The sequence below is a fragment of the Schistocerca serialis genome, unplaced genomic scaffold (assembly GCF_023864345.2).
Source record: "Schistocerca serialis cubense isolate TAMUIC-IGC-003099 unplaced genomic scaffold, iqSchSeri2.2 HiC_scaffold_849, whole genome shotgun sequence".
NCBI lineage: Eukaryota > Metazoa > Arthropoda > Insecta > Orthoptera > Acrididae > Schistocerca > Schistocerca serialis.
The window spans coordinates 6664629-6808807 of NW_026048462.1; positions in this window are offsets into that span (position 1 = coordinate 6664629).

Consider the following 144179-nt stretch of genomic DNA (forward strand, 5'->3'; position numbering starts at 1 on the left):
TACGTTTCTATGAAAATGACACGAATTACTTTTTTGATACGAGGATCTGCTTTCCGATGCACTATTCCTTCTTTACTGCATCCCTCGCTCCCTCACATTGACGAATTAACACAGAAATGTCGGCGCTATGATATACTATGTGATCTATGTCTTCTCCTTTTAAATCGAGTATCGTTTCTATGGAAGCGTCAGGAATATCTTTCGGGATACGAGTAACTCCTTCCGATGCTCTATTCCTTCTTTACTGCATCCCTCGCTCCCTCACATTGACGAATTAACACAGAAATTGCGTCGCTATGAAATACTATTTGTTCTATGACATCTCCTTCAAAATCGAGTAACGTTTCTATGGAAACGAGAGGATTTTCTTTTGGGATACGATTATCTCCTTTCCGATGCACTATTCCTTCTTTACTGCATCCCTCGCTCCTTCACATTGACGAATTCACACAGAAATTGCGTCGCTATAACATACTTTGTGTTCTATAACTTCTCCTTCTGTATCGGGTAACGCTTCTTTGGAAACGACAGGGTTTCTTTTGGGATACGACTATCTCCTTTTTGATGCATTATTCCTTCTGTATTGCATCCGTCGCTCCCTCACATTGACGAATTAGATATTGCGTCGCCTTGAAATACTATGCGTACAATGACTTCTTCAAAATCGAATAACGTTTCTATGGAAACGACAGGATTTTCTTTTGGGATACGAGTATCTCTTTTCCGATGCACTATTCCATCTATACTGCATCCCTCGCTCCCTCACAATAACGAATAAGCACAGAAATGGCGTCGCTATGAAATACTACGGGTTCTAGGTCTTCTCCATCTAAATCAAGTAACGTTTCTAGGGGAACGACAGGATTTTCTTTTGGGATACGAGTATCTCCTTTGCAATGCACTATTGCTTCGTTACTGCTTCCCTCGCTCCCCCAGATTGACGAATTAACACAGAAATGGCGTCGCTATGAAATACTATGTGTTCTATGTCTTCTCCTTTTAAATCGTGTTACGTTTCTATGGAAACGTCAGGAATTGCTTTTGGGATACGAGTATCTCCTTTCCGATGCACTATTGCTTCTTTACTGTGTTCCTCGCTCCCTCAGATTGACGAATTAACACAGAAATTGCGTCGCTATGAAATACTATTTGTTCTATGACATCTCCTCCAAAATCGAGTAAGGTCTCTAAGGAAACGACCGGATTTTCTTTTGGGATACGAGTATCACCTTTCCGATGCACTATTCCTTCTTTACTGCATTCCTCGCTCCCTTACATTGACGAATTAAGAAAGAAATTTTGTGGTTATAAAATACCATGTGTTCTATGACTTCTCCTTGTAAATCGTGTAACGTTTCTATGGAAACGAGAGGATTTTCTTTTGGTATACGAGTATGTCCTTTCCGATGCACTATTCCTCCTTTACTGCTTCCCTCGCTCCCTCACATTGACGAATTACAAATTGCGTCGCTATGAAACACTATGGTTCTATGACTTATCCTTCTAATCGAGTAATGTTTCTATGGAAACGACAGGATCTTCTTTTGGGATACGAGTATCTACTTTCCGATGCACTGTTCCATCTTTACTGCATCCCTCGCTCCCTCACAATGACGAATAAGCACAGAACTTGCGTCGCTATGAAATACTATGGGTTCTATGGCTTCTCCATTTAAATCGAGTAACGTTTCTATGGAAACGACAGGATTTTCTTTTGGGATAAGGGTATCTCCTTTCCGATGCACTATTGCTTCTTTACTGCATCCCTCGCTCCCTCACATTTAGGAATTAACACAGAAATGCCGTCGATATGAAATACTATGTGTTCCATGTCTTCTCCATTTTAATCGAGTGAAGTTTCTATGGAAACGTGAGGAATTTCTTTTGGGATACGAGTTTCTCCTTTCCGATGCGATATTCCTTCTTTACTGCATCCCTCGCTCAATCACATTGACGAATTAACAATGATATTGCGTCGTTATGAAATACTATGGATTCAATGACTTCTCCTTCTAATCGAGTAACGTTTCTATGGAAACGACAGGATTTTCTTTCGGGATACGAGTTTCTCTTTTCTGATGCCCTATTCCTTCTTTACTGCATCCCTCGCTCAATCACATTGACCAATTAACAATGATATTGCGTAGCTATAAAATACTATGGATTATATGACTTCTCATTCTAATCGAGTAACGTTTCTATGGAAACGACAGGATTTTCTTTTGGGATACGAGTTTCACCTATCCGATGCACTATTCCTCCTTTACTGCATCCGTCGTTCCCTCACATTGACGAATAAGCACAGACATTGCGTCGCTATGAAATACTATGCGTTCTATGACTTCTCCTTCTAAATTGAGTAACGTTTCTATGGAAACGACAGGATTTTCATTTCGGATACGAGTATCTCCTTTCCGATGCACTATTCCTTTTGTGTTACATCCCTTGCTGCCTCACATTGATGAATTAACACAGAAATTGCGTCGCCTTGTAATACTATGCGTTCTATGACATCTCCTTCTAAATCGAGAAACGTTTCTATGGAAACGAGAGGATTTTCTTTCGGGATAAGACCATCTAGTTTCCGATGCACTATTTGTTCTTTACTACATCCATCGCTCCCTCACTTTGTCGAATAAGCAGAGAATTTGGGTCGCCTATCAAATACTATGGGTTCTATGTCTTCTCCGTCTAAATCGAGTAACGTGTCTATGGAAACGACAGGATTTTCTGTTGGGGTACGAGTATCTGCTTTCCGATGCACTATTCCTTCTGTACTGCATCCCTCGCTCCCTCACACTGACGAATTCACACAGAAATTGCGTTGCTATAACATACTATGGGTTCTATAACATCTCCTTCTATATCGGTTAACGCTTCTATGGAATCGACAGGGTTTCAATGGGGATACGACTATCTCCTTTTTGGTGCATGATTCCTTCTGTATTGTATCCGTCCCTCCCTCACATTGACGAATTAACACAGATATTGCGTCGCCTTGAAATACTATGCGTACTAAGACTTCTTCAAAATCGAGTAACGTTTCTATGGAAACGACACGATTTTCTTTAGGGATACAAGTATCTCCTTTCGGATGCTCTATTACCTCATTACTGCATCCCTCGCTCCCTCACATTGACGAATTAACACAGAAATTGCGTCGCCATGAAATACTACCGATTCTATTACTTCTCCTTCTAAATCTAGTTACGTTTCGATGGAAACGACAGGATTTTCTTTTGGGATACGAGTATATCTTTTCCGATGCACTATTCCTTCTTTACTGCATCCCTCGCTCCCTCACAATGACGAATAAGCACAGAAATGGCGTCGCTATGAAATACTATGGGTTCTATGGCTTCTCCATCTAAATCGAGTAACGTATCTATGGAAACGAAGGGATTTTCTTTTGGAGTACGAGTATCTCCTTTCCGATGCACTATTCCTTCTTTACTGCATCCCTCGCTCCCTCACATTGTCGTATTAACACAGAAATTGCGTCGCAACGAAATACTATGGGTTCTATGACTTCTCCCTCGAGATCGAGAAACGTTGCTATGGAAACGACAGGTTTTTCTTTTGGGATACGAGTATCTCCTTTCCGATGCACTATTCCTTCCAAACTGCATCTCTCGCTCCCTCCTAATGACGAATAAACACAGAAATGGCGTCGCTATGATATACTATGGGTTCTATGACTTCTCCTACTAAATCGAACAACGTTTCTATGGAAACGACAGGATTTTCTATTGGGATACGGGTATATCCTTTCAGATGCACTATTCTTTCTTTACTGCATCCCTCGCTCCCTCACATTGTCGTATTAACACAGAAATTGCGTCGCTACGAAATACTAAGGGCTCTATGGCTTCTCCATCTATATCGAGTAACGTTTCTATTGAAACGACAGGATTTTCTTTTGGAGTACGAGTATCTCCTTTCCGATGCACTATTCCTTCTTAACTGCATCTCTCGCTCCTTCATAATGGCGAACAAACACAGAAATGGCGTTGCTATGAAATACTATGGGTTCTATGACTTCTCCTTCTAAATCGAGTAACGTTTCTATGGAAACGACAGGATTTTCTTTTAAGATACGGGTATATCCTTTCAGATGCACTATTCCTTCTTTACTGCATCCCTCGCTCCCTCACATTGTCGTATTAACACAGAAATTGCGTCGCTACAAAATACTGTGGGCTCTATGGCTTCTCCATCTAAATCGAGTAACGTTTCTGTTGAAACGACAGGATTTTCTTTTGGAGACGAGTATCTCGTTTCCGATGCACTATTCTTTCTTAACTGCATCTCTCGCTCCCTCATAATGACGAATAAACACAGAAATGGCGTCGCTATGAAATACTAAGGGTTCTATGGTTTCTCCTTCTAAATCGAGTAACGTTTCTATGGAAACGACAGGATTTTCTTTTGGGATACGGGTATATCCTTTCAGATACACTATTCCTTCTTTACTGCATCCCTGGCTCCCTCACATTGTCGTATTAACACAGAAATTGCGTCGCTTCGAAATACTATGGGCTCTACGGCTCCTCCATCTAAATCGAGTAACGTTTCTATTGAAACGACAGGATTTTCTTTTGGAATACGAGAATCTCCTTTCCGATGCACCATTCCGTCTTAACTGCATCTCTCGCTCCCTCATAATGGCGAATAAGCACAGAAATGGCGTCGCTACGAAATACTATGTGTTCTATGACTTCTCCATCTAAATCGAGTAACGTTTCTATGGAAACGGCAGGATTTTCTTTTGGGATACGAGTATATCTTTTCCGATGCACTATTCCTTCTTTACTGCATCCCTCGCTGCCTCACATTGTCGTATTAACACAGAAATTGCGTCGTTACGAAATACTATGGGCTCTATGGCTTCTCCATCAAAATCGAGTAACGTTTCTATTGAAACGACAGGATTTTCTTTTGGAGTACCAGTATCTCCATTCCGATGCACTATTCCTTCTTAACTGGATCTCTCGCTCCCTCATAATAACGAATAAACACAGAAATGGCGTCGCTATGAAACACAATGGGTTCTATGACTTCTCCTTCTAAATCGAGTAACGTTTCTATGGACACGACAGGATTTTCTTTTGGGATACGGGTATAACCTTTCAGATGCACTTTTCCTTCTTTACTGCATCCCTCGCTCCCTCACATTGTCGTATTAACACAGAAATTGCGTCGCTACGAAATACTATGGGCTCTATGGCTTCTCCATCTAAATCGAGTAACGTTTCTATTGAAACGACAGGATTTTCATTTGGAGTACGAGTATCTCCTTTCCGATGCACTATTCCTTCATAACAGCATCTCTCGCTCCCTCATAATGACGAATAAAAACAGAAATGGCATCGCTATGAAATACTATGAGTTCTATTACTTCTCCTTCTAAATCGAGTAACGTTTCTATGGAAACGACAGGATTTTCTTTTGGGATACGGGTATATCCTTTCAGATGCACTATTCCTTCTTTACTGCATCCCTCGCTCCCTCACATATTCGTATTAACACAGAAATTGCGTCGCCACGAAATACAATGTGCTCTATGGGTTCTCCATCTAAATCGAGTAACGTTTCTATTGAAACGACAGGATTTTCTTTTGGAGTACGAGTATCTCCTTTCCGATGCACTATTCCTTCTTAACTGCATCTCTCGCTCCCTCATAATGACGAATAAACACAGAAATGGCGTCGCTATGAAATACTATGGGTTCTATGACTTCTCCTTCTAAGTCGAGTAACGTTTCTATGGAAAAGACAGGATTTTCTTTTGGGATACGGGTATATCCATTCAGATGCACTATTCCTTCTTTACTGCATCCCTCGCTCCCTCACATTGTCGTATTAACACAGAAATTGCGTCGCTACGAAATACTATGGGCTCTATGGCTCCTCCATCTAAATCGAGTAACGTTTCTATTGAAACGACAGGATTTTCTTTTGGAGTACGAGTATCTCCTTTCCGATGCTCTATTCCTTCTTAACTGCATCTCTCGCTCCCTCATAATGACAAATAAACACAGAAATGGCGTCGCTATGAAATACTATGGGTTCTATGACTTCTCCTTCTAAATCGAGTAACGTTTCTATGGAAACGACAGGATTTTCTTTTGGGATACGGGTATATCCTTTCAGATGCACTATTCGTTCTTTACTGTATCCCTCGCTCTCTCACATTTTCGTATTAACACAGAAATTGCGTCGCTACGAAATACTATGGGCTCTGTGGTTTCTCCATCTAAATCGAGTAACGTTTCTATTGAAACGACAGGATTTTTTTTGGATTACGAGTATCTCCTTTCCGATGCACTATTCCTTCTTAACTGCATCTCTCTCTCCCTCATAATGGCGAATTAACACAGATATTGCGTCGCTATGAAATACTTAGGGTTCTATGACTTCTCCTTCTAAATCGAGTAACGTTTCTATTGAAAGGACTGGATTTTCTTTGGGATACGACTATCTCCTTTCCGATGCACTATTCCCTCTTTACTGCATCCCTTGCTCCGTCACATTGACGTATTAACACAGAAATTGCGTCGCTATGAAATACTATGTGTTCCATGACTTCTCCATCTAAATCGAGTAGCGTTTCTATGGAAAGGACATGATTTCCTTTTGGGATACGAGTATCTCCTTTCCGATGTACTATTCCTTCTTTGCTGCATACTTCGCTCCCTCATATTGACGAATTAACACAGAAATTGAGTCGATATGAAATACTATGGATTCTATGACTTTTCCTTCTAAATCGAGTAACGTTTCTATGGAGTCGACAGGAATTTCTATTGGGATAGGAGTATCTCCTTTCCCGATGCTCTATTCCTTCTTTACTGCATCCCTCGATCTGTCATTGTGACGAATTAACACAGAAATTGCGCCGCTATGAGATACTATGGGTTCTATGACTATTCGTACTGAATGGAGTAACGTTTCTATGGAAACGGCAGGATTTTATTTTGGGATACGAATATCTAATTTCTGATGCACTACTCCTTCTTTACTGCATCCCACGCTACCTAACATTGACGAATTAACACAGAATTAGCTTCCCTTTGAAATACTATGGATTCTATGACATCTCCTTCTATATCGAGGAACGTTTCTATGGAAACGACAAAATTTTCTTTTTGGATACGATTATCTCCTTTCCGATGAACTATTCCTTCTTTACTGCATCCCTCGCTCCCTCACATTGACGATTGAACACAGAAATTGCGTCGTTATAAAATACTATGTGTTTTATGACTTCTCCTTCTAAATCGAGTAACGTTTCTATGGAGACGACAGGAATTTCTTTTGGGATACGAGTATCTCCTTTCCGATGCACAATTCCTTCTGTACTGCATCCCTCGCTCCCTCATTTTGACGAATTAACACAGAAATTGCGTCGCTATGAAATACTATGGGTTCTATGACTATTCTTTCTAAATGGAGTAACGTTTCTAAGGAAACGGCAGGATTTTCTTTTGGGATACGAATATCAAATTTCCGATGCACTACTCCTTCTTTACTGCATCCCACGCTACCTAACATTGACGAATTAACACAGAAATAGGGTCGCTATAAAATACTGTGGGTTCTATGACTTCTATTTCTAAATCGAGAAACGTTTCTATGGAAACGACAGGATTTTCTTTTGGGATACGAGTATCTCCTTTCCGATCCACTATTCCATCTTTACTGCATGCCTCGCTCCTTCACATTGACCAATGAACACAGAAATGGCATCGCTATGAAATAATATGGGTTCTATGACTTCTTCTTCTAAATCGAGTTTGGTTTCTATGGAAACGACTGGATTTTCTTTTCGGATACGAGTTTCTCCTTTCCCGATGCACTATTCCATCTTTATTGCATCCCTCGCTGCCACTTATAGACGAATTAACACAGAAATTGCGTCGCTATGAAATACTATGGCTTCTATGACTTCTCCAAAATCGAATAACGTGTCTATGGAAAGGACTCGATTTTCTTTGGGATACAACTATCATATTTCCGATGCAGTATTTCATCTTCACTGCATCCCTCGCCCGTTCACATTGAAGAAGTAACATAGAAATTGCGTCGCTATGCAATGCTACAGTTCTATGAATTCTCCTTCTAAATTAAGTAACGATTCTATGGAAACGAAAGGTATTTCTTTTGGGATACTAGTATCTCCATTCCGATGCACTATTCCCTCTTTACTACATCCCTCGCTCATTCACATAGACGGATTATTCCAGAAATTACGTCGCTATGAAATACTATGGGTTCTATGACTTCTCCTTCTAAATCGAGGAACGTTTCTATGGAAACGACAGTATTTCGTTTTGGGATACGAGTACCTCCTTTTAGATGCACTATTCCGTCTTTACTGCATCCCTCGCTCCCTCACATTGACAAATAAACACAGAAATTGCGTCGCTGTGAAATACTATGTGTTAAATGACTTCTCCTTCTAAATCGAGTATTGTTTCTATGAAAACGACAGGATTTTCTTTTGGGATACGAGTATCTCCTTTCCGATACACTATTCCTTCTTTACTGCATACCTCGCTCCCACACATTGACGAATTAACACAGAAATTGCGTCGCTATGAAATTCTATGGGTTCTATGACTTCTCCTTCTAAATCGAGTAACGTTTCTATGGAAGCGACAGGATTTTCGATTTTGTTACGATTATCTCCTTTCCGATGCACTGCTCTATCTTAACTGCATCCCTCGCTCCCTCACATTTACGAATTAATACAGATATTGCGTCGCTATGAAATACTATGAGTTTAATGACTTCTCCATCTAAATCGAGTAACGTTTCTATGGAAAAGACTGGATACTCTTTTGGGATACGAGTATCTCCTTTCCGATGCACTGTTCCTTCTTTACTGCATCCCTCGCTCCCTCTCATTGACGAATTAACACAGAAATTGCGTGGCTATGAAATACTATGGGTTCTATGACTTCTTCTTCTAAATCGAGTAACGTTTCTATGGAAACGGCAGGTTTTTGTTTTGGGATACGAGAATCTCCTTTCCGATGCACTATTCCCTCTTTACTGCATCCCTCACTCCCTCACATTGACGAATTAAGACAGAAATTCCAACGCAATGAAATCCTATGTGTTCTATGACTCTTCCTTTCACTCCCTCACATTGACGAATTAAGACAGAAATTCCAACGCAATGAAATCCTATGTGTTCTATGACTCCTCCTTTTAAACCGAGTAACGTTTCTATGGAAAGGACATGATTTTCTTTTGGGATACGAGTATCTCCTTTCCGATGCACTATTCTTTCTTTACTGCATCCCGCGCTGCCTCCTATTGACAAATTAACACAGAAATTGCGTCGCTATGAACTACTACGGCCTCTATGACTTCTCCTAAATCGAGTAACGTGTCGATGGAAAGGACATGATTTTCTTTTGGGATACGAGTATCTACTTTTAGATGCACTATTCCTTCTGTACAGCATCCCTCGCTCCCTCACATTGACGAATTATCACAGAAATTGCGTCGCTATGAAATACTATGTTTTCTATGTTTTCTTCTAAATCGAGTAACGTTTCTATGCAAACTACAAGATTTTCTTTTGGGATATGAGTATCTCCTTTCCGATGCACTATTCCTTCTTTACTGCATACTTCGCTCAATCATATTGATGAATTAACTCATATATTGCGTCGCTATGAAATAATATGTGTTTCATGACTTCTCCTTCTAAATCGAGTGACGTTACTATGGTAGCGACAGGATTTTCTTTAGGGATACGAGTATCTCCTTTCCGATGCATTACTCCATCTTTACTGCATCCCACGCTCCCTCACATTGACACATTATAACAGAAATTTCACCGCTATGATATGCTATGAGTTCTATGTGTTCTCCTTCTAAATCGAGTAACGTTTCAATAGAAACGACAGGATTTTCTTTTCTGATACGAGTATCTCCTTTCTGATGCACTACTCCTTGTATATTGCATCTCTTGTTGCCTCCCATAGACGAATTAACACAGAAATTGCGTCGCTATGAAATACTATGGGTTCTATGACATCTCCTTCTAAATCGAGTACCGTTTCTATGGATGCCAGAGGATTTTCATTTGGGATAGGAGTATCTCCTTTCTGATGCAGTACTCCATCTTTACTGCATCTCTCGCTCCCTCACTTTGACGAATTAACACAGAAATTGCGTCGCTATGAAATACTATGGGTTCTGTGACTTCTCCATCTAAATCGAGTAACGTTTCTATGGAATCGACAGGAGTTTCTTTTGGGTTACGAATAACTCCTTTCCGATAAACTATTCCTTCTATACTGCATCCCTCGCTCCCTCACATTGACGAATTAAAACAGAATTTATGTCGCAATGAAATACTGTGGGTTCTATGACATCCACTTCTAAATCGAGTAACGTTTCTATGGAAACGAGAGGATTTTCTTTTGGGATACGAGTATCTTCATTTCGATGCACTATTCCTTCTTTTCTGCATCCCTCGCTCCATCACATTGACGAATTAACACAGGAATTGCGTCGTCATGAAATACTATGCGTTCTATGACTTCTCCTTCTAAATCGAGTAACGTTTCTATGGAAACGACAGGACTTTCTTTTGGGATACGAGTGCCTCCTATCCGATGCACTATACCTTCTTTGTAGAATCTCCCTCTCCCTCACATTGACGAATTAACACAGAAATTGCGTCGCTATGAAATACTATGTGTTCTACGACACCTCCGTCTAAACCGAGTAACGTTTCTATGGTTACGATAAAATCTTCTTTTGGGATGCAAATATCTCCTTCCCGATGCACTATTACCTCTATACTGCATCCCTAGCTACCTCGCATTGACGAATTAACACAGATATTGCGTCGCTATGAAATAATAAGGGCTCTATGACATCTCCTACTAATTCGAGTAACATTTGTATGGAAACGAAAGGATTTTCTTTTGGGATACGAGGATCTCCTTTCCGAAGCACTATTCCTTCTTTACTGCATCCCTCGCTCCTTCACATTGACGAATTGACACAGAAATTGTGTCGTTGTGAAACACTTCGGGTTCTATAACTTCTCCTTCTAAATCGAGTAATGTTGCTATGGACACGACCGGATTTTCTTTTGGGATACGAGTATGTCCTTTCCGTTGCACTATTACTTCTTAACGGCATCCCACACTCCCTCACATTGACGAATTAACACAGACATTGCGTCGCTATGAAATACTATGTGTTCTATGACTTCTCCTTCTAAATCGAGTAACGTTTCTATGGAAACGAAAGGATTTTCTTTTGGGATACGAGTATCTCCTTTCCGATGCACTATTCCTCCTTTACTGCAACCCTCGCACCCTCACATTGACGAGTTAACACAGAAATTGCATCGCTAAGAAATACTATGTGTTCTATGACTTCTTCTTCCAAATCGAGTAACGTTTCAGTGGAGACTACAGGATTTTCTTTTGGTATACGAATATCTCCTTTTCGATGCATTATTCCTTCTTTACTGCAGCCCTCGCTCCCTCACCTTGACGAATTAACATAGAAATTGCGTTGCTATGGAATACTACGAGTTCTATGACTTCTCCTTCTAAATCGAGTAACGTTTCTATGGGAACGAAAGAATTTTCTTTTCGGATACGAGTATCTCCTTTCCGATGCACTATCACTACTTTACTGCATCCCTGGCTCCCTCACACTGATAAATTAACACAGAAATTGCATCGCTATGAAATGCTATGGGTTCTATGAATTCTCCTTCTAAATAGAGTTACGTTTCTATGGAAATGACACGAATTTCTTTTTTGATACGAGGATCTGCTTTCCGATGCACTATTCCTTCTTTACTGCATCCCTCTCTCCCTCACATTGACGAATTAACACAGAAATTGCGTCGCTATGAAATACTATGGGTTCTATAACTTCTCCTTCTAAATCGAGTAACGTTTCTATGGAAACGATAAGATTTTCTTTTGGTATACGAGTATCTGTTTTCCGATTCACTATACCTTCTTTACTGCATTTCTCGCTCTATCACTATGACGAATAAGCAAAGAAATTTCGTCGCTATGAAATACTAATGGGCTCTATGACTTCTCCTTCTAAATCGAGTAACGTTTCATTGGAAACGACAGGATTTTCTTTTGGGATTCTACTATCAGCTTTCCGATGCTCTATTCCATCTTTACTGCATCCATCGCTCCCTCACATTGAAGAATTAACATTGAAATTGCGTCGCTATGAAATACAATGGGTTCTGTTACTTCTCCTTCTAAATCGAGTAACGTTTCTATGGAAACGAAAGGATTTTCTTTTAGGATACGTGTATCTCTTTTCCGATGCACTATTCCTTCATTACTGCATCCCTCCCTCCCTCACAATGACGAATTAACACATAAATGTCGGCGCTATGATATACTATGTGTTCTATGTCTTCTCCTTTCAAATCGAGTATCGTTTCTATGGAAACGTCAGGAATTTCTTTCGGGATACGAGTATCTCCTTCCGATGCACTATTCCTTCTTTACTGCATCCCTCGCTCCCTCACATTGACGAATTAACACAGAAATGCGTCGCCATGAAATACTATGGGTTCTATTACTTCTCCTTCTAAATCTAGTTACGTTTCTATGGAAACGACAGTATTTTCTTTTGGGATACGAGTATCTCTTTTCCGATGCACTATTGCTTCTTTACGGCTTCCCTCGCTCCCTCAGATTGACGAATTAACACAGAAATGGCGTCACTATGAAATACTATGTGTTCTATGTCTTCTCCTTTTAAATCGAGTTACGTTTCTATGGAAACGTCAGGAACTTCTTTTGGGATACGAGTATCTCCTTCCGATGAACTATTCCTTCTTTACTGCATCCCTCGCTCCCTCACATTGACGAATTAACACAGATATTGCGTCACTATGAAATACTATTTGTTCTATGACATCTCCTCCAAAATCGAGTAACGTCTCTAAGGAAACGACCGGATTTTCTTTTGGGATTCGAGTATCTCCTTTCCGATGCACTATTCCTTCTTTACTGCATTCCTCGCTCCCTTACATTGACGAATTAAGTTAGAAATTTCGTGGCTATAAAATACTATGTGTTCTATGACTTCTCCTTGTAAATCGTGTAACGTTTCTATGGAAACGACAGGATTTTCTTTTGTTATACGAGTATGTCCTTTCCGATGCACTATTCCTCTTGTACTGCTTCCATCGCTCCCTCACATTGACGAATTATCACAGAAATTGCGACGCTATGAAATACTATGGTTCTAAGACTTCTCCTTCTAAATCGAGTAACGTTTCTATGGAAACGACAGGATTCTCTTTTGGGATACGAGTTTCTCCTTTCCGGTGCGCTATTCCCTCTTTACTGCATCCCTCGCTCCCTCACATTTACGAATTAACAATGATATATCGTCGCTATGAAATACTATTGGTTCTATGACTTTTCATTCTAATCGAGTAACGTTTCTATGGAAACGACAGGATCATCTTTTGGGATACGAGTATCTCCTTTCCGATGCACTGTTCCTTCTGTAATGCATCCCTCGCTCCCTCACAATGACGAATAAGCACAGAACTTGCGTCGCTATGAAATACTATGGGTTCTATGGCTTCTCCAACTAAATCGAGTAACGTTTCAATGGAAACGACAGGATTTTATTTCGGGATACGAGTTTCTTCTTCCCGATGCCCTATTCCTTCTTTACTGCATCCCTCGCTCAATCACATTGACGAATTAACAATGATATTCCGTCGCTATAAAATACTATGGATTATATGACTTCTCATTCTAATCGAGTAACGTGTCTATGGAAACGACAGGATTTTATTTTGGGATACGAGTTTCGCCGCATGGATGCACTATTCCTCCTTTACTGCATCCCTCGTTCCCTCAGATTGACGAATTAACACAGAAATGGTGTCGCTATGAAATACTATGTGTTCTATGTCTTCTCCTTTTAAATCGAGTTACGTTTCTATGGAAACGTCAGGAATTTCTTTTGGGATACGAGTATCTCCTTTCGATGAACTATTGATTCTTTACTGCATCCCTCGCTCACTCACATTGACGAATTAACACAGAAATTGCGTCGCTATGAATTACTATTTGCTCTATGACATCTCCTCCAAAATCGAGTAACGTCTCTAAGGAAACGACAGGATTTTCTTTAGGGATACGACTATCTCCTTTCCGATGCACTATTCCTTCTTTACTGCATCCCTCGCTCACTCACATTGACGAATTACGACAGAAATTGCGTGGCTATGAAATACTATGGGTTCTATGATTTCTACTTCTAAATCAAGTAACGTTTCTATGGAAACGACAGGATTTTCTTTTGGGATACGTGTATGTCCTTTCCGATGCACAATTCCTTCTTTACTGCTTCCCTCGCTCCCTCACATTGACGAATTAACACAGAAATTGCGTCGCTATGAAATACTATGGGTTCTATGAGTTCTTCTAAATCGAGTAACGTTTCTATGGTAACGACAGGATTTTCTTTTGGGATACGAGTTTCTCCTTTCCGATGCGATATTCCTTCTTTACGGCATCCCTCGCTCCCTCACATTGACGAATTAACACAGAAATTGCGTTGCTATGAAATACTATTTGTTCTATGACATCTCCTTCAAAATCGAGTAACGTTTCTATGGAAACGCCAGGATTTTCTTTTGGGATACGAGTATCTCCTTTCCGATGCACTATCACTACTTTACTGCATCCCTGGCTCCCTCACACTGAAAAAATTAACACAGAAATTGCATCGCTATGGAATGCTATGGGTTCTATGAATTCTCCTTCTAATTTGAGTTACGTTTCTATGTAAATGACACGAACTTCTTTTTTGATACGAGGATCTGCTTTCCGATGCACTATTCCTTCTTTACTGCATCGCTCGCTCCCTCACATTGACGAATTAACACAGAAATGTCGGCGCTATGATATACTATGTGTTCTATGTCTTCTCCTTTTAAATCGAGTATCGTTTCTATGGAAACGTCAGGAATTTCTTTCGGGATACGAGTATCTCCTTCCGATGCACTATTCCTTCTTTACTGCATACCTCGCTCCCTCACATTGACGAATTAACACAGAAATTGCGTCGCTATGAAATACTATTTGTTCTATGACATCCCCTTCAAAATCGAGGCACGTTTCTATGGAAACGACAGGATTTTCTTTTGGGATACGAGTATCTCCTTTCCGATGCACTATTCCATCTTTACTGCATCCCTTGCTCCCTCACATTGACGAATTCACACAGAAATTGCGTCGCTATAACATACAATGTATTCTATAACTTCTCCTTCTGTATCGGGTAACGCTTCTTTGGAAACGCCAGGGTTTCTTTTGGGATACGACTATCTCCTTTTTGATGCATTATTCCTTCTGTATTGCATCCGTCGCTCCCTCACATTGACGAATTAACACAGATATTGCGTCGCCTTGAAATACTATGCGTACCATGACTTTTTCAAAATCGAATAACGTTTCTATGGAAACGACAGGATTTTCTTTTGGGATACGAGTATCTCCCTTCCGATGCACTATTACCTCTTTACTGCATCCCTCGCTCCCTCACAATGACGAATAAGCACAGAAATGGCGTCGCTATGAAATACTATGGGTTCTAGGGCTTCTCCATCTAAATCGAGTAACGTTTCTATGGAAACGACAGGATTTTCTTTTGGGATACGAGTATCTACTTTCCGATGCACTATTGCTCCTTTACTGCTTCCCTCGCTCCCTCAGATTGACGAATTAACACAGAAATGGCGTCGCTATGAAATACTATGTGTTCTATGTCTTCTCCTTTTAAATCGAGTTACGTTTCTATGGAAACGTCAGGAATTTCTTTTAGGATACGAGTATCTCCTTTCCGATGCACAATTGCTTCTTTTCTGCTTCCCTCGCTCCCTCAGATTGACGAATTAACACAGAAATTGCGTCGCTATGAAATACTATTTGTTCTATGACATCTCCTCCAAAATCGAGTAACGTCGCTAAGGAAACGACAGGATTTTCTTTAGGGATACGAGTATCTCCTTTCCGATGCACTATTCCTTCTTTACTGCTACCCTCGCTCCCTCACATTGACGAATTAACACAGAAATTGCGTCGCTATGAAATACTATGGGTTCTATGACTTCTTCTAAATCGAGTAACGTTTCTATGGAAACGACAGGTTTATCTTTTGGGATACGGGTATATCCTTTCAGATGCACTATTCCTTCTTAACTGCATCCTTCGCTCCCTCATAATGACGAATAAACACAGAGATATCGTCGCTATGAAATACTATGGGTTCTATGACTTCTCCTTCTAAATCGAGTAACGTTTCTATGGAAACGACAGGATTTTCTTTTGGGATACGGGTATATCATTTCAGGTGCACTATTCCTACTTTATTGCATTCCTCGCTCCCTCACATTGTCGTATTAACACTGAAATTGCGTCGCTACGAAATATTATGGGCTCTATGGCTTCTCTATCTAAATCGAGTAACGTTTCTATTGAAACGACACGATTTCCTTTTGGAGTAAGAGTATCTCCTTTCCGATGCACTATTCCTTCTTAACTGCATCTCTCGCTCCCTCATAATGACGAATAAACACAGAAATGGCGTCGCTATGAAATACTATGGGTTCTATGACTTCTCCTTCTAAATCGAGTAACGTTTCTATGGAAACGACAGGATTTTCTTTTGGGATACGGGTATGTCCTTTCAAATGCACTATTCGTTCTTTACCGTATCCCTCGCTCCCTCACATTGTCGTATTAACACAGAAATTGCGTCGCTACGAAATACTATGGGCTCTATGGCTTCTCCATCTAAATCGAGTAACGTTTCTGTTGAAACGACAGGAATTTCTCTTGGAGACGAGTATCTCCTTTCCGATGCACTATTCCTTCTTAACTGTATCTTTCGCTCCCTCATAATGACGAATAAACACAGAAATGGCGTCGCTACGAAATACTATGTGTTCTATGACTTCTCCATCTAAATCGAGTAACGTTTCTATGGAAACGACAGGATTTTCTTTTGGGATACGGGTATATCCTTTCTGATGCACCATTCTTTCTTTACTGCATCCCTCGCTCCCTCACATTGTCGTATTAACACAGAAATTGCGTCGCTACGAAATACTATGGGCTCTATGGCTTCTCCATCTAAATCGAGTAACGTTTCTATTGAAACGACAGGGTTTTCTTTTGAAGTGCGAGTATCTCCTTTCCGATGCACTATTCCTTCTTAACTGCATCTCTCGCTCCCTCATAATAACGAATAAACACAGAATTGGCGTCGCTATGAAATACTATGGGTTCTATGACTTCTCCTTCTAAATCAAGTAACGTTTCTATGGAAACGACAGTATTTTCTTTTGGGATACGGGTATATTCTTTCAGATCCAGTATTCCTTCTTTACTGCATCCCTCGCTCCCTCACATTGTCGTATTAATACAGAAATAGCGTCGCTACGAAATACTATGGGCTCTATGGCTTCTCCATCTAAATCGAGTAACGTTTCTATTGAAACGACAGGGTTTTCTTTTGGAGTACGAGTATCTCCTTTCCGATGCACTATTCCTTCTTAACTGCATCTCTCGCTCCCTCATAATGACGAATAAACACAGAAATGGCGTCGCTATGAAACACTATGGGTTCTATGACTTCTCCTTCTAAATCGAGTAACGTTTCTATGGAAACGAGAGGATTTTCTTTTGGGATACGGGTATAACCTTTCAGATGCACTATTCCTTCTTTACTGCATCCCTCGCTCCCTCACATTGTCGTATTAACACAGAAATTGAGTCGCTACAAAATACTATGGGCTCTATGGCTTCTCCTTCTAAATCGAGTAACGTTTCTATTGAAACGACAGGATTTTTTTTGGAGCACGAGTATCTCCTTTCCGATGCACTATTCCTACTTAACTGCATCTCTCGCTCCCTCATAATGGCGAATAAACACAGAAATGGCGTTGCTATGAAATACTATGGGTTCTACGACTTCTCCTTCCAAATCGAGTAACGTTTCTATGGAAACGACAGGATTTTCTTTTGGGATACGGGTATATCCTTTCAGATGCACTAACCCTTCTTTACTGCAACCCCTGCTCCCTGACATTGTCGTATTAACACAGAAATTGCGTCGCTACAAAATACTATGGGCTCTATGGCTTCTCCATCTAATTCGAGTAACGTTTCTGTTGAAACGACAGGATTTTCTTTTGGATTACGAGTAGCTCCTTTACGATGCACTATTCCTTCTTAACTGCATCTCTCACTCCCTCATAATGACGAATAAACACAGAAATGGCGTCGCTATGAAATACTATGCGTTCTATGACTTCTCCTTCTAAATCGAGTAACGTTTCTATGGAAACGACAGGATTTTCTTTTGGGATACGAGTATATCCTTTCAGATGCACTATTCCTTCTTTACTGCATCCCTCGCTCCCTCACATTGTCGTATTAACACAGAAATTACGTCGCTACGAAATACTATGGGCTCTATGGCTTCTCCATCTAAATCGAGTAACGTTTCTATTGAAACGACAGGATTTTCTTTTGGAGTACCAGTATCTCCATTCCGATGAACTAATCCTTCTTAACAGCATCTCTCGCTCGCTCATAATGACGAATAAACACAGAAATGGCGTTGCTATGAAATACTATGGGTTCTATGACTTCTCCTTCTAAATCGAGTAACGTTTCTATGGGAACGACAGGATTTTCTTTTGGGATACGGGTATAACCTTTCAGATGTACTATTCCTTCTTTCCTGCATCCCTCGCTCCCTCACATTGTCGTATTAACACAGAAATTGCGTCGCTACGAAATACTATGGGCTCTATGGCTTCCCCATCTAAATCGAGTAACGTTTCTATTGAAACGACAGGACTTTCTTTTGGAGTACGAGTATCTCCTTTCCGATGCACTATTCCTTCTTAACAGCATCTCTCGCTCGCTCATAATGACGAATAAACACAGAAATGGCGTCGCTATGAAATACTATGAGTTCTATTACTTCTCCTTCCAAATCGAGTAACGTTTCTATGGAAACGAAAGGATTTTCTTTTGGGATACGGGTATATCCTTTCAGATGCACTATTCCTTCTTTACTGCATCCCTCGCTCCCTCACATTGTCGTATTAACACAGAAATTGCGTCGCCGCGAAATACAATGTGCTCTATGGCTTCTCCATCTAAATCGAGTAACGTTTCTATTGAAACGACACGATTTTCTTTTGGAGTACGAGTATCTCCTTTCCGATGCACTATTCCTTCTTAACTGCATCTCTCGCTCCCTCATAATGACGAATAAACACAGAAATTGCGTCGCTATGAAATACTATGGGTTCTATGACTTCTCCTTCTAAATCGAGAAACGTTTCTATGGAAACGACAGGATTTTCTTTTCGGATACGGGTATATCCTTTCAGAGGCACTATTCCTTCTTTACTGCATCCCTCGCTCCATCACATTGTCGTATTAACACAGAAATTGCGTCGCTACGAAATACTATGGGCTCTATGGCTTCTCCATCTAAATCGAGTAACGTTTCTATTGAAACGACAGGGTTATCTTTTGGAGTACGAGTATCTCCTTTCCGATGCACTATTCCTTCTTAACTGCATCTCTCGCTCCCTCATAATGACGAATAAACACAGAAATGGCGTCGCTATGAAATACTATTGGTTCTATGTCTTCTCCTTCTAAATCGAGTAACGTTTCTATGGAAACGACAGGATTTTCTTTTGGGATACGGGTATAACCTTTCAGATGCACTAACCCTTCTTTACTGCAACCCCTGCTCCCTGACATTGTCGTATTAACACAGAAATTGCGTCGCTACAAAATACTATGGGCTCTATGGCTTCTCCATCTAATTCGAGTAACGTTTCTGTTGAAACGACAGGATTTTCTTTTGGATTACGAGTAGCTCCTTTACGATGCACTATTCCTTCTTAACTGCATCTCTCACTCCCTCATTATGACGAATAAACACAGAAATGGCGTCGCTATGAAATACTATGCGTTCTATGACTTCTCCTTCTAAATCGAGTAACGTTTCTATGGAAACACCAGGATTTTCTTTTGGGATACGAGTATATCCTTTCAGATGCACTATTCCTTCTTTACTGCATCCCTCGCTCCCTCACATTGTCGTATTAACACAGAAATTACGTCGCTACGTAATACTATGGGCTCTATGGCTTCTCCATCTAAATCGAGTAACGTTTCTATTGAAACGACAGGATTTTCTTTTGGAGTACCCGTATCTCCATTCCGATGAACTATTCCTTCTTAACAGCATCTCTCGCTCGCTCATAATGACGAATAAACACAGAAATGGCGTTGCTATGAAATACTATGGGTTCTATGACTTCTCCTTCTAAATCGAGTAACGTTTCTATTGAAACGACAGGATTTTCTTTTGGGATACGAGTTTATCCTTTCAGATGCACTAACCCTTCTTTACTGCAACCCCTGCTCCCTGACATTGTCGTATTAACACAGAAATTGCGTCGCTACAAAATACTATGGGCTCTATGGCTTCTCCATCTAAATCGAGTAACGTTTCTATTGAAACGACAGGGTTATCTTTTGGAGTACGAGTATCTCCTTTCCGATGCACTATTCCTTCTTAACTGCATCTCTCGCTCCCTCATAATGACGAATAAACACAGAAATTGCGTCGCTATGAAATACTATGGGTTCTATGACTTCTCCTTCTAAATCGAGTAACGTTTCTATGGAAACGACAGGATTTTCTTTTGGGATACGGGTATATCCTTTCAGAGGCACTATTCCTTCTTTACTGCATCCCTCGCTCCCTCACATTGTCGTATTAACACAGAAATAGCGTCGCTACGAAATACTATGGGCTCTATGGCTTCTCCATCTAAATCGAGTAACGTTTCTATTGAAACGACAGGGTTATCTTTTGGAGTACGAGTATCCCCTTTCCGATGCACTATTCCTTCTTAACTGCATCTCTCACTCCCTCATAATGACGAATAAACACAGAAATTGCGTCGCTATGAAATACTATGGTTCTATGACTTCTCCTTCTAAATCGAGAAACGTTTCTATGGAAACGACAGGATTTTCTTTTGGGATACGGGTATATCGTTTCAGAGGCACTATTCCTTCTTTACTGCATCCCTCGCTCCCTCACACTGTCGTATTAACACAGAAATTGCGTCGCTACGAAATACTATGGGCTCTATGGCTTCTCCATCTAAATCGAGTAACGTTTCTATTGAAACGACAGGGTTATCTTTTGGAGTACGAGTATCTCCTTTCCGATGCACTATTCCTTCTTAACTGCATCTCTCGCTCCCTCATAATGACGAATAAACACAGAAATGGCGTCGCTATGAAATACTATGGGTTCTACGACTTCTCCTTCCAAATCGAGTAACGTTTCTATGGAAACGACAGGATTTTCTTTTGGGATACGGGTATATCCTTTCAGATGCACTAACCCTTCTTTACTGCAACCCCTGCTCCCTGACATTGTCGTATTAACACAGAAATTGCGTCGCTACAAAATACTATGGGCTCTATGGCTTCTCCATCTAATTCGAGTAACGTTTCTGTTGAAACGACAGGATTTTCTTTTGGATTACGAGTAGCTCCTTTACGATGCACTATACCTTCTTAACTGCATCTCTCACTCCCTCATAATGACGAATAAACACAGAAACTGCGTCGCTATGAAATACTATGCGTTCTATGACTTCTCCTTCTAAATCGAGTAACGTTTCTATGGAAATGACAGGATTTTCTTTTGGGATACGAGTATATCCTTTCAGATGCACTATTCCTTCTTTACTGCATCCCTCGCTCCCTCACATTGTCGTATTAACACAGAAATTACGTCGCTACGAAATACTATGGGCTCTATGGCTTCTCCATCTAAATCGAGTAACGTTTCTATTGAAACGACAGGATTTTCTTTTGGAGTACCAGTATCTCCATTCCGATGAACTATTCCTTCTTAACAGCATCTCTCGCTCGCTCATAATGACGAATAAACACAGAAATGGCGTTGCTATGAAATACTATGGGTTCTATGACTTCTCCTTCTAAATCGAGTAACGTTTCTATGGAAACGACAGGATTTTCTTTTGGGATACGAGTATATCCTTTCAGATACACTATTCCTTCTTTACTGCATCCCTCGCTCCCTCACATTGTCGTATTAACACAGAAATTACGTCGCTACGAAATACTATGGGCTCTATGGCTTCTCCATCTAAATCGAGTAACGTTTCTATTGAAACGACAGGATTTTCTTTTGGAGTACCAGTATCTCCATTCCGATGAACTATTCCTTCCTAACTGCATCTCTGGCTCCCTCATACTGCCGAATAAACACAGAAATGGCGTCGCTATGAAACACTATGGGTTCTATGACTTCTCCTTCTAAATCGAGTAACGTTTCTATGGAAACGACAGGATTTTCTTTTGGGATACGGGAATAACCTTTCAGATGCACTATTCCTTCTTTACGGCATCCCTCGCTCCCTCACATTGTCGTATTAACACAGAAATTGCGTCGCTACGAAATACTATGGGCTCTATGGCTTCCCCATCTAAATCGAGTAACGTTTCTATTGAAACGACAGGACTTTCTTTTGGAGTACGAGTATCTCCTTTCCGATGCACTATTCCTTCTTAACAGCATCTCTCGCTCGCTCATAATGACGAATAAACACAGAAATGGCGTCGTTATGAAATACTATGAGTTCTATTACTTCTCCTTCCAAATCGAGTAACGTTTCTATGGAAACGACAGGATTTTCTTTTGGGATACGGGTATATCCTTTCAGATGCACTATTCCTTCTTTACTGCATACCTCGCTCCCTCACATTGTCGTATTAACACAGAAATTGCGTCGCCGCGAAATACAATGTGCTCTATGGCTTCTCCATCTAAATCGAGTAACGTTTCTATTGAAACGACACGATTTTCTTTTGGAGTACGAGTATCTCCTTTCCGATGCACTATTCCTTCTTAACTGCATCTCTCGCTCCCTCATAATGACGAATAAACACAGAAATTGCGTCGCTATGAAATACTATGGGTTCTATGACTTCTCCTTCTAAATCGAGAAACGTTTCTATGGAAACGACATGATTTTCTTTTGGGATACGGGTATATCCTTTCAGAGGCACTATTCCTTCTTTACTGCATCCCTCGCTCCCTCACATTGTCGTATTAACACAGAAATTGCGTCGCTACGAAGTACTATGGGCTCTATGGCTCCTCCATCTAAATCGAGTAACGTTTCTATTGAAACGACAGGGTTATCTTTTGGAGTACGAGTATCTCCTTTCCGATGCACTATTCCTTCTTAACTGCATCTCTCGCTCCCTCATAATGACGAATAAACACAGAAATGCCGTCGCTATGAAATACTATTGGTTCTATGACTTCTCCTTCTAAATCGAGTAACGTTTCTATGGAAACGACAGGATTTTCTTTTGGGATACGGGTATATCCTTTCCGATGCACTATTCCTACATCCCTCGCTCCCTCATAATGGCGAATAAACACAGAAATGGCGTTGCTATGAAATACTATGGGTTCTACGACTTCTCCTTCCAAATCGAGTAACGTTTCTATGGAAACGACAGGATTTTCTTTTGGGATACGGGTATATCCTTTCAGATGCACTAACCCTTCTTTACTGCAACCCCTGCTCCCTGACATTGTCGTATTAACACAGAAATTGCGTCGCTACAAAATACTATGGGCTCTATGGCTTCTCCATCTAATTCGAGTAACGTTTCTGTTGAAACGACAGGATTTTCTTTTGGATTTCAAGTAGCTCCTTTAGGATGCACTATTCCTTCTTAACTGCATCTCTCACTCCCTCATAATGACGAATAAACACAGAAATGGCGTCGCTATGAAATACTATGCGTTCTATGACTTCTCCTTCTAAATCGAGTAACGTTTCTATGGAAACGACAGGATTTTCTTTTGGGATACGAGTATATCCTTTCAGATGCACTATTCCTTCTTTACTGCATCCCTCGCTCCCTCACATTGTCGTATTAACACATAAATTACGTCGCTACGAAATACTATGGGCTCTATGGCTTCTCCATCTAAATCGAGTAACGTATCTATTGAAACGACTGGACTTTCTTTTGGAGTACGAGTATCTCCTTTCCGATGCACTATTCCTTCTTAACAGCATCTCTCGCTCGCTCATAATGACGAATAAACACAGAAATGGCGTCGCTATGAAATACTATGAGTTCTATTACTTCTCCTTCCAAATCGAGTAACGTTTCTATGGAAACGACAGGATTTTCTTTTGGGATACGGGTATATCCTTTCAGATGCACTATTCCTTCTTTACTGCATCCCTCGCTCCCTCACATTGTCGTATTAACACAGAAATTGCGTCGCCGCGAAATACAATGTGCTCTATGGCTTCTCCATCTAAATCGAGTAACGTTTCTATTGAAACGACTCGATTTTCTTTTGGAGTACGAGTATCTCCTTTCCGATGCTCTATTCCTTCTTAACTGCATCTCTCGCCCCCTCATAATGACGAATAAACACAGAAATTGCGTCGCTATGAAATACTATGGGTTCTATGACTTCTCCTTCTAAATCGAGAAACGTTTCTATGGAAACGACAGGAATTTCTTTTGGGATACGGGTATATCCTTTCAGAGGCACTATTCCTTCTTTACTGCATCCCTCGCTCCCTCACATTGTCGTATTAACACAGAAATTGCGTCGGTACGAAATACTATGGGCTCTATGGCTTCTCCATCTAAATCGAGTAACGTTTCTATTGAAACGACAGGATTATCTTTTGGAGTACGAGTATCTCCTTTCCGATGCACTATTCCTTCTTAACTGCATCTCTCGCTCCCTCATAATGACGAATAAACACAGAAATGGCGTCACTATGAAATACTATTGGTTCTATGACTTCTCCTTCTAAATCGAGTAACGTTTCTATGGAAACGACAGGATTTTCTTTTGGGATACGGGTATAACCTTTCAGATGCACTAACCCTTCTTTACTGCAACCCCGGCTCCCTGACATTGTCGTATTAACACAGAAATTGCGTCGCTACAAAATACTATGGGCTCTATGGCTTCTCCATCTAATTCGAGTAACGTTTCTGTTGAAACGACAGGATTTTCTTTTGGATTACGAGTAGCTCCTTTACGATGCACTATTCCTTCTTAACTGCATCTCTCACTCCCTCATAATGACGAATTAACACAGATACTGTGTCGTTATGAAATACTATGGGCTCTATGGCTTCTCCATCTAAATCGAGTAACGTTTCTATTGAAACGACAGGGTTATCTTTTGGAGTACGAGTATCTCCTTTCCGATGCACTATTCCTTCTTAACTGCATCTCTCGCTCCCTCATAATGACGAATAAACACAGAAATTGCGTCGCTATGAAATACTATGGGTTCTATGACTTCTCCTTCTAAATCGAGTAACGTTTCTATGGAAACGACAGGATTTTCTTTTGGGATACGGGTATATCCTTTCAGAGGCACTATTCCTTCTTTACTGCATCCCTCGCTCCCTCACATTGTCGTATTAACACAGAAATTGCGTCGCTACGAAATACTATGGGCTCTATGGCTTCTCCATCTAAATCGAGTAACGTTTCTATTGAAACGACAGGGTTATCTGTTGGAGTACGAGTATCTCCTTTCCGATGCACTATTCCTTCTTAACTGCATCTCTCGCTCCCTCATAATGACGAATAAACACAGAAATGGCGTCGCTATGAAATACTATGGGTTCTATGACTTCTCCTTCTAAATCGAGAAACGTTTCTATGGAAACGACAGGATTTTCTTTTGGGATACGAGTATATCCTTTCAGATGCACTAACCCTTCTTTACTGCAACCCCTGCTCCCTGACATTGTCGTATTAACACAGAAATTGCGTCGCTACAAAATACTATGGGCTCTATGGCTTCTCCATCTAATTCGAGTAACGTTTCTGTTGAAACGACAGGATTTTCTTTTGGATTACGAGTAGCTCCTTTACGATGCACTATTCCTTCTTAACTGCATCTCTCACTCCCTCATAATGACGAATAAACACAGAAATTGCGTCGCTATGAAATACTATGGGTTCTATGACTTCTCCTTCTAAATCGAGAAACGTTTCTATGGAAACGACAGGATTTTCTTTTGGGATACGGGTATATCCTTTCAGAGGCACTATTCCTTCTTTACTGCATCCCTCGCTCCCTCACATTGTCGTATTAACACAGAAATTGCGTCGCTTCGAAATACTATGGGCTCTATGGCTTCTCCATCTAAATCGAGTAACGTTTGTATTGAAACGACAGGGTTATCTATTGGAGTACGAGTATCTCCTTTCCGATGCACTATTCCTTCTTAACTGCATCTCTCGCTCCCTCATAATGACGAATAAACACAGAAATGGCGTCGCTATGAAATACTATGGGTTCTACGACTTCTCCTTCCAAATCGAGTAACGTTTCTATGGAAACGACAGGATTTTCTTTTGGGATACGGGTATATCCTTTCAGATGCACTAACCCTTCTTTACTGCAACCCCTGCTCCCTGACATTGTCGTATTAACACAGAAATTGCGTCGCTACGAAATACTATGGGCTCTATGGCTTCTCCATCTAATTCGAGTAACGTTTCTGTTGAAACGACAGGATTTTCTTTTGGATTACGAGTAGCTCCTTTACGATGCACTATTCCTTCTTAACTGCATCTCTCACTCCCTCATAATGACGAATAAACACAGAAACTGCGTCGCTATGAAATACTATGCGTTCTATGACTTCTCCTTCTAAATCGAGTAACGTTTCTAAGGAAACGACAGGATTTTCTTTTGGGATACGAGTATATCCTTTCAGATGCACTATTCCTTCTTTACTGCATCCCTCGCTCCCTCACATTGTCGTATTAACACAGAAATTACGTCGCTACGAAATACTATGGGCTCTATGGCTTCTCCATCTAAATCGAGTAACGTTTCTATTGAAACGACAGGATTTTCTTTTGGAGTACCAGTATCTCCATTCCGATGAACTATTCCTTCCTAACTGCATCTCTGGCTCCCTCATACTGACGAATAAACACAGAAATGGCGTCGCTATGAAACACTATGGGTTCTATGACTTCTCCTTCTAAATCGAGTAACGTTTCTATGGAAACGACAGGATTTTCTTTTGGGATACGGGTATAACCTTTCAGATGCACTATTCCTTCTTTACGGAATCCCTCGCTCCCTCACATTGTCGTATTAACACAGAAATTGCGTCGCTACGAAATACTATGGGCTCTATGGCTTCCCCATCTGAATCGAGTAACGTTTCTATTGAAACGACAGGACTTTCTTTTGGAGTACGAGTATCTCCTTTCCGATGCACTATTCCTTCTTAACAGCATCTCTCGCTCGCTCATAATGACGAATAAACACAGAAATGGCGTCGTTATGAAATACTATGGGTTCTATTACTTCTCCTTCCAAATCGAGTAACGTTTCTATGGAAACGACAGGATTTTCTTTTGGGATACGGGTATATCCTTTCAGATGCACTATTCCTTCTTTACTGCATACCTCGCTCCCTCACATTGTCGTATTAACACAGAAATTGCGTCGCCGCGAAATACAATGTGCTCTATGGCTTCTCCATCTAAATCGAGTAACGTTTCTATTGAAACGACAGGATTTTCTTTTGGAGTACGAGTATCTCCTTTCCGATGCACTATTCCTTCTTAACTGCATCTCTCGCTCCCTCATAATGACGAATAAACACAGAAATTGCGTCGCTATGAAATACTATGGGTTATATGACTTCTCCTTCTAAATCGAGAAACGTTTCTATGGAAACGACAGGATTTTCTTTTGGGATACGGGTATATCCTTTCAGAGGCACTATTCCTTCTTTACTGCATCCCTCGCTCCCTCACATTGTCGTATTAACACAGAAATTGCGTCGCTACGAAGTACTATGGGCTCTATGGCTCCTCCATCTAAATCGAGTAACGTTTCTATTGAAACGACAGGGTTATCTTTTGGAGTACGAGTATCTCCTTTCCGATGCACTATTCCTTCTTAACTGCATCTCTCGCTCCCTCATAATGACGAATAAACACAGAAATGCCGTCGCTATGAAATACTATTGGTTCTATGACTTCTCCTTCTAAATCGAGTAACGTTTCTATGGAAACGACAGGATTTTCTTTTGGGATACGGGTATATCCTTTCAGATGCACTATTCGTTCTTTACTGTATCCCTCGCGCCCTCACATTGTCGTATTAACACAGAAATTGCGTCGCTAGGAAATACTATGGGCTCTATGGCTTCTCCATCTAAATCGAGTAACGTTTCTATTGAAACGACAGGATTTTTTCGGGAGTACGAGTACCTCCTTTCCGATGCACTATTCCTTCTTAACTGCATCTCTCGCTCCCTCATAATGACGAATAAACACAGAAATGGCGTTGCTATGAAATACTATGGGTTCTATGACTTCTCCTTCTAAATCGAGTAACGTTTCTATGGAAACGACAGGATTTTCTTTTGGAATACGGGTACATCCTTTCAGATGCACTATTCCTTCTTTACTGCATCCCTCGCTCCCTCACATTGTCGTATTAACAAAGAAATTGCGTCGCTACAAAATACTATTGGCTCTATGGCTTCTCCATCTAAATCGAGTAACGTTTCTGTTGAAACGACCGGATTTTCTTTTGGAGTACGAGTATCTCCTTTCCGATGCACTATTCCATCTTAACTGCATCTCTCGCTCCCTCATAATGACGAATAAACACAGAAATTGCGTCGCTACGAAATACTATGGGCTCTATGGCTCCTCCATCAAAATCGAGTAACGTTTATATTGAAACGTCAGGATTTTCTTTTGGAGTACCAGTATTTCCATTCCGATGCACTATTCCTTCTTAACTGCATCTCTCGCTCCCTCATAATGACGAATAAACACAGAAATGGCGTTGCTATGTAATACTACGGGTTCTATGACTTCTCCTTCCAAATCGAGTAACGTTTCTATGGAAACGACAGGATTTTCTTTTGGGATACGGGTATAACCTTTCAGATGCACTATTCCTTCTTTACTGAATCCCTCGCTCCCTCACATTGTCGTATTAACACAGAAATTGCGTCGCTACGAAATACTATGGGCTTTATGGCTTCTCCATCTAAATCGAGTAACGTTTCTATTGAAACGACAGGATTTTTTTTGGAGTACGAGTATCTCCTTTCCGATGCACTATTCCTTCTTAACAGCATCACTCGCTGCCTCATAATGACGAATAAACACAGAAATGGCGTCGCTATGAAATACTATGAGTTCTATTAATTCTCCTTCTAAATCGAGTAACGTTTCTATGGAAACGACAGGATTTTCTTTTGGGATACGGGTATATTCTTTCAGATGCACTATTCCTTCATTACTGCATCCCTCGCTCCCTCACATTGTCGTATTAACACAGAAATTGCGTCGCCACGAAATACAATGTGCTCTATGGCTCCTCCAGCTAAATCGAGTAACGTTTCTATTGAAACGACAGGATTTTCTTTTGGAGTACGAGTATCTCCTTTCCGATGCACTATTCCTTCTTAACTGCATCTCTCGCTGCCTCATAATGACCAATAAACACAGAAATGGCGTCGCTATGAAATACTATGGGTTCTATGACTTCTCGTTCTAAATCGATAACGTTTCTATGGAAACGACAGGATTTTCTTTTGGGATACGGGTATATCCTTTCAGATGCACTATTCGTTCTTTACTATATCCCTCGCTCCCTCACATTGGCGTATTAACACAGAAATTTAGTCGCTACGAAATACTTTGGGCTCTATGGCTTCTCCATCTAAATCGAGTAACGTTTCTATTGAAACGACAGGATTATTTTTGGAGTACGAGTATCTCCTTTCCGATGCACTATTCCTTCTTAACTGCATCTCTCGCTCCCTCATAAAGACGAATAAACACAGAAATGGCGTTGCTATGTAATACTACGGGTTCTATGACTTCTCCTTCCAAATCGAGTAACGTTTCTATGGAAACGACATGATTTTCTTTTGGGATACGGGTATATCCTTTCAGATGCACTACTCCTTCTTTACTGCATCCCTTGCTCCCTCACATTGTCGTATTAACACGGAAATTGCGTCGCTACTAAATACTATGTGCTCTATGGCTTCTCCATCTAAATCGAGTAACGTTTCTATTGAAACGACAGGATTTTCATTTGGAGTACGAGTAGCTCCTTTCCGATGCACTATTCCTTCTTAACTGCATCTCTCGCTCCCTCATAATGACGAATAAACACAGAAATGGCGTCGCTATGAAATACTATTGGTTCTATGACTTCTCCTTCTAAATCGAGTAACGTTTCTATGGAAACGACAGGATTTTCTTTTGGGATACGAGTATATCCTTTCAGATGCACTATTCTTTCTTTACTGCATCCCTCGCTCCCTCACATTGTCGTATTAACACAGAAATTGCGTCGCTACGAAATACTATGGGCTCTATGGCTTCTCCATCTAAATCGAGTAACGTTTCTATTGAAACGACAGGATTTTTTTTGGAGTACAAGTATCTCCTTTCCGATGCACTATTCCTTCTTAACTGCATCTCTCGCTCCCTCATAATGGCGAATAAACACAGAAATGGCGTTGCTATGAAATACTATGGGTTCTATGACTTCTCCTTCTAAATCGAGTAACGTTTCTATGGAAACGACAGGATTTTCTTTTGGGATACGGGTATATCCTTTCAGATGCACTATTCGTTCTTTACTGTGTCCCTCGCTCCCTCACATTGTCGTATTAACACAGAAATTGCGTCGCTACGAAATCCTATGGGCTCTATGGCTTCTCCATCCAAATCGAGTAACGTTTCTATTGAAACGACAGGATTTTTTTTGGAATAAGAGTATCTAATTTCCGATGCACTATTCATTCTTAACTGCATCTCTCGCTCCCTCATAATGGCGAATAAACACAGAAATAGCGTTGCTATGAAACACTATGGGTTCTATGACTTCACCTTCTAAATCGAGTAACGTTTCTATGGAAACGACAGGATTTTCTTTTGGGATACGGGTATAACCTTTCAGATGCACTATTCCTTCTTTACTGTATCCCTCGCTCCCTCACATTGTCGTATTAACACAGAAATTGCGTCGCTACAAAATACTATGGGCTCTATGGCTTCTCCACCTAAATCGAGTAAAGTTTCCGTTGAAACGACAGGATTTTCTTTTGGAGACGAGTATCTCCTTTCCGATGCACTATTCCTTCTTAACTGCATCTCTCGCTCCCTCATAATGTCGAAGAAACACAGAAATGGCGTCGCTATGAAATACTATGGGTTCTATGACTTCTCCTTCTAAATCGAGTAACGTTTGTATGGAAACGACAGGATTTTGTTTTGGGATACGGGTATATCCTTTCAGATACACTATTCCTTCTTTACTGCATCCCTCGCTCCCTCACATTGTCGTATTAACACAGAAATTGCGTCGCTACGAAATACTATGGGCTCTATGGATTCTCCATCTAAATCGAGTAACGTTTCTATTGAAACGACAGGATTTTTTTTGGAGTACGAGTATCTCCTTTCCGATGCACTATTCCGTCTTAACTGCATCTCTCGCGCCATCATAATGGCGAATAAACACAGAAATGGCGTTGCTATGAAATACTATGGGTTCTATGACTTCTCCTTCTAAATCGAGTAACGTTTCTATGGAAACGACAGGATTTTCTTTTGGGATACGGGTATATCCTTTCAGATGCACTATTCGTTCTTTACTGTATCCCTCGCTCCCTCACATTGTCGTATTAACACAGGAATTGCGTCGCTACGAAATACTATGGGCTCTATGACTTCTCCATCTAAATCGAGTAACGTTTCTATTGAAACGACAGGACTTTTTTTTGGAGTACGAGTATCTCCTTTCCGATGCACTATTCCTTCTTAACTGCATCTCTCGCTCCCTCATAATGGCGAATAAACACAGAAATGGCGTTGCTATGAAATACTATGTGTCCTACGACTTCTCCCTCTAAATCGAGTAACGTTTCTATGGAAACGACAGGATTTTCTCTTGGAATACGGGTATATCCTTTCTGATGCACTATTCTTTCTTTACTGCATCCCTCGCTCCCTCACATTGTCGTATTAACAAAGAAATAGCGTCGCTACGAAATACTATGGGCTCTATGGCTCCTCCATCTAAATCGAGTAACGTTTCTATTGAAACGACAGGGTTTTCTTTTGGAGTACGAGTATCTCCTTTCCGATGACTATTCCTTCTTAACTGCATCTCTCGCTCCCTCATAATGACGAATAAACACAGAATTGGCGTCGCTATGAAATACTATGGGTTCTATGACTTCTCCTTCTAAATCGAGTAACGTTTCTATGGAAACGACAGGATTTTCTTTTGGGATACGGGTATAACCTTTCAGATGCACTATTCTTTCTTTAATGCATCCCTCGCTCCCTCACATTGTCGTATTAACCAAGAAATTGCGTCGCTACGAAATACTATGGGCTCTATAGCTTCTCCATCTAAATCGAGTAACGTTTCTATTGAAACGACAGGATTTTCTTTTGGAGTACGAGTATCTCCTTTCCGATGCACTATTCCTTCTTAACAGCATCTCTCGCTCCCTCATAATGACGAATAAACACAGAAATGGCGTCGCTATGAAATACTATGAGTTCTATTACTTCTCCTCCTAAATCGAGTAACGTTTCTATGGAAACGACACGATTTTCTTTTGGGATACGGGTATATCCTTTCAGATGCACTATTCCTTCTTTACTGCATCCCTCGCTCACTCACATTGTCGTATTAACACAGAAATTGCGTCGCCAACAAAAACAATGTGCTCTATGGCTTCTCCATCTAAATCGAGTAACGTTTCTATTCAAACGACAGGATTTTCTTTTGGAGTACGAGTATCTCCTTTCCGATGCACTATTCCTTCTTAACTGCATCTCTCGCTCCCTCATAATGACGAATAAACACAGAAATGGCGTCGCTATGAAATACTATGGGTTCTATGACTTCTCCTTCTAAATCGAGTAACGTTTCTATGGAAACGACAGGATTTTCTTTTGGGATACGGGTATATCCTTTCAGATGCACTATTCCTTCTTTACTGCATCCCTCGCTCCCTCACATTGTCGTATTAACACAGAAATTGCGTCGCTACGAAATACTATGGGCTCTATGGCTCCTCCATCTAAATCGAGTAACGTTTCTATTGAAACGACAGGATTTTCTTTTGGAGTACGAGTATCTCCTTTCCGATGCACTATTCCTTCTTAACTGCATCTCTCGCTCCCTCATAATGACGAATAAACACAGAAATGGCGTCGCTATGAAATGCTATGGGTTCAATGACTTCTCTTTCTAAATCGAGTAACGTTTCTATGGAAACGACAGGATTTTCTTTTGGGATACGGGTATATCCTTTCAGATGCACTATTCGTTCTTTACTGTATCCCTCGCTCCCTCACATTGTCGTATTAACACAGAAATTGCGTCGCTACGAAATACTATGGACTCTATGGCTTCTCCATCTAAATCGAGTAACGTTTCTATTGAAACGACAGGATTTTTTCTGGAGTACGAGTATCTCCTTTCCGATGCACTATTCCCTCTTAACTGCATCTCTCGCTCCCTCATAATGGCGAATAAACACAGAAATGGCGTTGCTATGAAATACTATGGGTTCTATGACTTCTCCTTCTAAATCGAGTAACGTTTCTATGGAAACGACAGGATTTTCTTTTGGGATACAGGTATATCCTTTCAGATGCACTATTCCTTCCTTACTGCAACCCCTGCTCCCACACATTGTCGTATTAACACAGAAATTGCGTCGCTACAAAATACTATGGGCTCTATAGCTTCTCCATCTTAATCGAGTAACGTTTCTGTTGAAACGACAGGATTTTCTTTTGGAGTACGAGTAGCTCCTTTGCGATGCACTATTCCTTCTTAACTGCATCTCTCGCTCCCTCATAATGACGAATAAACACAGAAATGGCGTCGCTATGAAATACTATGGGTTCTATGAGTTCTCCTTCTAAATCGAGTAACGTTTCTATGGAAACGACAGGATTTTCTTTTGGGATACGAGTATATCCTTTCAGATGCACTATTCCTTCTTTACTGCATCCCTCGCTCCCTCACATTGTCGTATTAACACAGAAATTACTTCGCTACGAAGTACTAAGGGCTCTAGGGCTTCTCCATCTAAATCGAGTAACGTTTCTATTGAAACGACAGGATTTTTTTTGGAGTAGTAGTATCTCCTTTCCGATGAACTATTCCTTCTTAACTGCATCCTTCGCTCCCTCATAATGGCGAATAAACACAGAAATGGCGTTGCTATGAAATACTATGGGTTCTATGACTTCTTCCTCTAAATCGAGTAACGTTTCTATGGAAACGACAGGATTTTCTTTTGGGATACGGGTATATCCTTTCAGATGCACTATTCCTTCTTTACTGCATCCCTTGCTGCCTCACATTGTCGTATTAACACAGAAATTGCGTCGCTACAAAATACTATGGGCTCTATGGCTTCTCCATCTAAATCGAGTAACGTTTCTGTTGAAACGACAGGATTTTCTTTTGGAGTACGAGTATCTCCTTTCCGATGCACTATTCCTTCTTAACTGCATCTCTCGCTCCCTCATATTGCCGAATAAACACAGAAATGGCGTCGCTATGAAATACTGTGTGTTCTATGACTTCTCCTTCTAAATCGAGTAACGTTTCTATGGAAACGACAGGATTTTCTTTTGGGATACGGGTATATCCTTTCAGATGCACTATTCCTTCTTTACTGCATCCCTCGCTCCCTCACATTGTCGTATTAACACAGAAATTGCGTCGCTACGCAATACTATGGGCTCTATGGCTTCTCCATCTAAATAGAGTAACGTTTCTATTGAAACGACAGGATTTTTTTTGGAGTACGAGTATCTAATTTCCGATGCACTATTCCTTCTTAACTGCATCTCTCGCTCCCTCATAATGGCGAATAAACACAGAAATGGCGTTGCTATGAAATACTATGGGTTCTATGACTTCTCCTTCTAAATCGAGTAACGTTTCTTTGGAAACGACCAGATTTTCTTTTGGGATACGGGTATATCCTTTCAGATGCACTATTCCTTCTTTACTGCATCCCTCGCTCCCTCACATTGTCGTATTAACACAGAAATTGCGTCGCTACAAATTACTATGGGCTCTATGGCTTCTCCATCTAAATCGAGTAACGTTTCTATTGAAACGACAGGATTTTTTTTGGAGTACGAGTATCTCCTTTCCGATGCACTATTCCTTCTTAACTGCATCTCTCGCTCCCTCATAATGGCGAATAAACACAGAAATGGCGTTGCTATGAAATACTATGTGTCCTATGACTTCTCCCTCTAAATCGAGTAACGTTTCTATGGAAACGACAGGATTTTCTCTTGGAATACGGGTATATCCTTTCTGATGCACTATTCTTTCTTTACTGCATCCCTCGCTCCCTCACATTGTCGTATTAACAAAGAAATTGCGTCGCTACGAAATACTATGGGCTCTATGGCTCCTCCATCTAAATCGAGTAACGTTTCTATTGAAACGACAGGGTTTTCTTTTGGAGTACGAGTATCTCCTTTCCGATGCACTATTCCTTCTTAACTGCATCTCTCGCTCCCTCATAATGACGAATAAACACAGAATTGGCGTCGCTATGAATTACTATGGGTTCTATGACTTCTCCTTCTAAATCGAGTAACGTTTCCATGGAAACGACAGGATTTTCTTTTGGGATACGGGTATAACCTTTCAGATGCACTATTCTTTCTTTAATGCATCCCTCGCTCCCTCACATTGTCGTATTAACACAGAAATTGCGTCGCTACGAAATACTATGGGCTCTATGGCTTCTCCATCTAAATCGAGTAACGTTTCTATTGAAACGACAGGATTTTCTTTTGGAGTACGAGTATCTCCTTTCCGATGCACTATTCCTTCTTAACAGCATCTCTCGCTCCCTCATAATGACGAATAAACACAGAAATGGCGTCGCTATGAAATACTATGAGTTCTATTACTTCTCCTCCTAAATCGAGTAACGTTTCTATGGAAACGACAGGATTTTCTTTTGGGATACGGGTATATCCTTTCAGATGCACTATTCCTTCTTTACTGCATCCCTCGCTCACTCACATTGTCGTATTAACACAGAAATTGCGTCGCCAACAAAAACAATGTGCTCTATGGCTTCTCCATCTAAATCGAGTAACGTTTCTATTCAAACGACAGGATTTTCTTTTGGAGTACGAGTATCTCCTTTCCGATGCACTATTCCTTCTTAACTGCATCTCTCGCTCCCTCATAATGATGAATAAACACAGAAATGGCGTCGCTATGAAATACTATGGGTTCTATGACTTCTCCATCTAAATCGAGTAACGTTTCTATGGAAACGACAGGATTTTCTTTTGGGATACGGGTATATCCTTTCAGATGCACTATTCCTTCTTTACTGCATCCCTCGCTCCCTCACATTGTCGTATTAACACAGAAATTGCGTCGCTACGAAATACTATGGGCTCTATGGCTCCTCCATCTAAATCGAGTAACGTTTCTATTGAAACGACAGGATTTTCTTTTGGAGTACGAGTATCTCCTTTCCGATGCACTATTCCTTCTTAACTGCATCTCTCGCTCCCTCATAATGACGAATAAACACAGAAATGGCGTCGCTATGAAATGCTATGGGTTCAATGACTTCTCTTTCTAAATCGAGTAACGTTTCTATGGAAACGACAGGATTTTCTTTTGGGATACGGGTATATCCTTTCAGATGCACTATTCGTTCTTTACTGTATCCCTCGCTCCCTCACATTGTCGTATTAACACAGAAATTGCGTCGCTACGAAATACTATGGACTCTATGGCTTCTCCATCTAAATCGACTAACGTTTCTATGGAAACGACAGGATTTTCTTTTGGGATACAGGTATATCCTTTCAGGTGCACTATTCCTTCCTCACTGCAACCCCTGCTCCCTCACATTGTCGTATTAACACAGAAATTGCGTCGCTACAAAATACTATGGGCTCTATAGCTTCTCCATCTTAATCGAGTAACGTTTCTGTTGAAACGACAGGATTTTCTTTTGGAGTACGAGTAGCTCCTTTGCGATGCACTATTCCTTCTTAACTGCATCTCTCGCTCCCTCATAATGACGAATAAACACAGAAATGGCGTCGCTATGAAATACTATGGGTTCTATGAGTTCTCCTTCTAAATCGAGTAACGTTTCTATGGAAACGACAGGATTTTCTTTTGGGATACGAGTATATCCTTTCAGATGCACTATTCCTTCTTTACTGCATCCCTCGCTCCCTCACATTGTCGTATTAACACAGAAATTACGTCGCTACGAAATACTATGGGCTCTATGGCTTCTCCATCTAAATCGAGTAACGTTTCTATTGAAACGACAGGATTTTTTTTGGAGTAGTAGTATCTCCTTTCCGATGCACTATTCCTTCTTAACTGCATCCTTCGCTCCCTCATAATGGCGAATAAACACAGAAATGGCGTTGCTATGAAATACTATGGGTTCTATGACTTCTTCCTCTAAATCGAGTAACGTTTCTATGGAAACGACAGGATTTTCTTTTGGGATACGGGTATATCCTTTCAGATGCACTATTCCTTCTTTACTGCATCCCTTGCTGCCTCACATTGTCGTTTTAACACAGAAATTGCGTCGCTACAAAATACTATGGGCTCTATGGCTTCTCCATCTAAATCGAGTAACGTTTCTGTTGAAACGACAGGATTTTCTTTTGGAGTACGAGTATCTCCTTTCCGATGCACTATTCCTTCTTAACTGCATCTCTCGCTCCCTCATATTGCCGAATAAACACAGAAATGGCGTCGCTATGAAATACTATGGGTTCTATGACTTCTCCTTCTAAATCGAGTAACGTTTCTATGGAAACGACAGGATTTTCTCTTGGAATACGGGTATATCCTTTCTGATGCACTATTCTTTCTTTACTGCATCCCTCGCTCCCTCACATTGTCGTATTAACACAGAAATTGCGTCGCCACGAAATACCATGGTCTCTTGCTCCTCCATCTAAATCGAGTAACGTTTCTATTGAAACGACAGGATTTTCTTTTGGGGTACGAGTAGTTCCTTTCCGATGCACCATTCCTTTTTAACTGCATCTCTCGCTCCCTCGTAATGGCGAATAAACACAGAAATAGCGTCGCTACGAAATACTGTGTGTTCTATGACTTCTCCATCTAAATCGAGTAACGTTTCTATGGAAACGACAGGATTTTCTCTTGGAATACGGGTATATCCTTTCTGATGCACTATTCTTTCTTTACTGCATCCCTCGCTTCCTCACATTGTCGTATTAACACAGAAATTGCGTCGCTACGAAATACTATGGGCTCTATGGCTTCTCCATCTAAATCGAGTAACGTTTCTATTGAAACGACAGGATTTTCTTTTGGAGTACGAGTATCTCCTTTCCGATGCACTATTCCTTCTTAACAGCATCTCTCGCTCCCTCATAATGACGAATAAACACAGAAATGGCATCGCTATGAAATACTATGAGTTCTATTACTTCTCCTCCTAAATCGAGTAACGTTTCTATGGAAACGACTGGATTTTCTTTTGGGATACGGGTATATCCTTTCAGATGCACTATTCCTTCTTTACTGCATCCCTCGCTCACTCTCATTGTCGTATTAACACTGAAATTGCGTCGCCAACAAAAACAATGTGCTCTATGGCTTCTCCATCTAAATCGAGTAACGTTTCTATTCAAACGACAGGATTTTCTTTTGGAGTACGAGTATCTCCTTTCCGATGCACTATTCCTTCTTAACTGCATCTCTCGCTCCCTCATAATGACGAATAAACACAGAAATGGCGTCGCTATGAAATACTATGGGTTCTATGACTTCTCCTTCTAAATCGAGTAACGTTTCTATGGAAACGACAGGATTTTCTTTTGGGATACGGGTATATCCTTTCAGATGCACTATTCCTTCTTTACTGCATCCCTCGCTCCCTCACATTGTCGTATTAACACAGAAATTGCGTCGCTACGAAATACTATGGGCTCTATGGCTCCTCCATCTAAATCGAGTAACGTTTCTATTGAAACGACAGGATTTTCTTTTGGAGTACGAGTATCTCCTTTCCGATGCACTATTCCTTCTTAACTGCATCTCTCGCTCCCTCATAATGACGAATAAACACAGAAATGGCGTCGCTATGAAATGCTATGGGTTCAATGACTTCTCTTTCTAAATCGAGTAACGTTTCTATGGAAACGACAGGATTTTCTTTTGGGATACGGGTATATCCTTTCAGATGCACTATTCGTTCTTTACTGTATCCCTCGCTCCCTCACATTGTCGTATTAACACAGAAATTGCGTCGCTACGAAATACTATGGACTCTATGGCTTCTCCATCTAAATCGAGTAACGTTTCTATTGAAACGACAGGATTTTTTCTGGAGTACGAGTATCTCCTTTCCGATGCACTATTCCCTCTTAACTGCATCTCTCGCTCCCTCATAATGGCGAATAAACACAGAAATGGCGTTGCTATGAAATACTATGGGTTCTATGACTTCTCCTTCTAAATCGAGTAACGTTTCAATGGAAACGACAGGATTTTCTTTTGGGATACGGGTATATCCTTTTAGATGCACTATTCCTTCTTTACTGCAACCCCTGCTCCCTCACATTGTCGTATTAACACAGAAATTGCGTCGCTACAAAATACTATGGGCTCTATAGCTTCTCCATCTTAATCGAGTAACGTTTCTGTTGAAACGACAGGATTTTCTTTTGGAGTACGAGTAGCTCCTTTACGATGCACTATTCCTTCTTAACTGCATCTCTCGCTCCCTCATAATGACGAATAAACACAGAAATGGCGTCGCTATGAAATACTATGGGTTCTATGAGTTCTCCTTCTAAATCGAGTAACGTTTCTATGGAAACGACAGGATTTTCTTTTGGGATACGAGTATATCCTTTCAGATGCACTATTCCTTCTTTACTGCATCCCTCGCTCCCTCACATTGTCGTATTAACACAGAAATTACGTCGCTACGAAATACTATGGGCTCAATGGCTTCTCCATCTAAATCGAGTAACGTTTCTATTGAAACGACAGGATTTTATTTGGAGTAGTAGTATCTCCTTTCCGATGCACTATTCCTTCTTAACTGCATCCTTCGCTCCCTCATAATGGCGAATAAACACAGAAATGGCGTTGCTATGAAATACTATGGGTTCTATGACTTCTTCCTCTAAATCGAGTAACGTTTCTATGGAAACGACAGGATTTTCTTTTGGGATACGGGTATATGCTTTCAGATGCACTATTCCTTCTTTACTGCATCCCTTGCTGCCTCACATTGTCGTATTAACACAGAAATTGCGTCGCTACAAATTACTATGGGCTCTATGGCTTCTCCATCTAAATCGAGTAACGTTTCCGTTGAAACGACAGGATTTTCTTTTGGAGTACGAGTATCTCCTTTCCGATGCACTATTCCTTCTTAACTGCATCTCTCGCTCCCTCATATTGCCGAATAAACACAGAAATGGCGTCGCTATGAAATACTATGGGTTCTATGACTTCTCCTTCTAAATCGAGTAACGTTTCTATGGAAACGACAGGATTTTCTTTTGGGATACGGGTATATCCTTTCAGATGCACTATTCCTTCTTTACTGCATCCCTCGCTCCCTCACATTGTCGTATTAACACAGAAATTGCGTCGCTACGCAATACTTTGGGCTCTATGGCTTCTCCATCTAAATCGAGTAACGTTTCTATTGAAACGACAGGATTTTTTTTGGAGTACGAGTATCTTATTTCCGATGCACTATTCCTTCTTAACTGCATCTCTCGCTCCCTCATAATGGCGAATAAACACAGAAATTGCGTTGCTATGAAATACTATGGGTTCTATGACTTCTCCTTCTAAATCGAGTAACGTTTCTTTGGAAACGAGCAGATTTTCTTTTGGGATACGGGTATATCCTTTCAGATGCACTATTCCTTTTTTACTGCATCCCTCGCTCCCTCACATTGTCGTATTAACACAGAAATTGCGTCGCTACAAAATACTATGGGCTCTATGGCTTCTCCATCTAAATCGAGTAACGTTTCAGTTGACACGACAGGATTTTCTTTTGGAGACGAGTATCTCCTTTCCGATGCACAATTCCTTCTTAACTGCATCTCTCGCTCCCTCATAATGACGAATAAACGCAGAAATGGCGTCGCTATGAAATACTATGGGTTCTATGACTTCTCCTTCTAAATCGAGTAACGTTTCTATGGAAACGACAGGATTTTCTTTTGGGATACGGGTATATCCTTTCAGATATACTATTCCTTCTTTACTGCATCCCTCACCCCCGCACATTGTCGTATTAACACAGAAATTGCGTCGCCACGAAATACCATGGTCTCTTGCTCCTCCATCTAAATCGAGTAACGTTTCTATTGAAACGACAGGATTTTCTTTTGGAGTACGAGTAGTTCCTTTCCGATGCACCATTCCTTTTTAACTGCATCTCTCGCTCCCTCGTAATGGCGAATAAACACAGAAATAGCGTCGCTACGAAATACTGTGTGTTCTATGACTTCTCCATCTAAATCGAGTAACGTTTCTATGGAAACGACAGGATTTTCTCTTGGAATACGGGTATATCCTTTCTGATGCACTATTCTTTCTTTACTGCATCCCTCGCTCCCTCACATTGTCGTATTAACACAGAAATTGCGTCGCTACGAAATACTATGGGCTCTATGGCTGCTCCATCTAAATCGAGTAACGTTTCTATTGAAACGACAGGGTTTTCTTTTGGAGTACGAGTATCTCCTTTCCGATGCACTATTCCTTCTTAACTGCATCTCTCGCTCCCTCATAATGACGAATAAACACAGAATTGGCGTCGCTATGAAATACTATGGGTTCTATGACTTCTCCTTCTAAATCGAGTAACGTTTCTATGGAAACGACAGGATTTTCTTTTGGGATACGGGTATATTCTTTCAGATCCACTATTCCTTCTTTACTGCATCCCTCGCTCCCTCACATTATCGTATTAACACAGAAATTGCGTCGTTACGAAATACTATGGGCTCTATGGCTTCTCCATCAAAATCGAGTAACGTTTCTATTGAAACGACAGGATTTTCTTTTGGAGTACCAGTATCTCCATTCCGATGCACTATTCCTTCTTAACTGCATCTCTCGCTCCCTCATAATGACGAATAAACACAGAAATGGCGTCGCTATGAAACACTATGGGTTCTATGACTTCTCCTTCTAAATCGAGTAACGTTTCTATGGAAACGACAGGATTTTCTTTTGGGATACGGGTATAACATTTCAGATGCACTATTCTTTCTTTACTGCATCCCTCGCTCCCTCACATTGTCGTATTAACACAGAAATTGCGTCGCTACGAAATACTATGGGCTCAATGGCTGCTCCACCTAAATCGAGTAACGTTTCTATTGAAACGACAGGATTTTCTTTTGGAGTACGAGTATCTCCTTTCCGATGCACTATTCCTTCTTAACAGCATCTCTCGCTCCCTCATAATGACGAATAAACACAGAAATGGCGTCGCTATGAAATACTATGAGTTCTATTACTTCTCCTCCTAAATCGAGTAACGTTTCTTTGGAAACGACAGGATTTTCTTTTGGGATACGGGTATATCCTTTCAGATGCACTATTCCTTCTTTACTGCATCCCTCGCTCCCTCACATTGTCGTATTAACACAGAAATTGCGTCGCCAAACAAAAACAATGTGCTCTATGGCCTCTCCATCTAAATCGAGTAACGTTTCTATTCAAACGACAGGATTTTCTTTTGGAGTACGAGTATCTCCTTTCCGATGCACTATTTCTTCTTAACTGCATCTCTCGCTCCCTCATAATGACGAATAAACACAGAAATGGCGTCGCTATGAAATACTATGGGTTCTATGACTTCTCTTTCTAAATCGAGTAACGTTTCTATGGAAACGACTGGATTTTCTTTTGGGATACGGGTATATCCTTTCAGATGCACTATTCCTTCTTTACTGCATCCCTCGCTCCCTCACATTGTCGTATTAACACAGAAATTGCGTCGCTACGAAATACTATGGGCTCTATGGCTCCTCCATCTAAATCGAGTAACGTTTCTATTGAAACGACAGGATTTTCTTTTGGAGTACGAGTAGCTCCTTTGCGATGCACTATTCCTTCTTAACTGCATCTCTCGCTCCCTCATAATGACGAATAAACACAGAAATGGCGTCGCTATGAAATACTATGGGTTCTATGAGTTCTCCTTCTAAATCGAGTAACGTTTCTATGGAAACGACAGGATTTTCTTTTGGGATACGAGTATATCCTTTCAGATGCACTATTCCTTCTTTACTGCATCCCTCGCTCCCTCACATTGTCGTATTAACACAGAAATTACGTCGCTACGAAATACTATGGGCTCTATGGCTTCTCCATCTAAATCGAGTAACGTTATATTGAAACGACAGGATTTTTTTTGGAGTAGGAGTATCTCCTTTCCGATGCACTATTCCTTCTTAGCTGCATCTCTCGCTCCCTCATAATGGCGAATAAACACAGAAATGGCGTTGCTATGAAATACTATGGGTTCTATGACTTCTCCTTCTAAATCGAGTAACGTTTCTATGGAAACGACAGGATTTTCTTTTGGGATACGGGTATATCCTTTCAGATGCACTATTCCTTCTTTACTGCATCCCTCGCTCCCTCACATTGTCGTATTAACAAAGAAATTGCGTCGCTACGAAATACTATGGACTCTATGGCTCCTCCATCTAAATCGAGTAACGTTTCTATTGAAACGACAGGATTTTCTTTTGGAGTACGAGTATCTCCTTTCCGATGCAGTATTCCTTCTTAACTGCATCCTTCGCTCCCTCATAATGACGATTAAACACAGAAATGGCGTCGCTATGAAATACAATGGGTTCTATGACTTCTCCTTCTAAATCGAGTAACGTTTCCATGGAAACGACAGGATTTTCTTTTGGGATACGGGTATAACCTTTCAGATGCACTATTCTTTCTTTAATGCATCCCTCGCTCCCTCACATTGTCGTATTAACACAGAAATTGCGTCGCTACGAAATACTATGCGCTCTATGGCTTCTCTATCTAAATCGAGTAACGTTTCTATTGAAACGACAGTATTTTTTTTTGGAGTACGAGTATCTCCTTTCCGATGCACTATTCCTTCTTAACTACATCCCTCGCTCTCTCATAATGGCGAATAAATACAGAAATGGCGTCGCTACGAAATATTATGGGTTCTATGACTTCTCCATCTAAATCGAGTAACGTTTCTATGGAAACGACAGGATTTTCTTTTGGGATACGGGTATATCCTTTCTGATGCACTATTCTTTCTTTACTGCATCCCTCGCTCCCTCATATGGTCGTATTAACACAGAAATTGCGTCGCTACGAAATACTATGCGCTCTATGGATTCTCCATCTAAATCGAGTAACGTTTCTATTGAAACGACAGGGCTTTCTTTTGGAGTACGAGTATCTCCTTTCCGATTCACTATTTTTTCTTAACTGCATCTGTCGCTCCCTCATAATGACGAATAAACACAGAATTGGCGTCGCTATGAAATACTATGGGTTCTATGACTTCTCCCTCTAAATCGAGTAACGTTGCTATGGAAACGACAGGTTTTTCTTTTGCGAAACGCGTATATACTTTCAGATGCACTATTCCTTCTTAACTGCATCTCTCGCTCCCTCATAATGACAAATAAACACAGAAATGGCGTCGCTATGAAATACTATGGGTTCTATGACTTCTCCTTCTAAATCGAGTATCGTTTCTATGGAAACGACAGGATTTTCTTTTGGGATACGGGTATATCCTTTCAGATGCACTATTCCTTATTTACTGCATCCCTCGCTCCGTCACATTGTCGTATTAACACAGAAATTGCGTCGCTACGAAATACAATGGGCTCTATGGCTTCTCTATCTAAATCGAGTAACGTTTCTATTGAAACGACAGAATTTTTTTTGGAGTACGAGTATCTCCTTTCCGATGCACTATTCCTTCTTAACTGCATCTCTCGCTCCCTCATAATGGCGAATAAATACAGAAATGGCGTCGCTACGAAATACTATGGGTTCTATGACTTCTCCATCTAAATCGAGTAACGTTTCTATGGAAACGACAGGATTTTCTTTTGGGATACGGGTATATCCTTTCAGATGCACTATTCCTCCTTTATTGCATTCCTCCCTCCCTCACATTGTCGTATTAACACAGAAATTGCGTCGCTACGAAATAGTATGGGCTCTATGGCTTCCCTATCTAAATCGAGTAACGTTTCTATTGAAACGACAGTATTTTTTTTGGAGTACGAGAATCTCCTTTCCGATGCACTATTCCTTCTTAACTGCATCTCTCGCTCCCTCATAATGGCGAATAAATACAGAAATGGCGTCGCTACGAAATACTATGGTTTTTATGTCTTCTCCATCTAAATCGAGTAACGTTTCTATGGAAACGACATGATTTTCTTTTGGGATACGGGTATATCCTTTCTGATGCACTATTCTTTCTTTACTGCATCCCTCGCTCCCTCATATGTTCGTATTAACACAGAAATTTCGTCGCTACGAAATACTATGGGCTCTTTGGCTCCTCCATCTAAATCGAGTAACGTTTCTATTGAAACGACAGGATTTTCTTTTGGAGTACGAGTATCTCCTTTCCGATGCACTATTCCTTCTTAACTGCATCTCTCGCTCCCTCATAATGGCGAATAAACACAGAAATGGCGTCGCTACGAAATACTATGGGTTCTATGACTTCTCCATCTAAATCGAGTAACGTTTCTATGGAAACAACAGGATTTTCTTTTGGGATACGGGTATATCCTTTCTGATGCACCATTCTTTCTTTACTGCATCCCTCGCTCCCTACATTGTCGTATTAACACAGAAATTGCGACGCTACGAAATACTATGGGCTCTATGGCTTCTCCATCTAAATCGGGTAACATTTCAATGGAAACGACAGGATTTTCTTTTGGGATACGAGTATCACTTTTCCGATGCACTATTCCTTCTTTACTGCATCCCTCGTTCCTCACATTGACGAATTAACACAGAAACTGTGTCGCTATGAAGTACTATGGGTTCTATGACTTCTCCCTCTAAATCGAGTAACGTTGCTATGGAAGCGACAGGCTTTTCTATTGGGATACGGGTATATACTTTCAGATGCACTATTCCTTCTTAACTGCATCTCTCGCTCCCTCATAATGACGAATAAACACAGAAATGGCTTCGCAATGAAATACTATGGGTTCTATGACTTCTCCTTCTAAATCGAGTAACGTTTCTATGGAAACGACAGGATTTTCTTTTGGGATACGGGTATATATTTCAGGTTCACTATTCCTTCTTTACTGCATCCCTCGCTCCCTCACATTGTCGTATTAACACAGAAATTGCGTGGCTACGAAATACTATGGGCTCTATGGTTTCTCCGTCTAAATCGAGTAACGTTTCTATGGAAACGACAGGATATTCTTTTGTGATACGGGTATATCCTTTCAGATGCACTATTCCTTCTTTACTGCATCCGTCGCTCCCTCACATTGTCGTATTAACACAGAAATTGCGTCGCCATGAAATACTATGGGCTCTATGGCTTCTCCATCTAAATCGAGTAACGTTTCTATGGAAACGACAGGATTTTCTTTTCGGATACGGGTATATCCTTTCAGATGCACTATTCCTTCTTTACTGCATCCCTCGCTCCCTCACATTGTCGTATTAACACAGAAATTGCGTCGCTACGAAATACTATGGGCTCTATGGCTTCTCCATCTGAATCGAGTAACATTTCTATGGACACCACAGGATTTTCTTTTGGGATACGAGTATCTGTTTTCGAATGCACTATTCCTTCTTTACTGTGTCCCTCAATCCTCACATTGACGAATTAACACAGAAACTGTGTCGCTATGAAATACTATGGATTCTATGACTTCTCCCTCTAAATCGAGTAACGTTGCTATGGAAACGACAGGTTTTTCTTTTGGGATACGGTTATATCCTTTCAGATGCACTATTCCTTCTTAACTTCATCTCTCGCTCCCTCATAATGACGAATAAACACAGAAATGGCGTCGCTATCAAATACTATGGGTTCTACGACTTCTCCTTCTAAATCGAGTAACGTTTCTATGGAAACGACAGGATTTTCTTTTGGGATACGGGTATATCCTTTCAGATGCACTATTCCTTCTTTACTGCATCCCTCGCTCCCTCACATTGTCGTATTAACTCAGAAATAGCGTGGCTACGAAATACTATGGGCTCTATGGCTTCCCTATCTAAATCGAGTAAGGTTTCTATTGACACGACAGGGCTTTATTTTGGAGTACGAGTATCTCCTTTCCGATTCACTATTCCTTCTTAACTGCATCTCTCGCTCCCTCATAATGACGAATAAACACAGAATTGGCGTCGCTATGAAATACTATGGGTTCTATGACTTCTCCTTCCAAATCGAGTAACGTTTCTATGGAAACGACAGGATTTTCTTTTGGGTTACGGGTATATCCTTTCAGATACACTATTCCTTCCTAACTGCATCCCTCGCTCCCTCACATTGTCGTATTAACACAGAAATTGCGTCGCTACGAAATACTATGGGCTCTTTGATCCTCCCTCTAAATAGAGTAACGTTTCTATTAAAACGACCGGATTTTCTTTTGGAGTACGAGTATCTCCTTTCCGATGCACTATTCCTTCTTAACTGCATCTCTCGCTAACTCATAATGGCGAATAAACACAGAAATGGCGTCGCTACGAAATACTATGGGTTCTATGACTTCTCCATCTAAATCGAGTAACGTTTCTATGGAGACGACAGGATTTTTTTTGGGATACGGGTATATCCTTTCTGATGCACTATTCTTTCTTTACTGCATCCCTCGCTCCCTACATTGTCGTATTAACACAGAAATTGCGTCGCTACGAAATACTATGGGCTCTATGGCTTCTCTATCTAAATCGAGTAACATTTCAATGGAAACGACAGGATTTTCTTTTGGGATACGAGTATCACTTTTCCGATGCACTATTCCTTCTTTACTGCATCCCTCGTTCCTCACATTGACGAATTAACACAGAAACTGTGTCGCTATGAAGTACTATGGGTTCTATGACTTCTCCCTCTATATCGAGTAACGTTGCTATGGAAACGACAGGTTTTTCTTTTGGGATACGGGTATATCCTTTCAGATGCACTATTCCTTCTTAACTGCATCCCTCGCTCCCTCATAATGACGAATAAACACAGAAATGGCGTCGCAATGAAATACTATGGGTTCTATGACTTCTCCTTCTAAATCGAGTAACGTTTCTATGGAAACGACAGGATTTTCTTTTGGGATACGGGTATATCCTTTCAGACTCACTATTCCTTCTTTACTGCATCCCTCGCTCCCTCACATTGTCGTATTAACACAGAAATTGCGTCGCTACGAAATACTATGGGCTCTATGGCTTCTCCGTCTAAATCGAGTAACGTTGCTATGGAAACGACAGGTTTTTCATTTGGGATACGGTTATATCCTTTCAGATGCACTATTCCTTCTTAACTTCATCTCTCGCTCCCTCATAATGACGAATAAACACAGAAATGGCGTCGCTATGAAATACTATGGGTTCTATGACTTCTCCTTCTAAATCGAGTAACGTTTCTATGGAAACGACAGGATTTTCTTTTGGGATACGGGTATATCCTTTCAGATGCACTATTCCATCTTTACTGCATCCCTCGCTCCCTCACATTGTCGTATTAACACAGAAATAGCGTCGCTACGAAATACTATGGGCTCTATGGCCTCTCCATCTAAATCGAGTAACGTTTCTGTTGAAACGACAGGATTTTCTTTTGGGATACGGGTATATACTATCAGATGCACTATTCCTTCGTTACTGCATCCCTCGCTCCCTCACATTGTCGTATTAACACAGAAATTGCGTCGCTATTAAATACTATGGGCTCTATGGCTTCTCCATCTAAATCGAGTAACGTTTCTATGGAAACGACAGGATTTTCTTTTGGGATACGGGTATATCCTTTCAGATGCACTATTTCTTCTTTACTGCATCCCTCACTCCCTTACATTGTCGTATTAACACAGAAATTGCGTCGCTACGAAATACTATGTGCTCTATGGCTTCTCCATCTAAATCGTGTAACATTTCTATGGAAACGACAGGATTTTCTTTTGGGATACGAGTATCTCGTTTCCGATGCACTATTCCTTCTTTACTGCATCCTTCGTTCCGCACATTGACGTATTAACACAGAAACTGTGTCGCTATGAAATACTGTGGGTTCCATGTCTTCTCTCCCTAAATCGAGTAACGTTGCTATGGAAACGACAGGTTTTTCTTTTGGGATACGGGTAAATCCTTTCAGATGCACTATTCCTTCTTAACTGCATCTCTCGCTCCCTCATAATGACGAATAAACACAGAAATGGCGTCGCTACGAAATACTATTGGTTCTATGACTTCTCCTTCTAAATCGCGTAACGTTTCTATGGCAACGACAAGATTTTCTTTTGGGACACGGGTATATCCTTTCAGATGCACTATTCCTTCTTTACTGCATCCCTCGCTCCCTCACATCGTCGTATTAACACAGAAATTGCGTCGCTACGAAATACTATGGGCTCTATGGCTTCTCCATCTAAATCGAGTAACGTTTCTATGGAAACGACAGGATTTTCTTTTGGGATACGAGTATCTCTTTTCCGATGCACTATTCCTTCTTTACTGCATCCCTCGTTCCTCACATTGACGATTTAACACAGAAACTGTGTCGCTATGGAATACTATGGGTTCTATGACTTCTCCCTCTAAGTCCAGTAATGTTGCTATGGAAACGACAGGTTTTTCTTTTGGGATGCGGGTATATCCTTTCAGATGCACTATTCCTTCTTAACTGTATCTCACGCTCCCTCATAATGACGAACAAACACAGAAACGCCGTCGCTATGAAATACTATCCGTTCTATGATTTCTCCTTCTAAATCGAGTAACGTTTCTATGGAAACGACAGGATTTTCTTTTGGGATACTGGTATATCCTTTCAGATGCACTATTCCTTCTTTACTGCATCCCTCGGTCGCTCCCTCACATTGTCGTATTAACACAGAAATTGCGTCGCTACGAATTACTATGGGCTCTATGGCCTCTCCATCTATATCGAATAACGTTTCTATGGAAACGACAGGTTTATCTTTTGGGATACGGGTATATCCTTTCAGATGCACTATTCCTTCATCACTGCATCCCTCGCTACCTCACATTGTCGTATCAACACAGAAATTGCGTCGCTACGAGATACTATGGGCTCTATGGCTTCTCCATCTGAATCGAGTAACATTTCTATGGAAACCACAGAATTTTTTTTGGGATACGAGTATCACTTTTCCGATGCACTATTCCTTCTTTACTGTATCCCTCGCTCCTCACATTGACGAATTAACACAGAAACTGTGTCGCTATGAAATACAATGGGTTCTATGACTTCTCCCTCTAAATCGAGTAACGTTGCTATGGAAACGAAAGGTTTTTCTTTTGGGAAACGGGTATATCCTTTCAGATACACTATTCCTTGTTAACTGCATCTCTCGCTCCCTCATAATGACGAATAAACAAAGAAATGGCTTCGCTATGAAATACCATGGGTTCTATGACTTCTCCTTCTAAATCGAGTATCGTTTGTATGGAAACGACAGGATTTTCTTTTGGGATACGGGTATATCGTTTCAGATGCACTATTCCTTATTTACTGCATCCCTCGCTCCCTCACATTGTCGTATTAACACAGAAATTGCGTCGCTACGAAATACTATTGGCTCTATGGCTTCTCCATCTAAATCGAGTAACGTTTCTATGGACACGACAGGATTTTCTTTTGGGATACGGGTATATCCTTTCAGATGCACTATTCCTTCTTTACTGCATCGCTCGCTCCCTCACATTGTCGTATTAACACAGAAATTGCATCGCCATGAAATACTATGGGCTCTATGGCTTCTCCATCTAAATCGAGTAACGTTTCTATGGACAGGACAGGATTTTCGTTTGGGATACGGGTATATCCTTTCAGATGCACTATTCCTTATTTACTGCATCCCTCGCTCCCTCACATTGTCGTATTAACACAGAAATTGCGTCGCTACGAAATACTATGGGCTCTATGGCTTCTCCATCTAAATCGAGTAACGTTTCTATGGACACGACAGGATTTTCTTTTGGGATACGGATATATCCTTTCAGATGCACTATTTCTTCTTTACTGCATCCCTCGCTCCCTCACATTGTCGTATTAACACAGAAATAGCCTCGCTACGAAATACTATGGGCTCTATGGCCTCTCCATCTAAATCGAGTAACGTTTCTATGGAAACGACAGGATTTTCTTTTGGGATACGAGTATCTCTTTTCCGATGCACTATTCCTTCTTTACTGCATCCCTCGTTCCTCACATTGACGAATTAACACAGAAACTGTGTCGCTATGAAATACAATGGGTTCTATGACTTCTCCATCTAAATCGAGTAACGTTGCAATGGAAACGACAGGTTTTTCTTTTGGGATACGGGTATATCCTTTCAGATGCAGTATTCCTTCTTAACTGCATCTCTCGCTCCCTCATAATGACGAATAAACACAGAAATGGCGTCGCTATGAAATACTATGGGCTCTATGGCTTCTCCATCTAAATCGAGTAACGTTTCTATGGGACCGACAGGATTTTCTTTTGGGATACGGGTATATCCTTTCAGATGCACTATTCCTTCGTCACAGCATCCCTCGCTCCCTCATATTGTCGTATTAACACACAAAATGCATCGCTACGATATACTATGGGCGCTATGGCTTCTCCATCTAAAACGAGTAACATTTCAATGGAAACGACAGGATTTTCTTTTGGGATCCGAGTATCTCTTTTCCGATGCACTATTCCTTCTTTACTGCATCCCTCGATCCTCACATTGACGTATTAACACAGAAACTGTGTCGCTATGAAATACGATGTGTTCTATGACTTCTCCTTCTAAATCGAGTAACGTTTCTATGGAAACGACAGGATTTTCTTTTGGGATACGGGTATATCCTTTCAGATGCACTATTCCTTCTTTACTGCATCCCTCGCACCCTCACATTGTCGTATTAACACAGAAATTGCGTCGCTACGAAATACTATGGGCTCTATGGCTTCTCCATCTAAATCGTTTAACGGTTCTATGAAAACGACAGGATTTTCTTTTGGGATACGCGTATATCCTTTCAGATGCACTATTCCTTCGTAACTGCATCCCTCGCTCCCTCACATTGTCGTATTAACACACAAAATGCATCGCTACGATATACTATGGGCGCTATGGCTTCTCCATCTAAAACGAGTAACATTTCAATGGAAACGACAGGATTTTCTTTTGGGATCCGAGTATCTCTTTTCCGATGCACTATTCCTTCTTTACTGCATCCCTCGATCCTCACATTGACGTATTAACACAGAAACTGTGTCGCTATGAAATACTATGGGTTCTATGACTTCTCCCTCTAAATCGAGAAACGTTGCTATGGAAACGACAGGTTTTTCTTTAGGATACGGGTATATGCTTTCAGATGCACTATTCCTACTTAACAGCATCTCTCGCTCCCTCATAATGACGAATAAACACAGAAATGGAGTAGCTATGAAATACTATGGGTTCTATGACTTCTCCTTCTAAATCGAGGATCGTTTCTATGGAAACGACTGGATTTTCTTTTGGGATACGGGTATATCTATTCAGATGCTCTATTCCTTCTTTACTGCATCCGTCGTTCCTCACATTGACGAATTAACACAGAAATTGCGTCGCTATGAAATACTATGGGATCTATGGCTTCTCCATCTAAATCGTCTAACGTTTCTATGGAAACGACAGGATTTTCTTTTGGGATACGGGTATATCCTTTCAGATGCACTATTCCTTCTTTACTGCATCCCTCGCTCCCTCACATTGTCGTATTAACACAGAAATTGCGTCGCTACGATATACTATGGGCTCTATGGCTTCTCCATCTAAATCGAGTAACACTTCTATGGAAACGACAGGATTTTCTTTTGGGATACGTGTATCTCTTTTCCGATGCACTTTTCCTTCTTTACTGCATCCCTCGTTCCTCACATTGACGAATTAACATAGAAACTGTGTCTCTATAAAATACTATGGGTTCTATGACTTCTCCCTCAAAATCGAGCAACGTTGCTTTGGAAACGACAGGTTTTTCTTTTTTGATACGGGTATATCCTTTCAGATGCACTATTCCTTCTTAACTGCATCTCTCGCTCCCTCATAATGACGAATAAACACAGAAATGGCGACGCTATGAAATACTATGGGTTCTACGACGTCTCCTTCTAAATCGAGTAACGTTTCTATTCAAACGAGAGGATTTTCTTTTGGGATACGGGTATATCCTTTAAGATGCACTATTCCTTCTTTAGTGCATCCCTCGCTCCATCACATTGTCGTATTAACACAGAAATTGCGTCGCTACGAAATACTATGGGCTCTATGGCTTCTTCATCTAAACCGAGTAACGTTTCTATGGAAACGACAGGATTTTCTTTTGGGATACGAGTATCTCTTTTCCGATGCACTATTCCTTCTTTACTGCATCCCTCGTTCCTCACATTGACGAATTAACACAGAAACTGTGTAGCTATGCAGTACTATGGGTTCTATGACTTCTCCCTCTAAATCGAGTATCGTTGCTATGGAAACGAAAGGTTTTTCTTTTGGGATACGGGTATATCCTTTCAGATGCACAATTCCTTCTTAACTGCATCTCTCGCTCCCTCATAATGACGAATAAACACAGAAATGGCGTCGCAATGAAATACTATGTGTTCTATGACTTCTCCTTCTAAATCGAGTAACGTTTCTATGGAAACGACAGGATTACCTTTTGGGATACGGGTATATCCTTTCAGATGCACTATTCCTTCTTTACTGCATCCCTCGCTCCCTCACATTGTCGTATTAAGACAGCAATTGCTTCGCTACGAAATACTATGGGCTCTATGGCTTCTCCATCTAAATCGAGTAACGTTTCTATGGAAACGACATCATTTTCTTTTGGGATACGGGTATATCCTTTCAGATGCACTATTCCTACTTTACTGTATCGGTCGTTCATCACATTGACGAATTAACACAGAAACTGTGTCGCTATGAAATACTATGGATTCTATGTCTTCTCCCTCTAATTCGAGAAACGTTGCTATGGAAACGACAGGTTTTTCTTTTGGGATACGGGTATATCCTTTCAGATGCACTATTCATTCTTTACTGCATCCCTCGTTCCTCACATTGACGAATTAACACAGAAACTGTGCCGCTATGAAATTCTATGGGTTCTATGACTTCTTCCTCTAATTCGAGAAACGTTGCTATGGAAACGACAGGATTTTCTTTTGGGATACGGGTATATCCTTTCAGATGCACTATTCCTTCTTTACTGCATCCCTCGCTCCCTGACATTGTCGTATTAACACAGAAATAGCGTCGCTACGAAATACTATGGGCTCTATGGCTTCTCCATCTAAATCGAGTAACGTTTGTATGGAAACCACAGAATTTTCTTTTGGGATACGAATATCTCTTTTCCGATGCACTATTCCTTCTTTACTGCATTCCTCGTTCCTCACATTGATGAATTAACACAGAAACTGTGTCGCTATGAAATACTATGGGTTCTATGACTTCTCCCTCTAAATCGAGTAACGTTGCTATGGAAACGACAGGTTTTTCTTTTGGGATACGGGTATATCATTTCAGATGCACTATTCCTTCTTAACTGCATCTCTCGCTCCCTCATAATGTCGAGTAGACACAGAAATGGCGTCGCTATGAAATACTATGGGTTCTATGACTTCTCTTTCTAAATCGAGTAACGTTGCTATGGAAACTACAGGATTTTCTTTTGGGATACGGGTATATCCTTTCAGATGCACTATTCCTTCTTTACTGCATCGTTCGTTCCTCGCACTGACGAATTAACACAGAAACTGTGTCGCTATGAAATACTATGGATTCTATGAGTTCTCCCTCTAAATCGTGTAACGTTGCTATGGAAACGACAGGTTTTTCTTTTGGGATACGGGTATATCCTTTCAGATGCACTATTCCTTCTTAACTGCATCTCTCGCTCCCTCATAATGTCGAATAACCACAGAAATGGCGTCGCTATGAAATACTATGGGTTCTATGACTTCTCCTTCTAAATAGAGTAACGTTTCTATGGAAACGACAGGATTTTCTTTTGGGATACGGGTATATCCTTTCAGATGCACTATTCCTTCTTTACTGCATCCCTCGCTCCCTCACTTTGTCGTATTAACACAGAAATTGCGTCGCTACGAAATACTATGGGCTCTATGGCCTCTCCATCTAAATCGAGTAACGTTTCTATGGAAACGACAGGATTTTCTTCTGGGATACGAGTATCTCTTTTCCGATGCACTATTCCTGCTTTACTGCATCCCTCGTTCCTCACATTGACAAATTAAGACAGAAACTGTGTCGCCATGAAATGCTATGGGTTCTATGACTTCTCCCTCTAAATCGAGTAACGTTGCTATGGAAACGACAGTTTTCTGTTTTGGGATACGGGTATATCCTTTCAGATGCACTATTCCTCCTTAACTGCATCTCTCGCTCCCTCATAATGACGAATAAACACAGAAATGGCGTCGCTATGAAATACTATGGGTTCTATGACTTCTCCTTCTAAGTCGAGTAACGTTTCTATGGAAACGACAGGATTTTCTTTTGGGATACGGGTATATCCTTTCAGATGCACTATACCTTCTTTACTGCATCCCTCGTTCCTCACACAGTCGAATTAACACAGAAACTGAGTCGCTATGAAATACTATGGGTTCTATGAATTCTCCCTCTAAATCGAGTAACGTTGCTATAGAAACGACAGGATTTTCTTTTGGGGTACGGGTATATCCTTTCAGATGCACTATTCCTTCTTTACTGCATCCCTCGCTCCCTCACATTGTCGTATTAACACAGAAATTGCGTCGCTACAAAATACAATGGGCTCTATGGCTTCTCCATCTAAATCGAGTAACGTTTCTATGGAAACGACATCATTTTCTTTTGGGATACGGGTATATCCTTTCAGATGCACTATTCCTTCTTTACTGCATCCCTCGCTCCCTCACATTATCGTATTAACACAGAAATTGCGTCACTACGAAATACTATGGGCTCTATGGCTTCTCCATCTAAATCGAGTAACGTTTCAAAGGAAACGACAGGATTTTCTTTTGAGATACGGCTATATCCTTTCAGATGCACTATTCCTTCTTAACTGCATCTCTCGCTCCCTCATAATGACGAATAAACACAGAAAAGTCGTCGCTATGAAATACTATGGGTTCTATGACTTCTCCTTCTAAATCGAGTAACGTTTCTATGGAAACGACAGGATTTTCTTTTGGGATACGGGTATATCCTTTCAGATGCACTATTCCTACTTTACTGTATCGGTCGTTCATCACATTGACGAATTAACACAGAAACTGTGTCGCTATGAAATACTATGGATTCTATGTCTTCTCCCTCTAAATCGAGAAACGTTGCTATGGAAACGACAGGTTTTTCTTTTGGGATACGGGTATATCCTTTCAGATGCACTATTCATTCTTTACTGCATCCCTCGTTCCTCACATTGACGAATTAACACAGAAACTGTGCCGCTATGAAATTCTATGGGTTCTATGACTTCTTCCTCTAATTCGAGAAACGTTGCTATGGAAACGACAGGATTTTCTTTTGGGATACGGGTATATCCTTTCAGATGCACTATTCCTTCTTTACTGCATCCCTCGCTCCCTGACATTGTCGTATTAACACAGAAATAGCGTCGCTACGAAATACTATGGGCTCTATGGCTTCTCCATCTAAATCGAGTAACGTTTGTATGGAAACCACAGAATTTTCTTTTGGGATACGAATATCTCTTTTCCGATGCACTATTCCTTCTTTACTGCATTCCTCGTTCCTCACATTGATGAATTAACACAGAAACTGTGTCGCTATGAAATACTATGGGTTCTATGACTTCTCCCTCTAAATCGAGTAACGTTGCTATGGAAACGACAGGTTTTTCTTTTGGGATACGGGTATATCATTTCAGATGCACTATTCCTTCTTAACTGCATCTCTCGCTCCCTCATAATGTCGAGTAGACACAGAAATGGCGTCGCTATGAAATACTATGGGTTCTATGACTTCTCTTTCTAAATCGAGTAACGTTGCTATGGAAACTACAGGATTTTCTTTTGGGATACGGGTATATCCTTTCAGATGCACTATTCCTTCTTTACTGCATCGTTCGTTCCTCGCACTGACGAATTAACACAGAAACTGTGTCGCTATGAAATACTATGGATTCTATGAGTTCTCCCTCTAAATCGTGTAACGTTGCTATGGAAACGACAGGTTTTTCTTTTGGGATACGGGTATATCCTTTCAGATGCACTATTCCTTCTTAACTGCATCTCTCGCTCCCTCATAATGTCGAATAACCACAGAAATGGCGTCGCTATGAAATACTATGGGTTCTATGACTTCTCCTTCTAAATAGAGTAACGTTTCTATGGAAACGACAGGATTTTCTTTTGGGATACGGGTATATCCTTTCAGATGCACTATTCCTTCTTTACTGCATCCCTCGCTCCCTCACTTTGTCGTATTAACACAGAAATTGCGTCGCTACGAAATACTATGGGCTCTATGGCCTCTCCATCTAAATCGAGTAACGTTTCTATGGAAACGACAGGATTTTCTTCTGGGATACGAGTATCTCTTTTCCGATGCACTATTCCTGCTTTACTGCATCCCTCGTTCCTCACATTGACAAATTAAGACAGAAACTGTGTCGCCATGAAATGCTATGGGTTCTATGACTTCTCCCTCTAAATCGAGTAACGTTGCTATGGAAACGACAGTTTTCTGTTTTGGGATACGGGTATATCCTTTCAGATGCACTATTCCTCCTTAACTGCATCTCTCGCTCCCTCATAATGACGAATAAACACAGAAATGGCGTCGCTATGAAATACTATGGGTTCTATGACTTCTCCTTCTAAGTCGAGTAACGTTTCTATGGAAACGACAGGATTTTCTTTTGGGATACGGGTATATCCTTTCAGATGCACTATACCTTCTTTACTGCATCCCTCGTTCCTCACACAGTCGAATTAACACAGAAACTGTGTCGCTATGAAATACTATGGGTTCTATGACTTCTCCCTCTAAATCGAGTAACGTTGCTATAGAAACGACAGGATTTTCTTTTGGGGTACGGGTATATCCTTTCAGATGCACTATTCCTTCTTTACTGCATCCCTCGCTCCCTCACATTGTCGTATTAACACAGAAATTGCGTCGCTACAAAATACAATGGGCTCTATGGCTTCTCCATCTAAATCGAGTAACGTTTCTATGGAAACGACATGATTTTCTTTTGGGATACGAGTATCTCTTTTCCGATGCACTATTCCTTCTTTACTGCATCCCTCGTTCCTCACATTGACGAATTAACACAGAAACTGTGTCACTATGAAGTACTATGGGTTATATGACTTCTCCCTCTAAATCGAGTAACTTTGCTATGGAAACGACAGGTTTTTCTTTTTGGATACGGGTATATCCTTTCAGATGCACTATTCCTTCTTAACTGCATCTCTCGCTCCCTTATAATGACGAATTGACACAGAAACTGTGTCATTATGAAATACTATGGGTTCTATGGTTTCTCCATCTAAATCGAGTAACGTTTCTATGGAAACGACAGGATTTTCTTTTGGGATTCGAGTATCTCTTTTCCGATGCACTATTCCTTCTTAACTGGATCCCTCGTTCCTCACATTGACGAATACACACAGAAACTGTGTCGCTATGTAATACTATGGGTTCTATGACTTCTCCCTCTAAATCGAGTAACGTTGCTATGGAAACGAGAGGTTTTTCTTTTGGGATACGGGTATATCGTTTCAGATGCACTATTCCTTCTTTACTGCATCCCTCGCTCCCTCACATTGTCGTATTAACACAGAAATTGCGTCGCTACGAAATACAATGGGTTCTATGACTTCTCCCTCTAAATCGAGTAACGTTTCTATGGAAACGACACGATTTTCTTTTGGGATACGGGTATATCCTTTCAGATGCACTATTCCTTCTTTACTGCATCTCTCGCTCTCTCATAATGACGAATAAACACAGAAATGGCGTCGCGATGAAATACTATTGGTTCTATGACTTCTCCTTCTAAATCGAGTAACGTTTCTATAGAAACGACAGGATTTTCTTTTGGGATACGGGTATATACTTTCAGATGCACTATTCCTTCTTTACTGCATCCCTTGCTCCCTCATATTGTCGTTTTAACACAGAAATTGCGTCGCTACGAAATACTATGGGCTCTATGGATTCTCCATCTAAATCGAGTAACGTTTCTATGGAAACGACAGGATTTTCTTTTGGGATACGAATATCTCTTTTCCGATGCACTATTCCTTCTTTACTGCATCCCTCGTTCCTCACATTGACGAATTGACACAGAAACTGTCTCGCTATGAAATACTATGGGTTCTTTGACCTCTCCCTCTAAATCGAGTAACGTTGCTTCGGAAACGACAGGTTTTTCTTTTGGGATACGGGTATAAACTTTCAGATGCACTATTCCTTCTTTACTGCATCCCTCGTTCCTCACAATGACGAATTAACACAGAAACTGTGTCGCTATGAAATACTATGGGTTCTATGACTTCTCCCTCTAAATCGAGTAACGTTGCGATGGAAACGACAGGTTTTTCTTTTGGGATACGGGTATATCCTTTCAGATGCACTATTCCTTCTTAACTGCATCTCTCGCTCCCTCATAATGACGAATAAACACAGAAATTGCGTCGCTATGAAATACTATGGGTTCTATGACTTCTCCTTCTAAATCGAGTAACGTTTCCATGGAAACGACAGGATTTTCTTTTGGGATACGGGTATATCCTTTCAGATGCACTATTCCTTCTTTACTGCATCCCTCGCTCCCTCACATTGTCGTATTAACACAGAAATTGCGTCGCTGCGAAATACTATGGGCTCTATGGCTTCTCCATCTAAATCGAGTAACGTTTCTATCGAAACGACAGGATTTTCTTTTGGGATACGAGTATCTCTTTTCCGATGCACTTTTCCTTCTTTACTGCATCCCTCGTTCCTCACAATGACGAATTAACACAGAAACTGTGTCGCTATGAAATACTATGGGTTCTACGACTTCTCCCTCTAAATCGAGTAACGTTGCTATGGAAACGACACGTTATTCTTTTGGGATACGGGTATTCCTTTCAGATGCACTATTCCTTCTCAACTGCATCTCTCGCTCCCTCTTGTTGACGAATAAACACAGAAATGGCGTCGCTATGAAGTACTATGGGTTCTATGACTTCTCCTTCTAAATCGAGTAACGTTTCTATGGAAACGACAGGATTTTCTTGTGGGATACGGGTATATCCTTTCAGATGCACTATTCCTTCTTTACTGCATCCGTCGTTCCTCACATTGACGAATTAATACAGAAACTGTGTCGCTATGAAATACTTTGGGTTCTATGACTTCTCCCTCTAAATCGGGTAACGTTGATATGGAAGCGAGATGTTTTTCTTTTGGGATACTGGTATATCCTTTCAGATGCACTATTCCTTCTTAACTGCACCTCTCGCTCTCTCTTAATGACGAATAAACACGGAAATGGCGTCGCGATGAAATACTATTGGTTCTATGACTTCTCCTTCTAAATCGAGTAACGTTTCTATAGAAACGACTGGATTTTCTTTTGGGATACGGGTATATACTTTCAGATGCACTATTCCTTCTTTACTGCATCCCTTGCTCCCTCATATTGTCGTTTTAACACAGAAATTGCGTCGCTACGAAATACTATGGGCTCTATGGATTCTCCATCTAAATCGAGTAACGTTTCTATGGAAACGACAGGATTTTCTTTTGGGATACGAATATCTCTTTTCCGATGCACTATTCCTTCTTTACTGCATCCCTCGTTCCTCACATTGACGAATTGACACAGAAACTGTCTCGCTATGAAATACTATGGGTTCTTTGACCTCTCCCTCTAAATCGAGTAACGTTGCTTCGGAAACGACAGGTTTTTCTTTTGGGATACGGGTATATCCTTTCAGATGAACTATTCCTTCTTAACTGCATCTCTCGCTCCCTCATAATGACGAATAACCACAGAAATGGCGTCGCTATGAAATACTATGGGTTCTATGACTTCTCCTTCTAAATCGAGTAACGTTTCTACGGAAACGACAGGATTTTCTTTTGGGATACGGGTATATCCTTTCAGATGCACTATTCCTTCTTTACTGCATCCCTCGCTCCCTCACATTGTCGTATTAACACAGTAATTGCGTCGCTACCGTATACTATTGGCTAAATGGTTTCTCCATCTAAATCGAGTAACGTTTCTATAGAAACGATAGGATTTTCTTTAGGGATACGAGTATCTCTTTTCCGATGCACTATTCCTTCTTTACTGCATCCCTCGTTCCTCACATTGACGAATTAACACAGAAACTGTGTCGCTATGAAATACTATGGGTTCTATGACTTCTCCCTCTAAATCGAGTAACGTTGCTATGGAAACGACAGGTTTTTCTTTTCAGATACCGGTATATCCTTTCAGATGCACTATTGCTTCTTAACTGCATCTATCGCTCCCTCATAATGACGAATAAACACAGAAATGGCGTCGCTATGAAATACTATGGGTTCTATGACTTCTCCTTCTAAATCGAGTAACGTTTCAATGGAAACGAGAGGATTTTCTTATGGGATACGGGCATATCCTTTCAGATGCACTATTCCTTCTTTACTGCATCCCTCGCTCCCTCACATTGTCGTATTAACACAGAAATTGCGTCGCTGCGAAATACTATGGGCTCTATGGCTTCTCCATCTAAATCGAGCATCGTTTCTATGGAAACGACAGTATTTTCTTTTGGGATACGAGTATCTCTTTTCCGATGGACTATTCCTTCTTTACTGCATCCCTCGTTCCTCACATTGACGAATTAACACAGAAACTGTGTCGCTATGCAATACCATGGGGTCTATGACTTCTCCCTCTAAATCGAGTAACGTTGCTATGGAAACGACAGGTTTTTTTTTTTGGGATACGGGTATATCCTTTCAGATGCACTATTCCTTCTTAACTGCATCTTTCGCTCCCTCATAAAAACGAATAAACACAGAAATGGCGTCGCTATGAAATACTATGTCTTCTATGACTTCTCCTTCGAAATCGAGTAACGTTTCAATGGAAACGACAGGATTTTCTTTTGGGATACGGGTATATCCTTTCAGATGCAGTATTCCTTCTTTACTGCATCCCTCGCTCCCTCACATTGTCGTATTAACACAGAAATTGCGTCGCTACGAAATACTATGGGCTCTATGGCTTCTCCATCTAAATCGAGTAACGTTTCTATGGAAACGATAGGATTTTCTTTTGGGTTACGAGTATCTCTTTTCCGTTGCACTATTCCTTCTTTACTGCATCCCTCGTTCCTCACAATGACGAACTAAAACAGAAACTGTGTCGCTATGAAATACTATGGGTTCTATGACTTCTCCCTCTAAATCGAGTAACGTTGCTATGTAAACGACAGGTTTTTCTTTTGGGATACTGGAATATCCTTTCAGATGCACTATTCCTTCTTAACTGCATCTCTCTCTCCCTCATAATGACGAATAAACACAGAAATGGCGTCGCTATGAAATACTATGGGTTCTATGACTTCTCCTTCTAAATCGAGTAACGTTTCTATGGAAACGACAGGATTTTCTTATGGGATACGGGTATATCCGGTCAGATGCACTATTCCTTCTTTACTGCATCCCTTGCTCTCTCACATTGTCGTTTTAACAAAGAAATTGCGTCGCTACGAAATACTATGGGCTCTATGGCTTCTCCATCTAAATCGAGTATCGTTTCTATGGAAACGACAGGATTTTCTTTTGGGATACGAGTATCTCTTTTCCGATGCACTATTCCTTCTTTACTGCATCCCTCGTTCCTCACATTGACGAATTAACACAGAAACTGTAGCGCCATGAAATACTATGGGTTCTATGACTTCTCCCTCTAAACAGAGTAACGTTGCTAAGGAATCGACAGGTTTTTCTTTTGGGATACGGGTATATCCTTTCAGATGCACTATTCCTTCTTAACTGCATCTCTCGCTGCCTCATAATGACGAATAAACATAGAAATGGCGTCGCTATGAAATACTATGTGTTCTATGACTTCTCCTTCTAAATCGAGTAACGTTTCTATGGAAACGACAGGATTTTCTTTTGGGATACGGGTATATCCTATCAGATGCACTATTCCTTCTTTACTGCATCCCTCGCTCCATCACATTGTCGTATTAACACAGAAATTGCGTCGATACGAAATACAATGGGCTCTATGTCTTCTCCATCTAAATCGAGTAACGTTTCTATGGAAACGACAGGATTTTCTTTTGGGATACGGGTATATCCTTTCAGATGCACTATTCCTTCTTTACTGCATCCCTCGCTCCCTCACATTGTCGTATTAACACAGAAATTGCGTCGCTACGAAATACTATGGGCTCTATGGCTTCTCCATCTAAATCGAGTAACGTTTCTATGGAAACGACAGTGTTTTTCTTTTGGGATACGAGTATTTCTTTTCCGATGTACTATTCCTTTTTTACTGCATCCCTCGTTCCTCACATTGACGAATTAACACAGAAACTGTGTCGCTATGAAATACTATGGGTTCTACGACTTCTCCCTCTAAATCGAGTAACGTTGCTATGGAAACAATAGGCTTTTCTTTTGGGATACGGGTATATCCTTTCAGATGCACAATTCCTTCTTAACTGCATCTATCGCTCCCTCATAATGACGAATAAACACAGAAATGGCGTCGCTATGAAATACTATGAGTTCTATGACTTCTCCTTCTAAATCGAGTAACGTTTCTATGGAAACGAAGTTATTTTCTTTTGGGATACGGGTATATCCTTTCAGATGCACTATTCCTTCTTTACTGCATCCCTCGCTCCCTCACATTGTCGTATTAACACAGTAATTGCGTCGCTACGAGATACTATTGGCTCTATGGTTTCTCCATCTAAATCGAGTAACGTTTCTATAGAAACGACAGGATTTTCTTTTGGGATACGAGTATCTCTTTTCCGATGCACTATTCCTTCTTTACTGCAACCCTCGTTCCTCACATTGACGAATGAACACAGAAACTGTGTCGCTATGAAATACTATGGGTTCTATGACTTCTCCCTGTAAATCGAGTAACGTTGTTATCAAAACGACAGGTTTTTCTTTTCGGATACCGGTATATCCTTTCAGATGCACTATTCCTTCTTAACTGCATCTCTCGCTCTCTCTTAATGACGAATAAACACAGAAATGGCGTCGCTATGAAATACTATGGGTTCTATGATTTCTCCTTCTAAATCGAGTAACGTTTCTATGGAAACGCCTGGATTTTATTTTGGGATACGGGTATATACTTTCAGATGCACTATTCCTTCTTTACTGCATCCCTCGCTCCCTTACATTGTCGTATTAACACAGAATTTAAGTCGCTACGAAATACTATGGGCTTTATTTGCTTCTCCATCTAAATGGAGAAACGTTTCTATGGAAACGACAGGATTTTCTTTTGGGATACGAGAATCACTTTTCCGATGCACTATTCCTTCTTTACTGCATCCCTCGTTCATCACTTTGACGAATTAACACAGAAACTGTGTCGCTATGAAATACTATGGGTTCTATGACTTCTCCCTCTATATCGAGTAACGTTGCTATGGAACGACAGGTTTTCCTTTTGGGATACGGGTATATCCTTTCAGATGCACTATTCCTTCTTAACTGCATTTCTCGCTCCCTTATAATGACGAATTACCACAGAAATGGCGTCGCTATGAAATACTATGGGTTCTATGACTTCTCCTTCTAAATCGAGTAACGTTGCTACGTAAACGACAGGATTTTCTTTTGGGATACGGGTACATCCTTTCAGATGCACTATTCCTTCTTTACTGCATCCCTTGCTCCCTCACATTGTCGTATTAACACAGAAATTGCGTCGCTACGAAATACTATGGGCCCTATGGCTTCTCAATCTAAATCGAGTAACGTTTATATGGAAACGACATGATTTTCTTTTGGGATACGAGTATTTCTTTAGCGATGTACTATTCCTTCTTTACTGCATCCCTCGTTCCTCACATTGACGAATTAACACAGAAACTGTGTCGCTATGAAATACTATGGGTTCCACGACTTCTCCCTCTAAATCGAGTAACGTTGCTATGGAAACGACAGGTCTTTCTTTTGGGATACGGGTATATCCTTTCAGATGCACAATTCCTTCTTAACTGCATCTATCGCTCCCTCATAATGATGAATAAACTCAGAAATGGCGTCGCTATGAAATACTATGGGTTCTATGACTTCTCCTTCGAAATCGAGTAACGTTTCTATGGAAACGACAGGATTTTATTATGGGATACGGGTATAACCGTTCTGATGCACTATTCCTTCTTTACTGCATCCCTCGCTCCCTCACATTGTCGTATTAACAGAGAAATTGCGTCGCTAAGAAATACTATGGGCTCTATGGCTTCTCCATCTAAATCGAGTAACGTTTCTATGGAAACGACAGGATTTTGTTTTGGGATACGAGTATCTCTTTTCCGTTGCACTATTCCTTCTTTACTGCATCCCTCGTTCCTCACAATGACGAATTAACACAGAAAATGTGTCGCTATGAAATACTATGGGTTCTATGACTTCTCCCTCTAAATCGAGTAACGTTGCTATGGAAACGACAGGTTTTTCTTTTGGGATACGGGTATATCCTTTCAGATGCACTATTCCTTTTTAACTGCATCTCTCGCTCCCTCATAATGACGAATAAACACAGAAATGGCGTCGCTATGAAATACTATGGGTTCTATGACTTCTTCTTCTAAATCGAGTAACGTTTCTATGGAAACGACAGGATTTTCTTATGGGATACGGGTATAACCGTTCAGATGCACTATTCTTTCTTTACTGCCTCCCTTGCTCCCTCACATTGTCGTATTAACGAAGAAATTGCGTCGCTACGAAATACTATGGGCTCTATGGCTTCTCCATCTAAATCGAGTAACGTTTCTATGGAAACGACAGGATTTTCTTTTGGGATACGAGTATCTCTTTTCCGATGCACTATTCCTTCTTTACTGCATCCCTCGTTCCTCACATTGACGAATTAACACAGAAACTGTGTCGCCATGAAATACTATGGGTTCTATGACTTCTCCCTCTAAATCGAGTAACGTTGCTAAGGAATCGACAGGTTTTTCTTTTGGGATACGGGTATATCCTTTCAGATGCACTATTCCTTCTTAACTGCATCTCTCGCTCCCTCATAATGACGATTAAACATAGAAATGGCGTCGCTATGAAATACTATGTGTTCTATGACTTCTCCTTCTAAATCGAGTAACGTTTCTATGGAAAACAGGATTTTCTTTTGGGATACGGGTATATCCTTTCAGATGCACTATTCCTTCTTAACTGCATCTCTCGCTCCCCCATAATGACGAATAAACATAGAAATGGCGTCGCTATGAAATACTATGTGTTCTATGACTTCTCCTTCTAAATCGAGTAACGTTTCTATGGAAACGACAGGTTTTTCGTATGGGATACGGGTATATCCTTTCAGATGCACTATTCCTTCTTAACTGCATCTCTCGCTCCCTCATAATGACGAATAAACACAGAAATGGCGTCGCTATGAAATACTATGGGTTCTATGTCTTCTCCTTCTAAATCGAGTAACGTTTCTATGGAAACGACAGGATTTTCTTCTGGGATACGGGTATATCCTTTCAGATGCACTATTCCTTCTTTACCGCATCCCTCGTTCCTCACATTGACGAATTAACACAGAAACTGTGTCGCTATGAAATAGTATGGGTTCTATGACTTCTCCCTCTAAATCGAGTAACGTTGCTATGGAAACGACAGGTTTTTCTTTTGGGATACGTTTATATCCTTTCAGATGCACTATTCCTTCTTTACTACATCCCTCGCACCCTCACATTGTCGTATTAACACAGAAATTGCGTCGCTATGAAATACTATGTGCTCTATGGCTTCTCCATTTTAATCGAGTAACGTTTCTGTGGAAACGACAGGATTTTCTTTTGGGATACGAGCATCTCTTTCCCGACGCACTATTCCTTCTTTACTGCATCCCTCGATCCTCACATTGACGAATTAACACAGAAACTGTGTCGCTATGAAATACTATGGGTCCTATGACTTCTCCCTCTAAATCGAGTAACGTTGCTATGGAAACGACAGGTTTTTCTTCTGGGATACGGGTATATCCTTTCAGATGCACTATTCCTTCTTAGCTGCATCTCTCGCTCTCTCTTAATGACGAATAAACACAGAAATGGCGTCGCTATGAAATACTATGGGTTCTATGACTTCTCCTTCTAAATCGAGTAACGTTTCTACGGAAACGGCTGGATTTTCTTTTGGGATACGGGTATTTCTTTCAGATGCTCTATTCCTTCTGAACTGCATCTCTCGCTCCCACATATTGACGAATAAACACAGAAATGGCGTCGATATGAAATACTATGGGTTCTATGACTTCTCCTTCTAAATCGAGTAACGTTTCTATGAAAACGACAGGATTTTCTTTTGGGATACGGGTATATCCTTTCAGATGCACTATTCCTCCTTTACTGCATCCCTCGTTCCTCACATTGACGAATTAACACAGAAACTGTGTCGCTATGAAATACTATGGGTTCTATTAATTCTCCCTCTAAATCGAGTAACGTTGATATGGAAACGACAGGTTTTTCTTTTGGGATACTGGTATATCCTTTCAGATGCACTATTCCTTCTTAACTGCATCTCTCGCTCTCTCTTAATGACGAATAAACACAGAAATGGCGTCGCTATGAAATACTATGGGTTCTATGACTTCTACTTCTAAATCGAGTAACGTTTCTACGGAAACGACAGGATTTTCTTTTGGGATACGGGTATATCCTTTCAGATGCACTATTCCTTCTTTACTGCATCCCTCGCTCCCTCACATTGTCGTATTAACACAGAAATTGCGTCGCTACGAAATACTATGGGCTCTATGGCTTCTCCATCTAAATCGAGTAACGTTTCTATGGAAACGACAGGATTTTCTTTTGGGATACGAGTATTTCTTTTCCGATGTACTATTCCTTCTTTACTGCATCCCTCGTTCCTCACATTGACGAATTAACACAGAAACTGTGTCGCTATGAAATACTATGGGTTCTACGACTTCTCCCTCTAAATCGAGTAACGTTGCTATGGAAACGACAGGCTTTTCTTTTGGGATACGGGTATATCCTTTCAGATGCACAATTCCTTCTTAACTGCATCTATCGCTCCCTCATAATGACGAATAAACACAGAAATGGCGTCGCTATGAAATACTATGAGTTCTATGACTTCTCCTTCTAAATCGAGTAGCGTTTCTATGGAAACGAAAGGATTTTCTTTTGGGATACGGGTATATCCTTTCAGATGCACAATTCCTTCTTTACTGCATCCCTCGCTCCCTCACATTGTCGTATTAACTCAGTAATTGCGTCGCTACGAGATACTATTGGCTCTATGGTTTCTCCATCTAAATCGAGTAACGTTTCTATAGAAAGGACAGGATTTTCTTTTGGGATACGAGTATTTCTTTAGCGATGTACTATTCCTTCTTTACTGCATCCCTCGTTCCTCACATTGACGAATTAACACAGAAACTGTGTCGCCATGAAATACTATGGGTTCTACGACTTCTCCCTCTAAATCGAGTAACGTTGCTATGGAAATGACAGGTTTTTCTTTTGGGATACGGGTATATCCTTTGAGATGCACAATTCCATCTTAACTGCATCTATCGCTCCCTCATAATGATGAATAAACACAGAAATGGCGTCGCTATGAAATACTATGGGTTCTATGACTTCTCCTTCGAAATCGAGTAACGTTTCTATGGAAACGACAGGATTTTCTTATGGGATACGGGTATAACCGTTCAGATGCACTATTCCTTCTTTACTGCATCCCTCGCTCCCTCACATTGTCGTATTAACAGAGAAATTGCGTCGTTACGAAATACTATGGGCTCTATGGCTTCTCCATCTAAATCGAGTAACGTTTCTATGGAAACGACAGGATTTTGTTTTGGGATACGAGTTTCTCTTTTCCGTTGCACTATTCCTTCTTTACTGCATCCCTCGTTCCTCACAATGACGAATTAACACAGAAAATGTATCGCTATGAAATACAATGGGTTCTATGACTTCTCCCTCTAAATCGAGTAACGTTGCTATGGAAACGACAGGTTTTTCTTTTGGGATACGGGTATATCCTTTCAGATACACTATTCCTTCTTAACAGCATCTCTCGCTCCCTCATAATGACGAATAAACACAGAAATGGCGTCGCTATGAAATACTATGGGTTCTATGACTTCTCCTTCTAAATCGAGTAACGTTTCTATGGAAACGACAGGATTTTCTTATGGGATACGGGTATAACCGTTCAGATGCACTATTCCTTCTTTACTGCCTCCCTTGCTCCCTCACATTGTCGTATTAACGAAGAAATTGCGTCGCTACGAAATACTATGGGCTCTATGGCTTCTCCATCTAAATCGAGTAACGTTTCTATGGAAACGACAGGATTTTCTTTTGGGATACGAGTATCTCTTTTCCGATGCACCATTCCTTCTTTACTGCATCCCTCGTTCCTCACATTGACGAATTAACACAGAAACTGTGTCGCCATGAAATACTATGGGTTCTATGACTTCTCCCTCTAAATCGAGTAACGTTGCTAAGGAATCGACAGGTTTTTCTTTTGGGATACGGGTATATCCTTTCAGATGCACTATTCCTTCTTAACTACATCTCTCGCTCCCTCATAATGACGATTAAACATAGAAATGGCGTCGCTATGAAATACTATGTGTTCTATGACTTCTCCTTCTAAATCGAGTAACGTTTCTATGGAAACGACAGGATTTTCTTTTGGGATACGGGTATATCCTTTCAGATGCACTATTCCTTCTTAACTGCATCTCTCGCTCCCCCATAATGACGAATAAACATAGAAATGGCGTCGCTATGAAATACTATGTGTTCTATGACTTCTCCTTCTAAATCGAGTAACGTTTCAATGGAAACGACAGGATATTCTTTTGGGATACGGGTATATCCTATCAGATGCACTATTCCTTCTTTTCTGCATCCCTCGCTCCCTCACATTGTCGTATTAACACAGAAATTGCGTCGCTACGAAATACTATGGGCTCTACGGCTTCTCCATCTAAATCGAGTAACGTTTGTATGGAAACGACAGGATTTTCTTTTCGGATACGAGTATCTCTTTTCCGATGCACTATTCCTTCTGTACTGCATCCCTCGTTCCTCACATTGACGAATTAACACAGAAACTGTTTCGCTATGAAATACTATGGGTTCTATGACTTCTCCCTCTATATCGAGTAAGGTTGCTATGGAACGACAGGTTTTTCTTTTGGGATACGGGTATATCCTCTCAGATGCACTATTCCTTCTTAACTGCATTTCTCGCTCCCTCATAATGACGAATTACCACAGAAATGGCGTCGCTATGAAATACTATGGGTTCTATGACCTCTCCTTCTAAATCGAGTAACGTTTCTACGGAAACGACAGGATTTTCTTTTGGGATACGGGTATATCCTTTCAGATGCACTATTCCTTCTTTACTGCATCCCTTGCTCCCTCACATTGTCGTATTAACACAGAAATTGCGTCGCTACGAAATACTATGGTCTCTATGGCTTCTCAATCTAAATCGAGTAACGTTTATATGGAAACGACATGATTTTCTTTTGGGATTCGAGTATTTCTTTAGCGATGTACTATTCCATCTTTACTGCATCCCTCGTTCCTCACATTGACGAATTAACACAGAAACTGTGTCGCTATGAAATACTATGGGTTCTGCGACTTCTCCCTCTAAATGGAGTAACGTTGCTATGGAAACGACAGGTTTTTCTTTTGGGATACGGGTATATCCTTTCAGATGCACAATTCCATCTTAACTGCATCTATCGCTCCCTCATAATGATGAATAAACACAGAAATGGCGTCGCTATGAAATACTATGGGTTCTATGACTTCTCCTTCGAAATCGAGTAACGTTTCTATGGAAACGACAGGATTTTCTTATGGGATACGGGTATAACCGTTCAGATGCACTATTCCTTCTTTACTGCATCCCTCGCTCCCTCACATTGTCGTATTAACAGAGAAATTGCGTCGCTACGATATACTATGGGCTCTATGGCTTCTCCATCTAAATCGAGTAACGTTTCTATGGAAACGACAGGATTTTGTTTTGGGATACGAGTATCTCTTTTCCGTTGCACTATTCCTTCTTTACTGCATCCCTCGTTCCTCACAATGACGAATTAACACAGAAAATGTGTCGCTATGAAATACTATGGGTTCTATGACTTCTCCCTCTAAATCGAGTAACGTTGCTATGGAAACGACAGGTTTTTCTTTTGGGATACGGGTATATCCTTTCAGATGCACTATTCCTTCTTAACTGCATCTCTCGCATCCCTCATAATGACGAATAAACACAGAAATGGCGTCGCTATGAAATACTATGGGTTCTATGACTTCTCCTTCTAAATCGAGTAACGTTTCTATGGAAACGACAGGATTTTCTTATGGGATACGGGTATAACCGTTCAGATGCACTGTTCCTTCTTTACTGCCTCCCTTGCTCCCTCACATTGTCGTATTAACGAAGAAATTGCGTCGCTACGAAATACTATGGGCTCTATGGCTTCTCCATCTAAATCGAGTAACGTTTCTATGGGAACGACAGGATTTTCTTTTGGGATACGAGTATCTCTTTTCCGATGCACTATTCCTTCTTTACTCCATCCCTCGTTCCTCACATTGACGAATTAACACAGAAACTGTGTCGCCATGAAATACTATGGGTTCTATGACTTCTCCCTCTAAATCGAGTAACGTTGCTAAGGAATCGACAGGTTTTTCTTTTGGGATAAGGGTATATCCTTTCAGATGCACTATTCCTTCTTAACTGCATCTCTCGCTCATTCATAATGACGATTAAACATAGAAATGGCGTCGCTATGAAATACTATGTGTTCTATGACTTCTCCTTCTAAATCGAGTAACGTTTCTATGGAAACGACAGGATTTTCTTTTGGGATACGGGTATATCCTTTCAAATGCACTATTCCTTCTTAACTGCATCTCTCGCTCCCCCATAATGACGAATAAACATAGAAATGGCGTCGCTATGAAATACTATGTGTTCTACGACTTCTCCTTCTAAATCGAGTAACGTTTCTATGGAAACGACAGGATATTCTTTTGGGATACGGGTATATCCTATCAGATGCACTATTCCTTCTTTTCTGCATCCTTCGCTCCCTCACATTGTCGTATTAACACAGAAATTGCGTCGCTACGAAATACTATGGGCTCTACGGCTTCTCCATCTAAATCGAGTAACGTTTGTATGGAAACGACAGGATTTTCTTTTCGGATACGAGTATCTCTTTTCCGATGCACTATTCCTTCTGTACTGCATCCCTCGTTCCTCACATTGACGAATTAACACAGAAACTGTTTCGCTATGAAATACTATGGGTTCTATGACTCCTACCTCTAAATCGAGTAACGTTTCGATGGAAACGACACGTTTTTCGTTTGGGATACGGGTATATCCTTTCAGATGCACTATTCCTTCTTAACTGCATCTCTCGCTCCCTCATAATGACGATTAAACATAGAAATGGCGTCGCTATGAAATACTATGTGTTCTATGACTTCTCCTTCTAAATCGAGTAACGTTTCTATGGAAAACAGGATTTTCTTTTGGGATACGGGTATATCCTTTCAGATGCACTATTCCTTCTTAACTGCATCTCTCGCTCCCCCATAATGACGAATAAACATAGAAATGGCGTCGCTATGAAATACTATGTGTTCTATGACTTCTCCCTCTAAATCGAGTAACGTTGCTAAGGAATCGACAGGTTTTTCTTTTGGGATACGGGTATATCCTTTCAGATGCACTATTCCTCCTTAACTGCATCTCTCGCTCATTCATAATGACGATTAAACATAGAAATGGCGTCGCTATGAAATACTATGTGTTCTATGACTTCTCCTTCTAAATCGAGTAACGTTTCTATGGAAACGACAGGATTTTCTTTTGGGATACGGGTATATCCTTTCAGATGCACTATTCCTTCTTAACTGCATCTCTCGCTCCCTCATAATGACGAATAAACACAGAAATGGCGTCGCTATGAAATACTATGGGTTCCATGTCTTCTCCTTCTAAATCGAGTAACGTTTCTATGGAAACGACAGGATTTTCTTCTGGGATACGGGTATATCCTTTCAGATGCACTATTCCTTCTTTACCGCATCCCTCGTTCCTCACATTGACGAATTAACACAGAAACTGTGTCGCTATGAAATAGTATGGGTTCTATGACTTCTCCCTCTAAATCGAGTAACGTTGCTATGGAAACGACAGGTTTTTCTTTTGGGATACGTTTATATCCTTTCAGATGCACTATTCCCTCTTTACTACATCCCTCGCACCCTCACATTGTCGTATTAACACAGAAATTGCGTCGCTATGAAATACTATGTGCTCTATGGCTTCTCCATTTTAATCGAGTAACGTTTCTGTGGAAACGACAGGATTTTCTTTTGGGATACGAGCATCTCTTTCCCGACGCACTATTCCTTCTTTACTGCATCCCTCGATCCTCACATTGACGAATTAACACAGAAACTGTGTCGCTATGAAATACTATGGGTCCTATGACTTCTCCCTCTAAATCGAGTAGCGTTGCTATGGAAACGACAGGTTTTTCTTCTGGGATACGGGTATATCCTTTCAGATGCACTATTCCTTCTTAGCTGCATCTCTCGCTCTCTCTTAATGACGAATAAACACAGAAATGGCGTCGCTATGAAATACTATGGGTTCTATGACTTCTCCTTCTAAATCGAGTAACGTTTCTACGGAAACGGCTGGATTTTCTTTTGGGATACGGGTATTTCTTTCAGATGCTCTATTCCTTCTGAACTGCATCTCTCGCTCCCACATATTGACGAATAAACACAGAAATGGCGTCGATATGAAATACTATGGGTTCTATGACTTCTCCTTCTAAATCGAGTAACGTTTCTATGGAAACGACAGGATTTTCTTTTGGGATACGGGTATATCCTTTCAGATGCACTATTCCTCCTTTACTGCATCCATCGTTCCTCACATTGACGAATTAACACAGAAACTGTGTCGCTATGAAATACTATGGGTTCTATTAATTCTCCCTCTAAATCGAGTAACGTTGATATGGAAACGACAGGTTTTTCTTTTGGGATACTGGTATATCCTTTCAGATGCACTATTCCTTCTTAACTGCATCTCTCGCTCTCTCTTAATGACGAATAAACACAGAAATGGCGTCGCTATGAAATACTATGGGTTCTATGACTTCTACTTCTAAATCGAGTAACGTTTCTACGGAAACGACAGGATTTTCTTTTGGGATACGGGTATATCCTTTCAGATGCACTATTCCTTCTTTACTGCATCCCTCGCTCCCTCACATTGTCGTATTAACACAGAAATTGCGTCGCTACGAAATACTATGGGCTCTATGGCTTCTCCATCTAAATCGAGTAACGTTTCTATGGAAACGACAGGATTTTCTTTTGGGATACGAGTATTTCTTTTCCGATGTACTATTCCTTCTTTACTGCATCCCTCGTTCCTCACATTGACGAATTAACACAGAAACTGTGTCGCTATGAAATACTATGGGTTCTACGACTTCTCCCTCTAAATCGAGTAACGTTGCTATGGAAACGACAGGCTTTTCTTTTGGGATACGGGTATATCCTTTCAGATGCACAATTCCTTCTTAACTGCATCTATCGCTCCCTCATAATGACGAATAAACACAGAAATGGCGTCGCTATGAAATACTATGAGTTCTATGACTTCTCCTTCTAAATCGAGTAGCGTTTCTATGGAAACGAAAGGATTTTCTTTTGGGATACGGGTATATCCTTTCAGATGCACAATTCCTTCTTTACTGCATCCCTCGCTCCCTCACATTGTCGTATTAACACAGTAATTGCGTCGCTACGAGATACTATTGGCTCTATGGTTTCTCCATCTAAATCGAGTAACGTTTCTATAGAAAGGACAGGATTTTCTTTTGGGATACGAGTATTTCTTTAGCGATGTACTATTCCTTCTTTACTGCATCCCTCGTTCCTCACATTGACGAATTAACACAGAAACTGTGTCGCCATGAAATACTATGGGTTCTACGACTTCTCCCTCTAAATCGAGTAACGTTGCTATGGAAATGACAGGTTTTTCTTTTGGGATACGGGTATATCCTTTGAGATGCACAATTCCATCTTAACTGCATCCATCGCTCCCTCATAATGATGAATAAACACAGAAATGGCGTCGCTATGAAATACTATGGGTTCTATGACTTCTCCTTCGAAATCGAGTAACGTTTCTATGGAAACGACAGGATTTTCTTATGGGATACGGGTATAACCGTTCAGATGCACTATTCCTTCTTTACTGCATCCCTCGCTCCCTCACATTGTCGTATTAACAGAGAAATTGCGTCGTTACGAAATACTATGGGCTCTATGGCTTCTCCATCTAAATCGAGTAAGGTTTCTATGGAAACGACAGGATTTTGTTTTGGGATACGAGTTTCTCTTTTCCGTTGCACTATTCCTTCTTTACTGCATCCCTCGTTCCTCACAATGACGAATTAACACAGAAAATGTGTCGCTATGAAATACAATGGGTTCTATGACTTCTCCCTCTAAATCGAGTAACGTTGCTATGGAAACGACAGGTTTTTCTTTTGGGATACGGGTATATCCTTTCAGATACACTATTCCTTCTTAACTGCATCTCTCGCTCCCTCATAATGACGAATAAACACAGAAATGGCGTCGCTATGAAATACTATGAGTTCTATGACTTCTCCTTCTAAATCGAGTAACGTTTCTATGGAAACGACAGGATTTTCTTATGGGATACGGGTATAACCGTTCAGATGCACTATTCCTTCTTTACTGCCTCCCTTGCTCCCTCACATTGTCGTATTAACGAAGAAATTGCGTCGCTACGAAATACTATGGGCTCTATGGCTTCTCCATCTAAATCGAGTAACGTTTCTATGGAAACGACAGGATTTTCTTTTGGGATACGAGTATCTCTTTTCCGATGCACCATTCCTTCTTTACTGCATCCCTCGTTCCTCACATTGACGAATTAACACAGAAACTGTGTCGCCATGAAATACTATGGGTTCTATGACTTCTCCCTCTAAATCGAGTAACGTTGCTAAGGAATCGACAGGTTTTTCTTTTGGGATACGGGTATATCCTTTCAGATGCACTATTCCTTCTTAACTACATCTCTCGCTCCCTCATAATGACGATTAAACATAGAAATGGCGTCGCTATGAAATACTATGTGTTCTATGACTTCTCCTTCTAAATCGAGTAACGTTTCTATGGAAACGACAGGATTTTCTTTTGGGATACGGGTATATCCTTTCAGATGCACTATTCCTTCTTAACTGCATCTCTCGCTCCCCCATTCTGACGAATAAACATAGAAATGGCGTCGCTATGAAATACTATGTGTTCTATGACTTCTCCTTCTAAATCGAGTAACGTTTCTATGGAAACGACAGGATATTCTTTTGTGATAGGGGTATATCCTATCAGATGCACTATTCCTTCTTTTCTGCATCCCTCGCTCCCTCACATTGTCGTATTAACACAGAAATTGCGTCGCTACGAAATACTATGGGCTCTACGGCTTCTCCATCTAAATCGAGTAACGTTTGTATGGAAACGACAGGATTTTCTTTTCGGATACGAGTATCTCTTTTCCGATGCACTATTCCTTCTGTACTGCATCCCTCGTTCCTCACATTGACGAATTAACACAGAAACTGTTTCGCTATGAAATACTATAAGTTCTATGACTTCTCCCTCTATATCGAGTAACGTTGCTATGGAACGACAGGTTTTTCTTTTGGGATACGGGTATATCCTCTCAGATGCACTATTCCTTCTTAACTGCATTTCTCGCTCCCTCATAATGACGAATTACCACAGAAATGGCGTCGCTATGAAATACTATGGGTTCTATGACCTCTCCTTCTAAATCGAGTAACGTTTCTACGGAAACGACAGGATTTTCTTTTGGGATACGGGTATATCCTTTCAGATGCACTATTCCTTCTTTACTGCATCCCTTGCTCCCTCACATTGTCGTATTAACACAGAAATTGCGTCGCTACGAAATACTATGGTCTCTATGGCTTCTCAATCTAAATCGAGTAACGTTTATATGGAAACGACATGATTTTCTTTTGGGATTCGAGTATTTCTTTAGCGATGTACTATTCCATCTTTACTGCATCCCTCGTTCCTCACATTGACGAATTAACACAGAAACTGTGTCGCTATGAAATACTATGGGTTCTGCGACTTCTCCCTCTAAATGGAGTAACGTTGCTATGGAAACGACAGGTTTTTCTTTTGGGATACGGGTATATCCTTTCAGATGCACAATTCCATCTTAACTGCATCTATCGCTCCCTCATAATGATGAATAAACACAGAAATGGCGTCGCTATGAAATACTATGGGTTCTATGACTTCTCCTTCGAAATCGAGTAACGTTTCTATGGAAACGACAGGATTTTCTTATGGGATACGGGTATAACCGTTCAGATGCACTATTCCTTCTTTACTGCATCCCTCGCTCCCTCACATTGTCGTATTAACAGAGAAATTGCGTCGCTACGATATACTATGGGCTCTATGGCTTCTCCATCTAAATCGAGTAACGTTTCTATGGAAACGACAGGATTTTGTTTTGGGATACGAGTATCTCTTTTCCGTTGCACTATTCCTTCTTTACTGCATCCCTCGTTCCTCACAATGACGAATTAACACAGAAAATGTGTCGCTATGAAATACTTTGGGTTCTATGACTTCTCCCTCTAAATCGAGTAACGTTGCTATGGAAACGACAGGTTTTTCTTTTGGGATACGGGTATATCCTTTCAGATGCACTATTCCTTCTTAACTGCATCTCTCGCATCCCTCATAATGACGAATAAACACAGAAATGGCGTCGCTATGAAATACTATGGGTTCTATGACTTCTCCTTCTAAATCGAGTAACGTTTCTATGGAAACGACAGGATTTTCTTATGGGATACGGGTATAACCGTTCAGATGCACTGTTCCTTCTTTACTGCCTCCCTTGCTCCCTCACATTGTCGTATTAACGAAGAAATTGCGTCGCTACGAAATACTATGGGCTCTATGGCTTCTCCATCTAAATCGAGTAACGTTTCTATGGGAACGACAGGATTTTCTTTTGGGATACGAGTATCTCTTTTCCGATGCACTATTCCTTCTTTACTCCATCCCTCGTTCCTCACATTGACGAATTAACACAGAAACTGTGTCGCCATGAAATACTATGGGTTCTATGACTTCTCCCTCTAAATCGAGTAACGTTGCTAAGGAATCGACAGGTTTTTCTTTTGGGATACGGGTATATCCTTTCAGATGCACTATTCCTTCTTAACTGCATCTCTCGCTCATTCATAATGACGATTAAACATAGAAATGGCGTCGCTATGAAATACTATGTGTTCTATGACCTCTCCTTCTAAATCGAGTAACGTTTCTATGGAAACGACAGGATTTTCTTTTGGGATACGGGTATATCCTTTCAAATGCACTATTCCTTCTTAACTGCATCTCTCGCTCCCCCATAATGACGAATAAACATAGAAATGGCGTCGCTATGAAATACTATGTGTTCTACGACTTCTCCTTCTAAATCGAGTAACGTTTCTATGGAAACGACAGGATATTCTTTTGGGATACGGGTATATCCTATCAGATGCACTATTCCTTCTTTTCTGCATCCCTCGCTCCCTCACATTGTCGTATTAACACAGAAATTGCGTCGCTACGAAATACTATGGGCTCTACGGCTTCTCCATCTAAATCGAGTAACGTTTGTATGGAAACGACAGGATTTTCTTTTCGGATACGAGTATCTCTTTTCCGATGCACTATTCCTTCTGTACTGCATCCCTCGTTCCTCACATTGACGAATTAACACAGAAACTGTTTCGCTATGAAATACTATGGGTTCTATGACTCCTCCCTCTAAATCGAGTAACGTTTCGATGGAAACGACAGGTTTTTCGTTTGGGATACGGGTATATCCTTTCAGATGCACTATTCCTTCTTAACTGCATCTCTCGCTCCCTCATAATGACGAATAAACACAGAAATGGCGTCGCTATGAAATACTATGGGTTCTATGTCTTCTCCTTCTAAATCGAGTAACGTTTCTATGGAAACGACAGGATTTTCATCTGGGATACGGGTATATCCTTTCAGATGCACTATTCCTTCTTTACCGCACCCCTGGTTCCTCACATTGACGAATTAACACAGAAACTATGTCGCTATGAAATAGTATGGGTTCTATGACTTCTCCCTCTAAATCGAGTAACGTTGCTATGGAAACGACAGGTTTTTCTTTTGGGATACGTTTATATCCTTTCAGATGCACTATTCCTTCTTTACTACATCCCTCGCTCCCTCACATTGTCGTATTAACACAGAAATTGCGTCGCTATGAAATACTATGTGCTCTATGGCTTCTCCATCTTAATCGAGTAACGTTTCTGTGGAAACGACAGGATTTTCTTTTGGGATACGAGCATCTCTTTTCCGACGCACTATTCCTTCTTTACTGCATCCCTCGATCCTCACATTGACGAATTAACACAGAAACTGTGTCGCTATGAAATACTATGGGTCCTATGACTTCTCCCTCTAAATCGAGTAGCGTTGCTATGGAAACGACAGGTTTTTCTTTTGGGATACGGGTATATCCTTTCAGATGCACTATTCCTTCTTAGCTGCATCTCTCGCTCCCTGATAATGACGAATAAACACGGAAATGGCGTCCCTATGAAATACTATGGGTTCTATGACTTCTCCTTCTAAATCGAGTAACGTTTCTATGGTAACGACAGGTTTTTCTTTTGGGATACGGGTATATCCTTTCAGATGCACTATTCCTTTTTTACTGCATCCCTCGTTCCTCACATTGACGAATTAACACAGATACTGTGTCGCTATGAAATTCTATGGGTTCTATGACTTCTCCTTCTAAATCGAGTAACGTTTCTATAGAAACGACAGGATTTTCTTTTCGGATTCGGGTATATCCCGTCAGATGCACTATTCCTTCTTTACTGCATCCCTCGCTCCCTCACATTGTCGTATTAACACAGAAATTGCGTCGCTACGAAATACTATGGGCTCTATGGCTTCTCCATCTAAATCGAGTAACATTTCTATGGAAACGACAGGATTTTCTTTTGGGATACGAGTATCTGTTTTCCACTGCACTATTCCTGTTTTACTGCAACCCTCGTTCCTCACATTGAAGAATGAACACAGAAACTGTGTCGCTATGAAATACTATGGGTTCTATGACTTCTCCCTCTAAATCGAGTAACGTTGCTATGGAAACGACAGGTTTTTCTTTTGGGATACGGGTATATCCTTTCAGATGCACTATTCTATCTTAACTGCATCTCTCGCTCCCTCATAATGACGAATAAACACAGAAATGGCGTCGCTATGTAATACAATGGCTTCTATGACTTCTCCTTCTAAATCGAGTAACGTTTCTATGGAAACGACAGGATTTTCTTTTGGGATATGGGTATATCCTTTCAGATGCACTAATCCTTCTCTACTGCATCCCTCGCTCCCTCACATTGTCGTATTAACACTGAAATTGCGTCGCTACGAAATACTATGGGCTCTATGGCTTCTCCATCTAAATCGAGTGACATTTCTATGGAAACGACAGGATTTTCTCTTGTGATACGAGTATCTTTTTTCCGATGCACTATTCCTTCTTTACTGCATCCCGCGTTCCTCACATTGACGAATTAACACAGAAACTGTGACGCTATGAAATACTATGGGTTCTATGACTTCTCCCTCTAAATCGAGTAACGTTGCTATGGAAACGACAGGTTTTTCTTTTGGGATACGGGTATATCCTTTCAGATGCACTATTCCTTCTTAACTGCATCTCTCGCTCCCTCATAATGACGAATAAACACAGAAATGGCGTCGCTATGAAATACTATGGGTTCTATGACTTCTTCTTCTAAATCGAGTAACGTTTCTATGGAAACGACAGGATTTTCATCTGGGATACGGGTATATCCTTTCAGATGCACTATTCCTTCTTTACCGCACCCCTGGTTCCTCACATTGACGAATTAACACAGAAACTGTGTCGCTATGAAATAGTATGGGTTCTATGACTTCTCCCTCTAAATCGAGTAACGTTGCTATGGAAACGACAGGTTTTTCTTTTGGGATACGTTTATATCCTTTCAGATGCACTATTCCTTCTTTACTACATCCCTCGCTCCCTCACATTGTCGTATTAACACAGAAATTGCGTCGCTATGAAATACTATGTGCTCTATGGCTTCTCCATCTTAATCGAGTAACGTTTCTGTGGAAACGACAGGATTTTCTTTTGGGATACGAGCATCTCTTTTCCGACGCACTATTCCTTCTTTACTGCATCCCTCGATCCTCACATTGACGAATTAACACAGAAACTGTGTCGCTATGAAATACTATGGGTCCTATGACTTCTCCCTCTAAATCGAGTAGCGTTGCTATGGAAACGACAGGTTTTTCTTTTGGGATACGGGTATATCCTTTCAGATGTACTATTCCTTCTTAGCTGCATCTCTCGCTCCCTGATAATGACGAATAAACACGGAAATGGCGTCGCTATGAAATACTATGGGTTCTATGACTTCTCCTTCTAAATCGAGTAACGTTTCTATGGTAACGACAGGTTTTTCTTTTGGGATACGGGTATATCCTTTCAGATGCACTATTCCTTTTTTACTGCATCCCTCGTTCCTCACATTGACGAATTAACACAGATACTGTGTCGCTATGAAATTCTATGGGTTCTATGACTTCTCCTTCTAAATCGAGTAACGTTTCTATAGAAGCGACAGGATTTTCTTTTCGGATTCGGGTATATCCCTTCAGATGCACTATTCCTTCTTTACTGCATCCCTCGCTCCCTCACATTGTCGTATTAACACAGAAATTGCGTCGCTACGAAATACTATGGGCTCTATGGCTTCTCCATCAAAATCGAGTAACATTTCTATGGAAACGACAGGATTTTCTTTTGGGATACGAGTATCTGTTTTCCACTGCACTATTCCTGTTTTACTGCAACCCTCGTTCCTCACATTGACGAATGAACACAGAAAATGTGTCGCTATGAAATACTATGGGTTCTATGACTTCTCCCTCTAAATCGAGTAACGTTGCTATGGAAACGACAGGTTTTTCTTTTGGGATACGGGTATATCCTTTCAGATGCACTATTCTATCTTAACTGCATCTCTCGCTCCCTCATAATGACGAATAAACACAGAAATGGCGTCGCTATGAAATACAATGGCTTCTATGACTTCTCCTTCTAAATCGAGTAACGTTTCTATGGAAACGACAGGATTTTCTTTTGGGATACGGGTATATCCTTTCAGATGCACTAATCCTTCTCTACTGCATCCCTCGCTCCCTCACATTGTCGTATTAACACAGAAATTGCGTCGCTACGAAATACTATGGGCTCTATGGCTTCTCCATCTAAATCGAGTGACATTTCTATGGAAACGACAGGATTTTCTCTTGTGATACGAGTATCTTTTTTCCGATGCACTATTCCTTCTTTACTGCATCCCGCGTTCCTCACATTGACGAATTAACACAGAAACTGTGACGCTATGAAATACTATGGGTTCTATGACTTCTCCCTCTACATCGAGTAACGTTGCTATGGAAACGACAGGTTTTTCTTTTGGGATACGGGTTTATCCTTTCAGATGCACTATTCCTTCTTAACTGCATCTCTCGCTCCCTCATAATGACGAATAAACACAGAAATGGCGTCGCTATGAAATACTATGGGTTCTATGACTTGTTCTTCTAAATCGAGTAACGTTTCTATGGAAACGACAGGATTTTCTTTTGGGATACGGGTATATCCTATCAGATGCACTATTCCTTCTTTACTACATCCCTCGCTCCCTCACATTGTCGTATTAACACAGAAATGGCGTCGCTACGAAATACTATGGGCTCTATGGCTTCTCCATCTAAATCGAGTAACGATTCAATGGAAACGACAGGATTTCCTTTTGGGATACGAGTGTATTTTTTCCGATGCACTATTCCTTCTTTACTGCATCCCTCGTTCCTCACATTGACGAATTATCACAGAAACTGTGTCGCTATGAAATACTATGGGTTCTATGACTTCTCCCTCTAAATCGAGTAACGTTGCTATGGAAACGACAGGTTTTTCTTTTGGGATACGGGTATATCCTTTCAGATGCACTATTCCTTCTTAACTGCATCTCTCGCTCCCTCATAATGACGAATAAACACAGAAATGGCGTCGCTATGAAATACTATGTGTTCTATGACTTCTCCTTCTAAATCGAGTACCGTTTCTATGGAAACGACAGGATTTTCTTTTGGGATACGGGTATATCTTTTCAGATGCACTATTCCTTCTTTACTGCAGCCCTCGCTCCCTCACATTGTCGTATTAGCTCAGAAATTGTGTCGCTACGAAATACTATGGGCTCTATGGCTTCTGCATCCAAATCGAGTAACGTTTGTATGGAAACGACAGGATTTTCTTTTCGGATACGAGTATCTCCTTTCCGATGCACTATTCCTTCTGTACTGCATCCCTCATTCCTCACATTGACGAATTAACACAGAAACTGTTTCGCTATGAAATACTATGGGTTCTATGACTCCTCCCTGTAAATCGAGTAACGTTGCAATGGAAACGACAGGTTTTTCGTTTGGGATACGGGTATATCCTTTCAGATGCACTATTCCTTCTTATCTGCATCTCTCGCTCCCTCATAATGACGAATAAACACAGAAATGGCGTCGCTATGAAATACTATGGGTTCTATGTCGTCTCCTTCTAAATCGAGTAACGTTTCTATGGAAACGACAGGATTTTCTTCTGGGATACGGGTATATCCTTTCAGATGCACTATTCCTTCTTTACCGCATCCCTCGTTCCTCACATTGACGAATTAACACAGAAACTGTGTCGCTATGAAATAGTATGGGTTCTATGACTTCTCCCTCTAAATCGAGTAACGTTGCTATGGAAACGACAGGTTTTTCTTTTGGGATACGTTTATATCCTTTCAGATGCAAAATTCCTTCTTTACTACATCCCTCGCTCCCTCACATTGTCGTATTAACACAGAAATTGCGTCGCTATGAAATACTATGTGCTCTATGGCTTCTCCGTCTAAATCGAGTAGCGTTGCTATGGAAACGACAGGTTTTTCTTTTGGGATACGGGTATATCCTTTCAGATGCACTATTACTTCTTAAATGCATCTCTCGCTCCCTCATAATGACGAATAAACACGGAAATCGCGTCGCTATGAAATACTATGGGTTCTATGACTTCTCCTTCTCAAATCTAGTAACGTTTCTATGGTACCGACAGGTTTTTCTTTCGGGATACGGGTATATCCTTTCAGATGCACTATTCCTTTTTTACTGCATCCCTCGTTCCTCACATTGACGAATTAACACAAATACTGTGTCGCTATGAAATACTATGGGTTCTATGACTTCTCCCTCTAGATCGAGTAACGCCGGCCGAAGTGGCCGTGCGGTTAAAGGCGCTGCAGTCTGGAACCGCAAGACCGCTACGGTCGCAGGTTCGAATCCTGCCTCGGGCATGAATGTTTGTGATGTCCTTAGGTTAGTTAGGTTTAACTAGTTCTAAGTTCTAGGGGACTAATGACCTCAGCAGTTGAGTCCCATAAGGCTCATAGCCATTTTAGATCGAGTAACGTTGCTAAGGAAAAGACAGCTTTTTCTTTTGGGATACGGGTATATCCTTTCAGATGCACTATTCCTTCTTAACTGCATCTCTCGCTCCCTCATAATGACGAATAAACAGAAATGGCGTCGATATGAAATACTATGGGTTCTATGACTTCTCCTTCTAAATCGAGTAACGTTTCTATAGAAACAACAGGATTTTCTTTTGGGGTACGGGTATATCCCTTCAGATGCACTATTCCTTCTTTACTGCATCCCTCGCTCCCTCATATTGTCGTATTAACACAGAAATTGCGTCGCTACGAAATACTATGGGCTCTATGGCTTCTCCATCTAAATCGAGTAACATTTCTATGGAAACGACAGGATTTTCTTTTGGGATACGAGTATCTCTTTTCCACTGCACTATTCCTGTTTTACTGCATCCCTCGTTCCTCACATTGACGAATGAACACAGAAACTGTGTCGCTATGAAATACTATGGGTTCTATGACTTCTCCCTCTAAATCGAGTAACGTTGCTATGGAATCGACAGGTTTTTCTTTTGGGATACGGGTATATCCTTTCAGATGCACTATTCTATCTTTACTGCATCTCTCGCTCTCTCATAATGACGAATAAACACAGAAATGGCGTCGCTATGAAATACTATGGGTTCTATGACTTCTCCTTCTAAATCGAGTAACGTTTCTATGGAAACGACAGGATTTTCTTTTGGGATACGGGTATATCCTTTCAGATACACTAATCCTTCTCTACTGCATCCCTCGCTCCCTCACATTGTCGTATTAACACAGAAATTGCGTCGCTACGAAATACTATGGGCTCTATGGCTTCTCCATCTAAATCGAGTGACATTTCTATGGAAACGACAGGATTTTCTCTTGTGATACGAGTATCTTTTTTCCGATGCACTATTCCCTCTTTACTGCATCCCTCGTTCCTCACATTGACGAATTAACACAGAATCTGTGTCGCTATGAAATACTATGGGTTCTATGACTTCTCCTTCTAAATCGAGTAACGTTTCTATGGAAACGACAGGATTTTCTTTTGGGATACGGGTATATCCTTTCAGATGCACCATTCCTTCTTTACTGCATCCCTCGCTCCCTCACATTGTCGTATTAACACAGAAATTGCGTCGCTACTAAATACTATGGGCTCTATGGCTTCTCCATCTAAATCGAGTAACGTTTCAATGGAAACGACAGGATTTCCTTTTGGGATACGAGTGTATCTATTCCGATGCACTATTCCTTCTTTACTGCATCCCTCGTTCCTTACATTGACGAATTAACACAGAAACTGTGTCGCTATGAAATACTATGGGTTCTATGACTTCTCCCTCTAAATCGAGTAACGTTGCTATGGAAACGACAGGTTTTTCTTTTGGGATACGGGTATATCCTTTCAGATGCACTATTCCTTCTTAACTGCATCTCTCGCTCCCTCATAATGACGAATAAACACAGAAATGGCGTCGCTATGAAATACTATGGGTTCTATGACTTCTCCTTCTAAATCGAGTAACGTTTCTATGGAAACGACAGGATTTTCTTTTGGGATACGGGTATATCCTTTCAGATGCACTATTCCTTCTTTACTGCATAACTCTCTCCCTCACATTGTCGTATTAACTCAGAAATTGCGTCGCCACGAAATACTATGGGCTCTATGGCTTCTCTATCTAAATCGAGTAACGTTTCTATGGAAACGACAGGATTTTCTTTTGGGATACGAGTATCTCTTTTCCGATGCACTATTCCTTCTTTACTGCATCCCTCGTTCCTCACATTGACGAATTAACACAGAATCTGTGTCGCTATGAAATACTATGGGTTCTATGCCTCCTCCCTCTAAATCGAGTAACGTTGCTATGGAAACGACAGGTTTTTCTTTTGGGATACGAGTATCTCTTTTCCGATGCACTATTCCTTCTTTACTGCAACCCTCGTTCCTCACATAGACGAATTAACACAGAAACTGTGTCGCTATGAAATACTATGTGTTCTATGACTTCTCCCTAAAAATCGAGCAACGTTGATATGGAAACGACAGGTTTTTCTTTTGGGATACGGGTATATCCTTTCAGATGCACTATTCCTCCTTAACTGCATCTCTCGCTCCCTCATAATGACGAATAAACACAGAAATGGCGTCGCTATGAAATACAATGGCTTCTATGACTTCTCCTTCTAAATCGAGTAACGTTTCTATGGAAACGACAGGATTTTCTTTTGGGATACGGGTATATCCTTTCAGATGCACTAATCCTTCTCTACTGCATCCCTCGCTCCCTCACATTGTCGTATTAACACAGAAATTGCGTCGCTACGAAATACTATGGGCTCTATGGCTTCTCCATCTAAATCGAGTGACATTTCTATGGAAACGACAGGATTTTCTCTTGTGATACGAGTATCTTTTTTCCGATGCACTATTCCTTCTTTACTGCATCCCGCGTTCCTCACATTGACGAATTAACACAGAAACTGTGACGCTATGAAATACTATGGGTTCTATGACTTCTCCCTCTACATCGAGTAACGTTGCTATGGAAACGACAGGTTTTTCTTTTGGGATACGGGTTTATCCTTTCAGATGCACTATTCCTTCTTAACTGCATCTCTCGCTCCCTCATAATGACGAATAAACACAGAAATGGCGTCGCTATGAAATACTATGGGTTCTATGACTTCTTCTTCTAAATCGAGTAACGTTTCTATTGAAACGACAGGATTTTCTTTTGGGATACGGGTATATCCTATCAGATGCACTATTCCTTCTTTACTACATCCCTCGCTCCCTCACATTGTCGTATTAACACAGAAATGGCGTCGCTACGAAATACTATGGGCTCTATGGCTTCTCCATCTAAATCGAGTAACGATTCAATGGAAACGACAGGATTTCCTTTTGGGATACGAGTGTATTTTTTCCGATGCACTATTCCTTCTTTACTGCATCCCTCGTTCCTCACATTGACGAATTATCACAGAAACTGTGTCGCTATGAAATACTATGGGTTCTATGACTTCTCCCTCTAAATCGAGTAACGTTGCTATGGAAACGACAGGTTTTTCTTTTGGGATACGGGTATATCCTTTCAGATGCACTATTCCTTCTTAACTGCATCTCTCGCTCCCTCATAATGACGAATAAACACAGAAATGGCGTCGCTATGAAATACTATGTGTTCTATGACTTCTCCTTCTAAATCGAGTACCGTTTCTATGGAAACGACAGGATTTTCTTTTGGGATACGGGTATATCTTTTCAGATGCACTATTCCTTCTTTACTGCAGCCCTCGCTCCCTCACATTGTCGTATTAGCTCAGAAATTGTGTCGCTACGAAATACTATGGGCTCTATGGCTTCTGCATCCAAATCGAGTAACGTTTGTATGGAAACGACAGGATTTTCTTTTCGGATACGAGTATCTCCTTTCCGATGCACTATTCCTTCTGTACTGCATCCCTCATTCCTCACATTGACGAATTAACACAGAAACTGTTTCGCTATGAAATACTATGGGTTCTATGACTCCTCCCTGTAAATCGAGTAACGTTGCAATGGAAACGACAGGTTTTTCGTTTGGGATACGGGTATATCCTTTCAGATGCACTATTCCTTCTTATCTGCATCTCTCGCTCCCTCATAATGACGAATAAACACAGAAATGGCGTCGCTATGAAATACTATGGGTTCTATGTCGTCTCCTTCTAAATCGAGTAACGTTTCTATGGAAACGACAGGATTTTCTTCTGGGATACGGGTATATCCTTTCAGATGCACTATTCCTTCTTTACCGCATCCCTCGTTCCTCACATTGACGAATTAACACAGAAACTGTGTCGCTATGAAATAGTATGGGTTCTATGACTTCTCCCTCTAAATCGAGTAACGTTGCTATGGAAACGACAGGTTTTTCTTTTGGGATACGTTTATATCCTTTCAGATGCAAAATTCCTTCTTTACTACATCCCTCGCTCCCTCACATTGTCGTATTAACACAGAAATTGCGTCGCTATGAAATACTATGTGCTCTATGGCTTCTCCGTCTAAATCGAGTAGCGTTGCTATGGAAACGACAGGTTTTTCTTTTGGGATACGGGTATATCCTTTCAGATGCACTATTACTTCTTAAATGCATCTCTCGCTCCCTCATAATGACGAATAAACACGGAAATCGCGTCGCTATGAAATACTATGGGTTCTATGACTTCTCCTTCTCAAATCTAGTAACGTTTCTATGGTACCGACAGGTTTTTCTTTCGGGATACGGGTATATCCTTTCAGATGCACTATTCCTTTTTTACTGCATCCCTCGTTCCTCACATTGACGAATTAACACAAATACTGTGTCGCTATGAAATACTATGGGTTCTATGACTTCTCCCTCTAGATCGAGTAACGCCGGCCGAAGTGGCCGTGCGGTTAAAGGCGCTGCAGTCTGGAACCGCAAGACCGCTACGGTCGCAGGTTCGAATCCTGCCTCGGGCATGAATGTTTGTGATGTCCTTAGGTTAGTTAGGTTTAACTAGTTCTAAGTTCTAGGGGACTAATGACCTCAGCAGTTGAGTCCCATAAGGCTCATAGCCATTTTAGATCGAGTAACGTTGCTAAGGAAAAGACAGCTTTTTCTTTTGGGATACGGGTATATCCTTTCAGATGCACTATTCCTTCTTAACTGCATCTCTCGCTCCCTCATAATGACGAATAAACAGAAATGGCGTCGATATGAAATACTATGGGTTCTATGACTTCTCCTTCTAAATCGAGTAACGTTTCTATAGAAACAACAGGATTTTCTTTTGGGGTACGGGTATATCCCTTCAGATGCACTATTCCTTCTTTACTGCATCCCTCGCTCCCTCATATTGTCGTATTAACACAGAAATTGCGTCGCTACGAAATACTATGGGCTCTATGGCTTCTCCATCTAAATCGAGTAACATTTCTATGGAAACGACAGGATTTTCTTTTGGGATACGAGTATCTCTTTTCCACTGCACTATTCCTGTTTTACTGCATCCCTCGTTCCTCACATTGACGAATGAACACAGAAACTGTGTCGCTATGAAATACTATGGGTTCTATGACTTCTCCCTCTAAATCGAGTAACGTTGCTATGGAATCGACAGGTTTTTCTTTTGGGATACGGGTATATCCTTTCAGATGCACTATTCTATCTTAACTGCATCTCTCGCTCTCTCATAATGACGAATAAACACAGAAATGGCGTCGCTATGAAATACTATGGGTTCTATGACTTCTCCTTCTAAATCGAGTAACGTTTCTATGGAAACGACAGGATTTTCTTTTGGGATACGGGTATATCCTTTCAGATACACTAATCCTTCTCTACTGCATCCCTCGCTCCCTCACATTGTCGTATTAACACAGAAATTGCGTCGCTACGAAATACTATGGGCTCTATGGCTTCTCCATCTAAATCGAGTGACATTTCTATGGAAACGACAGGATTTTCTCTTGTGATACGAGTATCTTTTTTCCGATGCACTATTCCCTCTTTACTGCATCCCTCGTTCCTCACATTGACGAATTAACACAGAATCTGTGTCGCTATGAAATACTATGGGTTCTATGACTTCTCCTTCTAAATCGAGTAACGTTTCTATGGAAACGACAGGATTTTCTTTTGGGATACGGGTATATCCTTTCAGATGCACCATTCCTTCTTTACTGCATCCCTCGCTCCCTCACATTGTCGTATTAACACAGAAATTGCGTCGCTACGAAATACTATGGGCTCTATGGCTTCTCCATCTAAATCGAGTAACGTTTCAATGGAAACGACAGGATTTCCTTTTGGGATACGAGTGTATCTATTCCGATGCACTATTCCTTCTTTACTGCATCCCTCGTTCCTTACATTGACGAATTAACACAGAAACTGTGTCGCTATGAAATACTATGGGTTCTATGACTTCTCCCTCTAAATCGAGTAACGTTGCTATGGAAACGACAGGTTTTTCTTTTGGGATACGGGTATATCCTTTCAGATGCACTATTCCTTCTTAACTGCATCTCTCGCTCCCTCATAATGACGAATAAACACAGAAATGGCGTCGCTATGAAATACTATGGGTTCTATGACTTCTCCTTCTAAATCGAGTAACGTTTCTATGGAAACGACAGGATTTTCTTTTGGGATACGGGTATATCCTTTCAGATGCACTATTCCTTCTTTACTGCATAACTCTCTCCCTCACATTGTCGTATTAACTCAGAAATTGCGTCGCCACGAAATACTATGGGCTCTATGGCTTCTCTATCTAAATCGAGTAACGTTTCTATGGAAACGACAGGATTTTCTTTTGGGATACGAGTATCTCTTTTCCGATGCACTATTCCTTCTTTACTGCATCCCTCGTTCCTCACATTGACGAATTAACACAGAATCTGTGTCGCTATGAAATACTATGGGTTCTATGCCTCCTCCCTCTAAATCGAGTAACGTTGCTATGGAAACGACAGGTTTTTCTTTTGGGATACGAGTATCTCTTTTCCGATGCACTATTCCTTCTTTACTGCAACCCTCGTTCCTCACATAGACGAATTAACACAGAAACTGTGTCGCTATGAAATACTATGTGTTCTATGACTTCTCCCTAAAAATCGAGCAACGTTGATATGGAAACGACAGGTTTTTCTTTTGGGATACGGGTATATCCTTTCAGATGCACTATTCCTCCTTAACTGCATCTCTCGCTCCCTCATAATGACGAATAAACACAGAAATGGCGTCGCTATGAAATACTATGGGTTCTATGACTTCTCCTTCTAAATCGAGTAACGTTTCTATGGAAACGACAGGATTTTCTTTTGGGATACGTGTATATCCTTTCAGATGCACTAGTCCTTCTTTACTGCATCCCTCGCTCCCTCACAATGTCGTATTAACACAGAAATTGCGTCGCTACGTAATACTATGGGCTCTATGGCTTCTCCATCTAAATCGAGTAACATTTCTACGGAAACGATAGGATTTTCTTTTGGGATACGAGTATCTCTTTTCCGATGCACTATTCCTTCCTTACTGCATCCCTCGTTACTCACATTGACGAATAAACACAGAAACTGTGTCGCTATGAAATCCTATGGGTTCTTTGACTTCTCCCTCTAAATTGAGTAACGTTGCTATGGAAACGACAGGTTTTCCTTTTGGGATACGGGTATATCCTTTTAGTTGCACTATTCCTTCTTAACTGCATCTCTCGCTCCCTCATAATGACGAATAAACACAGAAATGGCGTCGCTATGAAATACTATGGGTTCTATGACTTCTCCTTCTAAATTCGAGTAACGTTTCTACGGAAACGACAGGATGTTCTTTTGGGATATGGGTATATCCTTTCAGATGCACTATTCCATCTTTACTGCATCCTTCGTTCCTCACATTGACGAATTAACACAGAAACTGTGTCGCTATGAAATACTATGGGTTCTATGACTTCTCCCTCTAAATCGAGTAACGTTGGTATGGAAACGACAGGTTTTTATTTTGGGATACGGGTGTATCTTTTCAGATGCACTATTCCTTGTTAACTGCATCTCTCGCTCCCTCATAATGACGAATAAACACAGAAATGGCGTCTCTATGAATTACAATGGCTTCTATGACTTCTCCTTCTAAATCGAGTAACGTTTCTATGGAAACGACAGGATTTTCTTTTGGGATACGGGTATATCCTTTCAGATGCACTATTCCTTCTTTACTGCATCCCTCGCTCCCTCACATTGACGTATTAACACAGAAATTGCGTCGCTACGAAATACTATGGGCTCTATGGCTTCTCCATCTAAATCGAGTAACGTTTCTATGGAAACGACAGGATTTTCTTTTGGGATACGAGTATCTTTTTTCCGACGCACTATTCCTTCTTTACTGCATCCCTCGATACTCACATTCACAAATTAACACAGAAACTGTGTCGCTATGAAACACTATGGGTTCCATGACTTCTCCCTCTAAATCGAGTAACGTTGCTATGGAAACGACAGGTTTTCCTTTTGGGATACGGGTATATCCTTTCAGATGCACTACTTCTTCTTAACTGCATCTCTCGCTCCCTCATAATGACGAATAAACACAGAAAAGGCGTCGCTATGAAATACTATGGGTTCTATGACTTCTCCTTCTAATTCGAGTAACGTTTCTATGGAAACGACAGGATTTTCTTTAGGGATATGGGTTTATTCTTTCAAATGCACTATTCCTTCTTTACTGCATCCCTCGTTCCTTACATTGTCGAATTAACACAGAAACTGTGTCGCTATGAAATACTGTGGGTTCTATGACTTCTCCGACTAAATCGAGTAACGTTGCTATGGAAACGACAGGTTTTTCTTTTGGGATTCGGGTATATCCTTTCAGATGCAGTATTCCTTCTTAACTGCATCTCTCGCTCCCTCATAATGACGAATAAACACAGAAATGGCGTCGCTATGAAGTACTATGGGTTCTATGACTTCTCCCTCTAAATCAAGTAACGTTTCTATGGAAGCGACAGGATTTTCTTTAGGGACACGGGTATATCCTTTCAGATGCACTATTCCTTTATAACTGCATCTCTCGCTTCTTCATAATGACGAATATACACAGAAATGGCGTCGCTATGAAATACTATGGGTTCTATGACTTCTCCTTCTGAATCGAGTTACGTTTCTATGGAAACGACAGGATTATCGTTTGGGATACGGGTATATCCTTTCAGATGCACTATTCCTTCTTTACTGCATCCCTCGTTCCTCACATTGACGAATTAACTCAGAAACTGTGTCCCTATGAAATACTATGGGTTCTATGATTTCTCCCTCTAAATCGAGTAACGTTGCTATGGAAACGACAGGTTTTTCTTTTGGGATACGGGTATATCCTTTCAGATGCACTATTCCTTCTTAACTGCACCTCTCGCTCCCTCATAATGACGAATAAACACAGAAATGGCGTCGCTATGAAATACTATGGGTTCTATGACTTCTCCTTCTAAATCAAGTAACGTTTCTATGGAAACGACAGAATTTTCTTCTGGGATACGTGTATATCCTTTCAGATGTACTATTCCTTCTTTACTGCATCCCTCGCTCCCTCACACTGTCGTATTAACACAGAAATTACGTCGTTACGAAATACTATGGGCTCTATGGCTTCTCCCACTAAATCGAGAAAAGTCTCTATTGAAACGACAGGATTTTCTTTTGGAGTACGAGTATGTCCTTTCCGATGCACTATTCCTTCTTAACTGCATCTCTCGCTCCCTCATTATGACGAATAAACACAGAAATGGCGTCGCTATGAAATACTATGGGTTCTATGACTTCTCCTTCTAAATCGAGTAACGTTTCTATGGAAACGACAGGATATTCCTTTGGGATACGGGTATATCTTTTCAGATGCACTATTCCTTCTTTACTGCATCCCTCGCTCCCTCACATTGTCGTATTAACACAGAAATTGCGTCGCCACGAAATACTATGGGCTCTATGGCCTCTCCATCTAAATCGAGTAACATTTCTATGGAAACAACAAGATTTTCTTTTGGAGTTCGAGTATCTCCTTTCCGATGCACTATTCCTTCTTAACTGCATCTCTAGCTCCCTCATAATGACGAATAAACACAGAATTGGCGTCGCTATGAAATACTATGGGTTCTATGACTTCTCCTTCTAAATCGAGTAACGTTTCTATGGAAATGAAAGGATTTTCTTTTGGGATACGGGTATATCCCTTCAGATGCACTATTCCTTCTTTACTGCATCCCTCGCTCCCTCACATTGTCGTATTGACACAGAAATTGAGTCGCTACGAAATACTATGGGCTCTATGGCTTCTCCCTCTAAATCGAGAAACGTATCTCTTGAAACGACAGGATTATCTTTTGGAGTACGAGTATCTCCTTTCCGATGCACTATTCCTTCTTAACTGCATCTCTCGCTCCCTCATAATGACGAATATACACAGAAATGGCGTCGCGATGAAATACTATGGGTTCTATGACTTCTCCTTCTAAATCGAGTTACGTTTCCATGGAAACGACAGGATTTTCTTTTGGGATACGGGTATATCTTTTCAGATGCACTATTCCTTCTTTACTGCATCCCTCGTTCCTCACATTGACGAATTAACACAGAAACTGTGCCGCTATGAATTACTATGGGTTCTATGACTTCTCCCTCTAAATCGAGTAACGTTGCTATGGAAACGACAGGTTTTTCTTTTGGGATACGGGTATATCCATTCAGATGCACTATTCTTTCTTAACTGCATCTCTCGCTCCCTCATAATGGCGAATAATCACTGAAATGGTGTCGCTATGAAATACTATGGGCTCTATGGCTTCTCCATCTAAATCGAGTAACGTTTCTATGGAAACGACAGCATTTTCTTTTGGGTTACGAGTATCACTTTTCCGATGAACTATTCCTTCTTTACTGCATCCCTCGTTCCTCACATTGACGAATTAACACAGAAACTGTGTCGCTATGAAATACTGTGGGTTCTATGACTTCCCCCTCTAAATCGAGTAACGTTGCTATAGAAACGACAGGTTCTCCTTTTGGGATACGGGTATATCCTTTCAGATGCACTATTCCTTCTTAACTGCATCTCTCGCTCCCTCATAATGACGAATAAACACAGAAAAGGCGTCGCTATGAAATACTATGGGTTCTATGACTTCTCCTTCTAGATCGAGTAACGTTTCTATGGAACGACAGGATTTTCTTTTGGGATACGGGTATATCCTTTCAGATGCACTATTCCTTCTTTTTTGCATCCCTCGCTCCCTCACATTGTCGTATTAACACAGAAATTGCGTCGCTACGAAATACTATGGGCTCTATGGCTTCTCCATCTAAATCGAGTAACGTTTCTATGGAAACGACAGGATTTTCATTTGGGATCCGAGTATCTCTTTTCCGATGCACTATTCCTTCTTTACTGCATCCCTCGTTCCTCACATTGACGAATTAACACAGAAACAGTGTCGCTATGAAATACTATGGGTTCTATGACTTCTCCCTCTAAATCGAGTAACGTTGCTATGGAAACGACAGGTTTTTCTTTTGGGATACGGGTATATCCTTTCAGATGCACTATTCCTTGTTAACTGCATCTCTCGCTCCCTCATAATAACGAATAAACACAGATTTGGCGTCGCTATGAAATACTATGGGTTCTATGACTTCTCCTTCTAAATCGAGTTACGTTTCTATGGAAACGACAGGGTTTTCTTTTGGGATACGGGTATATCTTTTCAGATGCACTATTCCTTCTTTACTGCATCCCTCGTTCCTCACATTGACGAATTAACACAGAAACTGTGTCGCTATGACAAACTGTGGGTTCTATGACTTCCCCCTCTAAATCGAGTAACGTTGCTATAGAAACGACAGGTTATCCTTTTGGGATACGGGTATATCCTTTCAGATGCACTATTCCTTCTTAACTGCATCTCTCGCTCCCTCATAATGACGAATAAACACAGAAAAGGCGTCGCTATGAAATACTATGGGTTCTATGACTTCTCCTTCTAGATCGAGTAACGTTTCTATGGAAACGACAGGATTTTCTTTTGGGATACGGGTATATCCTTTCAGATGCCCTATTCCTTCTTTACTGCATCCCTCGTTCCTCACATTGACGAATTAACACAGAAACTGTGTCGCAATGAAATACTATGGGTTCTATGACTTCTCCCTCTAAATCGAGTAATGTTGCTATGGAAACGACAGGTTTTTCTTTTGGGATACGGCTATATCCTTTCAGATGCACTATTCCATCTTAACCGCATCTCTCGCTCCCTAATAATGACGAATAAACACAGAAATGGCGTCGATATGAAATACTATGGGTTCTATCGCTTCTCCCTCTAAATCGAGAAACGTTTCTATTGAAACGACAGGATTTTCCTTTGGAGTACGAGTATCTCCTTTCCGATGCAGTATTCCTTCTTAACTGCAGCTCTCGCTCCCTCATAATGACGAATAAACACAGAAATGGTGTCGCTATGAAATACTATGGGTTCTATGACTTCTCCTTCTAAATCGAGTAACGCTTCTATGGAAACGACAGGATTTTCTTTTGGGATACGGGTATATCCTTTCAGATGCACTATTCCATCTTTACTGCATTCCTCGTTCCTCACATTGACGAATTAACACAGAAACTGTGTCGTTATGAAATACTATGGGTTCTATGACTTCTCCTTCTAAATCGAGCAGCGTTTCTATGGAAACGACAGGATTTTCTTTTGGGATACGGGTATATCCTTTCAGATGCACTATACCTTCTTTACTGCATCCCTCGCTCCCTCACATTGTCGTATTAACACAGAAATTGCGTCGCTACGAAATACTATGGGCTATATGGCTTCTCCATCTAAATCGTGTAACACTTCTATGGAAACGACAGGCTTATTTTTGGGATACGAGTATCTCTTTTCCGATGCACTATTCCTTCTTAACTGCATACCTCGTTCCTCACATTGACGAATTAACACAGAAACTGTGTCGCAATGAAATACTTTGGGTTCTATGACTTCTCCCTCTAAATCGAGTAACGTTGCTATGGAAACGACAGGTTTTTCTTTTGGGATACGGGTATATCCTTTCAGATGCTCTATTCCTTCTTAACTGCATCTCTCGCTCCCTCATAATGACGAATAAACGCAGAAATGGCGTCGCTATGAAATACTATGGGTTCTATGACTTCTCCTTTTAAATCGAGTAACGTTTCTATGGAAACGACAGGATTTTCTTTTGGGATACGGGTATATCCTTTCAGATGCACTATTCCTTCTTTACTGTATCCCTCACTCCCTCACATTGTCGTATTAACACAGAAATTGCGTCGCTACGAAATACTATGGGCTCTATGGCTTCTCCATCTAAATCGAGTAACGTTTCTATGGAAACGACAGCATTTTCTTTTGGGTTACGAGTATCTCTTTTCCGATGAACTATTCCTTCTTTACTGCATCCCTCGTTCCTCACATTGACGAATTAACACAGATACTGTGTCGCTATGAAATACTGTGGGTTCTATGACTTCCCCCTCTAAATCGAGTAACGTTGCTATAGAAACGACAGGTTTTCCTTTTGGGATACGGGTATATCCTTTCAGATGCACTATTCCTTCTTAACTGCATCTCTCGCTCCCTCATAATGACGAATAAACACAGAAAAGGCGTCGCTATGAAATACTATGGGTTCTATGACTTCTCCTTCTAGATCGAGTAAAGTTTCTATGGAAACGACAGGATTTTCTTTTGGGATACGGGTATATCCTTTCAGATGCACTATTCCTTCTTTACTGTATCCCTCACTCCCTCACATTGTCGTATTAACACAGGAATTGCGTCGCTACGAAATACTATGGGCTCTATGGCTTCTCCATCTAAATCGAGTAACGTTTCTATGGAAACGACAGGATTTTCTTTTGGGTTACGAGTATCTCTTTTCCGATGAACTATTCCTTCTTTACTGCATCCCTCGTTCCTCACATTGACGAATTAACACAGATACTGTGTCGCTATGAAATACTGTGGGTTCTATGACTTCCCCCTCTAAATCGAGTAACGTTGCTATAGAAACGACAGGTTTTCCTTTTGGGATACGGGTATATCCTATCAGATGCACTATTCCTTCTTAACTGCATCTCTCGCTCCCTAATAATGACGAATAAACACAGAAATGGCGTCGATATGAAATACTATGGGTTCTATCGCTTCTCCCTCTAAATCGAGAAACGTTTCTATTGAAACGACAGGATTTTCCTTTGGAGTACGAGTATCTCCTTTCCGATGCAGTATTCCTTCTTAACTGCATCTCTCGCTCCCTCATTATGACGAATAAACACAGAAATGGTGTCGCTATGAAATACTATGGGTTCTATGACTTCTCCTTCCAAATCGAGTAACGCTTCTATGGAAACGACAGGATTTTCTTTTGGGATACGGGTATATGCTTTCAGATGCACTATTCCATCTTTACTGCATTCCTCGTTACTCACATTGACGAATTAACACAGAAACTGTGTCGTTATGAAATACTATGGGTTCTATGACTTCTCCTTCTAAATCGAGTAGCGTTTCTATGGAAACGACAGGATTTTCTTTTGGGATACGGGTATATCCTTTCAAATGCACTATTCCTTCTTTACTGCATCCCTCGCTCCCTCACATTGTCGTATTAACACAGAAATTGCGTCGCTACGAAATACTATGGGCTATATGGCTTCTCCATCTAAATCGAGTAACTTTTCTATGGAAACGACAGGCTTATTTTTGGGATACGAGTATCTCTTTTCCGATGCACTATTCCTTCTTTACTGCATACCTCGTTCCTCACATTGACGAATTAACACAGAACCTGTGTCGCAATGAAATACTATGGGTTCTATGACTTCTCCCTCCAAATCGAGTAACGTTGCTATGGAAACGACAGGTTTTTCTTTTGGGATACGGGTATATCCTTTCAGATGCACTATTCCTTCTTAACTGCATCTCTCGCTCCCTCATAATGACGAATAAACACAGAAATGGTGTCGCTATGAAATACTATGGGTTCTATGACTTCTCCTTCTAAGTCGAGTAACGTTTCTATGGAAACAACAGGATTTCCTTTTGGGATACGGGTATATCCTTTCAGATGCACTATTCCTTCTTTACTGCATCCCTCGCTCCCTCACATTGTCGTATTAACACAGAAATTGCGTCGATACGATATACTATGGGCTCTATGGCTTCTCCCACTAAATCGAGAAAAGTTTCTATTGAAACGACAGGATTTTCTTTTGGAGTACGAGTATCTCCTTTCCGATGCACTATTCCTTCGTAACTGCATCTCTCGCTCCCTCATAATGACGAATAAACACAGAAATGGCGTCGCTATGAAATACTATGGGTTCTATGACTTCTCCTTGTAAATCGAGTAACATTTCTATGGAAACGACAGGATTTTCTTTTGGGATACGGGTATATCTTTTCAGATGCACTATTCCTTCCTTACTGCATCCCTCGCTCCCTCACATTGTCGTATTAACACAGAAATTGCGTCCCCACGAAATACTATGGGCTCTATGGCCTCTCCATCTAAATCGAGTAACATTTCTATGGAAACGACAGGATTTTCTTTTGGAGTACGAATATATCCTTTCCGATACACTATTCCTTCTTAACTGCATCTCTCGCTCCCTCATAATGACGAATAAACACAGAAATGGCGTCGCTATGAAATACTATGGGTTCTATGACTTCTCCTTCTTAATCGAGTAACGTTTCTATGGAAACGACAGGATTTTCTTTTGGGATACGGGTATATCCTTTCAGATGCACTATTCCTTCTTTACTGCATCCCTCGCTCCCTCACATTGTCGTTTTAACACAGAAACTGTGTCGCTATGAACTACTATGAGTACTATGACTTCACCCTCTAAATCGAGTAACGTTGCTATGGAAACGATAGGTTTTTCTTTTGGGATACGGGTATATACTTTCAGATGCTCTATTCCTTCTTAACTGCATCTCTCGCTCCCTCATAATGACGAATAAACGCAGAAATGGCGTCGCTATGAAATACTATGGGTTCTATGACTTCTCCTTTTAAATCGAGTAACGTTTCTATGGAATCGACAGGATTTTCTTTTGGGATACGGGTATATCCTTTCAGATGCACTATTCCTTCTTTACTGTATCCCTCGCTCCCTCACATTGTCGTATTAACACAGAAATTGCGTCGCTACGAAATACTATGGGCTCTATGGCTTCTCCATCTAAATCGAGTAACGTTTCTATGGAAACGACAGCATTTTCTTTTGGGTTACGAGTATCTCTTTTCCGATGAACTATTCCTTCTTTACTGCATCCCTCGTTCCTCACATTGACGAATTAACACAGATACTGTGTCGCTATGAAATACTGTGGGTTCTATGACTTCCCCCTCTAAATCGAGTAACGTTGCTATAGAAACGACAGGTTTTCCTTTTGGGATACGGGTATATCCTTTCAGATGCACTATTCCTTCTTAACTGCATCTCTCGCTCCCTCATAATGACGAATAAACACAGAAAAGGCGTCGCTATGAAATACTATGGGTTCTATGACTTCTCCTTCTAGATCGAGTAAAGTTTCTATGGAAACGACAGGATTTTCTTTTGGGATACGGGTATATCCTTTCAGATGCACTATTCCTTCTTTACTGTATCCCTCACTCCCTCACATTGTCGTATTAACACAGGAATTGCGTCGCTACGAAATACTATGGGCTCTATGGCTTCTCCATCTAAATCGAGTAACGTTTCTATGGAAACGACAGGATTTTCTTTTGGGTTACGAGTATCTCTTTTCCGATGAACTATTCCTTCTTTACTGCATCCCTCGTTCCTCACATTGACGAATTAACACAGATACTGTGTCGCTATGAAATACTGTGGGTTCTATGACTTCCCCCTCTAAATCGAGTAACGTTGCTATAGAAACGACAGGTTTTCCTTTTGGGATACGGGTATATCCTATCAGATGCACTATTCCTTCTTAACTGCATCTCTCGCTCCCTAATAATGACGAATAAACACAGAAATGGCGTCGATATGAAATACTATGGGTTCTATCGCTTCTCCCTCTAAATCGAGAAACGTTTCTATTGAAACGACAGGATTTTCCTTTGGAGTACGAGTATCTCCTTTCCGATGCAGTATTCCTTCTTAACTGCATCTCTCGCTCCCTCATTATGACGAATAAACACAGAAATGGTGTCGCTATGAAATACTATGGGTTCTATGACTTCTTCTTCCAAATCGAGTAACGCTTCTATGGAAACGACAGGATTTTCTTTTGGGATACGGGTATATGCTTTCAGATGCACTATTCCATCTTTACTGCATTCCTCGTTACTCACATTGACGAATTAACACAGAAACTGTGTCGTTATGAAATACTATGGGTTCTATGACTTCTCCTTCTAAATCGAGTAGCGTTTCTATGGAAACGACAGGATTTTCTTTTGGGATACGGGTATATCCTTTCAAATGCACTATTCCTTCTTTACTGCATCCCTCGCTCCCTCACATTGTCGTATTAACACAGAAATTGCGTCGCTACGAAATACTATGGGCTATATGGCTTCTCCATCTAAATCGAGTAACTTTTCTATGGAAACGACAGGCTTATTTTTGGGATACGAGTATCTCTTTTCCGATGCACTATTCCTTCTTTACTGCATACCTCGTTCCTCACATTGACGAATTAACACAGAACCTGTGTCGCAATGAAATACTATGGGTTCTATGACTTCTCCCTCCAAATCGAGTAACGTTGCTATGGAAACGACAGGTTTTTCTTTTGGGATACGGGTATATCCTTTCAGATGCACTATTCCTTCTTAACTGCATCTCTCGCTCCCTCATAATGACGAATAAACACAGAAATGGTGTCGCTATGAAATACTATGGGTTCTATGACTTCTCCTTCTAAGTCGAGTAACGTTTCTATGGAAACAACAGGATTTCCTTTTGGGATACGGGTATATCCTTTCAGATGCACTATTCCTTCTTTACTGCATCCCTCGCTCCCTCACATTGTCGTATTAACACAGAAATTGCGTCGATACGATATACTATGGGCTCTATGGCTTCTCCCACTAAATCGAGAAAAGTTTCTATTGAAACGACAGGATTTTCTTTTGGAGTACGAGTATCTCCTTTCCGATGCACTATTCCTTCGTAACTGCATCTCTCGCTCCCTCATAATGACGAATAAACACAGAAATGGCGTCGCTATGAAATACTATGGGTTCTATGACTTCTCCTTGTAAATCGAGTAACATTTCTATGGAAACGACAGGATTTTCTTTTGGGATACGGGTATATCTTTTCAGATGCACTATTCCTTCCTTACTGCATCCCTCGCTCCCTCACATTGTCGTATTAACACAGAAATTGCGTCCCCACGAAATACTATGGGCTCTATGGCCTCTCCATCTAAATCGAGTAACATTTCTATGGAAACGACAGGATTTTCTTTTGGAGTACGAATATATCCTTTCCGATACACTATTCCTTCTTAACTCCATCTCTCGCTCCCTCATAATGACGAATAAACACAGAAATGGCGTCGCTATGAAATACTATGGGTTCTATGACTTCTCCTTCTTAATCGAGTAACGTTTCTATGGAAACGACAGGATTTTCTTTTGGGATACGGGTATATCCTTTCAGATGCACTATTCCTTCTTTACTGCATCCCTCGCTCCCTCACATTGTCGTTTTAACACAGAAACTGTGTCGCTATGAACTACTATGAGTACTATGACTTCACCCTCTAAATCGAGTAACGTTGCTATGGAAACGATAGGTTTTTCTTTTGGGATACGGGTATATACTTTCAGATGCTCTATTCCTTCTTAACTGCATCTCTCGCTCCCTCATAATGACGAATAAACGCAGAAATGGCGTCGCTATGAAATACTATGGGTTCTATGACTTCTCCTTTTAAATCGAGTAACGTTTCTATGGAATCGACAGGATTTTCTTTTGGGATACGGGTATATCCTTTCAGATGCACTATTCCTTCTTTACTGTATCCCTCGCTCCCTCACATTGTCGTATTAACACAGAAATTGCGTCGCTACGAAATACTATGGGCTCTATGGCTTCTCCATCTAAATCGAGTAACGTTTCTATGGAAACGACAGCATTTTCTTTTGGGTTACGAGTATCTCTTTTCCGATGAACTATTCCTTCTTTACTGCATCCCTCGTTCCTCACATTGACGAATTAACACAGAAACTGTGTCGCTATGAAATACTGTGGGTTCTATGACTTCCCCCTCTAAATCGAGTAACGTTGCTATAGAGACGACAGGTTTTCCTTTTGGGATACGGGTATATCCTTTCAGATGCACTATTCCTTCTTAACTGCATCTCTCGCTCCCTCATAATGTCGAATTAACACAGAAAAGGCGTCGCTATGAAATACTATGGGTTCTATGACTTCTCCTTCTAGATCGAGTAACTTTTCTATGGAAACGACAGGATTTTCTTTTGGGATACGGGTATATCCTTTCAGATGCCCTATTCCTTCTTTACTGCATCCCTCGTTCCTCACATTGACGAATTAACACAGAAACTGTGTCGCTATGAAATACTATGGGTTCTATGACTTCTCCCTCTAAATCGAGTAACGTTGCTATGGAAACGACAGGTTTTTCTTTTGGGATACGGGTATATCCTTTCAGATGCACTATTCCTTCTTAACTGCATCTCTCGCTCCCTAATAATGACGAATAAACACAGAAATGGCGTCGATATGAAATACTATGGGTTCTATCGCTTCTCCCTCTAAATCGAGAAACGTTTCTATTGAAACGACAGGATTTTCCTTTGGAGTACGAGTATCTCCTTTCCGATGCACTATTCCTTCTTAACTGCATCTCTCGCTCCCTCATAATGACGAATAAACACAGAAATGGTGTCGCTATGAAATACTATGGGTTCTATGACTTCTCCTTCTAAATCGAGTAACGCTTCTATGGAAACGACAGGATTTTCTTTTGGGATACGGGTATATCCTTTCAGATGCCCTATTCCTTCTTTACTGCATCCCTCGTTCCTCACATTGACGAATTAACACAGAAACTGTGTCGTTATGAAATACTATGGGTTCTATGACTTCTCCTTCTAAAGCGAGTAGCATTTCTATGGAAACGACAGGATTTTCTTTTGGGATACGGGTATATCCTTACAGATGCACTATTCCTTCTTTACTGCATAACTCGCTCCCTCACATTGTCGTATTAACACAGAATTTGCGTCGCTACGAAATACTATGGGCTATATGGCTTCTCCATCTAAATCGAGTTACATTTCTATGGAAACGACAGGCTTATTTTTGGGATACGAGTACCTCTTTTGCGATGCACTATTCCTTCTTTACTGCATACCTCGTTCCTCACATTGACGAATTAACACAGAAACTGTGTCGCAATGAAATACTATGGGTTCTATGACTTCTCCCTCCAAATCGAGTAACGTTGCTATGGAAACGACAGGTTTTTCTTTTGGGATACGGGTATATCCTTTCAGATGCACTATTCCTTCTTAACTGCATCTCTCGCTCCCTCATAATGACGAATAAACACAGAAATGGGGTCGCTAAGAATTACTATGGGTTCTATGACTTCTCCTTCTAAGTCGAGTAACGTTTCTATGGAAACGACAGGATTTCCTTTTGGGATACGGGTATATCCTTTCAGATGCACTATTCCTTCTTTACTGCATCCCTCGCTCCCTCACATTGTCGTATTAACACAGAAATTGCGTCGTTACAATATACTATGGGCTCTATGGCTTCTCCCACTAAATCGAGAAAAGTTTCTATTGAAACGACAGGATTTTCTTTTGGAGTACGAGTATCTCCTTTCCGATGCACTATTCCTTCGTAACTGCATCTCTCGCTCCCTCATAATGACGAATAAACACAGAAATGGCGTCGCTATGAAATACTATGGGTTCTATGACTTCTCCTTGTAAATCGAGTAACGTTTCTATGGAAACGACAGGATTTTCTTTTGGGATACGGGTATATCTTTTCAGATGCACTATTCCTTCTTTACTGCATCCCTCTTTCCTCACATTGACGAATTAACACAGAAACTGTGTCGCTATGAATTACTATGGGTTCTATGACTTCTCCCTCTAAATCGAGTAACGTAGCTATGGAAACGTCAGGTTTTTCTTTTGGGATACGGGTATATCCTTTCAGATGCACTATTCCTTCATAACTGCATCTCTCGCTCCCTCATAATGACGAATAATCACTGAAATGGTGTCGCTATGAAATACTATGAGTTCTATGACTTATCATTCTAAATCGAGTAACGTTTCTATGGAAACGACAGGATTTTCTTTTGGGATACGGGTATATCTTTTCAGATGCACTATTCCTTCTTTACTGACTCCCTCGCTCCCTCACATTGTCATATTAACACAGAAATTGCGTCGCCACGAAATACTATGGGCTCTATGTCCTCTCAATCTAAATCGAGTAACATTTCTATGGAAACGACAGGATTTTCTTTTCGAGTACGAGTATCTCCTTTCCGATACACTATTCCTTCTTAACTGCATCTCTCGCTCCCTCATAATGACGAATAAACACAGAAATGGCGTCGCTATGAAATACTATGGGTTCTATGACTTCTCCTTCTAAATCGAGTAACGTTTCTATGGAAGGATACGGGTATATCCTTTCAGATGCACTGTTCCTTCTTTACTGCATCCCTCGCTCCCTCACATTGTCGTATTAACACAGAAATTGCGTCGCTACGAAATACTATGGGCTCTATCGCTTCTCCCTCTAAATCGAGAAACGTTTCTATTGAAACTACAGGATTTTCTTTTGGAGTACGAGTATCTCCTTTCCGATACACTATTCCTTCTTAACTGCATCTCTCGCTCCCTCATAATGACGAATAAACACAGAAATGGCGTCGCTATGAAATACTATGGGTTCTCTGACTTCTCCTTCTAAATCGAGTAACGTTTCTATGGAAACGACAGGATTTTCTATTGGGATACGGGTATATCTTTTCAGATGCACTATTCCTTCTTTACTGCATCCCTCGTTCCTCACATTGACGAATTAACACAGAAACTGTGTCGCTCTGAAATACTATGGGTTCTATGACTTCTCCCTCTAAATCGAGTAACGTTGCTATGGAAACGACAGGTTTTTCTTTTGGGATACGGGTATATCCTTTCAGATGCTCTATTCCTTCTTAACTGCATCTCTCGCTCCCTCATAATGACGAATAAACGCAGAAATGGCGTCGCTATGAAATACTATGGGTTCTATGACTTCTCCTTCTAAATCGAGTTACGTTTCTATGGAAAGACAGGATTTTCTTTTGGGATACGGGTATATCTTTTCAGATGCACTATTCCTTCTTTACTGCATCCCTCGTTCCTCACATTGACGAATTAACACAGAAACTGTGTCGCTATGAATTACTATGGGTTCTATGACTTCTCCCTCTAAATCGAGTAACGTAGCTATGGAGACGTCAGGTTTTTCTTTTGGGATACGGTATATTCTTTCAGATGCACTATTTTTTCATAACTGCATCTCTCGCTCCCTCATAATGACGAATAATCACTGAAATGGTGTCGCTATGAAATACTATGGGTTCTATGACTTCTCATTCTAAATCGAGTAACGTTTCTATGGAAACGACAGGATTTTCTTTTGGGATACGGGAATATCCATTTCAATTGCACTATTCCTTCTTTACTGCATCCCTCGCTCCCTCACATTGTCGTATTAACATAGAAATTGCGTCGCTACGAAATACTATGGGCTCTATCGCTTCTCCCTCTAAATCGAGAATCGTTTCTATTGAAACGAAAGGATTTTCTTTTGGAGTACGAGTATCTCCTTTCCGATGCACTATTCCTTCTTAACTGCATCTCTCGCTCCCTCATAATGACGAATAAACACAGAAATGGTGTCGCTATGAAATACTATGGGTTCTATGACTTCTCCTTCTAAATCGAGTAACGCTTCAATGGAAACGACAGGATTTTCTTTTGGGATACGGGTATATCCTTTCAGATGCACTATTCCTTCTTTACTGCATCCCTCGTTCCTCACATTGACGAATTAACACAGAAACTGTGTCGCTATGAAATACTATGGGTTCTATGACTTCTCCTTCTAAATGGAGTAACGTTTCTATGGAAACGACAGGATTTTCTTTTGGGATACGGGTATATCCTTTCAGATGCACTATTCCTTCTTTACTGCATCCCTCGCTCCCTCACATTGTCGTATTAACACAGAAATTGCGTCGCTACGAAATACTATGAGCTATATGGCTTCTCCATCTAAATCGAGTTACATTTCTATGGAAACGACAGGCTTATTTTTGGGATACGAGTATCTCTTTTCCGATGCACTATTCCTTCTTTACTGCATACCTCGTTCCTCACATTGACGAATTAACACAGAAACTGTGTCGCAATGAAATACTATGGGTTCTATGACTTCTCCTTCAAAATCGAGTAACGTTTCTATGGAAACGACAGGACTTTCTTTTGGGATACGGGTATATCCTTTCAGACGCACTATTCCTTCTTAACTGCATCTCTCGCTCCCTCATAATGACGAATAAACACAGAAATGGCGTCGCTATGAAATACTATGGGTTCTATGACTTCTCCTTCTAAGTCGAGTAACGTTTCTATGGAAACGACAGGATTTCCTTTTGGGATACGGGTATATCCTTTCAGATGCACTATTCCTCCTTTACTGCATCCCTCGCTCCCTCACATTGTCGTATTAACACAGAAATTGCGTCGTTACGATATACTATGGGCTCTATGGCCTCTCCATCTAAATCGAGTAACATTTCTATGGAAACGACAGGATTTTCTTTTGGAGTACGAGTATCTCCTTTCCGATACACTATTCCTTCTTAACTGCATTTCTCGCTCCCTCATAATGACGAATAAACACAGAAATGGCGTCGCTATGAAATACTATGGGTTCTATGACTTCTCCTTATAAATCGAGTAACGTTTCTATAGAAACGACAGAATTTTCTTTTGGGATACGGGTATATCCTTTCAGATGCACTATTCCTTCTTTACTGCATCCCTCGCTCCCTCACATTGTCGTATTAACACAGAAATTGCGTCGCTACGAAATACTAAGGGCTATATGGCTTCTCCATCTAAATCGAGTAACATTTCTTTGGAAACGACAGGCTTATTTTTGGGATACGAGTATCTTTTTTCCGATGCACTATTCCTTCTTTACTGCATACCTCGTTCCTCACATTGACGAATTAACACAGAAACTGTGTCGCATTGAAATACTATGTGTTCTATGACTTCTCCTTCTAAATCGAGTAACGTTTCTATGGAAACGACAGGATTTCCTTTTGGGATACGGGTATATCCTTTCAGATGCACTATTCCTTCTTTACTGCATCCCTCGCTCCCTCACATTGTCGTATTAACACAGAAATTGCGTCGTTACGATATACTATGAGTTCTATGACTTCTCCCTCTAAATCGAGTAACGTTGCTATGGAAACGACAGGTTTTTCTTTTGGGATACGGGTGTATCCTTTCAGATGCACTATTCCTCCTTAACTGCATCTCTCGCTCCCTCATAATGACAAATAAACACAGAAATAGCGTCACTATGAAATACTATGGGTTCTATGACTTCTCCTTCCAAATCGAGTAACGTTTCTATGGAAACGACAGGATTTTCTTTTAGGATAAGGGTATATCTTTTCAGATGCACTATTCCATCTTTACTGCATCCCTCGTTCCTCACTTTGACGAATTAACACAGAAACTGTGTCGCTATGAAATACTATGAGCTCTATGGCTTCTCCATCTAAATCGAGTAACGTTTCTATGGAAACGACAGCATTTTCTTTTGGGTTACGAGTATCTCTTTTCGGATGAACTATTCCTTCTTTACTGCATCCCTCGTTCCTCACATTGACGAATGAACACAGAAACTGTGTCGCTATGAAATACTGTGGGTTCTATGACTTCCCCCTCTAAATCGAGTAACGTTGCTATAGAAACGACAGGTTTTCCTTTTGGGATACGGGTATATCCTTTCAGATGCACTATTGCTTCTTAACTGCATCTCTCGCACCCTCACATTGTCGTATTAAAACAGAAATTGCGTCGCTACGAAATACTATGGGCTATATGGATTCTCCATCTAAATCGAGTAACATTTCTATGGAAACGACAGGCTTATTTTTGGGATACGAGTATCTCTTTTCCGATGCACTATTCCTTCTTTACTGCATACCTCGTTCCTCACATTGACGAATTAACACAGAAACTGTGTCGCTATGAAATACTATGGTTCTATGACTTCTCCACTAAATCGAGTTACGTTGCTATGGAAACGACAGGATTTTTCTTTTGGGATACGGGTATATCCTTTCAGATGCACTATTCCTTCTTTACTGCATCCCTCGCTCCCTCACATTGTCGTACTAAAACAGAAACTGCGTCGCTACGAAATACTATGGGCTATATGGCTTCTCCATCTAAATCGAGTAACATTTCTATGGAAACGACAGGCTTATTTTTGGGATACGAGTATCTCTTTTCCGATGCACTATTCCTTCTTTACTGTATACCTCGTTACTCACATTGACGAATTAACACAGAAACTGTGTCGCAATGAAATACTATGGGTTCTATGACCTCTCCCTCTAAATCGAGTAACGTTGCTATGGAAACGACAGGATTTCCCTTTGGGATAAAGGTATATCCTTTCAGATGCACTATTCCTTCTTTACTGCATCCCTCGCTCCCTCACATTGTCGTATTAACACAGAAATTGCGTCGTTACGATATACTATGGGCTCTATGGCTTCTCCCACTAAATCGAGAAAATTTTCTATTGAAACGACAGGATTTTCTTTTGGAGTACGAGTATCTCCTTTCCGATGCACTATTCCTTCTTAACTGCATCTCACGCTCCCTCATAATGACGAATAAACACAGAAATGGCGTCGCTATGAAATACTATGGGTTCTATGACTTCTCCTTGTAAATCGAGTAACGTTTCTATGGAAACGACAGCATTTTCTTTTGGGATACGGGTATATCTTTTCAGATGCACTATTCCTTCATTTCTGCATCCCTCGCTCCCTCACATTGTCGTATTAACACAGAAATTGCGTCGCCACGAAATACTATGGGCTCTATGGCCTCTCCATCTAAATCGAGTAACATTTCTATGGAAACGACAGGATTTTCTTTTGGAGTACGAGTATCTCCTTTCCGATACACTATTCCTTCGTAACTGCATGTCTCGCTCCCTCATAATGACGAATAAACACAGAAATGGCGTCGCTATGAAATACTATGGGTTCTATGACTTCTCCTTCTAAATCGAGTAACGTTGCTATGGAAACGACAGGATTTTCTTTTGGGATACGGGAATATCCTTTCAGATGCACTATTCCTTCTTTACTGCATCCCTCGCTCCCTCACATTCTCGTATTAACACAGAAACTGTGTTGCTATGAAATACTATGAGTTCTATGACTTCTCCCTCTAAATCGAGTAACGTTGCTATGTAAACGACAGGTTTTTCTTTTGGGATACGGGTATATACTTTCAGATGCACTATTCCTTCTTAACTGCATCTCTCGCTCCCTTATAATGACGAATAAACACAGAAATGGCGTCACTATGAAATACTATGGGTTCTATGACTTCTCCTTCTAAATCGAGTAACGTTTCTATGGAAACGACAGGATTTTCTTTTGGGATACGGGTATTTCCTTTCAGATGCACTATTCCTTCTTTACTGCATCCCTCGCTCCCTCACATTGTCGTATTGAAACAGAAATTGCGTCGCTACGAAATACTATGGGCTCTATGGCTTCTCCCTGTAAATCGAGAAACGTTTCTATTGAAACGACAGGAATTTCTTTTGGAGTACGAGTATCTCCTTTCCGATGCTCTATGCCTTCTGAACTGCATCTCTCGCCCCTCATAATGACGAATAAACACAGAAATGGCTTCGCTATGAAATACTATGGGTTCTATGACTTCTCCTTCTAAATCGAATTACGTTTCTATGGAAACGACAGGATTTTCTTTTGGGATACGGGTATATCTTTTCAGATGCACTATTCCTTCTTTACTGCATCCCTCGTTCCTCACATTGACGAATTAACACAGAAACTGTGTCGCTATGAATTACTATGAGTTCTATGACTTCTCCCTCTAAATCGAGTAACGTTGCTATGGAAACGACAGGGTTTTCTTTTGGGATACGGGTATATCCTTTCAGATGCACTATTCCTTCTTAACTGCATCTCTCGCTCCCTCATAATGACGAATAAACACAGAAATGGCGTCACTATGAAATACTATGGGTTCTATGACTTCTCCTTCTAAATCGAGTAACGTTTCTATGGAAACGACAGGATTTTCATTTGGGATACGGGTATATCTCTTCAGATGCACTATTCCTTCTTTACTGCATCCCTCGTTCCTCACTTTGACGAATTAACACAGAAACTGTGTCGCTATGAAATACTATGGGTTCTATGACTTCTCCCTCTAAATCGAGTAACGTTGCTATGGAAACGACAGGTTTTTCTTTTGGGATACGGGTATATCCTTTCAGATGCACTATTCCTTCTTAACTGCATCTCTCGCTCCCTCATAATGACGAATAAACACAGAAATGGCGTCACTATGAAATACTATGGGTTCTATGACTTCTCCTTCTAAATCGAGTAACGTTTCTATGGAAACGACAGGATTTTCTTTTGGGATACGGGTATATCTTTTCAGATGCACTATTCCTTCTTTACTGCATCCCTCGTTCCTCACTTTGACGAATTAACACAGAAACTGTGTCGCTATGAAATACTATGGGTTCTATGACTTCTCCCTCTAAATCGAGTAACGTTGCTATGGAAACGACAGGTTTTTCTTTTGGGATACGGGTATATCCTTTCAGATGCTCTATTCCTTCTTAACTGCATCTCTCGCTCCCTCATAATGACGAATAAACACAGAAATGGTGTCGCTATGAAATACTATGGGTTCTATGACTTCTCCTTCTAAATCGAGTAACGCTTCAATGGAAACGACAGGATTTTCTTATGGGATACGGGTATATCCTTTCAGATGCACTATTCCTTCTTTACTGCATCCCTCGCTCCCTCACATTGTCGTATTAACATAGAAATTGCGTCGCTACGAAATACTATGGGCTCTATCGCTTCTCCCTCTAAATCGAGAAACGTTTCTATTGAAACGAAAGGATTTTCTTTTGGAGTACGTGTATCTCCTTTCCGATGCACTATTCCTTCTTCACTGCATCTCTCGCCCCTCATAATGACGAATAAACACAGAAATGGTGTCGCTATGAAATACTATGGGTTCTATGACTTCTCCTTCTAAATCGAGTAACGCTTCAATGGAAACGACAGGATTTTCTTTTGGGATACGGGTATATCCTTTCAGATGCACTATTCCTTCTTTACTGCATCCCTCGTTCCTCACATTGACGAATTAACACAGAAACTGTGTCGCTATGAAATACAATGGGTTCTATGACTTCTCCTTCTAAATCGAGTAACGTTTCTATGGAAACGACAGGATTTTCTTTTGGGATACGGGTATATCTTTTCAGATGCACTATTCCTTCTTTACTGCATCCCTCGCTCCCTCACATTGTCGTATTAACACAGAAATTGCGTCGCCACGAAACACTATGGGCTCTATGGCCTCTCCATCTAAATCGAGTAACATTTCTATGGGAACGACAGGATTTTCTTTTGGAGTACGAGTATCTCCTTTCCGATACACTATTCCTTCTTAACTGCATCTCTCGCTCCCTCATAATGACGAATAAACACAGAAATGGCGTCGCTATGAAATACTATGGGTTCTATGACTTCTCCTTCTAAATCGAGTAACCTTTCTATGGAAACGACAGGATTTTCTTTTGGGATACGGGAATATCCATTTCAGATGCACTATTCCTTCTTTACTGCATCCCTCGCTCCCTCACATTGTCGTATTAACATAGAAATTGCGTCGCTACGAAATACTATGGGCTCTATCGCTTCTCCCTCTAAATCGAGAAACGTTTCTATTTAAACGAAAGGATTTTCTTTTGGAGTACGAGTATCTCCTTTCCGATGCACTATTCCTTCTTAACTGCATCTCTCGCTCCCTCATAATGACGAATAAACACAGAAATGGCGTCACTATGAAATACTATGGGTTCTATGACTTCTCCTTCAAAATCGAGTAACGTTTCTATGGAAACGACAGGACTTTCTTTTGGGATACGGGTATATCCTTTCAGACGCACTATTCCTTCTTAACTGCATCTCTCGCTCCCTCATAATGACGAATAAACACAGAAATGACGTCGCTATGAAATACTATGGGTTCTATGACTTCTCCTTCTAAGTCGAGTAACGTTTCTATGGAAACGACAGGATTTCCTTTTGGGATACGGGTATATCCTTTCAGATGCACTATTCCTCCTTTACTGCATCCCTCGCTCCCTCACATTGTCGTATTAACACAGAAATTGCGTCGTTACGATATACTATGGGCTCTATGGCCTCTCCATCTAAATCGAGTAACATTTCTATGGAAACGACAGGATTTTCTTTTGGAGTACGAGTATCTCCTTTCCGATACACTATTCCTTCTTAACTGCATTTCTCGCTCCCTCATAATGACGAATAAACACAGAAATGGCGTCGCTATGAAATACTATGGGTTCTATGACTTCTCCTTATAAATCGAGTAACGTTTCTATAGAAACGACAGAATTTTCTTTTGGGATACGGGTATATCCTTTCAGATGCACTATTCCTTCTTTACTGCATCCCTCGCTCCCTCACATTGTCGTATTAACACAGAAATTGCGTCGCTACGAAATACTAAGGGCTATATGGCTTCTCCATCTAAATCGAGTAACATTTCTTTGGAAACGACAGGCTTATTTTTGGGATACGAGTATCTTTTTTCCGATGCACTATTCCTTCTTTACTGCATACCTCGTTCCTCACATTGACGAATTAACACAGAAACTGTGTCGCATTGAAATACTATGTGTTCTATGACTTCTCCTTCTAAATCGAGTAACGTTTCTATGGAAACGACAGGATTTCCTTTTGGGATACGGGTATACCCTTTCAGATGCACTATTCCTTCTTTACTGCATCCCTCGCTCCCTCACATTGTCGTATTAACACAGAAATTGCGTCGTTACGATATACTATGAGTTCTATGACTTCTCCCTCTAAATCGAGTAACGTTGCTATGGAAACGACAGGTTTTTCTTTTGGGATACGGGTGTATCCTTTCAGATGCACTATTCCTCCTTAACTGCATCTCTCGCTCCCCCATAATGACAAATAAACACAGAAATAGCGTCACTATGAAATACTATGGGTTCTATGACTTCTCCTTCCAAATCGAGTAACGTTTCTATGGAAACGACAGGATTTTCTTTTAGGATAAGGGTATATCTTTTCAGATGCACTATTCCATCTTTACTGCATCCCTCGTTCCTCACTTTGACGAATTAACACAGAAACTGTGTCGCTATGAAATACTATGAGCTCTATGGCTTCTCCATCTAAATCGAGTAACGTTTCTATGGAAACGACAGCATTTTCTTTTGGGTTACGAGTATCTCTTTTCGGATGAACTATTCCTTCTTTACTGCATCCCTCGTTCCTCACATTGACGAATGAACACAGAAACTGTGTCGCTATGAAATACTGTGGGTTCTATGACTTCCCCCTCTAAATCGAGTAACGTTGCTATAGAAACGACAGGTTTTCCTTTTGGGATACGGGTATATCCTTTCAGATGCACTATTGCTTCTTAACTGCATCTCTCGCACCCTCACATTGTCGTATTAAAACAGAAATTGCGTCGCTACGAAATACTATGGGCTATATGGATTCTCCATCTAAATCGAGTAACATTTCTATGGAAACGACAGGCTTATTTTTGGGATACGAGTATCTCTTTTCCGATGCACTATTCCTTCTTTACTGCATACCTCGTTCCTCACATTGACGAATTAACACAGAAACTGTGTCGCTATGAAATACTATGGTTCTATGACTTCTCCACTAAATCGAGTTACGTTGCTATGGAAACGACAGGATTTTTCTTTTGGGATACGGGTATATCCTTTCAGATGCACTATTCCTTCTTTACTGCATCCCTCGCTCCCTCACATTGTCGTACTAAAACAGAAACTGCGTCGCTACGAAATACTATGGGCTATATGGCTTCTCCATCTAAATCGAGTAACATTTCTATGGAAACGACAGGCTTATTTTTGGGATACGAGTATCTCTTTTCCGATGCACTATTCCTTCTTTACTGTATACCTCGTTACTCACATTGACGAATTAACACAGAAACTGTGTCGCAATGAAATACTATGGGTTCTATGACCTCTCCCTCTAAATCGAGTAACGTTGCTATGGAAACGACAGGATTTCCCTTTGGGATAAAGGTATATCCTTTCAGATGCACTATTCCTTCTTTACTGCATCCCTCGCTCCCTCACATTGTCGTATTAACACAGAAATTGCGTCGTTACGATATACTATGGGCTCTATGGCTTCTCCCACTAAATCGAGAAAATTTTCTATTGAAACGACAGGATTTTCTTTTGGAGTACGAGTATCTCCTTTCCGATGCACTATTCCTTCTTAACTGCATCTCACGCTCCCTCATAATGACGAATAAACACAGAAATGGCGTCGCTATGAAATACTATGGGTTCTATGACTTCTCCTTGTAAATCGAGTAACGTTTCTATGGAAACGACAGCATTTTCTTTTGGGATACGGGTATATCTTTTCAGATGCACTATTCCTTCATTTCTGCATCCCTCGCTCCCTCACATTGTCGTATTAACACAGAAATTGCGTCGCCACGAAATACTATGGGCTCTATGGCCTCTCCATCTAAATCGAGTAACATTTCTATGGAAACGACAGGATTTTCTTTTGGAGTACGAGTATCTCCTTTCCGATACACTATTCCTTCGTAACTGCATCTCTCGCTCCCTCATAATGACGAATAAACACAGAAATGGCGTCGCTATGAAATACTATGGGTTCTATGACTTCTCCTTCTAAATCGAGTAACGTTGCTATGGAAACGACAGGATTTTCTTTTGGGATACGGGAATATCCTTTCAGATGCACTATTCCTTCTTTACTGCATCCCTCGCTCCCTCACATTCTCGTATTAACACAGAAACTGTGTTGCTATGAAATACTATGAGTTCTATGACTTCTCCCTCTAAATCGAGTAACGTTGCTATGTAAACGACAGGTTTTTCTTTTGGGATACGGGTATATACTTTCAGATGCACTATTCCTTCTTAACTGCATCTCTCGCTCCCTTATGATGACGAATAAACACAGAAATGGCGTCACTATGAAATACTATGGGTTCTATGACTTCTCCTTCTAAATCGAGTAACGTTTCTATGGAAACGACAGGATTTTCTTTTGGGATACGGGTATTTCCTTTCAGATGCACTATTCCTTCTTTACTGCATCCCTCGCTCCCTCACATTGTCGTATTGAAACAGAAATTGCGTCGCTACGAAATACTATGGGCTCTATGGCTTCTCCCTGTAAATCGAGAAACGTTTCTATTGAAACGACAGGAATTTCTTTTGGAGTACGAGTATCTCCTTTCCGATGCTCTATGCCTTCTGAACTGCATCTCTCGCCCCTCATAATGACGAATAAACACAGAAATGGCTTCGCTATGAAATACTATGGGTTCTATGACTTCTCCTTCTAAATCGAATTACGTTTCTATGGAAACGACAGGATTTTCTTTTGGGATACGGGTATATCTTTTCAGATGCACTATTCCTTCTTTACTGCATCCCTCGTTCCTCACATTGACGAATTAACACAGAAACTGTGTCGCTATGAATTACTATGAGTTCTATGACTTCTCCCTCTAAATCGAGTAACGTTGCTATGGAAACGACAGGGTTTTCTTTTGGGATACGGGTATATCCTTTCAGATGCACTATTCCTTCTTAACTGCATCTCTCGCTCCCTCATAATGACGAATAAACACAGAAATGGCGTCACTATGAAATACTATGGGTTCTATGACTTCTCCTTCTAAATCGAGTAACGTTTCTATGGAAACGACAGGATTTTCATTTGGGATACGGGTATATCTCTTCAGATGCACTATTCCTTCTTTACTGCATCCCTCGTTCCTCACTTTGACGAATTAACACAGAAACTGTGTCGCTATGAAATACTATGGGTTCTATGACTTCTCCCTCTAAATCGAGTAACGTTGCTATGGAAACGACAGGTTTTTCTTTTGGGATACGGGTATATCCTTTCAGATGCACTATTCCTTCTTAACTGCATCTCTCGCTCCCTCATAATGACGAATAAACACAGAAATGGCGTCACTATGAAATACTATGGGTTCTATGACTTCTCCTTCTAAATCGAGTAACGTTTCTATGGAAACGACAGGATTTTCTTTTGGGATACGGGTATATCTTTTCAGATGCACTATTCCTTCTTTACTGCATCCCTCGTTCCTCACTTTGACGAATTAACACAGAAACTGTGTCGCTATGAAATACTATGGGTTCTATGACTTCTCCCTCTAAATCGAGTAACGTTGCTATGGAAACGACAGGTTTTTCTTTTGGGATACGGGTATATCCTTTCAGATGCTCTATTCCTTCTTAACTGCATCTCTCGCTCCCTCATAATGACGAATAAACACAGAAATGGTGTCGCTATGAAATACTATGGGTTCTATGACTTCTCCTTCTAAATCGAGTAACGCTTCAATGGAAACGACAGGATTTTCTTATGGGATACGGGTATATCCTTTCAGATGCACTATTCCTTCTTTACTGCATCCCTCGCTCCCTCACATTGTCGTATTAACATAGAAATTGCGTCGCTACGAAATACTATGGGCTCTATCGCTTCTCCCTCTAAATCGAGAAACGTTTCTATTGAAACGAAAGGATTTTCTTTTGGAGTACGAGTATCTCCTTTCCGATGCACTATTCCTTCTTCACTGCATCTCTCGCCCCTCATAATGACGAATAAACACAGAAATGGTGTCGCTATGAAATACTATGGGTTCTATGACTTCTCCTTCTAAATCGAGTAACGCTTCAATGGAAACGACAGGATTTTCTTTTGGGATACGGGTATATCCTTTCAGATGCACTATTCCTTCTTTACTGCATCCCTCGTTCCTCACATTGACGAATTAACACAGAAACTGTGTCGCTATGAAATACAATGGGTTCTATGACTTCTCCTTCTAAATCGAGTAACGTTTCTATGGAAACGACAGGATTTTCTTTTGGGATACGGGTATATCTTTTCAGATGCACTATTCCTTCTTTACTGCATCCCTCGCTCCCTCACATTGTCGTATTAACACAGAAATTGCGTCGCCACGAAACACTATGGGCTCTATGGCCTCTCCATCTAAATCGAGTAACATTTCTATGGGAACGACAGGATTTTCTTTTGGAGTACGAGTATCTCCTTTCCGATACACTATTCCTTCTTAACTGCATCTCTCGCTCCCTCATAATGACGAATAAACACAGAAATGGCGTCGCTATGAAATACTATGGGTTCTATGACTTCTCCTTCTAAATCGAGTAACCTTTCTATGGAAACGACAGGATTTTCTTTTGGGATACGGGAATATCCATTTCAGATGCACTATTCCTTCTTTACTGCATCCCTCGCTCCCTCACATTGTCGTATTAACATAGAAATTGCGTCGCTACGAAATACTATGGGCTCTATCGCTTCTCCCTCTAAATCGAGAAACGTTTCTATTTAAACGAAAGGATTTTCTTTTGGAGTACGAGTATCTCCTTTCCGATGCACTATTCCTTCTTAACTGCATCTCTCGCTCCCTCATAATGACGAATAAACACAGAAATGGCGTCACTATGAAATACTATGGGTTCTATGACTTCTCCTTCTAAATCGAGTAACGTTTCTATGGAAACGACAGGATTTTCATTTGGGATACGGGTATATCTTTTCAGATGCACTATTCCTTCTTTACTGCATCCCTCGTTCCTCACTTTGACGAATTAACACAGAAACTGTGTCGCTATGAAATACTATGGGTTCTATGACTTCTCCCTCTAAATCGAGTAACGTTGCTATGGAAACGACAGGTTTTTCTTTTGGGATACGGGTATATCCTTTCAGATGCACTATTCCTTCTTAACTGCATCTCTCGCTCCCTCATAATGACGAATAAACACAGAAATGGCGTCACTATGAAATACTATGGGTTTTATGACTTCTCCTTCTAAATCGAGTTACGTTTCTATGGAAACGACAGGATTTTCTTTTGGGATACGGGTATATCTTTTCAGATGCACTATTCCTTCTTTACTGCATCCCTCGTTCCTCACTTTGACGAATTAACACAGAAACTGTGTCGCTATGAAATACTATGGGTTCTATGACTTCTCCCTCTAAATCGAGTAACGTTGCTATGGAAACGACAGGTTTTTCTTTTGGGATACGGGTATATCCTTTCAGATGCTCTATTCCTTCTTAACTGCATCTCTCGCTCCCTCATAATGACGAATAAACACAGAAATGGTGTCGCTATGAAATACTATGGGTTCTATGACTTCTCCTTCTAAATCGAGTAACGCTTCAATGGAAACGACAGGATTTTCTTATGGGATACGGGTATATCCTTTCAGATGCACTATTCCTTCTTTACAGCATCCCTCGCTCCCTCACATAGTCGTATTAACATAGAAATTGCGTCGCTACGAAATACTATGAGCTCTATCGCTTCTCCCTCTAAATCGAGAAACGTTTCTATTGAAACGAAAGGATTTTCTTTTGGAGTACGAGTATCTCCTTTCCGATGCACTATTCCTTCTTCACTGCATCTCTCGCCCCTCATAATGACGAATAAGCACAGAAATGGTGTCGCTATGAAATACTATGGGTTCTATGACTTCTCCTTCTAAATCGAGTAACGCTTCAATGGAAACGACAGGATTTTCTTTTGGGATACGGGTATATCCTTTCAGATGCACTATTCCTTCTTTACTGCATCCCTCGTTCCTCACATTGACGAATTAACACAGAAACTGTGTCGCTCTGAAATACAATGGGTTCTATGACTTCTCCTTCTAAATCGAGTAACGTTTCTATGGAAACGACAGGATTTTCTTTTGGGATACGGGTATATCTTTTCAGATGCACTATTCCTTCTTTACTGCATCCCTCGCTCCCTCACATTGTCGTATTAACACAGAAATTGCGTCGCCACGAAACACTATGGGCTCTATGGCCTCTCCATCTAAATCGAGTAACATTTCTATGGGAACGACAGGATTTTCTTTTGGAGTACGAGTATCTCCTTTCCGATACACTATTCCTTCTTAACTGCATCTCTCGCTCCCTCATAATGACGAATAAACACAGAAATGGCGTCGCTATGAAATACTATGGGTTCTATGACTTCTCCTTCTAAATCGAGTAACCTTTCTATGGAAACGACAGGATTTTCTTTTGGGATACGGGAATATCCATTTCAGATGCACTATTCCTTCTTTACTGCATCCCTCGCTCCCTCACATTGTCGTATTAACATAGAAATTGCGTCGCTACGAAATACTATGGGCTCTATCGCTTCTCCCTCTAAATCGAGAAACGTTTCTATTGAAACGAAAGGATTTTCTTTTGGAGTACGAGTATCTCCTTTCCGATGCACTATTCCTTCTTAACTGCATCTCTCGCTCCCTCATAATGACGAATAAACACAGAAATGGCGTCACTATGAAATACTATGGGTTCTATGACTTCTCCTTCTAAATCGAGTAACGTTTCTATGGAAACGACAGGATTTTCATTTGGGATACGGGTATATCTTTTCAGATGCACTATTCCTTCTTTACTGCATCCCTCGTTCCTCACTTTGACGAATTAACACAGAAACTGTGTCGCTATGAAATACTATGGGTTCTATGACTTCTCCCTCTAAATCGAGTAACGTTGCTATGGAAACGACAGGTTTTTCTTTTGGGATACGGGTATATCCTTTCAGATGCACTATTCCTTCTTAACTGCATCTCTCGCTCCCTCATAATGACGAATAAACACAGAAATGGCGTCACTATGAAATACTATGGGTTTTATGACTTCTCCTTCTAAATCGAGTTACGTTTCTATGGAAACGACAGGATTTTCTTTTGGGATACGGGTATATCTTTTCAGATGCACTATTCCTTCTTTACTGCATCCCTCGTTCCTCACTTTGACGAATTAACACAGAAACTGTGTCGCTATGAAATACTATGGGTTCTATGACTTCTCCCTCTAAATCGAGTAACGTTGCTATGGAAACGACAGGTTTTTCTTTTGGGATACGGGTATATCCTTTCAGATGCTCTATTCCTTCTTAACTGCATCTCTCGCTCCCTCATAATGACGAATAAACACAGAAATGGTGTCGCTATGAAATACTATGGGTTCTATGACTTCTCCTTCTAAATCGAGTAACGCTTCAATGGAAACGACAGGATTTTCTTATGGGATACGGGTATATCCTTTCAGATGCACTATTCCTTCTTTACTGCATCCCTCGCTCCCTCACATAGTCGTATTAACATAGAAATTGCGTCGCTACGAAATACTATGAGCTCTATCGCTTCTCCCTCTAAATCGAGAAACGTTTCTATTGAAACGAAAGGATTTTCTTTTGGAGTACGAGTATCTCCTTTCCGATGCACTATTCCTTCTTCACTGCATCTCTCGCCCCTCATAATGACGAATAAGCACAGAAATGGTGTCGCTATGAAATACTATGGGTTCTATGACTTCTCCTTCTAAATCGAGTAACGCTTCAATGGAAACGACAGGATTTTCTTTTGGGATACGGGTATATCCTTTCAGATGCACTATTCCTTCTTTACTGCATCCCTCGTTCCTCACATTGACGAATTAACACAGAAACTGTGTCGCTATGAAATACAATGGGTTCTATGACTTCTCCTTCTAAATCGAGTAACGTTTCTATGGAATCGACAGGATTTTCTTTTGGGATACGGGTATATCTTTTCAGATGCACTATTCCTTCTTTACTGCATCCCTCGCTCCCTCACATTGTCGTATTAACACAGAAATTGCGTCGCCACGAAACACTATGGGCTCTATGGCCTCTCCATCTAAATCGAGTAACATTTCTATGGGAACGACAGGATTTTCTTTTGGAGTACGAGTATCTCCTTTCCGATACACTATTCCTTCTTAACTGCATCTCTCGCTCCCTCATAATGACGAATAAACACAGAAATGGCGTCGCTATGAAATACTATGGGTTCTATGACTTCTCCTTCTAAATCGAGTAACCTTTCTATGGAAACGACAGGATTTTCTTTTGGGATACGGGAATATCCATTTCAGATGCACTATTCCTTCTTTACTGCATCCCTCGCTCCCTCACATTGTCGTATTAACATAGAAATTGCGTCGCTACGAAATACTATGGGCTCTATCGCTTCTCCCTCTAAATCGAGAAACGTTTCTATTGAAACGAAAGGATTTTCTTTTGGAGTACGAGTATCTCCTTTCCGATGCACTATTCCTTCTTAACTGCATCTCTCGCTCCCTCATAATGACGAATAAACACAGAAATGGTGTCGCTATGAAATACTATGGGTTCTATGACTTCTCCTTCTAAATCGAATTACGTTTCTATGGAAACGACAGGATTTCCTTTTGGGATACGGGTATATCTTTTCAGATGCACTATTCCTTCTTTACTGCATCCCTCGCTCCCTCACATTGTCATATTAACACAGAAATTGCGTCGTTACGATATACTATGGGCTCTATGGCCTCTCCATCTAAATCGAGTAACATTTCTATGGAAACGACAGGATTTTCTTTTGGAGTACGAGTATCTCCTTTCCGATACACTATTCCTTCTTAACTGCATTTCTCGCTCCCTCATAATGACGAATAAACACAGAAATGGCGTCGCTATGAAATACTATGGGTTTTATGACTTCTCCTTATAAATCGAGTAACGTTTCTATGGAAACGACAGGATTTTCTTTTGGGATACGGGAATATCCTTTCAGATGCACTATTCCTTCTTTACTGCATCCGTCGCTCCCTCACATTGTCGTATTAACACAGAAATTGCGTCGCTACGAAATACTATGGGCAATATGGCTTCTCCATCTAAATCGAGTAACATTTCTATGGAAACGACAGGCTTATTTTTGTGATACGAGTATCTCTTTTCCGATGCACTATTCCTTCTTTACTGCATACCTCGTTCCTCACATTGACGAATTAACACAGAAACTGTGTCGCAATGAAATACTATGGGTTCTATGACTTCTCCTTCAAAATCGAGTAACGTTTCTATGGAAACGACAGGACTTTCTTTTGGGATACGGGTATATCCTTTCAGATGCACTATTCCTTCTTAACTGCATCTCTCGCTCCCTCATAATGACGAATAAACACAGAAATGGCGTCGCTATGAAATACTATGGGTTCTATGACTTCTCCTTCTAAGTCGAGTAACGTGTCTATGGAAACGACAGGATTTCCTTTTGGGATACGGGTATATCCTTTCAGATGCACTATTCCTTCTTTACTGCATCCCTCGCTCCCTCACATTGTCGTATTAACACAGAAATTGCGTCGTTACGATATACTATGGGCTCTATGGCCTCTCCATCTAAATCGAGTAACATTTCTATGGAAACGACAGGATTTTCTTTTGGAGTACGAGTATCTCCTTTCCGATACACTATTCCTTCTTAACTGCATTTCTCGCTCCCTCATAATGACGAATAAACACAGAAATGGCGTCGCTATGAAATACTATGGGTTCTATGACTTCTCCTTATAAATCGAGTAACGTTTCTATGGAAACGACAGGATTTTCTTTTGGGATACGGGTATATCCTTTCAGATGCACTGTTCCTTCTTTACTGCATCCCTCGCTCCCTCACCTTGTCGTATTAACACAGACTGTGTCGCTATGAAATACTATGAGTTCTATGACTGCTCCCTCTAAATCGAGTAACGTTGCTATGGAAACGACAGGTTTTTCTTTTGGGATACGGGTATATCCTTTCAGATGCACTATTCCTTCTTAACTGCATCTCTCGCTCCCTCATAATGACGAATAAACACAGAAATGGCTTCACTATGAAATACTATGGGTTCTATGACTTCTCCTTCTAAATCGAGTAACGCTTGTAAGGAAACGACAGGATTTTCTTTTGGGATACGGGTATATCCTTTCAGATGCACTATTCCTTCTTTACTGCATCCCTCGTTCCTCACATTGACGAATTAACACAGTAACTGTGTCGCTATGAAATACTATGGGTTCTATGACTTCTCCTTCTAAATCGAGTAACGTTTCTATGGAAACGACAGGATTTTCTTTTGGGATACGGGTATATCCTTTCAGATGCACTATTCCTTCTTTACTGCATCCCTCGCTCCCTCACATTGTCGTATTAACACAGAAATTGCGTCGTTACGATATACTATGGGCTCTATGGCCTCTCCATCTAAATCGAGTAACATTTCTATGGAAACGACAGGATTTTCTTTTGGAGTACGAGTATCTCCTTTCCGATACACTATTCCTTCTTAACAGCATTTCTCGCTCCCTCATAATGACGAATAAACACAGAAATGGCGTCGCTATGAAATACTATGTGTTCTATGACTTCTCCTTATAAATCGAGTAACGTTTCTATGGAAACGACAGGATTTTCTTTTGGGATACGGGTATATCCTTTCAGATGCACTGTTCCTTCTTTACTGCATCCCTCGCTCCCTCACATTGTCGTATTAACACAGACTGTGTCGCTATGAAATTCTATGAGTTCTATGACTGCTCCCTCTAAATCGAGTGACGTTGCTATGGAAACGACAGGTTTTTCTTTTGGGATACGGGTATATCCTTTCAGATGCACTATTCCTTCTTAACTGCATCTCTCGCTCCCTCATAATGACGAATAAACACAGAAATGGCTTCACTATGAAATACTATGGGTTCTATGACTTATCCTTCTAAATCGAGTAACGCTTCTAAGGAAACGACAGGATTTTCTTTTGGGATACGGGTATATCCTTTCAGATGCACTATTCCTTCTTTACTGCATCCCTCGTTCCTCACATTGACGAATTAACACAGAAACTGTGTCGCTATGAAATACTATGGGTTCTATGACTTCTCCTTCTAAATCGAGTAACGTTTCTATGGAAACGACAGGATTTTCTTTTGGGATACGGGTATATCCTTTCAGATGCACTATTCCTTCTTTACTGCATCCCTCGCTCCCTCACATTGTCGTATTTACACAGAAATTGCGTCGCTACGAAATACTATGGGCTATATGGCTTCTCCATCTAAATCGAGTAACATTTCTATGGAAACGACAGGCTTATTTTTGGGATACGAGTATCTTTTTCCGATGCACTATTCCTTCTTTACTGCATACCTCGTTCCTCACATTGACGAATTAACACAGAAACTGTGTCGCATTGAAATACTATGGGTTCTATGACCTCTCCTTCTAAATCGAGTAACGTTTCTATGGAAACGACAGGATTTTCTTTTGGGATACGGGTATATCCTTTCAGATGCACTATTCCTTCTTATCTGCATCTCTCGCTCCCTCATAATGACGAATAAACACAGAAATGGTATCGCTATGAAACACTATGGGTTCTAAGACTTCTCCTTCTAAGTCGAGTAACGTTTCTATGGAAACGACAGGATTTCCTTTTGGGATACGGGTATATCCTTTCAGATGCACTATTCCTTCTTTACTGCATCCCTCGCTCCCTCACATTGTCGTATTAACACAGAAATTGCGTCGTTACGATATACTATGGGCTCTATGGCTTCTCCCACTAAATCGAGAAAAGTTTCTATTGAAACGACAGGATTTATTTTGTAGTACGAGTATCACCTTTCCTATGCACTATTCCTTCTTAACTGCATCTCTCGCTCCCTCATAATGACGAATAAACACAGAAATGGCGTCGCTACGAAATACTATGGGTTCTATGACTTCTCCTTCTAAATCGAGTAACGTTTCTATGGAAACGACAGGATTTTCTTGTGGGATACGGGTATATCCTTTCAGATGCACTATTCCTTCTTTACTGCATCCCTCGCTCCCTCACATTGTCGTATTAACAAAGAAACTGTGTCGCTATGAAATACTATGAGTTCTACGACTTCTCCCTCTAAATCGAGTTACGTTGCTATGGAAACGACAGGTTTTTCTTTTGGGATACGGGTATATCCTTTCAGATGCACTATTCCTTCTTAACTGCAACTCTCGCTCCCTCATAATGATGAATAAACACAGAAATGGCGTCACTATGAAATACTATGGGTTCTATGACTTCTCCTTCTAAATCGAGTATCGTTTCTATGGAAACGACAGGTTTTTCCTATTGGGATACGGGTATATCTTTTCAGATGCACTATTCCTTCTTAACTGCATCCCTCGTTCCTCACTTTGACGAATTAACACAGAAACTGTGTCGCTATGAAATACTATGAGCTCTATGGCTTCTCCATCTAAATCGAGTAACGTTTCTATGGAAACGACAGCATTTTCTTTTGGGTTACGAGTATCTCTTTTCGGATGAACTATTCCTTCTTTACTGCATCCCTCGTTCCTCACATTGACGAATTTACACAGAAACTGTGTCGCTATGAAATACTGTGGGTTCTATGACTTCCCCCTCTAAATCGAGTAACGTTGCTATAGAAACGACAGGTTTTCCTTTTTGGGATACGGGTATATCCTTTCAGATGCACTATTCCTTCTTAACTGCATCTCTCGCTCCCTCATAATGACGAATAAACTTAGAAAAGGCGTCGCTATGAAATACTATGGGTTCTATGACTTCTCCTTCTAGATCGAGTAACGTTTCTATGGAAACGACAGGATTTTCTTTTGGGATACGGGTATATCCTTTCAGATGCCCTATTCCTTCTTTACTGCATCCCTCGTTCCTCACATGGACGAATTAACACAGAAACTGTGTCGCTATGAAATACTATGGTTCTATGACTTCTCCCTCTAAATCGAGTAACGTTGCTATGGAAACGACAGGTTTTTTCTTTTGGGATACGGGTATATCCTTTCAGATGCACTATTCCTTCTTTACTGCATCCCTCGCTCCCTCACATTGTCGTATTAAAACAGAAATTGCGTCGCTACGAAATACTATGGGCTATATGGCTTCTCCATCTAAATCGAGTAACATTTCTATGGAAACGACAGGCTTATTTTTGGGGAACGAGTATCTCTTTTCCGATGCACTATTACTTCTTTACTGCATACCTCGTTCCTCACATTGACGAATTAACACAGAAACTGTGTCGCAATGAAATACTATGGGTTCTATGACTCCTCCCTCTAAATCGAGTAACGTTGCTATGGAAACGACAGTTTTTTCTTTTGGGATACGGGTATATCCTTTCGGATGCACTATTCCTTCTTAACTGCATCTCTCGCTCCCTCATAATGACGAATAAACACAGAAATGGCGTCGCTATGAAATACTATGGGTTCTATGACTTCTCCTTCTAAGTCGAGTAACGTTTCTATGGAAACGACAGGATTTCCCTTTGGGATACGGGTATATCCTTTCAGATGCACTATTCCTTCTTTACTGCATCGCTCGCTCCCTCACATTGTCGTATTAACACAGAAATTGCGTCGTTACGATATACTATGGGCTCTATGGCTTCTCCCACTAAATCGAGAAAAGTTTCTATTGAAACGACAGGATTTATTTTGGAGTACGAGTATCTCCTTTCCTATGCACTATTCCTTCTTAACTGCATCTCTCGCTCCCTCATAATGACGAATAAACACAGAAATGGCGGCGCTACGAAATACTATGGGTTCTATGACTTCTCCTTCTAAATCGAGTAACGTTTCTATGGAAACGACAGGATTTTCTTTTGGGATACGGGTATATCCTTTCAGATGCACTATTTCTTCTTTACTGCATCCCTCGCTCCCTCACATTGTCGTATTAACACAGAAACTGTGTCGCTATGAAATACTATGAGTTCTATGACTTCTCCCTCTAAATCGAGTAACGTTGCTATGGAAACGACAGGTTTTTCTTTTGGGATACGGGTGTATCCTTTCAGATGCACTATTCCTTCTTAACTGCATCTCTCGCTCCCTCATAATGACGAATAAACACAGAAATGGCATCACTATGAAATACTATGGGTTCTATGACTTCTCCTTCTAAATCGAGTAACGTTTCTATGGAAACGACAGGATTTTCTTTTGGGATACGGGTATATCTTTTCAGATGCACTATTCCTTCTTTACTGCATCCCTCGTTCCTCACTTTGACGAATTAACACAGAAACTGTGTCGCTATGAAATACTATGAGCTCTATGGCTTCTCCATCTAAATCGAGTAACGTTTCTATGGAAACGACAGCATTTTCTTTTGGGTTACGAGTATCTCTTTTCGGATGAAATATTCCTTCTTTACTGCATCCCTCGTTCCTCACATTGACGAATGAACACAGAAACTGTGTCGCTATGAAATACTGTGGGTTCTATGACTTCCCCCTCTAAATCGAGTAACGTTGCTATAGAAACGACAGGTTTTCCTTTTGGGATACGGGTATATCCTTTCAGATGCACTATCGCTTCTTAACTGCATCTCTCGCTCCCTCATAATGACGAATAAACACAGAAAAGGCGTCGCTATGAAATACTACGGGTTCTATGACTTCTCCTTCTAGATCGAGTAACGTTTCTATGGAAACGACAGGATTTTCTTTTGGGATACGGGTATATCCTTTCAGATGCCGTATTCCTTCTTTACTGCATCCCTCGTTCCTCACATTGACGAATTAACACAGAAACTGTGTCGCTATGAAATACTATGGTTCTATGACTTCTCCCTCTAAATCGAGTAACGTTGCTATGGAAACGACAGGTTTTTTCTTATGGGATTCGGGTATATCCTTTCAGATGCACAATTCCTTCTTTACTGCATCCCTCGCTCCCTCACATTGTCGTATTAAAACAGAAATTGCGTCGCTACGAAATACTATGGGTTCTATGACTTCTCCTTCTAAGTCGAGTAACGTTTCTATGGAAACGACAGGATTTCCCTTTGGGATACGGGTATATCCTTTCAGATGCACTATTCCTTCTTTACTGCATCCCTCGCTCCCTCACATTGTCGTATTAACACAGAAATTGCGTCGTTACGATATACTATGGGCTCTATGGCTTCTCCCACTAAATCGAGAAAATTTTCTATTGAAACGACAGGATTTTCTTTTGGAGTACGAGTATCTCCTTTCCGATGCACTATTCCTTCTTAACTGCATCTCTCGCTCCCTCATAATGACGAATAAACACAGAAATGGCGTCGCTATGAAATACTATGGGTTCTATGACTTCTCCTTCTAAATCGAGTAACGTTTCTATGGAAACGACAGGATTTTCTTTTGGGATATGGGTATATCTTTTCAGATGCACTATTCCTTCTTTACTGCATCCCTCGCTCCCTCACATTGTCGTATTAACACAGAAATTGCGTCGCCACGAAATACTATTGGCTCTATGGCCTCTCCATCTAAATCGAGTAACATTTCTATGGAAACGACAGGATTTTCTTTTGGAGTACGAGTATCTCCTTTCCGATACACTATTCTTTCGTAACTGCATCTCTCGCCCCTCATAATGACGAATAAACACAGAAATGGCGTCGCTATGATATACTATGGGTTCAATGACTTCTCCTTCTAAATCGAATTACGTTTCTATGGAAACGACAGGATTTCCTTTTGGTATACGGGTATATCTTTTCAGATGCACTATTCCTTCTTTACTGCATCCCTCGTTCCTCACATTGACGAATTAACACAGAAACTGTGTCGCTATGAATTACTATGAGTTCTATGACTTCTCCCTCTAAATCGAGTAACGTTGCTATGGAAACGACAGGTTTTTCTTTTGGGATACGGGTATATCCTTTCAGATGCACTATTCCTTCTTAACTGCATCTCTCGCTCCCTCATAATGACGAATATACACAGAAATGGCGTCACTATGAAATACTATGGGTTCTTTGACTTCTCCTTCTAAATCGAGTAACGTTTCTATGGAAATGAAAGGATTTTTTTTTGGGATACGGGTATATCTTTTCAGATGCACTATTCCTTCTTTACTGCATCCCTCGTTCCTCACTTTGACGAATTAACACAGAAACTGTGTCGCTATGAAATACTATGGGTTCTATGACTTCTCCCTCTAAATCGAGTAACGTTGCTATGGAAACGACAGGTTTTTCTTTTGGGATACGGGTATATCCTTTCAGATGCTCTATTCCTTCTTAACTGCATCTCTCGCTCCCTCATAATGACGAATAAACGCAGAAATGGCGTCGCTATGAAATACTATGTGTTCTATGACTTCTCCTTTTTAAATCGAGTAACGTTTTTATGGAAACGACAGGATTTTCTTTTGGGATACGGGTATATCCTTTCAGATGCACTATTCCTTCTTTACTGCATCCCTCGCTCCCTCACATTGTCGTATTAACACAGAAATTGCGTCGCTACGAAATACTATGGGCTCTATGGCTTCTCCATCTAAATCGAGTAACGTTTCTATGGAAACGACAGCATTTTTTTTTGGGTTACGAGTACCTCTTTTCGGATAACTATTCCTTCTTTACTGCATCCCTCGTTCCTCACATTGACGAATGAACAAAGAAACTGTGTCGCTATGAAATACTGTGGGTTCTATGACTTCTCCCTCTAAATCGAGTAACGTTGCTATGGAAACGACAGGTTTTTTTCTTTTGGGATACGGGTATATCCTTTCAGATGCACTATTCCTTCTTAACTGCATCTCTCCCTCCCTCATAATGACGAATAAACACAGAAATGGCGTCGATATGAAATACTATGGGTTCTATCGCTTCTCCCTCTAAATCGAGATACGTTTCTATTGAAACGATAGGATTTTCTTTTGGAGTACGAGTATCTCCTTTCCGATGCACTATTCCTTCTTAACTGCATCTCTCGCTCCCTCATAATGACGAATAAACACAGAAATGGTGTCGCTATGAAATACTATGGGTTCTATGTCTTCTCCTTCTAAATCGAGTAACGCTTCTATGGAAACGACAGGATTTTCTTTTGGGATACGGGTATATCCTTTCAGATGCACTATTCCTTCTTTACTGCATCCCTCGTTCCTCACATTGACGAATTAACACAGAAACTGTGTCGTTATGAAATACTATGGGTTCTATGACTTCTCCTTCTAAATCGAGTAACGTTTCTATGGAAACGACAGGATTTTCTTTTGGGATACGGGTATATCCTTTCAGATGCACTATTCCTTCTTTACTGCATCCCTCGCTCACTCACATTGTCGTATTAACACAGAAATTGCGTCGCTACGAAATACTATGGGCTATATGGCTTCTCCATCTAAATCGAGTAACATTTCTATGGAAACGACAGTCATATTTTTGGGATACGAGTATCTCTTTTCCGATGCACTATTCCTTCTTTACTGCATACCTCGTTCCTCACATTGACGAAGTACCACAGAAACTGTGTCGCAATGAAATACTATGGTTTCTATGACTTCTCCCTCTAAATCGAGTAACGTTGCTATGGAAACGACAGGTTTTTCTTTTGGGATACGGGTATATCCTTTCAGATGCACTATTCCTTCTTATCTGCATCTCTCGCTCCCTCATAATGACGAATAAACACAGAAATGGCGTCGCTATGAAATACTATGGGTTCTATGACTTCTCCTTCTAAGTCGAGTAACGTTTCTATGGAAACGACAGGATTTCCTTTTGGGATACGGCTATATCCTTTCAGATGCACTATTCCTTCTTTACTGCATCCTTCGCTCCCTCACATTGTCGTATTAACACAGAAATTGCGTCGTTACGATATACTATGGGCTCTATGGCTTCTCCCACTAAATCGAGAAAATTTTCTATTGAAACGACAGGATTTTCTTTTGGAGTACGAGTATCTCCTTTCCGATGCACTATTCCTTCTTAACTGCATCTCTCGCTCCCTCATAATGACGAATAAACACAAAATGGCGTCGCTATGAAATACTATGGGTTCCTTGACATCTCCTTGTAAATCGAGTAACGTTTCTATGGAAACGACAGGATTTTCTTTTGGGATACGGGTACATCCTTTCCGATGCACTATTCCTTCTTTACTGCATCCGTCGCTCCCTCACATTGTCGTATTAACACTGAAATGTCGTCGCTACGAAATACTATGGGCTATATGGCTTCTCCATCTAAATCGAGTAACATTTCTATGAAAACGACAGGCTTATTTTAGGGATACGAGTATCTCTTTTTCGATGCACTATTCCTTCTTTACTGCATACCTCGTTCCTCACATTGACGAATTAACACAGAATCTGTGTCGCAATGAAATTCTATGGGTTCTATGACTTATCCCTCTAAATCGAGTAACGTTGCTATGGAAACGACAGGTTTTTCTTTTGGGATACGGGTATATCCTTTCAGATGCACTATTCCTTCTTAACTGCATCTCTCGCTCCCTCATAATGACGAATAAACACAGAAATGGCATCGCTATGAAATACTATGGGTTCTATGACTTCTCCTTCTAAATCGAGTAACGTTTCTATGGAAACGACAGGATTTTCTTTTGGGATACGGGTATATCCTTTCAGATGTACTATTCCTTCTTTACTGCATCCCTCGCTCCCTCACATTGTCGTATTAACACAGAAACTGTGTCGCTATGAAATACTATGAGTTCTATGACTTCTCCCTCTAAATCGAGTAACGTTGCTATGGAAACGACAGGTTTTTCTTTTGGGATACGGGTATATCCTTTCAGATGCACTATTCCTTCTTAACTGCATCTCTCGCTCCCTCATAATGACGAATAAACACAGAAATGGAGTCACTATGAAATACTATGGGTTCTATGACTTCTCTTTCTAAATCGAGTAACGTTTCTATGGAGACGACAGGATTTTCTTTTGGGATACGGGTATATCCTTGCAGATGCACTATTCCTTCTTTACTGCATCCCTCGCTCCCTCACATTGTCGTATTGACACAGAAATTGCGTCGCTACGAAATACTATGGGCTCTATGGCTTCTCCATCTAAATCGAGTAATGTTTCTATGGAAACGACAGCATTTTCTTTTGGGTTACGAGTATCTCTTTTGGGATGAACTATTCCTTCTTTACGGCATCCCTCGTTCCTCACATTGACGAATGAACACAGAAACTGTGTCGCTATGAAATACTGTGGGTTCTATGACTTCCCCCTCTAAATCGAGTAACGTTGCTATAGAAACGACAGGTTTTCCTTTTGGGATACGGGTATATCCTTTCAGATGCACTATTCCTTCTTAACTGCATCTCTCGCTCCCTCATAATGACGAATAAACACAGAAATGGCGTCACTATGAAATACTATGGGTTCTATGACTTCTCCTTCTAAATCGAGTAACGTTTCTATGGAAACGACAGGATTTTCTTTTGGGATACGGGTATATCCTTTCAGATGCCCTATTCCTTCTTTACTGCATCCCTCGTTCCTCACATTGACGAATTAACACAGAAACTGTGTCGCTATGAAATACTATGGGTTCTATGACTTCTCCCTCTAAATCGAGTAACGTTGCTATGGAAACGACAGGTTTTTTTTTTGGGATACGGGTATATCCTTTCAGATGCACTATTCCTTCTTAACTGCATCTCTCGCTCCCTCATAATGACGAGTAAACACAGAAATGGCGTCGATATGAAATACTATGTGTTCTATCGCTTCTCCCTCTAAATCGAGAAACGTTTCTATTGAAACGACAGGATTTTCATTTGGAGTACGAGTATTTCCTTTCCGATGCACTATTCCTTCTTAACTGCATCTCTCGCTCCCTCATAATGACGAATAAACACAGAAATGGTGTCGCTATGAAATACTATGGGTTCTATGACTTCTCCTTCTAAATCGAGTAACGCTTCTATGGAAACGACAGGATTTTCTTTTGGGATACGGGTATATCCTTTCAGATGCACTATTCCTTCTTTACTGCATCCCTCGTTCCTCACATTGACGAATTAACACAGAAACTGTGTCGTTATGAACTACTATGGGTTCTATGACTTCTCCTTCAAAATCGAGTAACGTTTCTATGGAAACGACAGGATTTTCTTTTGGGATACGGGTATATTCTTTCAGATGCACTATTCCTTCTTTACTGCATCCCTCGCTCCCTCACATTGTCGTATTAACACAGAAATTGCGTTGCTACGAAATACTATGGGCTATATGGCTTCTCCATCTAAATCGAGTAACATTTCTATGGAAACTACAGGCTTATTTTTGGGATACGAGTATCTCTTTTCCGATGCACTATTCCTTCTTTACTGCATACCTCGTTCCTCACATAGACGAATTAACACAGAAACTGTGTCGCAATGAAATACTATAGGTTCTATGACTTCTTCCTCTAAATCGAGTAACATTGCTATGGAAACGACAGGTTTTTCTTTTGGGATACGGGTATATCCTTTCAGATGCACTATTCCTTCTTAACTGCATCTTTCGCTCCCTCATAATGACGAATAAACACAGAAATGGCGTCGCTTTGAAATACTATGGGATCTATGACTTCTCCTTCTAAGTCGAGTAACGTTTCTATGGAAACGACAGGGTTTCCTTTTGGGATACGTGTATATCCTTTCAGATGCACTATTCCTTCTTTACTGCATCCCTCGCTCCCTCACATTGTCGTATTAACACAGAAATTGCGTCGTTACGATATACTATGGGCTCTATGGCTTCTCCCACTAAATCGAGAAAATTTTCTATTGAAACGACAGGATTTTCTTTTGGAGTACGAGTATCTCCTTTCCGATGCACTATTCCTTCTTAACTGCATCTCTCGCTCCCTCATAATGACGAATAAACACAGAAATGGCGTCGCTATGAAATACTATGGGTTCTATGACTTCTCCTTGTAAATCGAGTAACGTTTCTATGGAAACGACAGGATTTTCTTTTGGGATACGGGTATATCTTTTCAGATGCACTATTCCTTCTTTACTGCATCCCTCGCTCCCTCACATTGTCGTATTAACACAGAAATTGCGTCGCCACCAAATACTATGGGCTCTATGGCCTCTCCATCTAAATCGAGTAACATTTCTATGGAAACGACAGGATTTTCTTTTGGAGTACGAGTATCTCCTTTCCGATACACTATTCCTTCTTAACTGCATCTCTCGCTCCCTCATAATGACGAATAAACACAGAAATGGCGTCGCTATGAAATACTATGGGTTCAATGACTTCTCCTTCTAAATCGAGTAACGTTTCTATGGAAACGACAGGATTTTCTTTTGGGATACGGGTATATCTTTTCAGATGCACTATTCCTTCTTTACTGCATCCCTCGTTCCTCACATTGACGAATTAACACAGAAATTGTGTCGCTATGAATTACTATGGGTTCTATGACTTCTCCCTCTAAATCGAGTAACGTAGCTATGGAAACGACAGGTTTTTCTTTTGGGATACGGATATATCTTTTCAGATGCACTATTCCTTCTATACTGCATCCCTCGCTCCCTCACATTGTCGTATTAACACAGAAATTGCGTCGCCACGAAATACTATGGGCTCTATGGCCTCTCCATCTAAATCGAGTAACATTTCTATGGAAACGACAGGATTTTTTTTGGAGTACGAGTATCTCCTTTCCGATACACTATTCCTTCTTAACTGCATCTCTGGCTCCCTCATAATGACGAATAAACACAGAAATGGCGTCGCTATGAAATACTATGGGTTCTATGACTTCTCCTTCTAAATCGAGTAACGTTTCTATGGAAACGACAGGATTTTCTTTTGGGATACGGGTATATCCTTTCAGATGCACTATTCCTTCTTTACTGCATCCCTCGCTCCCTCACATTGGCGTATTAACACAGAAATTGCGTCGCTACGAAATACTATGGGCTCTATCGCTTCTCCCTCTAAATCGAGAAACGTTTCTATTGAAACGACAGGATTTTCTTTTGGAGTACGAGTATCTCCTTTCCGATGCACTATTCCTTCTTAACTGCATCTCTCGCTCCCTCATAATGACGAATAAACACAGAAACTGTGTCGTTATGAACTACTATGGGTTCTATGACTTCTCCTTCCAAATCGAGTAACGTTTCTATGGAAACGACAGGATTTTCTTTTGGGATACGGGTATATTCTTTCAGATGCACTATTCCTTCTTTACTGCATCCCTCGCTCCCTCACATTGTCGTATTAACACAGAAATTGCGTTGCTACGAAATAGTATGGGCTATATGGCTTCTCCATCTAAATCGAGTAACATTTCTATGAAAACGACAGGCTTATTTTTGGGATACGAGTATCTCTTTTTCGATGCACTATTCCTTCTTTACTGCATACCTCGTTCCTCACATTGACGAATTAACACAGAATCTGTGTCGCAATGAAATTCTATGGGTTCTATGACTTCTCCCTCTAAATCGAGTAACGTTGCTATGGAAACGACAGGTTTTTCTTTTGGGATACGGGTATATCCTTTCAGATGCACTATTCCTTCTTAACTGCATCTCTCGCTCCCTCATAATGACGAATAAACACAGAAATGGCATCGCTATGAAATACTATGGGTTCTATGACTTCTCCTTCTAAATCGAGTAACGTTTCTATGGAAACGACAGGATTTTCTTTTGGGATACGGGTATATCCTATCAGATGTACTATTCCTTCTTTACTGCATCCCTCGCTCCCTCACATTGTCGTATTAACACAGAAACTGTGTCGCTATGAAATACTATGAGTTCTATGACTTCTCCCTCTAAATCGAGTAACGTTGCTATGGAAACGACAGGTTTTTCTTTTGGGATACGGGTATATCCTTTCAGATGCACTATTCCTTCTTAACTGCATCTCTCGCTCCCTCATAATGACGAATAAACACAGAAATGGCGTCACTATGAAATACTATGGGTTCTATGACTTCTCTTTCTAAATCGAGTAACGTTTCTATGGAGACGACAGGATTTTCTTTTGGGATACGGGTATATCCTTGCAGATGCACTATTCCTTCTTTACTGCATCCCTCGCTCCCTCACATTGTCGTATTGACACAGAAATTGCGTCGCTACGAAATACTATGGGCTCTATGGCTTCTCCATCTAAATCGAGTAATGTTTCTATGGAAACGACAGCATTTTCTTTTGGGTTACGAGTATCTCTTTTGGGATGAACTATTCCTTCTTTACGGCATCCCTCGTTCCTCACATTGACGAATGAACACAGAAACTGTGTCGCTATGAAATACTGTGGGTTCTATGACTTCCCCCTCTAAATCGAGTAACGTTGCTATAGAAACGACAGGTTTTCCTTTTGGGATACGGGTATATCCTTTCAGATGCACTATTCCTTCTTAACTGCATCTCTCGCTCCCTCATAATAACGAATAAACACAGAAATGGCGTCACTATGAAATACTATGGGTTCTATGACTTCTCCTTCTAAATCGAGTAACGTTTCTATGGAAACGACAGGATTTTCTTTTGGGATACGGGTACATCCTTTCAGATGCCCTATTCCTTCTTTACTGCATCCCTCGTTCCTCACATTGACGAATTAACACAGAAACTGTGTCGCTATGAAATACTATGGGTTCTATGACTTCTCCCTCTAAATCGAGTAACGTTGCTATGGAAACGACAGGTTTTTTTTTTTGGGATACGGGTATATCCTTTCAGATGCACTATTCCTTCTTAACTGCATCTCTCGCTCCCTCATAATGACGAGTAAACACAGAAATGGCGTCGATATGAAATACTATGGGTTCTATGACTTCTCCTTGTAAATCGAGTAACGTTTCTATGGAAACGACAGGATTTCCTTTTGGGATACGTGTATATCCTTTCAGATGCACTATTCCTTCTTTACTGCATCCCTCGCTCCCTCACATTGTCGTATTAACACAGAAATTGCGTCGTTACGATATACTATGGGCTCTATGGCTTCTCCCACTAAATCGAGAAAATTTTCTATTGAAACGACAGGATTTTCTTTTGGAGTACGAGTATCTCCTTTCCGATGCACTATTCCTTCTTAACTGCATCTCTCGCTCCCTCATAATGACGAATAAACACAGAAATGGCGTCGCTATGAAATACTATGGGTTCTATGACTTCTCCTTGTAAATCGAGTAACGTTTCTATGGAAACGACAGGATTTTCTTTTGGGATACGGGTATATCTTTTCAGATGCACTATTCCTTCTTTACTGCATCCCTCGCTCCCTCACATTGTCGTATTAACACAGAAATTGCGTCGCCACCAAATACTATGGGCTCTATGGCCTCTCCATCTAAATCGAGTAACATTTCTATGGAAACGACAGGATTTTCTTTTGGAGTACGAGTATCTCCTTTCCGATACACTATTCCTTCTTAACTGCATCTCTCGCTCCCTCATAATGACGAATAAACACAGAAATGGCGTCGCTATGAAATACTATGGGTTCTATGACTTCTCCTTCTAAATCGAGTAACGTTTCTATGGAAACGACAGGATTTTCTTTTGGGATACGGGTATATCTTTTCAGATGCACTATTCCTTCTTTACTGCATCCCTCGTTCCTCACATTGTCGAATTAACACAGAAATTGTGTCGCTATGAATTACTATGGGTTCTATGACTTCTCCCTCTAAATCGAGTAACGTAGCTATGGAAACGACAGGTTTTTCTTTTGGGATACGGATATATCTTTTCAGATGCACTATTCCTTCTATACTGCATCCCTCGCTCCCTCACATTGTCGTATTAACACAGAAATTGCGTCGCCACGAAATACTATGGGCTCTATGGCCTCTCCATCTAAATCGAGTAACGTTTCTATGGAAACGACAGGATTTTCTTTTGGGATACGGGTATATCCTTTCAGATGCACTATTCCTACTTTACTGCATCCCTCGCTCCCTCACATTGGCGTATTAACACAGAAATTGCGTCGCTACGAAATACTATGGGCTCTATCGCTTCTCCCTCTAAATCGAGAAACGTTTCTATTGAAACGACAGGATTTTCTTTTGGAGTACGAGTATCTCCTTTCCGATGCACTATTCCTTCTTAACTGCATCTCTCGCTCCCTCATAATGACGAATAAACACAGAAACTGTGTCGTTATGATCTACTATGGGTTCTATGACTTCTCCTTCCAAATCGAGTAACGTTTCTATGGAAACGACAGGATTTTCTTTTGGGATACGGGTATATTCTTTCAGATGCACTATTCCTTCTTTCCTGCATCCCTCGCTCCCTCACATTTTCGTATTAACACAGAAATTGCGTTGCTACGAAATAGTATGGGCTATATGGCTTCTCCATCTAAATCGAGTAACATTTCTATGAAAACGACAGGCTTATTTTTGGGATACGAGTATCTCTTTTTCGATGCACTATTCCTTCTTTACTGCATACCTCGTTCCTGACATTGACGAATTAACACAGAATCTGTGTCGCAATGAAATTCTATGGGTTCTATGACTTCTCCCTCTAAATCGAGTAACGTTGCTATGGAAACGACAGGTTTTTCTTTTGGGATACGGGTATATCCTTTCAGATGCACTATTCCTTCTTAACTGCATCTCTCGCTCCCTCATAATGACGAATAAACACAGAAATGGCATCGCTATGAAATACTATGGGTTCTATGACTTCTCCTTCTAAATCGAGTAACGTTTCTATGGAAACGACAGGATTTTCTTTTGGGATACGGGTATATCCTTTCAGATGTACTATTCCTTCTTTACTGCATCCCTCGCTCCCTCACATTGTCGTATTAACACAGAAACTGTGTCGCTATGAAATACTATGAGTTCTATGACTTCTCCCTCTAAATCGAGTAACGTTGCTATGGAAACGACAGGTTTTTCTTTTGGGATACGGGTATATCCTTGCAGATGCACTATTCCTTCTTTGCTGCATCCCTCGCTCCCTCACATTGTCGTATTGACACAGAAATTGCGTCGCTACGAAATACTATGGGCTCTATGGCTTCTCCATCTAAATCGAGTAATGTTTCTATGGAAACGACAGCATTTTCTTTTGGGTTACGAGTATCTCTTTTGGGATGAACTATTCCTTCTTTACGGCATCCCTCGTTCCTCACATTGACGAATGAACACAGAAACTGTGTCGCTATGAAATACTGTGGGTTCTATGACTTCCCCCTCTAAATCGAGTAACGTTGCTATAGAAACGACAGGTTTTCCTTTTGGGATACGGGTATATCCTTTCAGATGCACTATTCCTTCTTAACTGCATCTCTCGCTCCCTCATAATGACGAATAAACACAGAAATGGCGTCACTATGAAATACTATGGGTTCTATGACTTCTCCTTCTAAATCGAGTAACGTTTCTATGGAAACGACAGGATTTCCTTTTGGGATACGGGTATATCCTTTCAGATGCCCTATTCCTTCTTTACTGCATCCCTCGTTCCTCACATTGACGAATTAACACAGAAACTGTGTCGCTATGAAATACTATGGGTTCTATGACTTCTCCCTCTAAATCGAGTAACGTTGCTATGGAAACGACAGGTTTTTTTTTTTTGGGATACGGGTATATCCTTTCAGATGCACTATTCCTTCTTAACTGCATCTCTCGCTCCCTCATAATGACGAGTAAACACAGAAATGGCGTCGATATGAAATACTATGTGTTCTATCGCTTCTCCCTCTAAATCGAGAAACGTTTCTATTGAAACGACAGGATTTTCATTTGGAGTACGAGTATTTCCTTTCCGATGCACTATTCCTTCTTAACTGCATCTCTCGCTCCCTCATAATGACGAATAAACACAGAAATGGTGTCGCTATGAAATACTATGGGTTCTATGACTTCTCCTTCTAAATCGAGTAACGCTTCTATGGAAACGACAGGATTTTCTTTTGGGATACGGGTATATCCTTTCAGATGCACTATTCCTTCTTTACTGCATCCCTCGTTCCTCACATTGACGAATTAACACAGAAACTGTGTCGTTATGAACTACTATGGGTTCTATGACTTCTCCTTCAAAATCGAGTAACGTTTCTATGGAAATGACAGGATTTTCTTTTGGGATACGGGTATATTCTTTCAGATGCACTATTCCTTCTTTACTGCATCCCTCGCTCCCTCACATTGTCGTATTAACACAGAAATTGCGTTGCTACGAAATACTATGGGCTATATGGCTTCTCCATCTAAATCGAGTAACATTTCTATGGAAACGACAGGCTTATTTTTGGGATACGAGTATCTCTTTTCCGATGCACTATTCCTTCTTTACTGCATACCTCGTTCCTCACATAGACGAATTAACACAGAAACTGTGTCGCAATGAAATACTATAGGTTCTATGACTTCTTCCTCTAAATCGAGTAACATTGCTATGGAAACGACAGGTTTTTCTTTTGGGATACGGGTATATCCTTTCAGATGCACTATTCCTTCTTAACTGCATCTCTCGCTCCCTCATAATGACGAATAAACACAGAAATGGCGTCGCTTAGAAATACTATGGGTTCTATGACTTCTCCTTCTAAGTCGAGTAACGTTTCTATGGAAACGACAGGATTTCCTTTTGGGATACGTGTATATCCTTTCAGATGCACTATTCCTTCTTTACTGCATCCCTCGCTCCCTCACATTGTCGTATTAACACAGAAATTGCGTCGTTACGATATACTATGGGCTCTATGGCTTCTCCCACTAAATCGAGAAAATTTTCTATTGAAACGACAGGATTTTCTTTTGGAGTACGAGTATCTCCTTTCCGATGCACTATTCCTTCTTAACTGCATCTCTCGCTCCCTCATAATGACGAATAAACACAGAAATGGCGTCGCTATGAAATACTATGGGTTCTATGACTTCTCCTTGTAAATCGAGTAACGTTTCTATGGAAACGACAGGATTTTCTTTTGGGATACGGGTATATCTTTTCAGATGCACTATTCCTTCTTTACTGCATCCCTCGCTCCCTCACATTGTCGTATTAACACAGAAATTGCGTCGCCACCAAATACTATGGGCTCTATGGCCTCTCCATCTAAATCGAGTAACATTTCAATGGAAACGACAGGATTTTCTTTTGGAGTACGAGTATCTCCTTTCCGATACACTATTCCTTCTTAACTGCATCTCTCGCTCCCTCATAATGACGAATAAACACAGAAATGGCGTCGCTATGAAATACTATGGGTTCAATGACTTCTCCTTCTAAATCGAGTAACGTTTCTATGGAAACGACAGGATTTTCTTTTGGGATACGGGTATATCTTTTCAGATGCACTATTCCTTCTTTACTGCATCCCTCGTTCCTCACATTGACGAATTAACACAGAAATTGTGTCGCTATGAATTACTATGGGTTCTATGACTTCTCCCTCTAAATCGAGTAACGTAGCTATGGAAACGACAGGTTTTTCTTTTGGGATACGGATATATCTTTTCAGATGCACTATTCCTTCTATACTGCATCCCTCGATCCCTCACATTGTCGTATTAACACAGAAATTGCGTCGCCACGAAATACTATGGGCTCTATGGCCTCTCCATCTAAATCGAGTAACATTTCTATGGAAACGACAGGATTTTTTTTTGGAGTACGAGTATCTCCTTTCCGATACACTATTCCTTCTTAACTGCATCTCTGGCTCCCTCATAATGACGAATAAACACAGAAATGGCGTCGCTATGAAATACTATGGGTTCTATGACTTCTCCTTCTAAATCGAGTAACGTTTCTATGGAAACGACAGGATTTTCT